Raw genomic sequence first — 120,116 nt, 5'->3', positions numbered from 1 at the left:
ATCACTTAAATCTCAAATGTTTTATAAACATGTTAATACTTTGAGAGGCACTTTAACCATAACAAGCCTGTATATTCAGCCCCTTGTCAAAGAATTATAAACATTTTAATTTGACAACACATGAAGTAGGTGGGGCAAAAAGGGACCATATTAGGGCTTGTTTTTTCATTTTTTTAAAAAAATGGAACTTTTTTTGTTTGTTTTTAGTTTTTTGGCTGTGTTGTGTCTTTGCTGTGCGCGGGCTTTCTCTGGTTGCGGTGAGCGGGGGCTGCTCTTCGTTGCGGAGCGCAGCCTTCTCATCTCGGCGCCTTCTTTTGTTGCGGAGCATGAGCTCTAGGTGTGCGGGCTCAGTAGTTGTGGCTCGCGGGCTCTAGAGCGCAGGCTCAGTAGTTGTGGCGCACGGGCTTAGTTGCTCCGTGGCATGTGGGATCTTCCCAGACCAGGGCTTGAACCTGTGTACCCTGCATTGGCAGGCAGATTCTTAACCACTGCACCACCAGGGAAGCCCTAGGGCTTGTTTTAAAGTGCCTTATTCAGAGGGCTGAGACAAATCCCACACCATACCAAATGTTCATTTTAACCAGAGTACTTAAGAAAGAGAGAGAAAAAAGGAATACAACTTAGCTGAAGTATTCATTTTTATAAAAATGTGTTTTATTTTAAAACAAGTCTATAAAAGTAGAAATCCCATAAAAAAATACAGATTACTCTGACATGTTAGCAAAGTAGCTTACGGCTGGACTTGAGTTTGGAAGTACTGTATGTTTGAGGGCATCCGGAAGTCAGAGGCCAACCGGATCCTACCTCCAGCCCTTGTCACTAATCTGTAAACAATAATTTCAAGTAGTATTTAGCACTTTTTAACTACTATGGAATTGAAACCTAATCATTTCCGGTGTAACACTACTTTAAAATGTTCTTCCTTAGGTCTGAGCAGATAAGGGCACTTCATACCATTGTTTCTAACATTTGAAAAATCTGATTTAGAAAAAGCAATGTTAATAGAAATGATGAGTTTGGGCTTTTTGTTCCATTTTGAACATATGGGGAGGTCATCAATTTAAATAAGAAATTAGTGTTTTGTGTTTTTTAAAGTAAAGTAGAATTTAATCCTTTTGCTTCCATGTATCATTAAAAAAAAATCATTGATGCCATCAAAAGGTTCAACACCTGAGACTTAACTTTTATGCAGGTGCCGGCTGTGCTAACTGCTCTGAAACTGCGTGGAACATACACGTGGTTCTGCTGTGTATTTCTGATTGAAACGAACATGCGGTTCTTCTTAGGGAACTCTAGGTCCAGTAACCTTAGAAAATGAGTTGTTTCAATCATTGCGGGAGGCCATTTTAAACAGAAAAGGATAATTTAAAATACTTGATTCCAGAGTAATATAAAAATAACTTCAAGAACCTCAGTGATAAAGGAAAACAACAGGTAACCTCAGTTCAGCATTCCAACCATTTTAAGAATTAGAGACTGACTGGTTCCTACCACCTTTCTAAAACAAAGCAAGTCACTTTAAAAGCTAAAGAACCTATGTTAACATAATTTGATCATAAAGTCAGAAGTCCACAATTAAATTTCCTCAGCTAATTTAGAATGCTGGGAACACAGTACATAAAGGAGACTTCATTAATGTGCATTAGAGGATCCCCCAGGTTAACCTGTCATAGAAAATTGCCTCTTGAGCCTGTAAATTCTAACCAATTCTATACCTCTGGTTGGCCGGTTGTTTTTTTATTTAGGTTTTAAGGTGAATGCCCTGGGGCTATTTGTTTCCATATACCTAATTGCAAATCTAAAGGCAAAGTTGAAATGTGTATTTTTCTTTCTATCCTCAGCAGACTGCCGCAAATCTATGATTCTCATTCTGTTCAGCCTACAATACAAATAGCTTATTATTTTTTGCAACCTACATCTTATAAAGCAGTACTGAGAAATTAAATAGAAGAAAGTTCAGTTGCCATATAGGCTATAAAAATGATTTGCTGGTGGTGATTTTTAAGCTTGATTCTAAGTAGATTTAATAAAAAGGGCACTTGGAAGAGGTGGCTCAAATTTTGCTCTTTAAGGTCTCTTGACATTATAGACTCACTCTCCTAAAATTTCAAAAGGCATACAGCTTAGGCTCTTAAGGATATAGCAGTGATAAAAGCTTTCATAGTCATTTTTCAAAAGCAACACTTCATAGTTTTCTCTCTCCAACGGTTCTCTAATATACTTGTAGAATGAAGGCAAGAGAAAACCAAGAATAAAAATAGCTGAGCTCTCCACAAGTGGGCTTCCTGCCTACTTTCCCTGTTCAAAGAAAAGAAGAGACACCATCCTGCAATAGATACTTCATAGACAACTGGGCTTCTGCAGTGTCAGTCGGCATCTGATGCCCCATATCTCCTGGTTCTTTTTGTTGCCAGTGGTTGGCCTGGCGATGGTGGTGAAAGGGGAACAATTAATTTGTAGATGAGGAAGGGCTTCCTTTAATAGTTGAAGGGTACTGTCTGGCACGATTCCAAAGACTTGTAGTGTTTTTAGTGTGGGAATTTCTCCGAGTTCACTGGAAAGGAAGAGAGAGACTTTCAGAGCAGCAGTATCTATGGTAACTGTTCCCCTAGAGTAACATGACCCACTTTTTACAATTTGTATTATCTTTTATAAAATGCAAACTGAAGACATAATTTGCGATCAGTGATTTGAGAAAATTGTAAAGGTGAATCAAACCACAAAGCACAGTCCATAGCTTGGGCAACACAGCGTAAGGAAACACACAAGTGCATTTTGTTGAATTTCTAATAACTGGAAAACTCCAAGGTTTATTTAAAGTCCAACCATATTTTCTTCCTTTCTCCATTCTTGGTTTAGACTGAAAAGTGTCACCGTGTTGTGAGGAGAAGCCAGCAAGCTAGTGGTGGTAAAAGTACATGTTTTACTGTGGCATCAGACGGAGTCACCAAAGGCTACATGCAACTTAAGGATATGGACTTGACCTTTACTTGAACTAGGCTCGCCCTCTCAAAGGGAGATGTGAGCAGAACCAATAACTTCTAAATAATGGTTAATACTCAACAAGTCCATTACATGTGATGAAACCTAACAGTGACTTCAGGACGATATTTTAAGGTTGTGTGTTGGGTGCAGATAGAGACAACAGACATCCTACTTCTCTACACAGTACCACTTTTTTTTTCTGTCACATGTATCACCGTCCTCTTCCTAGGTATTTCACATTACGTGAAACACAACTCAGTCAAGAGTGAAATTCTGTTCCACAAAAAAGGGAGCCTGTTTTCCCAAAGTAAATACTCTTTGGTAATGATTCTTTTTTTTTTTTTTTTTAACCCAGGTCTGTGTGCTTAGAAATTCATCTCTCTGATCTGTATGTGCTCCAGGTTGGGACACACAGTACAAAGTCTCAGGAAAGGGAATATTTAGTTTGGAGTTTCAACAAAATCCCACTGCAGATCGATGAGCTCGATATCCATCACCTAGAATTAGAAGCATCCTTTATATGTTCATGTTGCCAACAATTACTTAAAAAAATAAACCTTGCTGATAGTAATTGTCACCTTGCCTCCAATCTTTCTTCCTGTCAGCTTAGTGTATACACCAATGACCAAGGCATCTTCGTAAAGCCTAGCTCAGACTATGTCCTTCCCATGCTCAAAAATCTTTGATACCTCCCTCATGTTGACAGAACTCAAACCACTCTGTTGGCCTTGGGCCCTTCATTGCTAAACCTGCTCTCCCGCTTTTCCCGCTCTAAGCGTATTTATTCTACATTCAAGGAAGTGTTTTAAACCCCATAGGTGTTTACATACATTAGCTGAAAACAAGAGGAAGGGTAATTTAGAAAATAAAAGTACTATCCAAGTAAAATAAATATGCTCGGTGTTCCTAAGGGGGCGGTAAGATCCAGTGGTCACAACAGACCGAAAAGAAAGTCAGCAAGAACAAACTGTTGTTGTTCGTAAAGTAAGCTAATCTCTGGAACAGAAACAGGAATGCACGGGGCTTCCCTGGCGGCACAGTGGTTAGGAATCCGCCTGCCAAGGCAGGGGATGCGGGTTCAAGCCCTGGTCCGGGAAGATCCCACATGCCGCGGAGCAACTAAGCCTGTGCACCACAACTACTGAGCCCGCGAGCCACAACTACTGAAGCCTGTGCGCCTAGAGCCCGTGCTCTGCAACAAGAGAAGCCACCGCAATGAGAAGCCCATGCACTGCAACGAAGAGTAGCGCCCGCTTGCTCCAACTAGAGAAAACCCACGCGCAGCAATGAAGACCCAACACAGCCAAAAATAAAATAAATAAGCTTATTTAAAAAAAAAAAGAAAAAAAAGAAACAGGAGTGTAAAGAAAGGTCAGTATACATAGGTGTTTATACTTATTTTCACTGAAGATGATAGCAATCCTGTCCCAAACTTAAATCCCTCTTATGTGAAATCTGAGTACGAGAACTTTGTCATAGCCATGAGAATTTGGTTTCTGCGATCTCCAGATTAGCCAAATTGTAAGACATTCTGAAGTGGATAGTATTTAAAAGAAGAAACTATAGGTGGGAGTGAGGAGAGATGGCAGATGATAGAAGAGGAAATGTTCTTGCAACAGCACTTCAAAAGAGCTTGGTGAGGAAGGAAATTACACCAGACACTTTGACACTCAGGTGTTTACATGTGAGTAAGAAGTGAGCGGTGTAAGATGGGATGGTGGACGAATGATCATTCCCAAGTTGAAAAACCAGAAAGTCTCTAAAATTTTAAGGAGAACAAAAAACCAAAAAACAACAACAATCCTCTTGTATGTGTATCACCTACAACACAGCAGAACACATATGCAAGTATCTCTTTGAAACTACAAGGTAAGAGACTGAAAAGCCAACGAAGGGAGAGTAAATAGGTATGAATAGTTTAAGAGCCATAATTTCTGACTTAAGATGTATAAAATGACACTGATGTCTTAAAGTGTCTCTAGTTAGTAAACAAAAGGTATTTATAAACGCTTTCACAGGTTCACTGCTTACCTCATCTACATAATCCCATTTTCCTTATAAAATCTTAAATTCCTCAACTACAAATTCTCCTACAGGAGTTATTATTTAGTCTCTCCTAATCTCAAATCACTTTACTATCTACAGCTTGGATTTCTTACTTGAATGAGAAATACAGAATAATTAGGACTTTTGGATATAAGGAAAACAGACCAATTAAGGAGTAAGGGAATCAATACAATGAGGGTATATCCTGCAGACAAAAACCCTACAGTTTCCCAAGTATTTTAAAGCATTATCATTACAGAAGAAACACACTCAAATTTTATTTTCCCACTTCTGAGATAAGAAATGAAAATTCTTTAGCACAAATGACTTTCTGGAAATTATTGTTGAGGATCCTAGAATTCTTACTATGCATTTCACAGACATCAGCCGCCAGAATGACTGAAATTGGAGGGCAAGACATTTTATCTGGAGAAACTTTTAAGGATAGGGTACTAGCAAACTCATCTTAATGGATTCACAAGGTAAACCAGTATACTATCTACGTAATGTCTTAAGAAACGTACTCTTTTACCTTAAAGTTCAAGGACAGCATCTTTCTTCTGTCTGTTCTCACTCTATTCTGGTGGTCTGGCTTATCACTAAACTCCTGATGCCCCTGTTTCCCTTATTTCGAGACAATATTTAGACAAATCAGTTACAACAATGCTGTGAGGGTTCACACCTAGGTCTGTGACTTCAGGCCCATGCTCTGAACCATCAATTCACACTGCTGCAGATATTACCATGCAAGCATTATCATCCCACTGGCTAAAAATATGTGAAGGCTCACGGCCTCCCCTTAGCCTCTGCTCAAGAGAAAGCATTTGGGTATTCTCTGCTTAGCTTCTTTCTCTCTGGAGAGAAAGAACAAAAGTAAGACACGTGGATAGATTCTCTTGAGAAAAGCAACCAAAAAAGAATGATCACTGCACTCCAGGGTGCTGCACAGACAATGAAGCTGAAGCCTAGATGGCAAGGACGGGAAAGAATGGCTGACAGAGAAACCTTTTTGGGTGGACACTGCAGGCTCCTAGGAGCTCTGGATGCTAGAAAATTCAAGTGGCAGGAGATTTTTTTTTTTTTTTTTTTTTTTGCGGTACACGGGCCTCTCACTGTTGTGGCCTCTCCCGTTGTGGAGCACAGGCTCCGGACGCGCAGGCTCAGCGGCCATGGCTCACGGGCCCAGCCGCTCCGAGGCATGTGGGATCTTCCCGGACCGGGGCACGAACCCGTGTCCCCTGCATCGGCAGGCGAACTCTCAACCACTGCGCCACCAGGGAAGCCCGGCAGGAGATATTAGTAAGAGTTCCATGCGTATGAATTGAGACCCCAACATCTGAGAGCCCTGAAACTAAATACTAGCATTCCTTTTAGGCAGTGCTTTCCCAAATGAGATACCCACTCAGACCCTGAGCCCCAAGATTAATTACAGTGATTTATTAAAAAATGTAATTACCAGATTCCCTAATTCTACTAGTTAACTCTATGTAGCTGAAGTATCTGATTTATTCATTAATTCCTTTTTAAAAAAAAATTATTTTTTAAAAATTGAAGTATAGTTGATTTACAATGTTGTATTGGTGTAGAGCAAAGTGACTTAGTTATATATATGTATACATATATTCTTTTTCAGACTCTTTTCCATTATAGGTTATTACAAGATATTGAATATAGTTCCCTGTGCTATATTACAAGATACTGAATATAGGTCCTTGTTGTTTATCTATTTTATATATAGTGGTGTGTATCTGTTAATCCCAAACTCCTAATTTATCTCTCCCCCCTGCTGTCCTTTCCCCTTTGATAACCATAAATTTGTTTTCAATGTCTGTGAGTCTATTTCTGCTCTGTAGATAAGTTCACTTGTATCATTTTTTTAGATTCCACATATAAGTGATATCACATGATATTTTCCTTTTTCTGTCTCATTTACTTTACTTAGTATGATAATCTTTAGGTCTATCCATGTTGCTGCAAATGGCATTATTTCATTCATTTTTATGGCTGATTAATATTCCATTGTATGTATATGTATGTGTGTGTGTATATATATATATATATCACATCTTCTCTATTCATTCATCTGTTGATGGACATTTAAGTTGCTTCCATGTCTTGGCTACTGTAAACAGTGCTGCTATATTCATTAATTCTTGAAACTAACTTACAAGATCCAAACCAGTAATTTGAGGACTACATAAATTCTGTGTTCAAATTCACTACCTTTCTTTGGTAGGAACCAGAAGCTTGATTACCTTCATATGGATAGTGAGTTTAAATGAGGTCAGCAGCCTAATTCAGGGCATACTGGTTGGAATGAGAAAGAAGGGCACCAGGCCAAATCCAAAGATACTGACTTCTTGAGGTTTTTAATAAAACTGCTATACATTTATATTTGAACCAGGGAAGAATTTTCCAGCCCTTTGAAATATAGGAAAACTTCTTAGAACTATAGAGATGATGTTATTTCCAGGATGACTTGGGTATAGTGCTTCTTAAAAGGAAGATGGACCCGATTCTGTTTTTGTTTGCACTACCTTGATTTTGTGGAAGTTGCTGAGCAAACTTAAAAAAAGGTACAAAATTAATCCCTGTAACAGCTACCAGCTTAGATACAGACTACTTTGCACGTGTCCAGGAGACCTGGAATGCAGACCCAGCTCAGCCAGTAACTCACTACTCAGCTTTGGGTAAGTTACTTTACTCTTCTGGATCTCAATCTCTCCCCTTGTCAAAGACAGCATCACTCTTACAATACTTACTACTTAAATTGTTTATTTTTTCCATTCCTTGACCAACCAGGACAGATGCCACTAGAAGATTACAGAATTTTTCCTCTAAGCTCAGATGAAGGCTTTTGGAGTCAACTCTAGTAGACTTGAAAAGTTTCGGAAACACACACAGGCACGCACGCACACACACGCACACACTGGGTCTGCCTATCCCGTCATATGATCTGAGCTTCCTGGGAGTAAAGGCTATCTTCTCCCACTTTTGTAAGTTCTCCACAAGTACTAGTACAGTATTCTAATATTTAAACTCGCTCACAGCTAAATAAACATTTAGGAAACTACCTCAATCCACTCAACTTTACTAGACATTTTAAGCAAAAAATTTTGCCTTGGTTTTTCTATTTTGCTAGTCTTTCCTAACCAGTGTGTGGTACACTAATTTGATGTTTAAGTAAGTTTTAAACATCTGCTGTTAATAATGGATTTTACCACCAAGGGACATCTCTTTTGGTCCCTGCCCTCTGCTTGCTTTAGAAAACAGAAGTACTTACAGTAAAGTTTCAGGTATTATGTCATAGCACCGACTGAGTGATAGGTGTTGGAGGTAGTTAAGCTGGAAAAATTCCGGAAAGCAGTCACTTTTCAGCATGACACTATCGCTGTAACAGAAGGAAAAATTCAAAATCTAGCCATCAATCCCAGATGGAGAAGACAGGAATAGTCTTATCGCTTAGTTCCTTCAATTCAACATATTAAGATCCTTTCTTCATTCAGTGAGCAGTCATGAATTTTCATTTTTTAAAAAATTTTTTGTCTTAAATAAAAACATACCTTAAGTCTAGGTGGACAAGACTGGGACATCTTCCAACTAAGGTAGAGACATCTAGAAAAAAAATGATGGTCATTATCAAATGAGGAATCAGATAAGGATCCCTGCTGTCAATACTTCATTTCACATTGTGCTGGAAATTCAGAATGGTGCAATTAGAGTCACTCACTATTAGAGACAAAAAACAAAATTATCATCTTGGCATATAAGACTTTCTACCTGGAAAATCCAAGAGAATCATCTGAAAAAACTACTGGAAATACACAGTAAGAGAACTAACTGTAAAATGACTGGAAAACAAACTCCTTAGCTTATCTATGTGCCAGCAATAGCTGGCTGGAAATAGGGAAAAACAAGTCCTATTCACAATAGCAAAAAGCAAAACCAAATAGCACAATATATAAACAAGCAACATATCATAAAGGTACCACTCAAAATCAGTGGGGGAGATCATGGATTATTAAAAAAGAATATGGCTACCACAACTGGAAAAAAATTTACTTCTCCAGCTCAAATAAAATATCCAAATAAATTCCACATGTTAAAAACTTCCAAATGCAAAAATGAATAATTATTCGTTGCATCTTGGGATAGGTAAGGAGTTTCTAAACATAAAGTAAAACATAAAGGGAACACTGATAATTTACTACATCAATTTTGTTTATTTTTATTTATTTATTTTGGTTGTGCTGGGTCTTCACTGAGGCACGTGGGCTCCTCTAGTTGCGGCGTGCAGGCTCTACAGCACACAGGCTCAGTAGTTGCAGTGCACGGGCTTAGTTGCAGCGTGTGGGATCTTGATTCCCTGACCAGGGATCGAACCTGGCCCCCTGCATTGGAAGCACAGAGTCTTAACCACTGGACCACGAGGGAAGTCCCCTGCTACACACATTTTTAAAAACTCTACCATGTTAAAGCAAAACAGAACACAAGCAGAATTAAAGAGGTATCAGAAAACTGAGAATAAACGTTTCCAACAGAGGTAATGGTCTTATTATATAAAGAGTATTAAAAAAAATGGGCAAAGAATATAAACAGATACTTTCCAAAATATAGACATAATAAAAATGGAGCAAGAAATGCAAAATAACATTATTGCTTTTCTGCCATCAAATGAAAAACAAATCCTATTATAATGCCCAGAATTGATGAACTATCATAAAGCAGGTCTCCCCATATACTAAAAGTGGGTATTTAATTTTATGCAGCCTTTCAGAAGACCTGATTTTTTTTTTTTGAGTGAGCTGATCTTTTTTTAAAAAAAGTGTTCAGGGTATTACACATTTAGCTCTTTGGCTCAGTAATTCCACTTTTAGAAAAATAATTAGAGATATGCATTAAGTTATTCACTGTAGTGACAGTTACAAAAGCCCCTCCCCTGATTACTTTAATAGGTTAACCTTCATCCAGTCTATGGAACACAATGCTAATAGCAGCTATTAAAAAGCTTTTTAATAACATTTTGTGACATGAAAAAATACTCAGGATATGTTGTATAGTGAAAACAAAACAAATAATATAAAGTGCATTATAATCTCAATTTAGTTAAAACACACAAACTCATATTTACACACAAACACACACAGAAAGAAAGGGGGTTGGGGGTTGGAAGCCTGGAAGAAAATAATCCAAATGTTAACTACAGTCACCAATGATGGTAGGATCAGAGATAACTTTTCAGAATTTGGAAGAAAGTCACATGCCGTACTGTGTAATCAGAAAATGAATCAGTGTTATTTACTTTGAAAAACAGACAAATTTTATTAATGTTTGAGGGTTTTTTTTTTCCCCCTTCTCACAGCTACATCTTCAGTCCCCTCCCCTCCCCTGAATCCTAGACTTGCATTTTCAACACGCCCACTGGGCTATGTGATAAGCATCTCAAATTTATGCCTAAAACCAAACACTTGATTTCTCCTCTCAATCCGCTCCTTCCCTAAAGTCTTCCCCATCTTAGTAAGTGGGAACTTCACCAATCCAGTTGCTGTAGCCAAAACCCTGGGAGTCGTACTTGACTGCTTCCTCATATCCCACATCCAATCTGTTACCACATCCTGTTAGGTCAGCTTTCAAACTGTGTCTGAAATCGGATCACTTCTTACTTCCTCAAATGTTACCACCCTAGTCTCCAGCAGCCTTTTCCCAGCACAGCACCAGGAGACTTCAAAGGTGAGTCAGATCATTTCACTCCTGCTCAAAACACTCCAATGGCTTCCCATCTTGCTCAGGAAAAGAAATGGAAACAGCGCTTTTGCCTTGGCTTAGAGAGCACCCCCCAGCTATCTCAGCTCCTACCACTGTCCTCCTTGCATCCCTCCCCCTTCACTGGCTCCCATACCGAGAGGAAAAAACCTCACACATTAATAAAGTTTGTCTATTTAAAAAAAAATAAATAACATTTATTGATTCATTTTCTGATTACAAAGTAGCATGTGTGACTTTCCTCCAAAGGCACTTGCCGGTCCTTAGTGCTAGAATGTTCTTTCCTTACATATCTACACGGCTCACTCCTTCACTCCTTCAGGTCTGTGCTCAAGTGTCACTTCCTCAGGGAGGCCTTCTCTTTGACCATTCCGTCTGAAAAGAGCCCCCTACCTGCCACACTCCACCTGAGCACTCTGCTTTCAGTTCTTCCTCCTTGCATTTTCACCTCCTTTTATCACATTTCATTCCTTGTTGATTGTCTGGCTTCCCCACCAGAATGGAAGCTTCACAGGGATGACTGTCTCTGTTCTGTTCAAGGCCACACCTCCCAAGTCTGAACAGGGCTTTATGCATTATAGGGGCTCAATAAATTGGAATAAATTTGTCTCATTAGTCACTAAAAAATGAAGAAGTGCACAGCACAATTTGAAGGGACCCATCATCTCGCCAGCCAGCCAGCCACCCACAAAATCCACAACCAGATACAATCTTATTTTGCCACCACCTGGGAAAGAACGAAACCTTGGGGGATAAAACTGGTCAGTCTCTGTCTCCAGCCCTTGTTGAAGCCGTGGTCTTCCCTGGGTGGGAGGAGTTAGTAAACAGCAGTCCCTGCCAAGATTCCTCTTCACTGTCTCCTTCATTTCGCTTGAGTTAGAAGGGATCTTAGAAACCACCTAATCTAACCTGTCATTTTAAAAGAGACAATTTTAGCTAGAGAAGTCCAAGTAAATCCAAGACCAAATAGGTCCTCCAAACCTCATTCAGTGCTCATCTGGGTAGAGAATGAAAACATCAACAGGCAACCGTTACTGATCTCTCATTATGTGCCAAGAACAATTCAACATCCTGTACACGTATTAACCCATTTATTCCTTACTCTAAGAGGTGGGTTCTGTTATCTCCATTTTACTGATGAGGAAATGGAGGAATAGAAAGGTTAAGCGACTTGCTCAAGGCTCCCCAGTAAATGGCAGAGTGGGTACTTGACCCCAGGAGGTCTGGCACCGGTCTTGGAGCTAAAATACAAAATCTGTATTACCATCTAAACAATGAAATAGTGTGTGCCACTGCTAAAGACATCCATTTAAAAATCTTTGACTCCCATTGTATAATTAAGGAAACTAACACCTCAACTTCTACTCTGCGTCTTTGTCCTTGCCCTGAATGTGTCTATCAAGCAGGATTTTACTACCTATGATTCCTGCCAAAACTCAGTAAAAAGGCGTTTGTTCTTTTTCGGAGGAACAAAGAAAAGGGTTTTAAGCCAAACTTGGACACAATTTACAGCAGTCTGCCTACAGCAGAGGTTCTCGACCTTGCACCCAGAACCTTGGTTCATTACAGAAAAACTCTCAATAAAGAAGTGGGAAATTCAGATATTGGCAGAAATGTACATAGGGCACTGTCTTCTCTTGGGGATGAAGAGGGAAGAACCAGGGGTGGGATTCACTGTGAAGAGGATGCTCACTGGTGGGAGTTTAAAATCCTTGGAAGGCAACTTGGCAAGAACTATCCAAAACTTGAGAACGGAACCTAATCCCTGAGCTGGCAATTCCACTTAGAAATGCGCTCACAGGTTCACTTCTGTCCGTACCAAAGTTGTTTATAAAAGGGAAAAACTGGGCTTCCCTGGTGGCGCAGTGGTTGAGAGTCCGCCTGCCGATCCAGGGGACACGGGTTCGTGCCCCGGTCCAGGAAGATCCCACATGCCGCGGAGCGGCTGGGCCCGTGAGCCATGGCCGCTGAGCCTGCGTGTCTGGAGCCTGTGCTCCGCACCGGGAGAGGCCACAACAGTGAGAGGGGCCCGCGTACCGCAGAAAATGAAAAAAAAAAAAAGGGAAAAACTGCAAAGATTATAAACATTCATTACAACGAGATCAACTGAATAAGTTATGAATGAATCAACACAAATATATTTGATGGAATATCACAAGCCACTGAAAATGACATTTGTGTAGCTACTAAAATAGGGTTACCTGAAACAAAAACGTGTTACAAAGAATTCCATACACCATGTCCCATTAAAAAAAAAAACACTTTTTAACAGGAAAAAAGACTGGCAAAATGTTAGCGGGGGCCTCCCTGGTGGCGCAAGTGGTTGAGAGTCCGCCTGCCGATGCAGGGGATATGGGTTCGTGCCCCGGTCTGGGAGGATCCCATATGCCGCGGAGCGGCTGGGCCCGTGAGCCATGGCCGCTGAGCCTGCGCGTCCGGAGCCTGTGCTCCGCAACGGGGGAGGCCACAACAGTGAGAGGCCCGCATACCGCAAAAAAAAAAAAAAAAAAAGAATAAGGAATGAGGGGGCCTCCCTGGTGGCGCAAGTGGTTGAGAGTCCGCCTGCCGATGCAGGGGATACGGGTTCGTGCCCCGGTCTGGGAGGATCCCATATGCCGTGGAGCGGCTGGGCCCGTGAGCCATGGCCGCTGAGCCTGCGCGTCCGGAGCCTGCGCGTCCGGAGCCTGTGCTCCGCAACGGGGGAGGCCACAACAGTGAGAGGCCCGCATACCGCAAAAAAAAAAAAAAAAAAAAAAAAAAAAAAAAAAAAAAAAAGGTTAGCGGGATTACTGATTTGTTTTTGTGTATTTACATGTTTTGGGTATATTTGAGAATGACTATATAATACTATAACCAGACTTAAAATTGTGTTTAAAGGGAAAAAATGTAGAACAGAACATTTTTCTGTTAGACACATTCTGCAAATGTTTGGTTCAAATCTTTTTAAGTCTATTAAAAACTATGCTAAATAAAAACACTTATACTCAGATGAGCTGACACCGCCATCAAGACACGAGGGTAGGGCTGAGGTATGTGGCTGGTTTAACTAGGCTTCGTGCAGCCCACAGCCCGAGATCACGAAGGGAACTGTTCAAATGCTAAGTGCAAGAAGTCAGACAGAGAAAGATAACTACTGTATGCTATCACTTACATGAGGAATCTAAAAAATACAACAAACTAGTGAATATAACCAAAAAGAGGCAGACTCACAGGTATAGGGAACAAACTAGTGGTGGCCAGTGGGAAGCAGAAGGGGTGAGGGGCAGTACAGGGGTCGGGGATGAAGAGGTACAAACTGTTAGGTATAAAAGAAGCTACAAGGATATACTGTACAACAGGGGAATGTAGCCAATACTTTTTAATAACTATAAAAGTAGTATAACCTTTAAAAGTTGTGAATCACTCCATTGTACACCTGTAACTTATATAATATTATACATCAATTACACTTTAATAAAAAAAAACCTTGCGATTTGCAAAAACTTATCTTTGCAAATTAAGATTCTGTCAATATTAGACAAACAAGACAAAGCATAACTGAACGTTGAGGCTTATAAAGACTTTGTCACACATTACCCCGATTTCAAATGTCTGTGTTCATCTAAAAAACCTCATTGTCTTCTTAGACTGAATGGAGAGGAGTTAGTTATAAATATGAAAGAGGGTTTATAAATAGGGTGTTTCAACCTTGGCGCTACTGACATTGAGGACCAGATTCTTTTTGGTGTGTTATTCTGCTGTCCTGTGTGCTGTTCACCAGCATTCCTGGCTTCTACCCACTAGATGCCAGTAACACCCCTGCAGCCGTGAGAATCAAAAATGTCTCCAGACTTCGCCAAATGTCCCCTTGCAGGCAAAATTATCCCCAGTTGAGAACCACAGCTTAATACTGATCAAACGCTGCACCGATCGATTTTTATGTTGGGGTTTTACCTAACAATTTAGTTAATGAAAAGAACTTCTTCTGCTTAAACATAAATTGCTTTAAAGGATAAAGGTTTCCACTTTCAGATTCTGGATTCCAACCCTGCTACCCACTAGCTGTTGGCATTTCCTGACCCTTCTGATCAGCCAGCTGCAACCTCATCTGAAAAATAGGAACAGGAACACATGCGCTGGATTAAATGAGACAACTTATGGAGGACCACGCCTAGGAGATGCTCAAGAAATCAAACCTGCTGTTATTGTCGTGGCTGCTGTGGTTAAGGGGCCGGCAGCCCGCCAGGTCTTACCCGATCTCTGCAGATTCTTTCGGTACCCGCTGAGATTCAGCTGGGTGACAGTCTCTGACACGTGTGCGACAGCCACCTGCACATGCTTTTCAGTGAATTCATAGCACCAGGAGAGGTTCAGTTCATCCAATCTGCACACAAGAGGGGTGATAAGGAAAGCATGAAACCGTTACCCAGAATGAGTTCTCGACGTAGCACCGCCTAAAGCTGCAAACCAAGAATATACAAAGCCGTCGATTCCTTACCATTTTCTGCAGAGAACCTCTGCTCCTCTAAGCAGCTCCATTCGCTCACCTGAAACTGCTTTCTCCCATCCTGTTCCAGTGTGTTCCAGAAACTTGCCAGGGGATGTGAGCCTAGGGCTTAGTGAATGCTGCCCCCTTCTGGAAGAGGAGGGAAGCGCTCTCCTCTCCTGCTCAAACCTCATTCCAGGACTAGATGGAAAAATTCTAGTCTCTATGCTTTCTTTCTCAATCACCTGGGTTGTTAGCAAACAACTACACAGTATGAACAAGCGCCTGAGATGCTTTAAAAAACTGTTGGATTGTACCGGGGATTCCTAATAAAGAGACGCCGACATTACAAAAATCCACTTTACCTTATTGGGCCTCTGCTAACTGAGCAAATGAGGGCTTCAGAGAAAGAGTCCAACCATTAAACTATACATCCCAATCCTGGCACTGCTGAGAAAATGTAGGGCTACCATTTTATCTCATTGATAACATTCTTATCCAAAGGCAATCTACTTTCAACAGATCATTAAGTAGAAATAAGTACAATGCTCTTAGCACAGAGACCAAGGGATATTAAAAAGGACACAGACACAGACACACACACACAGTACTGGGTATTCTGTGAACCATGTCCCCCCTCACTTATTAATTTCTATAACTCTGTAACCTTATTTATACACTGACATTACTACATAATATAAAAGATGTTTTTAATGGAATCACCCAAATTCATGGTGTATTTTGCAATAACAAATTTAATCCAAACTGTTAAGTTAGGTCCACGGATATTATAGGGAAAAACGCCTGACCGTACAATCAGGTATAAACAGATACTGTTTGTACATATTGTTGATAAACACACTACTACATTTTCTGTATTTTAATAGTCACAGAAAAAAAAAGGGATCACTACACAAGTATCCTTTGGAAACTTAACCGATTTGGCTTCTGAGTTTGGATGGAAAGTTTGGAGGGCAAAAGGCATTGCATTATCCAAATCAAGAGCTTGGAGAGTTAGGTATAGCTTAAAAATTTTCCTTGATTCTATTCTGATGTGAAAGATAACTGTATATTTGAAACAACAGTTCTATAATCAAAATCTCAAATCTCTCCTACCTGCAACAGCTGCTCAGTAAAGTCTTCAGGGCAGATTCAGAGAATCCAGAACACCCAGAAAGGTTTAATCGCACTAAATTTGTGTTCTGAGCAAGATTACTGGAGAAAGAAGACAAAGTCATAAGAACACCAACAAGACACTCTTACTCAATCAACAAGCATGAGGCCAAGTGAGATAGTTAAGAGCACACAGGCCTCTGACCAGAAGTGAGTTTAAATTCACACCTTACTATCTGGATGACACCAAGCAGGATGTTTTGCCTTAGTTTATCATCTGTGAAATGGCAACATCAGTACCTTTTTGGTAGGGTTGTTAAAATTAAATGATATAATGTAATAAAGGCCTTAACAGTGCCTGGCACAGAGAGTAAGTCCACAACAAACACGGATCAATGTACTTAAAAAAAAAAAAAAAACAACCCAGCAATGAAATAAATATTTTTCCATTTCACCCACAATTGGTAAACTTCTTATAAAGTCACTAGGTTCTTTCAATCTTGCCCTCTTCTCTACATTCCCAAATGCCTCATGTTAGTGAAATAGTGATTAAGAGTGAGAGTTCTGGAATCATACTATATTGCCAGGTTCAAATCTTGGTTCTGCCACCTATTAACTGTGTGATGTGACCTTGGACAAGTTATTCAGCCTCTCTGATCCTCAGTTTCCACATCTGTAAAAAGGGAACAATAAGAACATATTTCATGGGGTTGCTGTGAGGATTAATACCTCTAATTCTAATTCTTTAGAATACCTCTAAAGAATCTAGTATCTGGCACATAGTACGTGCTCAATAAATGTTAACTGCTATTATTATTATTCTATTTTTTCCCATAGGCGTCATCATTTCTTACCTGAATGAATACAACAGTATCTTAACTAATCTAGTTTCTTTTATGTCTGACTGACCCTCTGAGATGCTCAGTGAGTTAATTTTCTAAAATTCAACTCTGACATGTTCCTTCCATCCTCAGAACCACCCTCCTCTCTTCACCACGCTTCCCTCTTTACAGCGCACAACAGAATCCGGACTTCTTCCAGCGTGGCAGGGGCCCACTCCACTATGAGCTGGTCCCTGACCACCCTCACCTGTCACCTCCCTCACTGAGCCCCACACTCCAGCAATTCCCGACCACTTCAGAGTTTAGACCCAACCAGACTGCTTCCTTCCCCGTATCATGGGAAGAACTCCTACCTACATATTTTCAATACTCAGCTTAAGAGTCACTTCCTCTGAGAAGGCTGCCTTCTCGAAATTTAATTAGGTCTCTGTGTGTTGCCACATATTCGCCAACGCACCTAACAAACACACAGCACCGTAATTACCTGTTTCTCCCATGAATGAGGGAGGGACCATGCCTTGATTCATCCCTGTATGTCTAGAACCTAGCACGAGCCCTGGCAATATAGTTAGCATGCAAACTTTGGTTGCCTAGGTGAGTCCTGGAAAGTTTTGCAGAAGCTGGAACACTGCACTGGATATCTTCTGAGTCCATCTGGATATGGACAGGACACCCCAGGTACACTCAGGAAACAAAATTAACAAAACAACTGCCTCTGTGACACACTCCTGGCTGCCACTCACTTGACAATGGGATCCGAAAGCCGTAGGCCTTCTAGGCTGAGATTCTGCAACTTGGAGCAGTGAGACAGAAGGCCGTGGAGGGTAGACACATCGATCACCGAGTTCGACAGGTCCACGTGCTGTACACGAAAAGGGCTGAACACAGAAGGAATAGAAAGGGGTTCCACAAGGTGGCTCACACCAGCAAATCCAGATCACATCCGACCCCTTTTCCTCCCCACCTGGGCAGTCCATCACAGACAAGACCCTAAATACGCATTTCAAATATTAGCTATAGTTTTGGTCATAAAATAAGTTGCTACTAGCTAATTCCCACCCTCATTTGTTTTAAAATTCAAGAGCATTTTTTGCCAAGTCCAGGTGTTGTGCCAATATCGTCCCACATAGAAAATTAATTAATGGGCACCGTGAGGAGCTGGATGTGGATGACAAAAAGGTCATGCCGGGCTTCCCTGGTGGCGCAGTGGTTGAGAGTCCGCCTGCCGATGCAGGGGACGCAGGTTCGTGCCCCGGTCCGGGAAGATCCCACATGCCGCGGAGCGGCCGGGCCCGTGAGCCATGGCCACTGAGCCTGCACGTCCGGTGCCTGTGCTCCGCAACGGGAGAGGCCACAGCAGTGAGAGGCCCGCGTACCACAAAAAAAAACAAAAACAACAAACAAACAAACAAACAAAACCACACCAAAAGTGGGCCTTTTTTTTCCAGATGCAAATTTGTCCACGATAGGATCAGAAACTCAAGAGTGACAAAATCTGAAAGGATGCCTCACATTTTTTCTTGATTAGAAATGGGCAATGGGGGGCTTCCCTGGTGGCGCAGTGGTTGAGAGTCCGCCTGCTGATGGAGGGGACACGGGTTTGTGCCCCGGTCCGGGAAGATCCCACGTGTCACGGAGTGGCTGGGCCTGTGAGCCATGGCCACTGAGCCTGCGCGTCCGGAGCCTGTGCCCCTCAACGGGAGAGGCCACAACAGTGAGAGGCCCACGTACGGTAAAAAAAAAAAAAAAAAAAAAAAAAAAGGGCAGTGGGGAAATAGCTAGGCTGCCTTGCATCTGCTGGTGAGGGTTCTGCTTGGCTCCTGCCTCATGGGACTCCGGACACCCATCAGCTGAGGACCCCAAGTGCATCTAAGACCCTGGGAAGAGCCCAAGAGCAACCCTGAGTTAAAATGGGAATGATGTCACTGAAACCTGTGCCACGTTTCAACACAAAGGCTACACGGCAAGATATGCAACTAACGCTCCATTATGCACAGATGACCTGTCATAGGGCATACAGCTGAATACAGGAAAAAAGACATTTTGATCTGTTTTCCATCCCAAGATTTTCCAGGGATTTTCCTTTCTTACCTGAAACGTTCAACAAACGGTTGGTCCATAAACGATCGTGGGCAGCGGAAGGCAACCACCCCTCGAGACAGCAGCCGACCAACCACATCTGGGTGGAGGTTTCTGCCCGTGAGGTCTAAGGTCTGCCAGAGAGACTCGTCAAACCTGGAAAAGAGGAGGTGCTGTGTTTGGTAAGCCGGGGCACTGGTTACTGGAGGCCCTCGACACCGTCACTAACGTGAGGACACGGCCACTAAATCGCCTTGAAGCAAATTCCGAAGGCACCTTTGTTTTTGACTATACAATTACCTATGATATTTTTAAGGCATTATTGAATAGCTCTTGGTCCTATCACGGATAAGCTTTTATTTTCCTCTTTATATGGTTTTCCAATTTAGCTGGTTCAATGCTATCAGGTGCAATGCAATGATCTAGAACCACAGAATACAATTGCAGGATTCAAATCAATTCAATAATTTAAAAAATGATTGTGCAAATCACTCAACTGATTATCGAACGAGTAGATAGGTTCAAAATGGCCCAAATGATCCCACTTGCCATTTCTGTGAAGCATAAACAGGCTATCTCTATTACCCTAACGAACGTGTAAATGTACCTAAAAGAAGGAAAGTTTTTACGACTTTATTATGAGACATAGTTATCAGATATCTATTAGGAAAAAGTCATAGTTCAGCTCTGTTTTACAATATCTTAAAAGCTTAAATATATATATATATATATATGCACAAAAATATAGGTATATACATATGAACTAATGGGAAGGAAAAAGGTAAAAATATTATTTAGATTTTAGATAGTGTTTCTGAAGCAAAAACGAGGCGCCAAAATGTACGAAACAACACGATAAAGCTTTAATACCCAGAGATTAATTCAATTTAACAAAAAAGAAAACATGAGATCAAGCCCATGAGGAGACATTTTAAATATCTACAAGAATTTTACTTTTTAATACTGCTTGCAGACCACTGGCTAGAGCTTCGAAATAATTCTACACAAATTGTCAACATGTTATTCAACCTCTCTTATTAAGAAGGCAGGACTGCAGTGCCTGGCATATAACAAGTGCCTAATAAATGTCAGTTATAACTTTTATGACAGTTGAAATGAAGATTAATAGACTCTGCATGGAGAGGACAGCTGGCGGAAAAAAGAAAATCAAGATGGGGTCACTTGGGCGAGGATAAGTGAAAGTCAACCACCATTTACCTGCTCCAGTATTCCAGGTGTGCAGACCTCTCTGTGGCTCTTCTAAGCAGATACAGTCAGCCCTCCCTATCCACGGGTTCGCCATTCGCGGATTCAAGCAACCACACATCCCCGGATACAGAGACAGACTGTCCTATGCCATTTTATATAAGGGACTTGAGCTTCTGTGGATTTTGGTATCCACAGGAGGTCCTGGAACCAATACCCAGTGGATACCAAGGGACGACTGTAGCCCACTGCTGTAAATACCTAGAGGGTCTTATTTCCAGCACACCCGTGAATGGAAGGGTGGGGGCTCCTGCTCTCTCACAACGAGAGTCCTAGATGTGTGGAGGGAGAAGAGAGCCAGATGGCCTTTAAGCACAAAGCAAAGCATGCACAGAGGTTAATGGGTAGGAGAAAAGGTGAAGATGGAAAGGCAGTCATCTCCCCTCCCCGCCGCACCCCCGCTTCTGGCCCCTTACTGCCGTCCCAGCTCACCAAGACTCCCCCTGTGCAGCTCACCGTCCACGCTTGAAAAGTGCTGCCCCTGAACCAACAAAAACCCCAACAACTGTCGGCTGCCACGCGCTGAACTGTTTCTACGAGCTGAGCACTGCCCTGGCATCTTTATACCGCATCCTCACAGCGGCGCTGTCCTGAAGGTACCGTCACCCCCATTTAATATATGGCGGGCGGGACTGAAGCTCAGAAGTGTCAAGAACCTCGCTCAGGTGCCCCAAAGCCTAAGCGGCAGAGGCTGGCTTCCCACTCAGGTCGAATGCCAGAGCCTCGAGTTCTCTCTCACTGCACTCACGGCCCAGCCCAGCCGGCGGGTGGGCAGCAGCTATGCCTTCGCGCACGCCCATCACTCCCCTCACTCTCGGTACGTTGCCCGATAAACACGGGCTACACCGAATACAGGGAAAGGAGGTTTTCAGAAATGGGGGAAGTCATTTCCGGTAGCTCCCTCCCTTCACTCTGAAATAAGACACTGATTATTAATAAAAGGGAGAAGATACCTAGTTTGCGTTGTGCTGCTATATTTTTCTTGGTTTTCAGTTTCACCAGGCCCAAATGAATAAATAAATAACCCTTCTTTTCTCCTCCTCCACCTATAGCAGAAGGGGTGAAAAATACTTACGCTAGATGATACCATCTCTTACAAACACTGGAGACTTTCAGAAGTTCAGGGAGGCACAGACAGGAGAAGATTCCTAAGAGCAGCTCGTCTGGAAGGGAGTCCCATGAAACACCTTTGAGGGGAAAAAAAGAAAAAAAAAAGTGTCTTCCCATCACCATTCTCTTGCCCTATCAAGTCTACTGAGCCTTTTCATGCACTACAACACGTAGCTTAAACAGGGGAATTTAATGCTAAATGAATTCCTCATCCTCACAAATGTTTTTCTGTTCACCCACTGTCTATGTACCCTGAAGTGGGTACCATACTTTCTCAGCAAAGGAGAAAAGAGAATCTCAAGAATACTTTTCATAACATTCTTCTCTTCAGTGCCCACCAGCCAGTCTTAGGCAAGAGCGATACTAACAGTGGTTCACAGCAAGCCCCACGCCGCTCAGATCTCAGACAGCAATGTCTAAGACATCACGATGCTTTTGGTTGCTAAGGAACCTCACTTGTCTCTGAAGTGGATTCAGTGATGGATTTATCAAGTAGTGACCTTATTTAAAAGGCAAACGAACCTTCCTCCCTCTTCTTTCAGGTTTACAGAAAGCACTCAGAAGTCAATTTACCTAAAAGTGCAATATCAAAAGGGTGTTCTCATCTATTAATTCAACAAATATGTACTGAGCACTTAGCTCGGACGCCAGGGGTTGTTTCAGGTGTTGGGGCGAAAGCAGAAAACAAGACAGACAGAATACTTTTTCATGGAACTTACATTCCGGCGGGAGGAAACAATCTCATGATATTAGATGATACGCTAAAAATTGTTCAATATGGTAAAAAGTACATGATATGTTAAAATTGATTAGTGCTATGCAGAAAACTTACGTGGGGTAAAGGACAGGATGGGGAGCACGGGGGCCAGTGTTCAAAGTCTGAGCATAGAGGCCAGGGAAGACCTTACCGAGCCGGTGATCCCTGAGCAAAGGCTGAACAGAGAGGGGGCCAGCCTTGTGAGTCTCTGGGCTGTGTTCGAGGTGCAGGAACAGCATGTCTGTTTTAAGGAACAGCAAGGAGGCCAGTGTAGAATAGAGTGAGCAAGTTGCGGGAATGATGGAAGAGGTCAGAGGGGTGAGGGGGGGCCGGGTCAGGCAGGGCTGGAGGAGCCTCAGCTTTGACTCGGAAGGGGGTTCTGAGCACAGGAATGACAGCATCTCACGGAGGTTTTAAACGGATCACTCTGGCTGCTGTGCGCAGAATAAACTGGAGGGAGAAAAAGGTGGATGCAGGAAAACCAGTTGTCTTAGCCTTATAAAAGCAAATTCTAAACAGCTATTCAACAAGTATTAAACTCTCACATAGGAATGTACAGAATAACCCACAAGATCGGGTTAACATGACAATGGCCTAGAAGGAAATAAGTATGCACCAAAGAAATACTTAGATTAGATTTAGAGTGGTTAGATGAGTTCAATAACTTGCCTTCTCAGTCCCTCTCTACCTCCAATTTATCTGCTCCACCAATTCTAGCGCTATCCTCTCCTCTCTGTGATGGTTAATTTTAGTATCAACTTGACTAGGTCAGGGGGTGCCCAGATATTTTGGTTAAACACTATTCTGGGTGTCTCTGTGAGGGGGTTTCAGGATGAGATGAACATTTGATCAATGGACTGAGAGAAGCAGATTGCCTTCCCCAGTTGTGGGCTTGCCTCATCCAATCCAAGGCCAGGTTAGACCAAAAGGGCTGATGAACGGAGAACTGTCTCTCTCTCCTGTCTTTGAGCTGGGACCTGGGTCTCCTCCTGCCTTCAGACCTGGATTGAAACTTGTACCATCTGCTCTGCGGGGTCTCAGGTCTTTGGGACTGAAGATCTTGGGACTTTTCAGCTTCCAGGACTGCGCAAGCCAATCCCTTATTAATACATCTCCCTATATCTCTTATTTGTTCAGTGTCACTGGAGAAACCTAACACTCCCACCTCCCCATTTAAAAGGTGTCAGTATTTACTGAACACGGACATTACACCAGGCTCTGTGGAGAACACGATGGAGAGCTGGAGACAGCATGGAGGAGAGTGATAAACATGGCAGTCCGACTCTTTTCTCCTACTCCTGGGCAATCTTTTGAAAACGTCCATGCCCGTCCCTCAATGAGACCCTTCAAGTGGTGTCCCTTGAATATTCAGTCTAAAGTCTATACTGCTTAGCATGAAATTCAAAGCTTTCTGGCAGTGCCCCACTTATTTTTCTAGGTTCATTATCTAGAAATATGTTCCAGCCATTTGGAGCTACTTGGAATTCTCAGAATGAGTCATTCTTCGTCACATCTCAATGCCTCTGTACATGCTGTGCCCGCCCCCGAATGCTATTAATTTAACATCAAATGGCCATTAATGCCCCAACTCCTATGGACGGCCTCCCATGACATCACCAAGAACAGGTGGCTTTTTTAACCACGATTTCATTATTTGCTTACTCACCTGTGTAGGCCCCCACAAGGCCATGAGTTCTTGAGAATGAGAACCCGATTTTTTTTCTTTTTTTAAACAGTCTTTGTATTCTAAGGACACAATGTCTGATACATTCATCCATTCATATATTTACTGAACATGTACTATATGCTGGGATCTGTTCTACAGACAAAGATGAACAAGGCATGGTCTGCTCAGACTTTCAGAGACACAGATAAATAAACAGGAAATTCCAAGCAAGTATCACCATGGGCTGCAGTGGGGTTCGGGGTGCTGTGCTGTGCTGTGCAGGGTATGGGGTGGAGCAGTGGTCAAGGAAGTAGCCTCTATGGAAAAATGAGGAGGAGAGATGCAGCTGCTCAATGAACCCCTGCCCCTCCCTCTCTAGAGAATAAAATAAAGGACTGACTGAGGCTCTGAAACCTAGGAGCAGACGGAGGAAGGCAGATACATCATCCACGCTGAGCCTGGACCATGTTCTGGGCAGGTAGCTCCAACAAACCTCCATCACTGCCACACAGCTCCTGGTCCAAGGTCAGTGTGGACAGAGCTTCTCCAACAGGGCTCCTGTCCTGCTCCCCAAATTGGAGAAAAGTTTTTCTTCCATTAACTCTTCTGAACTCCCTGACCTCTGCTGCTTCTTGCATACACAGATCAGAGGCTGGCATTTCATTTGGCAAAAAAAAATCACACTTAGTCACTTCGAACCTAACGTGTTGAGATTTTTACTACAATCTGCACAGACCATCCTGACACCATGTGCTTGACCCCTGCCACAAGTGTGAGGACTACCGGATTGAGGAAGGAGCACAGCTTCGACTAGAATTCGACTACATTGCCTCCAAGACTACGAACCTTAGGCAAGTTACTTAATCCCTCTGGGGCTCGGTTTCTTCATCTGCAGGAATGGGAATCAGGTTTATCTTGCAAAGTTGTTCACTATGAAGATTAAATAACTTATGACAAGAGGTTAAGCAGCAGAGAGTCAGACTTTCTCTTTCTCGCCTCTATTCCTCTCCTTCCTCGCCTCTATTCCTCTCCTTTCTCCATGAAATCTGTACATTTTCCTCTTGTAACCTTTTCTTTTCAATGCTGCTTGGAATTTTCACCTACGTGAAAACATCCACGGTGGGGATAGGGTTTGGACAAGGGCTGCCTGGTATGATTTATTGAGACCCCCAAACTGTCCTCTACCCAAGTTTGGGATCCCCAGAAGCAGATCCTGAGGACATGAACTAAAGTAGTTTCTTTGGGAAGTGACCTCAGAAGTGCTGGAAAGCGTGAAGCGAGGCATGGAAGGGCAGGAAGCCAATCTGGGTACGTGAATAAGCAGATTACCGCTATGGGCCACTGGGCTTCAAATCTGCAGGGCACTCCAGGGAAGCATACGGCACCTGCCCCAGAGTGGTCCCAGCCAAGGGCACAGGTGCTGGGGCATTAATCCACCAACTGCTGTCAGTCATTGGTTGGCGGCTTCTGGGAGACGGCAGGAATGTTGACTGCCTAGCACCTCTGCCCAGAGAAAGCCCTCAAACACAGTGTCATCTACATGCAAGAGAAAGCCTTCAGCATAAAAGGGAATGGCGGGGGTTTCCCTGGTGGTGCAGTGGTTGACAGTCTGCCTGCCAATGCAGGGGACACGGGTTCGAGCCCTGGTCTGGGAGGATCCCGCATGCCGCGGAGCAACTAGGCCCGTGAGCCACAACTACTGAGCCCGCGCGTCTGGAGCCTGTGTTCCGCAACAAGAGAAGCTGCAATAGTGAGAGGCCCGCGCACCGCGATGAAGAGTGGCCCCCACTTGCCACAACTGGAGAAAGCCCTCACACAGAAACGAAGACCCAACACAGCCATAAATAATAAATAAATATATATATATATATTAAAAAAAAAAAAAAAAGGGGAATGGTGACCTTCAAGGAGCTATGGATGGGACACCAAGTTGTCTACCAAAGATGGTGAGGAAAGGAAATAGGGAAGCTTGTTATGAAGTGTAGGGCAGGAGAAATAAATAAATTAGTGAACTTGATGCTTCCCATTTTATGAGAAAGACATAAGAAATCAAGAACAATTAGAATATGAGATCAGTAATTCAAATGCTAGAAGGAAAATGTGGCAAGTGATGAATGCAGATGTTTTCCGAGGAGAGCAAAGCCAGGCAACGAAGCCACACAAGTAAGCTAAGTCTCGAATTAGGAGGGCTTTGCACTGCAACGTCCCTCTTCACCTGCCCAACTCCCAGCCATCCTTCAGACCTCAGCTTAAGTGTCACTCTCTCAGAGAAGCATTCCCAGGTCACCACCACAGCCGCCACACCCAGATTTGCACATCTAGCACCCAGCACAATACCTGACACATAACAGGCATTCACTACATCATTGCTCAATGCGTTATACCTTTGACTCCCCCTTCACGCAAACTGTGAATGTGCTAATTCTGTGCCTGTGTGACTGGTTAACCTTCCTTAACCGATTAACTGCTACACCTGGTGCCTAGGACAAACCTGGCGATGAACATTAGGAAGTACTCAACTGATACGACACAAAGGAATGACTGACACCCAAGAGAAGAATGCTGGCTTTATTTTATAGACAGGCAAGACTGTCGGCCTCTCAGGACCAGTTTCCTCATTTGTAAAATGACAAGGCTGGCCTAGGGCTCCACTTCAATATACATTCCTGGGTGACTAACTCATGCACGGGCGTGTAAGCACAGTCCCTGCCTGGTGGCCTCCGTGGGAGACAAACTAATAAACAAAAACATAACTTGACATTTAAAACTGCCATTTACTGAGAGCCCTAAAAAGTCTCAGACATTAATGCACACGGATTCTAATGTGTCCGTGTCCTAAGTCGTAGTATCCCGTTTTATAGATGAGGAAACTTCTCTTAGCGGGGTTACTGATTAACCTCACCAAGGTGCTATCAACGATTAGGTCGCAGGGCCAAGAGGCCAACGTGGGTCTCTTCTGTGTGTTTCCAAACCCCACATCCTGAGGCGAAGGCACAAAGCCACAGAGGAGGATGTCTGAAGGCTGGCCAGATGGCACGGGGCACAGTACCTGCAAAGGAATGGCACGGCCCTGTAGGTGTTTGGGGGGATGAGGCTAAAGACAGAAACCCGGGGACACAGGTAGTGTCCTCTGTCAGCACATGAGCAGTCTTGGAGGTGGGGGGGAGGGGCTTCACGAGAAGATGTAACTGTGACTAAAGGGACAGGTCACACAACCAGCAAATGGCAGACTGGGAATCCAAACCCAGGTCTGACTCCAAATCCTGCCCTCTTTCTACCCTAGGATTCTCTCTCCTATTCTGAGTACGTAATTTTCTACAAGTTGTTTTAAAAGGTGAGAATTCAATCTGACTTGCTATGGAAAAAGGAATCCATCAGGGCTTGGGAGGGAGGGGAGAGGGGAGAGGGAGCAAGACAAAGATGCCGAGAGCTCTCAGCGGGTCAGCGAGCAGATGGAAGGCGCAACGGCCGAGAAAATGCACAGCCTCTGCGAGCAGCCAAGCCCCCAGGGCTCCATGGAGCCGATCACAGGACCACACGGTCACTGATTCTAGGGCCCCTGGTAGGGCTGAAGGCCAGGGGGCGGGGCAGGGGGCGTTTCACAGCCTGAAACTGGGTGCTGTTCCAGCAGAAGAGGCAGATTCTGTCTTCATGTAGCTGCCCCAGGGGCTGGTATCCAGGCTTGGGATATGCTTAATCTAATTTTACTTGCCATATTTAATTCTCAAAACATCAACCATCTGTTTCCTGGATTCCTGACTACACTGCTGCCTGGTCTGTCTGCCCAGAGAGGATGAGAAAGTCCAGAGCAGGTCTTTCTTCCACTCACTTCTTCTAAGCCCTCCAGGGCTGCACACCAGACCTGCACAGTAAGGAAAAGAATTAACCCCATGGACTCCAGTCTTCAACGACATAGAAGCAGTTCAACATACTTCGGAGCCACGAAAGGTGAAAACTGGCCAGATTCACAAACTTGCTAGTCACCACCCTCAGCCACCAGTATCACCACTTATTCCTCTGGTGTAAAGCCAGCTGTCCACTTCTGTAACCTCATCACCTCCCATGCCTCTTGAAGTCCTCTGGAAACAGTGCTGGTTGAAGAGTTTTCGATGCATTAGGACTTTGCAGTATAGGTAACATCTTACTCGACATGTTTATTTCTTGGAACATCCCCTATACTCAGATGCAAATTCAAACTCCAAAGTCATCTCAGTCTTTGATCCTTAAGGCCACCCGTCTCTTTAAGCACAGATAAACAATTATACGTGATGCAAAAGCAGGTACAGGTATTCACATCTACTGTTTTCCGGGGTGTTTGTTTGTTTGTTTATTTGTTTTTTAAGGGTGGAGGCTCACCTCATGTTCATGCTTTTGCTAGCTTGTTTTAAGTATTAACAACCCATGCTTCCTTTCTGGGAAACTACAAACAGATTCTGCCATCCGGGATGAGGTTTCCTTCCTCTTCCTATAAATCATTAAGAGAAACACTAGACTATGCTAGCTCTTGGTATTCTGGGTTTTTTATTTTTATTTTTTGGCTGGCTAGACAAAACTGAAAAAAGCAAAACAGGAAAAAACTAAAACAGGGGTCCTCGATGACCCCTCTCAACCCCATATTTCTATGCTCAACCCTGGGATGTGGGAAGAGTAACTAAGAAACCATGGAAATGGGGATTTGGAGGACTAGGCACAGGGTACAAGCTCTAGGAGAGCAGGATCTTTGGTCCGTTATGTTCACTGCTGGATGCCCAACCTCTAGAATGATGCTCCATCAGCATTTGCTGAATGAATGAAAGGAAGCTAGAGGGCAAAGAAAGGTGCTTGGGAGGGTCCTGTAAAGGCTCTTTCAGAGCTGAGTTTCAGGAGCTGCGGGCTGAGATTCATTGGTGAGTCATGAAATCAATTTATCTGATGAGCATTGTTTTGAAAGAATGGAATGGAAGAGAATAGGAAATATCTTAGTAAGGAGAAATCTAGTTTTGTGAAATTTTGGTTCCAGATACACACCCAGCATTGCAATGTAAAATATATTTCTTATTGGTTATTAAAAAACAAAAAAGAAAGAAAGAAAGGGAGAGAAAGGAGGAACAACGTTTGCCTGGGGATACTGAAAAGCAGATTCCCAGGCTCAAGGCAGGACTTCTGGGATCAGAATCTCTGGAATTTTGCACTTTGAACATGTTCCCCTGGGGATACCAGCAGGCTCTAAACTTTGGAGTCTCTAGTCTGAAAGCCACTGTGGGGCTTGGAATCTGAAGCAGTTTAACAGCCACGGGAGAGCTGATCAACAAATCAGTTCAAGAGCGTTTCCATGGCTGTGCCCTGTTTGGGAGGTCGGGGGTGGGGAGATGGGGGGTGCAGAAGACAGGGGACCAGGATAGGCATTTAACAACCATGAATAAAATGCAGTTGTTCTCTTTCTGTCCATGACTGACCTCATCACTGGGCCATTTCCTCCTCCCGACTCCTTCTACACTCACCCCAGAAGTCAATCAGACCTGTCCTGGTATGGGTTGGCCACAACGTTTTCGTCCTCCAAACTAAACAGATGAAGAGGATTTAGTCACCAGATGTGAGCCTGGCTTGGGGCCGGCAGAAAAGAGAGACTGCGGAGTGAAGAACCAAGAACAACCCACACAGCCCAGGGCCACTGTCATCAGATAGCGAGGGAAAGCAGGTGTGGCCTGTTCCAGCCGAATCCTGCAGCGCTCTTAGCCACCTGTCCCAGACAACTGCAGACAACACTCGCTTGCATGATGATCCAGCACCACTGGAGGCCCAGTGGGAACCCTCTACACCAGCTGTCCCTCCTCCTGCATCCCCGGCTCTGCCCCTCCCCCTCCACACCAATTAACCAATCTCTCCTGTGCGTAATGCCACGCACAGACACAGCATAGAACTGGTTTCCCTCCCTGCCTCTCTCTTAGGTCCCAACAAACATAAAACTCACGATTCTTTTTCTCCCACTTCAGATAAATATATATTTTTGAAGTCAATTTTAACAGTCTAGACTCAGTGACTGGACCATTTCCAGATCCTTCTCTCTTTTCTCAGAGCCTCCGCTTTGCTGAGTAGAAGGAGGAAGCGTGTCTACGTCCAGTTGGGATCATCGTGGAAGCTTTGGGTCATTCTGGCACAAGGGGCTCCTCTGGCCTCCTAGAGCATCTGCTGCCTGAACCACTCAGCAGCTGCTAGTGCGTGAGCTACCATCTTTTGCTGTGAGCTTCTCTTACTATGTATTCTCTTTTCTCCTCAATTTGACTTGCAATTTCCTAGAAGACGGCAGCCATCCCTTGGTCTTCTGTCTTGTTTCCATAATGCCTTGCTTTAAAAATGTCATTTGTATTTCCACCTGCGTGTGTGAATGTGAAAGGACACACAGCCATCACTCCATGTCAGAAGCTATCAGCACTGGACAAAGTCATCAAAAGCTGCTCATCTTAGCAGGAAGTGTCTTTCACCACATTTGGTTAGTCAAGCACCAAATTGCTCCTGCTGCATTCCAGACACTAAAAATAGCAGTGACATTCAATTTTGAAGCAAAAAGATCTACGTGAACAGGGTCAGGCGAACAGGACTTAAGGACGAAAGACAAGTGAAGTAGCCTCTCAACTGGGTGTCATTTTGTCCACCAAATTAACTGGATTTACTTGTTGAGTGTTATGTGCAGGCAGCATGCTAAGGGCTTTATGCATACTCTTTCATTTCATCTTCACAGTAACCCATGAAGCGGGTATTACTATTCCATTTCACAATGAGAGCTCAAACAACTTCCCAAGCTCGGTAAACAGCACAGCTGGGATTCGAAGCCAGATGTGCCTGACTTCACCACGATCCTTCACTGCCTTTCTAATTAATCCAACACCAAATATAGATCCTCATAACTTGAAGGTTCTCTTTCCCTAAAGAAAAGGTCAAAAGCCAAAAAAACAGATTTTTTTTTTTTTTTTTGTGGTATGCGGGCCTCTCACTGTTGTGGCCTCTCCTGTTGCGGAGCACAGGCTCCGGACGCTCAGGCTCAGCGGCCATGGCTCACGGGCCCGGCCGCTCCGCGGCATGTGGGATCTTCCCGGACCGGGGCACGAACCCGTGTCCCCTGCATCGTTAGGCGGACTCTCAACCACTGTGCCACCAGGGAAGCCCAGCTTTTTTGTTTTTAAAGCAAGCGAGCAACCAACCAACCCATCAACCGTCCTCAAAGAAAGCCAGATGGGGGAATTCAGGAATATACTTATTTACCTTGGCTCTGCAAGACTTCATCTTTATTTCTTGACCCTGTCTTTTCTTCTCCATCATAACCCACCCAATTTCAGTTTAGACTATGATCACCTCTTCTACAGACAATTTCAAAGTCTCCTAAGTCTGTCCACTCTAATGTCAGGATCTATCCAGAAGCTGACCGCTGCTTATACTACTCCCACACCTCTCGACAAGTCTCTAAGCTTTTACCCTCAACTCCCCAAAGTTTAGTCTCAACACATCAATGTGTCCTTTTAAAAGGTCACATCACAACTCTGCTCAATAGCACCTCTAGCCCATCTCCCACTACTCTCCCCTTTGCTCATCCACTCTGGGAATATGGCTTCCTTATTGTTCCTTGAACAAACATAACATTCCTCTGCCCCAGGGTCTTTGCACTAGCTGCTCCCTCTGCTTGGGGCTCTCTTCTCCAAGATACTTGCATGGCACATTCCTTCATCTCCTTTAAGCCTTTGTTTAAAGTTCACTGTCCAAGCGAGGCTTTCCCTTAATATCCTGCAAACCAGCTTCCCACCCCAGGACCTCCAATCCCTCTTGGCTTGTTCTATTTTTGTTTTTAGCCATAGCACTTATTCTCATATACTACACACCAGATTTATGTTTACTGCATCCTCTCTCTAGAACAGAAGCTCCATGAGGGTAGAAATGCTTTGTGTTGCTCACTGCTGTATCCCCAGCACCTAGAACAATGCCTAGCACACAGAATGTGCTCAGCAAATATTTGCTGAATTAATGTTTTACATGGCTTGCCAACAAGAAAAACTGATAACCCCGGGTCAATGCACTATGTTTACCCTATGGCTTTGAGTATTCCCGGGGCTCTGATCCACTCTGGGAGGCATTTATTCACCTGCTTGAGAAGCCTGGGAACTGGGAGCTATTAAGAGCAGAATGATGGGGTGAGTTCTACATTTTAATCAGTTCACTCTAGCTCTGGGGGATGGATCTGGGGAGGATAAGGCTGGAATTATGAGTCCATTCCAGTAATCAGGCAAGAGATGATGACAGCCTGAGAAATATTTAGGAGACAAGAGGGAAAGATTCAATGATTGGTTGGATGTTGGGGGATGGTGGGAATCTGACTAACCTTCAGGTTTTGGGGTTGGGGAACTGAACAGATAACACGGTTAGTAATGAAGACAGAGCATCCAGAAGAATCCCACTTGGGAATGGACCTGGGAAGATAAGTTTCCTCCCCTTAGTTCAACATTCACGTTAGCAGCCCCTTGACAAATAACTAAAGTGATTATGGCAAAAAGCTCAACCAGGGCTACAGAGCAGCAGAATATAAACAAAAAGAATCCTAGAGGATCATCACTTTGTTCCCAGTTGTCAGTGGCAATGAGCTGGCCTTTGAGCAGGCAGAGTCCCTCCTAAAGAAAAAGTATGGAGTGTCTTTTCATGGGTTAAAAGTCTGTCGTGCCCCTTAAGAGATACACATACCAACATTTCTGTAAACTTCAGAGACAATGAGTTGTCTCATTTCTTTGGAAAATAACTTCAGAATTCAGCAATTTTAAAAGGGCCCCATCCTAAAGGCCCCTGAACAAAGGTTTACCAACAAAATAGTTTAATCCACCACCTACTGGACTGATAGTTTTACCCTCATACCTTACCTGGAAAGTTCTCTCGATTTAGCTTAGGTCTGCGGACAATCACAAAGTCCTTGTCATTCCCTTTGCTCTTTAGCCGTTTTCGTGGGGGGCTCTGCGGGTGGCCCAGGTTTGAAAGCAGTTCCTGGGGGATGTTCTCACTGTCCACCTCCTCCTTCTCCAGGGCGGAGACCCCCATGCCTGAAAGCAGTTCAGAAGTCTTGCTAGAATCCCATCCCCACGTGAAGCTGGTGGTAACGTTGCTACTCTGGTCGGGAATCTCCTGGAGGTGTTTCCTGCAGAAACGCACAATAGCCCCACGTTCCTTTCAAAAACACACCCGTAAATAATTCCAAGGTAGGCCTAAAGGAAGCTGCAAGTTATGCACTGCAGAAAACTTTCACAGCAGCTAACTGAATTGCATTTCTACGCGCCGGCGGCGAGTTCCCAAGAATAAAAGAGAAAATAACCAAACAAATCGAACACATCGAAAAGTCTTTTCGATTTACGATCATGCAGAAGGCCTCAAGAATTTCTTAAAGTGGAAGGAACAGACAAGAAAAGAGGGAGGGCAATCATACAGTGATTGAAAACAGCAGCCGGAAAGCCCAATAAGGGAAGCCAAATAAAATCGCACGCTGATCACCGCGCTAAAGCATCCACCCATCCACGTTTTCCCAGAGAAGAGGCTAAGCAACCATTCACATTACAGCATTACTAACAATATTAGCAAGTAGCAAAATTCGCGGCCTAAAAGAATTAAGACGGTCCATTCATGTCTGCCCCTTTTTGCAATCGGTTTACCTGTGCATGGCGTCCGCAGGTTCGGGAGTTTTAAATGCGTGCATTAATTGCAGAGGTGCCCGCCTCCTGGATTCCCGCGTTGGCGCGCGGCGGCGCACTGCGTGCGGCTCCTGCCCCCAGCAGCTAGACCCGCGAACTCTATCAACGTTTTATCCCCGCCGCGCGGGCAGAATTCTTCTGCCCGCTCTCCTCCGCGGCCGCCGTCTGCGGCCCCGCTGCCTGCTGGGAATTGTAGTTTCTGCCCTGCCTGGTAGTGCGGGGCCTCGCCACTACTTCGTTTCCTTATAGCTTTGCCCGCCTTCAGGATACCCACAACCCCCCGCGGCTACGGGACCGGACGGCCCACAGCGTAGGCGGGGAAGCGGAAGCGGGCGGTCCTTCGGCTGACTGGAAAATGTCAGCTGCTTGATTGGGGACGGGTTTTCCTTTCCCCGGAACCCGCAGGCCTTCAGGTGACCGCCACCGCCGTCGCCAGGGAGCGTGGGTCCCAGACCCTGGACGGCTGTGGCGGACGCGGGGTTTCCCGGTCCTTCTGGACGCTGTCCGGGGAGATCGGGCGGTGAGCCTGAGGGGGAGAGCTTGAGGCACTTTGGGGTCTGGGGCGGAGCGCGGGCGGAGAGAGAGGGACCCCGGAGACCCAGAGAGGCCGCCGCCGCGGGGCCCACGTCCCCGGCCGCGGAGTGGAGGCGGTGACCCGCTCCGCCGGCCAGGTGAGAGGTTGCGGCCGCGGGCGTCACACCTGCTCGCCCCGCTACCCGGAGCTGCGTTCTCCACCGGGGAGAGGGCTGCCCTTAGCACTAGGTCTGTGGACAGGATCCTTTCTTCATCTGTAAAATAGGCACTGTGGCAAGCGACGCTCATTTCACAGGCTTGGAGTCGGGGTCAAATCGGATAACGCGTGTGAAAGCGCTTTGTAGACGAAAGCGCGGTTTAGAAGAGAGGCGGCGGTTTAATTTTAGGGCAGCAGGAGATCACGGTGGTTCCTGTGTGCAGTGGCAACGCTGAGCATCCCCTTGCAGCCTCGAGAAGGCTCATACATGCTAAATAACATGAGAAGAAATAAGGTGAGTAATTGTTTGCAAAGGGCTTTCAGTGCAACGCTAGGCGCCGCCAGCAAAGCCATTCGGTTGCTCACTCTCAACCGGCTTCTTTCTGTTTGCCTCGCCTCCTGAAAGCACGCTGCTTGTACCCTCTATACGCGGAGAAGAGTTTGGAGCTGGTTGGAGTAGAGAGAGTGCCATAGTCCGGGTACGATGACCGTGCGAAATGCATTATGCAAACTGTACTGTAACTGTGACCCTAGGAAAACAGTGGAAGAGAGATAGGGGAATAACTTCCAACCCTAATAAAAATGGAGAGGATGTATAAGGTTCAGAAGGAAGCAACCCAGCGTCATAAATATATTAGAATATTACTTAAGTATGCTGTGTAGCATGCCTTTTTATTTCTTAAAAAAAAAAAGCTTCGATTTACACTGGAATTAAACCTCCCTTGCTTAGGTACGTGCTTGTTTCAGGCTTGATGCTTAGCTTGAAAAATAACCACTACTTTAAAAAAATTGAGGGGCTTTTTTTTTTTTTCTTAAAAAAGAAAGCTTCAATTCACACTGGAATTAAACCTCCCTTGTTTGGGTACGTGCTTGTTTCAGGCTTGATGCTTAGCTTGAAAAATAACCACCTTTTGACAGAGGAAAGCATTCATGAACCTTTAGTTTGTTCCTGAAACTAGGTGAAATTGGTGTAAAGAAGGGATCTGTTCACAGATTGAGTCTGATTGAAACCAGGTGAAGAATACGAGGCTGAATGTTCACAATTCATTAAACTAATGTTACCTGGAAAATATTTTTAAATGCAGTGTTCTGATTTTTTTACATAAAGTGACCTTTAAGCAGTTACCTTCGCTTGAAATCTACATCCTTTTCCCTTAAAATTGCAACTCAGAGGAAATATTTTTAACATAAAAAATTATAGTCTCCTTCAGGAAAGTGAACAAGACAGAGGGCGCTTATAAGCTAATGGAGGAGAAAGAACAAACAAGAAAAAAAAGATATAAAATACCATGATGAGAATAAACAAAGTTTTGAGGTATAAAGTAATTGGGAGAGGCCACTTTAGATAGAGATCTTATAGCTAGGAAGTTCTAACAGATGGGATGATTCTAAATTTAAAGATAAGAAATACCCTCATACTAGGATTTAGCCTGAGAGCTAGGGAACATTTCTAGTTTTCAGAATATTTGAAATGTCTGAATTAGTGGGCACAAGGTCCTTTATAGGACTTCAGAGAGAGCCTGTCAACTTGGAAAATCAAAGTCTTCAAATTGTAGAATAGATATTTCACTAACAGTTTGCTCTGGCAGCAGAAATATTTTAGCTTACTAAAATGGGAATAATTTTCTTCTGCATTCCTTCTAATAATGGCTGTTCTCTTAATATAGTTAGTAAAAGTTTAACTTGGTAAATTGGTACTTTAATATAAGGAATTGTGTCCATTGAAGACTTGAGATTACCAGCTACATAGAGGTTGCTGTTTGGTCTTTTCAAGAACTGCATTATGATTGCTACTGATGTGGATTATTTTGTTTTCCTGATTAATTTTATTCTTTTAATCTACTCAGCACGCCCCATGTCCCATTTTAGTGAGAGAGGTATACCATATTTCTAGAAGTAGAATTACTAGATCAGTATCTAGGACAAATCAATTACATTTTTTTTATGTCTGCAAATGACATTAGAGTGAGTAATTTCTAGTACTCTTTAGAAGTTTCAGAGTGCAAAGTGACTTTGTAAATTGGGAAAATGTTTCTCATACAAGAGGCAAGAGCATAGTTAATTACAGCATATTCAATATTAGGGCATAGGACAGGCCAAAAAGGACTAGAAATTACATTCATCTCTAAGCTATGTATATAGCTTATATGTATATATATATATATTCAGTAGTATATTATTGTTCTTTTTGAAAATCAAATGTGACAACAGAGATTCTATTTAAATAGAAGTGTGATGTGCTTTTTCCTTAGTTCCATCATAGCATGAAGTAAATCTTAAGATTTGTTAGTGTTTTCTTATGTTATTTAGCTTAGGTGAACAAAAGACTAAGAACAGTTACATAGCAAGAAGTTTCTGTCTGCTAATCAAGTTTCAAAAGATTCCTTTTCCCTCAATTAATTTTATTTTTATTTATTATTTATTATTTATTTATTTATTTTTGGCTGCATTGGGTCTTTGTTGCTGCACACGGGCTTTCTCTAGTTGCGGCGAGCGGGGGCTACTCTTCGTTTGCGGTGCGTGGGCTTTTCCTTGCGGTGGCTTCTCGTTGCGGAGCACGCGCTCTAGGTGCACAGGCTTCAGTAGTTGTGATGCGTGGGCTCAGTAGTTGTGGCACACGGGCTTAGTTGCGCCGCGGCATGTGAGATCATCCTGGACCAGGGATTGAACCCGTGTCCCCTGCATTGGCAGGCAGATTCTTAACCACTGCACCACCAGGGAAGCCCCTCAATGAATTTTAAAGTAGATCTAAAAGATCTACTTTTTAAAGTAGTTCTCTGCAGTTTAATACTCTATAATGGGCAGATTGGGGCAAGAACAGAAGGGCCCTTTCCCAATTCTGATATGCTCTGTTTTCTTTTTTACTTTCCCCATGTAGATTACTTTCCCCATATATTATCGTTAAGTTATGGCAGCCTTAAACCTGCAAAGTTAAAAAGGCTTAGTTAAATTCTATATTAAACATGACTTTATTAGCACTGTCTTTATATATATAAAGAAATAACTAATAGGAGAACATTTCTACTTTGTTCATTGAAATGAAATGAACAAGTGAAAACTGAGCAGAAGAAATGATTTAAACAGTCTAAATTGCATTGAGAAAGTATGTCTGGACTGGAGCAGAGACTATGGTATCCTAATTGTGAGCTTGGCTCTGTAGTCAGGATGCCTCTGAATCCCAGTTCTTACCCTCTCTGTGGCATTTTCTCCTTTACTAAACAAGGATACTAACCTTTCTTACTGGGCTGTGAAGTGTAATTCGATACAGCATGTTAAGCGCTAGCACAATGCTTGGAATCTAGTAAACTCACACAAAATATTAACTACTTGTTTTTTTTAAAAATTATTTTGTTACTAGGAAGGATTCTAAAGATTATTTTCTAATTACCAAAGTAAGTCTTATAATCTCTTTACCTAAAATCTTTAAGGATCCGTTACAATTCCAGTTGTTTTCTTCTTGCCTACTTACTGGTTGCTACCTCTTTCATGCCTTGCCAAAGGTGGAACAGTTTGTATATGTCCATCTTTCTTCAAAAGGCTTGTTGCTCTTTGGAATTCACTTCACCTGGTTGGTTTGCCAACTCAGCTCATTTTTTAAGATGGCTTCAAAAGATATTATGCCTTTTTTGCATTTTTAGAGTGGGAGTTACATTCTTTTGTGGTATTCTATCTGTATCCTAAGCTGAATTCTCCCTATACCTGAAATCGTTGAACATGGGATTAATGATTACCTTTGGAAGGTTTAAATTTTGATTGGTGGTAAAGAATTGTTGACTTTCATTATTTACATCTAGTTCTGATTCTTTTGATTTTTCATTATTTGGATCTCGAGTTGTCTCCTGGTTTTTATTCACATGTCTGAGTAAAGATACATATTTAAGTTAACACAGTCTGTCTGATGAATCATTAGGTTCTAGTTGGAAATTTTTAATTCAGTTCAGAATCTTAGGTTTTGGCAAAATTTTTGTCCTGTTCTCTTGTTCAATTGATACCAATCTTTCCTTCTTCCTGTCTTTTTCTTTTCTCCCCCCACCCCCTTTTTTTTTGAAAATATTTGGGATGTTTCAGATTCCAAAATGATCTTAACCTCTAAATTTTCTACTTAAAGTGTGTTTAGCCTGAAAAACTATCATCAACCATAAAATACTCAGGAAATAGTACTCCAAGTCAGTAACATTAGCAAACTAATTATGAAAGGCATTTGAAGGTAGTATTATTGTATAATATCTTGATGACTGGTAAAAGACTGAATTGGATTTTAAATGTTTAAAACTTTCAGAACTGATATTTTGAAAGGTAAACTGTGCCTGCATATTAGGTACTAAAATATGAGTGAATGAATTGGCATTTTAATTTTAAGTAAAATCTACTTTTGCTGCTGTGGTGTTAATGCCCACCTATGATAGATTTATGCCTCTTTTTCATTTCTAATCACATGGAACTAAATTTGGATTTGCCTCCAAATTTTAGCATTTTCTTGTTTTATTTTTGCCTTTTAGCCTAAACACATTATTTTAATAAAGAATAGCATTAGAAGGACCATTGTTGTGGTCAAAGGAATATTTGCCCTTTTGCCCCCAAGTATATTTTTGCATAGCTGCACATCGTTACAGTTCAGCAAATGATCCATTTTGCTTCACCTCCATTTTGATCATTTGCCTAGAAGAATGGCATTGTCTTTCTGTAGGACGTTGGTGTGTCAAGTGTACCTTTGTGACATGGCTTTGAGATGTGTTCTATCTCTTCACAATGGACAGAACACAAAGGACAGGGGAAGGGGTGTTTGGGCTATCTTACAGACCTAGAGAGGTAATCCCACTTTGTCAGGTGAGGCAAGGGGAGCAATTTCTATGAACGTGAACATCATTTTTTGTTTTATAGGAATGAGTGTGGGTCCAAGCTGTGGTAACCACAGAGAATGAGAAACAAAAAGCATTTGGTATCCATCCATTCATGGTTTTTTGGGGGTTGGGGGGGAAGACCATTTAGGGTAAAGCTCTGCTTTGAGACCATTGAGGCAACTAGTTATCTTCTGGAAGCACACGGTATGAAGGAGGTGGAGATTAGCAACTAGCATTTATTGAAGACCTACTCTGGAACTCCTATTGGCGTTTTACTTTTATAACTCACTTGATCTTCATAGCAACCTGTGTGAGGTGATCATATATCCTCATTCAGCAGCTTAAATTGCATACAATTACACAATTATTAAATGGAGTTGGGATTTGAAACCCAGGTTTACCGTAATATAATAAAACATTTGTGTTTTAAAATAGTTGTAGTTCTAGGCACTTGGTAACACTACAGCAAAATTTTTCATTGTCTAGTTGCTATGTGTTTTACTTTCATATTACTACACTGATTTTTAAATAGTATTAAAATTACAAAAAAACCCCACATCATTTGAAAGTAAAAACACACACATACAAAGAAAGAGCAAGAAAGAAAATAGAAGTCATCTCTTAACTGCGTTGTGGCACCACTATTAGCATTCTGATGTATATTTGTCCATGCATATATGTGCGTTTCTTATGTATACTCCCTAAGATCCCACCCATGCCCCTTTTTACATCTCTATAGTGTCCCTCTGGATCTCACCTTTCTTCTGGGCTGGAGGAATCTGGTGGGCCCCTTTAATCATTGTCTGTAGTGGAGTCTTTCTGTTAGGTGGTCCTTGACTCAGACACAGATCCCTGCTCCCATAGGTCATGGCCAGGTTAGCGGGATTAGTGATTTATGAAACCCTTGGCTGCTTTTGTCAAAAAGGTAAGGGACAACAATGAGACTGGTGGACATTTTTAAGACTTGCTGAACTATTTAGTACAAACATTTAAATTGTTTCTAGGTTTTTATGTTTAAATAATGCTGCTGTGAAAAATAATATTGTAGATAAATCTTTGTTCCCATTTTGGTTTTTCTCTAAGTTATTTGAAGAAGTGTTGCTAGGGCCACAAGGATATATACCTTTTTTAAGTTCTTCGATACATAGTGCCAAATTGCTGACCACCCTGGCAATGAGTTTTTTTTTTTTTTAATACACCAAACTTGAGTTGTCCAATCTTTATTTTTATTAGATTTTAATTGATAATTATTTTATGAATTTAATATACAAATAACTAAATCAGATGGAGAATACAGCACCCCTAGCTTTGAACAGAAAATTATTCAGTTGAAACAACTAAAACAGGCTATAGGAATTCGTAAGGAACCTTGGAAACTACTATCATTCTGGACCGTAAAAAAAAATTCCTTATTTGAAATTAGGTACAAGGTCAAAGATATGTACTTTAAAACTATTATTTTCTCATCTCACGTTAAGGAGGTCCCAACTTTCATTTCTAGTTTCATGGGACCCCCTAGGCCTAACCTTGTGTCATAACAAGGCAACAAGTGTTCAGTTTGAACTGAAATAAATGGTGTGATGAACAGAATAATAGACCCCCAAGGATATCTATGCCTTAATCCCTGTGTAACCAGTAAATATGACTAGATTATCCAGGTGGGCCCAATGAGATCAGATGAACCCTTAAAAACAGAGCTTTCTTCAAGCAAAGGGCAGAAGAGAAAGTTAGCAATTTCAAGCGTGCAGAGGATTTGACAAGCCATTACTGGCTCTGAGGTATATTGGGCTGCATGCAAAGACTAGAAAGAAGCCTCTAGAACTAAGGGCAAATGCTAGCTGACAGCCAGCAAGGAAATGAGGATCTCAGTCCTATAACCATAACAAGCTGAATTTTACCAACAGCCTGAAGGAACTTAGCAATGGATTCTTCCCCAGAGTCTCCAGAAAGGAGCCCCTGCTGACACCTTGATTTCAATATTGAGAACTCAATTGAGCCACGCTGTACCTAGACATCTGACCCACAGAAACTATGAAATATCTAACCTTCAGAAACTATGACACGTGGGTGTTGTTTTAAGACACTAAGTTTACAGTAATTCTTTACAACAGCAATAGGAGACGAATACACTGAGTATGGGAAGAGATGTAACCAAATCATTTCTTTATACTAGAATAAAGGATCCATAATTCTTTTTATTCACTATAACATTTAAGAGTACTGACTATGAATCAGACTGAAAAACTGACAGCTGTTGTAAAAAAGTTAGTAACTAGCAGCAAGTTTATAACTGATTGTTTTATAACTGATTGTGTTGTTTGCTGATATCCATAATCTTATTATGTAACTATTATCGATGTTTCCACATATTTCATTGTTGTTCATTCATTCTTATTTATGTAAAAATCTGTGAATCTAGTTTTTCAGTTAATGTTATGGTAGTTTTCTAATGTTATTGAATAATCTTAACAAATATAATTTCTTATACTTCAGTAATAGTCCATCAATGGTTCTGCCATGTCTTAGCATTTCCTTGCTAATCTCTGATATTCATTCTTTTTTCTATGGTTGTCATATTCCTTGCACTGGACAATTTCAGGCAAAATAAATATCTAGGTCCAACCATAAAGGGATTTTCATATGATAATTATATTAAATTCACATTGAGTGATTTTTTTCTTAAAAAAGCTGTATCTTAAAGATGGTAACAGTTTTCATCAGCACATTCTACATCGAGCTGTCACCTAACCACTTAATCTATTCTTGACTTAAAAGTAAGATTTAGGGCCTCCCTGGTGGCGCAGTGGTTGAGAGTCCGCCTGCCGATTCAGGGGACACGGGTTCGTGCCCCGGTCCGGGAGGATCCCACATGCCGTGGAGCGGCTGGGCCCGTGAGCCATGGCTGCTGAGCCTGTGCGTCCGGAGCCTGTGCTCCGCAACGGGAGAGGCCACAGCAGTGAGAGGCCCGCGTACCACAAATAAATAAATAAATAAATAAGATTTAACTCACTGTTATTGTGATGGTACAAGTTGTTTCTCTGAAAATGAAATTTGAAATTTTGAGTAGTAATGAGCAGAGTTCTACGCCTTTTGAGTTGTAATAAGTATTTGTAAAATTAGTTTTGAGGACAATAACAAGAGTTTTACATTGCCTTTGAAGTCAGCAGGAATAAAAAAGAGTGTATATACTAAAGCATACAGTAATGTTTTTTATTCATTGGCTTATTCATTCAAGAGCTATTTTTTGAATAGCGACTGTATGCCAGACACTATTAGAGACATGGGGTACAGTACTGAATAAAATAGTCAAGTCTCTGCTCTCATGGAGTCTGTGTGTGTGTGTGTGTGTGTGTGTGTGAGAGAGCGTGTTGGGGGGTGTTTTCAGGGAGACAGTAAAGAATATACATTATATCAGGTGGATAAGTGCTTTCAAGAAAAATATAGCAGGATATGGTGATAGAGAGTGACAAATGGGGTTCAATTTTAGATATTTAAGAATGAAAATATTGGTTGAAATCCACAGAGGAATGGAAAGAAACTACTTCAATAATATAAAGAAATAATGAAGTAGTTTATTAAATGTGATTTTTATTTGTGATATTCCATATAGAAGGATTTCTTATGTAAATTTAAATTTAGCCTGTTAAAGTACCCAAATTTCTTTATTCTTTTAATAACTAGTTTTGTTTGGAGATGTTTGTTAATTTGACATATTTTATTGATTCTACCTTATTTTATTTTGGTGGGTTGCATCATAATCTTGATTCTCTATGTTAAGATGTTGATTCATTCCTTGGGATACTGTAGTTAATCTATAGACAAAGAAAAATGCCTGACATTGATTTTATAGAGGTGGAAAGCACATATATTTTCTTCAGTTAGCGAAGGTAAATTATTTTATAAGAGTAGAAAGACATCAAATAAACCATTTTCTGCTATCTGTATCATCAACATTTATAATTAAAAATATTTTCGAATGTATGACTTTATTCAGTAATCACTGGTAAATTTTTCTGCCTATAAAATAGGTGAAGTAACTTTAAAGAAAATAAGATTTGTATAGATAGGTGGAAAGTGATGAGTATATTGAGTATATTTTGTGGAGCAGTAAATGAATAAGAATTTCAGGTCCCAAAAGTTAGACAAGATTAGGACGAAAGAAAGAAAAATACTATTTCAAACAAAGGAAACGTTACTTTCAAATGGTCTCTCCTTTTTGGCTCTCCCTCCCAAAGAGTCTCTCTCTTTTAGAAAATCTTAAGTAATGACTATCAATACTTAGAAAACTTTATTTTACAAAATATCTAATTTCCTAGAATTCAGTCACTAGTGTATTTAATAGAAAATATTCTGTTAGGACTTACAATATTAAGGAACAAACTTTAAGTGATGCTGTATTGAAACTGTTCATATCTAGTATTCTTACTTTGTAATATTTTTGGAACTAGTGTGGTTTTTGCTAAAGTGGTTTTTTTTCCTGAAGATACAATTTATGTGAAATTTTCAACATATGATTTAAAAAATAAGACAGAAGTACTTGAGAGTAGGAATTATCCTTTTCATCTTACTCATAGTCCAATGTAAAGCCTGACAGTTTTCTAAAGAATCTATTAGTACATTAATAAAAAAATAATTAAGAGATTTCCAAGTGGTCATTTCCTATGTTAACACTTTTTGTTTTTGTTTTTGTTTTTTTTCAGTTTACAGATATGATCCAGGCCTGTATGTGAATTACTTTGGTTAATCAGAGCAAATATTGAATAATGAGTGGTGCAGCTTTGGGACTCGAGATTGTTTTTGTCTTTTTTCTGGCATTATTCCTACTTCATCGATATGGAGACTTTAAGAAACAACATAGACTTGTAATTGTTGGAACACTGCTAGCTTGGTATCTCTGCTTTCTAATTGTCTTCATACTGCCTCTGGATGTTAGTACGGTAAGAGGTGAAACTGACTTTCACAATTTAAAAGGCAGTTGTAGTCATACAGCATGTTTGAGATATGTTTTTAAGACAACCAAGTCATGTAAAAGTTAACTTATATTTTAAACTTAAGTGTTACTCTATGAATTTGATCACTAAAAAGCATAGCCAGGAAGGTACTTTTGGGTAGATAGGTTGATACACTTCAATATCCCTTAAGTACTTGGTAACTTTTTGGTTTTCATTTTTAAACCATACCTTCATTGCTTTAGACAATATACAACCGGTGCAAACATGCTGCTGCAAACTCGAGCCCTACTGAGAGTAGCAACATTACAGGATTGTATGCAGCTGCTACCCTGGTTCCAAGGTACTTTCTTCTTCTTCTTTTTTTTTTTTTTAATATTGTAGGGGGCAATTTGTTTAAAACTTGTCGGTTTTTACCATCTGGATTTTATATTTATAAAAGTTTATCCTCATTCTCTCTTCACCTCCCTTCTTCATCCTTTGCTCATAGACTTTTAATTACCTCGTATCTTATTTAAGTTTAAATCTTAAATAAATTTTAGATATTTATTGGTAAACAAGGCCTTTCAGTAGATGCTAATGAGAAGCTTGGAGAAAACCTGATTTTTTTTTTGTCCCTTACTAAGAAAGTGACTTCCAAAAGCTGTTTTTCCTCTCAGCCTCTCCCCAGTCAAAAACAATGGGGCATGCATTTTCTCATTTGCCTTAATTTACAAGGTTGTAATAAAGGGTGAGGAGGTTATTCTGTATGTAGGATATTCCTTTCATATTGCACATCCTTTGATATCATTATAGTTTTAGACTGAGAATAAAGTTCAAATTATCAAAAGGTTATATTGAATTCATATCAAACTTCCAAGTAAAAAACTAACAAATATTGGTTATAGCTTTTACCAGTGCTTTAAGTGGTATGTGCATGCTTCTTTATGCAGCTTTTATTTTATTTTTTTTTAATCAAAGCTGGATAAGGGTAAATTTTAAATGTAGTTGTTATTCCCTTTTGAAGAACCATTGTGGATTGTTGGAAGCCCTTGGACTAAAGGATAGCCTTACAGTCTAAGCAGGATGACTATTACTGGAAGAATCTATGGGCAGATACACATATATTCAGAAACTTCAAACAGAATTATGTATAGATGCTGGCATCTATCTCCATAGGAGATATGCTGTATGACTGATGAGTTAGGGTTCCAGTTTCTAGGAATTAATCACCTAACGTCTTTCTCTCCTTCCTGCCATAACCAGCCCCACAAATGGGGTGAGTGTGTATCTTAAAGGTAATCATCAACCCTAAAGGTAACCAAATCAGAGATTTGATTTCATGATGCATTTGCTTTTAAAGACTGTCACTTTATTAGTCTATTAGAACATCCTGTCCTCTTTTTACTCAATGACTGAAAAAAAAACACTGAAAGTTGAAAATTTAAATGCATTCCTCTTTAAAACAGTTTTATTCCCTTTTTGTATGTTTTCTCGACAGTCAGCTTTGAATTTTAAGTTTTCTATGAAATTTTACAAATTAGAATCAATAATTTAAAATCCGAATGTAAGTGAACTTTGCCACACACAAATTAATTGTGCAATTCATGTAAGTAATCATATATGATTAATTGGCTTTAAATTGTTATTAAATAGCCAGCATCCGTGTTTCAAGCCATGGAGTTATATTCCTGATGGAATCATGCCAATTTTCTGGAGGGTAGTATATTGGACATCACAATTTTTAACATGGTAAGTGGTAGTGAAGGAAAAAATTTTTGATATTTTGGCTAAATTTTTAAAAGTGATTATTTTTCCAGTGAACTTCCATATTTTAGAATTTATTCAAGTGTCACTATTTTTTCCCTTAAGTCTGTATCCTGTCTCTTTCTGCTCATTTGGGTCTCTCACATCTTAAAAGGAATGAAAAGAAAAAAACAAAGAAGAAATAGAGAACAGAAACAAAAAATTCTCCTCGTCACCATTCCCTTTTAGTTATTGCCTTCTCTCTGGACATTCTGCAATGCAGTTTTCTTCAAGTCCCATTGTTATGTGAAACTGCTCTCTTGCTAAGGTCATCATTATCCCCTGGTTTTCTTTCTATGTGCTTCACCCAACCTTCTGAATTTCCTTTATGGGCTCCATTTCTGTGGCGCATTTCCTAAATGTTGGTGTTCCCTAGGGTCCCATCTTTGGTCATCTTGTTATCTGACTCTCCCTGAATAACTTTAATTATAGCCATAGTTTCATTAACCTGTGATGCATTCCAGATTTTTCTTTCTACCCGATAATAGCTTTGTCTTTCTGCTGTGCTCCAGACTCATACTTTTTCCACTGCCTACTGAGCATTTTAGATATTACGCAGGTAACTAAGCTCTAAAACTGGAGGTGGTGAACATTGCAAGAGAAAAATCACATAGCAGAGTGTAGTGTCCCTGTAGCATGTTCACTGAACTTGATTAAGCCCTCAACATTGCCAGACTTTCATCTTTTGTTTCTTTCGTCTGCTTGCTCTTCATTCTCCACAACAAATCTTTCCAATCACTACAAACCACAGCTCTTCCCTTTGTGACTCTCTCTCTCTTACATCCTAGAAACAGTCGCCTTCTCTCCTTGCAGATGACTTGACTTCCTGCCTCCCAGTGAAAAAAGAAGTCATCAGATGGAAGCTCTTTTCAGCTTCTCACCAACAAACTTACCCACCTACCCATCCTTTCTTTCCTTCCCTCCAAGAATGGAAGAGTCCCTCTTCCTGAAATATGGACCCATCCTCTTCAGCTCTCATTACTTATACTTCTAGCTTCCAGTTTCAACCAAGCATGTACAATTCTCTCATCTTTTTTTTTTTTTTTTTTTTTTTTTTTGCGGTATGCGGGCCTCTCACTGTTGTGGCCTCTCCCGTTGCGGAGCACAGGCTCCGGACGCGCAGGCCCAGCGGCCATGGCTCACGGGCCCAGCCGCTCCGCGGCATATGGGATCCTCCCAGACCGGGGCACGAACCCGTATCCCCTGCATCGGCAGGCGGACTCTCAACCACTGCGCCACCAGGGAGGCCCCAATTCTCTCATCTTTAAAAACAAAACAAAACTGTCTCAAATCAGAACCCTTTCCAGTTTTCTATCTTCCCCCTCAATGATCTACTCATCACAGCTGAACTTTTTAAGAGAGACTCTTTTTGAGTATGAATTAGTACAGTAAATTGCACAGATTGTGTTTAGTTTGACTTTTTTCAAAGTGAATACACCCATGTAATCAGCACTCAGATCATGATATAGAACATTAACAGTATCCCACGAAGCTTCCCTCATACTTCTCTCCCAGTCATTATGCTCCCCAAAGGTAACCATGATGCTGACTTCGATCACCATAGATTAGTTTTGCCCCCTCTTCAACTTTATAAATATGGAGTTATACAGTATGTATTTGTTTGCCTCTCTTTTTGCTCACATATTTGGAAGATTCTTCTATGTTGTATGTCTCAGTATTCTTTTCTTTTTCATTTCTGTAAAACATTGCATTTTGTGAGTATACCATCGTTTATCCTACCCAGCCAAACTTCTTGAATTGTCTGCATCAGTGTCTCCATTTGCTCACTGCTTACCCTTTCCTCAACCCATTGAACTGTATTTTCTACCCTCCTTTCTCCACTCACACATACAGGCTCTTAATTTACTTGACCTCTTGGCAGCATTTGATTCTATTGTTTTCTCTCTCCCTTTCAAATACTTTCTTCTCCTGGTTTCTGCTCCATATACGCCTTAGTTTTCTTCTGTAACTCTCGACTGCTCTCTCAGTTTCCTTTGCTGGTCTCTCCTTCTGTTTGTCGGCCTTTCCTTTAGAAGTTGATATTTCTCAGGGGGTCCGTCTCAGATCTTTCCTCCTCATTCATTCTAAATCAGTTTTTGTTTTTTTTAATTTATTTATTTTTAATATATTTTATTTTTGGCTGCATTGGGTCTTCATTGCTGCGCGCGGGCTTTCTCTAGTTGCAGCGAGTGGGGGCTACTCTTCGTTGTGGTGTGTGGGCTTCTCATTGCGGTGGCTTCTCTTGCTGCGGAGCATGGGCTCTAGGCACGCGGGCTTCAGTAGCTGTGGCTCGTGGGCTCTAAGAGTGCAGGCTCAGTAGTTTTGGCACACGGGCTTAGTTGCTCTGCGCATGTGGGATCTTTCCGGACCAGGGCTTGAACCTGTGTCCCCTGCATTGGAGGGTGGATTCTTAACCACTGCACCACCAGGGAAGCCCCTCATTCTATATACTCACACTTCCAGATTTCATCTACTGATGTTGTTTCAGTACCATTGATATGGCGATGACTCTAAAAGCTACTTCCTGTGCACCTCCTTTGGGATGTGTCTTAGCTACTTCAACATCAGTATACTGACAGCCACCCTTCTCTCCTTCTTCTTACCACAGCACCACCCCTTACCCTCTCTAAATAGTTCCAATTTTGTTCCATTTAAGTACATTCTCCATGTTGAAGCTTTATCAGTCCTTAGAAAACTAAAATTTGATCATGTCTCCTTTCCGTTAAAGAAAATGATTCCTCATTATTCTTTGGATGCAATCTAAATTATTCATAAAAGCATTAAAGGCCTTTTTTTTAGATTCATTGTAAGTCACCCATTCTGTTGTACTCTCTGTTGGTCATTGTGGCCTCCTTTTGCTCCCAGGAATGTGCTTTGCTCTCCCCAAAATTTAATATTAGAAAAATATTCAGCTATCTATTATAGTTTGTTTCAGTATTAATTATTACTCAAAATCATATTTATTTATGAAAAGAACCACACATTAAAATTGAGATTCACATATTTTTAGTATTTTGAGATTATACAGACATGTCAAGTGTTTTTTAATCATGTTTTTTCTTATCATCCAGGATTCTGTTACCTTTTATGCAGTCATATGCAAGATCGGGAGGGTTTTCCATTACTGGAAAGATCAAAACTGCGCTGATTGAGAATGCAATCTATTATGGCACCTACTTGCTGATTTTTGGAGCGTTTTTAATTTATGTAGCTGTAAACCCACACTTGCACTTAGAATGGTAAGAAAAACCATGTTCTTAACATTGTTTCTGTATACATTTGCATTTTTGAAAATTAGTTTTTATCTCATATGCGGGTAAACAAACATTTCCTTGAGAAACCTACCATTATATGTTTTATAGATTCCCCCAGAAGAATACCATAATAATATATATTACTAAGAAGGAAAATATGGAATAACATCTTTGAATATACATATTGGACAAGGGACTGATGCTTTGTCTAAGAGCTATATGTTAAAAGTATTAACTCCCATGATTTTTTGATAGACTTTCAAATTTTGTGTATGACTAAATACCTAGATTTCTTTCTCATTGGAACTTGTGAATACTTTACTTTTGTTCTGATTATAATTTGAGGGCATATTTCTCTTTAACTTCGGATTTATCATTGCAATAAAATTGAAATCTGTATTATACTTATGGTCTATTATAATATACGTGAAGAGTCAGAGCTGAGAAGTTTAGGAATGGAGTAGCAATGATAATCCTTACTGTTGCATTCTTGAGGTTTGGGTGCATTTGCCTTAAAACAAGTTAAAATTATTTCAGGCTTAAAATTTTTTTCAGGCTTCTCTTGGTTAATATTAAATAAGAAATCACCTAATGAAAAATATATTTTCTTCAGGATAATTCTTGCCATGAATTTTCCTAGATCCTAATTTTAACTATAATAGAAGCCGTGTTTCCTGTGTTAAAGTTTATTTCTGCAGTCACACTCTAACTTTTCATTAAAACACGTTATCTGCTGTTACTAAAAGAGTAGCTAAGGATTTGAAGGTCGAATTTTTTCATATAAAATTGGAGCCATCTTGTAGGGCAGTTGTTTTCTGAAAAAACATTTAACACTAGTTCCATTTAACATTTTTGTTGCAAAAATTTATCTTTCACAGCTATCTGCTTGTGTTTTCTTCCTTAGGAACCAGCTTCAGACAATTGGGATAGCTGCTGCAAATACATGGGGTCTTTTTCTTCTGGTGTTGTTGTTGGGGTATGGCTTGGTAGAAATCCCTCGGTCATACTGGAATGGAGCAAAAAGAGGTTATCTACTTATGAAAACTTATTTTAAGGCAGCCAAATTGATGACGGAGAAAGCAGATGCAGAAGAGACTTTAGAAGATGTCATGGAGGTAAGCAACTTTAAACCATAGAGTCAACAGTCATCAAGTTGTGTGTATCTCCTTTTGGATATACTGTTGGTTTTGTTGTTGTTGGCACACTGATGGGCTTTAGAATAAAAATTTGGTGATGTACAGTTATTAAGGATGTCTCATCCATTCGAGTGACTTCTTATTGGCAGTTCAGCGTCATGAGATATCATCTCCATCTTCTAACCGACAGAGATGCAGGGAGAATATATTCAACAGTGCAGTGTTATGCTTGTTGTCTTGAGGTAACTTTTATTTTTATTTTTTTGGCCGCACCAGGTCTTAGTTGCGACACGCGGGATCTTCCTTGAGGCATGAAGGATCTTTCGTTGTGCTGCGTGGACTCTTCGTTGTGGTGCACGGGCTTCTCTAGTTGTGACGTGCGGGTTTGCTCTCTCTTGTTGTGGTGTGCAGGCTCCAGGGCACATGGGCTCTGTAGTTGTGGCACGTGGACTCTGTAATTTGCGGCACGGGGGCTCTAGTTGAGGCACGCGAGCTCAGTAGTTGTGGTGCGTGGGCTTAGTTGCCCCGCGGCGGGTGGGATCTTAGTTCCCTGACCAGGGATCAAACCCATGTCCCCTGTATTGCAAGGCGGATTCTTTAGCACTGGACCACCAAGTAAGTCCCCTGGGTTAACTTTTAATAGTTAAAAGTTGCAACTCAAAAGATTCCCAGATTAGATGATAAGTTATATGGTTACCGTGACATAGTAGAAGTGAAAATAGAAATTAAAGGACGCATCTTCCTGGAAGTTTGACCCAAAGTAATCCCACCAAGTCTGGAAACCTCTTTAGAGACCAATATACATGGGAATTTGTGTCCCTAAGTTTTGTTTCCTGTCTGTAATCTTAATAAGGCACTCACTTTACTCACTTGTAAAATTCATACGACTTGAACCAACTTCACAAAGTTGTTGAAAGTATAAATTTCAATAATATACACACAAAAAATACAACAAATTATAAAATTTTGCTGTTTAATAATTTCGTTGTTGGTTTTAAAAAAGGTAGCCACCTCAAATTTTGCTCTTCTGGGCAAATATGCTATTCCAATAATGTTATTCTTCAGCTTAAAACCTTATGTTGAAGGCTTTTGTTCACTTTAGTGTAAAGCAAAATGCTGTAATGTGGCCTACCAAAACATGATTTGGCCCACGTCTAGGTCTCTCTTATATCTCTCTCTTCCCCATGCTGGTCAGCTTTGGTTCCTCAAACTTAATAATGGTGATGATAATAGCAAACAAGTATGTAGGCAAACAAGTATATAGAGTCACATATTTGCCTATGACTTTCTAAGCACTTTATATATATTAATACATTTAATTCTCAAAACAACCTTATAAGGGAGATTTTTTTAACCTTGTTTTATAAATGAAAATGAGACACACAGAGGGTGAGTTTGCCATGTTCACATGGCTACTGGGTGATAGAGCCACTGTGACTCTAGTTCATGTTTTAGCAGGGATTGGCAAACTTTCTGTAAAGGGCCAGATAGTAAATATTTTAGGCTTTCTGTGCCATATGGTCTCTGTCGCAACTACTCCATCACTGTAGCATGAAAGCAACCATAGACAGTATATCAATGAATGAGCAATGGTTGTGTTCAAACAAGAACAGATGGTGGGCCTGATTGGATCTGGTTTGCCGACCCCTGCTCTTAACTGTTACATTCGTTGGCACTCTATTCTGTCTTTGAGTATGCTATTCCCAAACTCTTGGAATGCTCATTTCTCCAGTCTCTTTAGCTAATTCCTATTTCATTTTCAGGTCTCAACACAGTGAGAATTCTTCAGCAGAGGCTTCTGTGTTAGTTTCCTGGGGCTGCCACAACAAAGTACCATGAACTATGTGGTTTAAACAACAGAAATCTGTTGTTTCAGAGCTCTGGGGCCTGAAAATCCAAGATCAAGGTGTCAGCAGGGTTGGTTCCTTTAGAGGGCTATAGGGAAATTTGTACCATACCTCTCTTCTATCTTCTGGTAGTTAACTGACAGTCTTTGGTGTTCCTTGGCTTGTATTATAGATCGCTGTCTTCATATTCACATTATATTCTCCCTGTGTGCCTGTGTCCAAATTTCCTCTTCTTATGAGGACACCAGACAGATTATGGGCCCACCCCATTCCAGTATGACCTTATCATAATTTAACCAATTATATCTGCAACAACCCTATTCCCAGACAAGATTACATTCTATGGTACTGGGGTTTGACACATCAACATATGATTTTGGGGGGAACAGTTCAACCTGTAACACCTTCTTTGGTCCTCCAGATTCTTAGATACTCAGCAGCCATTTTTAAGTGAATGAATAAATGAACAAAAGAATGAATACTGATTCTTTAATTTTGGTTGAAAATTTTTATGTTGACTTCTCAGCATTTATTTATAAAATGTTAAGAACTGTAGCAGAAGACATTGATTCAAAATATAGGAGTAAATCTCCTATAAATAATACTCTATTACATTTCCTTAGGCATGTGATGGATATTATTACATTTTTCAAAGGAAGTTAATTTATATTTGGTATTTTTTATATTTGATATATTTGAAAATTTGAATTTTGAAAATTTATATTTGATAATAAAATGATTAAAAGGAGATCATTTAAATTTGATAATGTTCCCCTCAAAAGTTGGTATTAAATTCAGTTGTTTCAGATTTAAGGAATATGGATTTCACCAGTTCATTCAAAATTCCTTGACCAAGTTTAAATTAAATGCAGTTTATTATTTTAGATCTGGATTTTGCTAGGAGGAATCTTCAGTGTCTGAATAAAGATAGATTTTGTTGTTGTTGTTGTTAAATGGGAGTCCTCTACTTAGAAATAGGATGTGGAAAATTAAGGATTGGAATTGATGCCTTCTTTGCTATTTTAGTGTAGGTTTAAGGTGTGAGGGATTTAAACAATTTTAGATAAGAGAAATTTTTCCATGTAATTAAGAAACCACTCTCTTTATTGAACATATCTGACATAAAACATTGTGTAAATTTAAGGTGTACAAAATGTTAGTTTGATCCATTTTTATATGGTAAGAAACCACTCTTAATGGATCATTTGAAAATAGCAGGAAGTCCACATACATAGCAGGAGAACTCTAGCCCTTTTTGGCCCCCTCAAAAAATGCATGATTTAGCAGGTATGAATTTCTTTGTCCATATGTTTAAAGGGAATTTGGGATCCTTCCTGTTTTTCTGAATGTCTGAAAATTTATAAACTTGTGGAGAAATTTTTTTCATCATTTTTTAAATACCTAGTGTCTTCCTGCCATGTTAAGTGCTATGTGGAACTGGCCATTAGGATACTAATGGTCTAGAGTAGAAAATTGTACAGTCCCTCACAGTATATGATAAATGCACTGTAAATGATACATGCTCTAGTGTAGAGAAGTTTCGCTTAGAGGAAGAGGTGAAATGGAGGAAGGAAATATGACCTGGGCCTTGAAGAATGGGTATAATTTGCATAGCTGACAGCATTCTGGTCGGGTATCAGGAGGTTTTAAAACCAAATTAATTATGCATAAGATAAAAGATAAAGTTTATAAGGTTTGAAAGATAGATAGCCAGATAGCAGGGCCTTGAATGTCGGACTCAAAAGTTCAGTGTATTTTGAAAGCAGTGAGGAATCATTGACACCTTGCATGCAGGAAAGAGACATGATCCTGTATATGGTTTAGGATAATCAATCTGATGGAGGTGTGTAGAATAAAGCATGGACAAGAATACTGATAACTTAGTTTGAGAGAAAACTTTTAAAATCCACTGGTTTTGAATACATCTTTTGAATATATCACAATCACCTTTTTTTTTTGGTAATTACTAATTATATTTTTCATCTATCCATAAAATCTTCCAAATGCAGTTTTATAAAAACCAGTTTAGGGCTTCCCTGGTGGCGCAGTGGTTGAGAGTCCGCCTGCCGATGCAGGGGACATGGGTTCGTGCCCCGATCCCGGAAGATCCCACATGCCGCGGAGCGGCTGGGCCCGCGAGCCATGGCCGCGGAGCCTGTGTGTCCGGAGCCTGTGCTCCGCAACGGGAGAGGCCACAGCAGTGAGAGGCCCGCGTACAGCAAAAAAAAAAAAAAAAAAAAAAAAAAAAAAAAAAAAAACCAGTTTAGTGTTTTATGATATATTTTCTATGTATACATCTGTCTGTTACTTTTCTTTGAAGCATTAATAAAACTTATAAGCCATGGCAAACCATTCAAAAGGAATTTTTGCTAGATGGCCAGAGGTCACCTCTACCTGCTGTCATTTTTCAAGGCAGAGGATTTGGAGAGGGACAGATAGCTACTTATTCCACTGAAAATTGCCTTTTAGTCTGATATATTGATATATTTTGTCTGGTAAAGAATTGATTGGGCACAATAATGACAAAGTTCAAAATTACATTATTTGATATGAAGAAAATAAGCTATTATTTCAAATACTTTCCATACTTTATTAAAATTATGAACCGAGAAGGAAACTTAAATTTATAAGATATAGCAAATATCAATGTTTCAGTACTTGCTTTTGTTTAATATGCTAAAGAATTTAGAGGAAAAATATGATTTTCATATATAATATATAATCAGACTGTATAGTTTGTATTCAAAGTTATGCTAACTAGTCAACAAAACTTTAAGGTAGCTTAGAAATGGAAGAGTGTAATGTAGTGATGCTTCAAGCACCTTTTAAAAACCCAAGTCCTGTCATTCCGTTTTTAGGCCTTACTCATTGACCTCAAAATGAAATGTTATTAAGGCCTTCTGGAATACTTTGCTCTTACTCTACAGCCTGATCAAGCACAGTGCAGACCCTTGCTCTCCTTTCCCGTTAGTCACTGGAGTTTCTTTTCCTGAAACTCCTTGTTCACTTCTGCTTGGAGGCCTTGGTACATGCTGTCCCTCTGTCTGGAATATTCTTGCTCCTCCCTTTGGTCGGCTGACTCCTATCCTCAGTTTAGCTTTTTATCTCTGTTTAAGTAATCAGTTCATCAGAAAGTCTTCCACACTAGATTATACAACAGTTTTCACACCATTTCTATTTGAATAATGTCTGTTTTCTTCACTAAGCTAAGCTCTTCGACAGGAGCAGTGTCTGTTGGTACAGATTATTCATGGGGTCTGCATATTTTAAATTTTGATGGATATTGCTAAATTATCTTCCAAATAGGTTATATCACATTTTACTGTGTATAGGGGGGCCCTTTCCCCCGCAATCTTACCACATTACATAAAAGCAGCTTTTTATAATTTTACAAGAAAACTGTCCTCATTTTAAAGAGTTGTAGGGTTTTTTTTAGTAGGATTGAACATCTTTTCAGATATTTATTGGCCAATTGCATTTCTTCTGTATCTTCCCATTTTTCTTTTGATTTTTAAGAGCTCTCCATATATTAAGGATAGTGATATTTTTTCCATATATGTTATATTTTTTCACAACTTTTTCTATATGCCCTATGGTTTCCCTGCCCCCCAGTTTTACATCTATTAAGGCCATCCTCTACCCTATAATCAGAATGTTATTTTTAATATCCTGGTTGGTTCACTCTTGCTTCCCAGCCTTTGAACATGCTGTTTCTTCTTCCTAGAACAGTGATTCTACTTAAAAATTTCATTTATATTATAGAATATTGTGATTCTTTTAGAACTACTGATTCTAAAGATTCCCTTCTCTAACCCCTTTATTTCTTTCATATGCATTAAATTGTTGATTTAATTATCTCATCATCACACTGCAGTCTTAGTGAAAGACTTATAACACCATGTCTTCCCACTCCACCCTCCAGTATGGATTGTGGTGACCTTACACCTAGCACAGTGCTGGCACATAGTGAACTCTTAATTTTAAAAATGTGGAATGAATCATTAGTTGTGACTGCTGTAAAGTATTCTCTCATTGGAAAGGAGCAGGTGCTTTGTGACAGTTTTAGCCTGTTCTGCTTCCTCTGGTTTCTCTGCTGTATTTTAGATAATGAGATAATTGAGCTTGAGGAGCAAGATGGAGAAACTCAGTCCTGTTCTTTTAGAATCTCAGTTTGCCTGATCCTTCATGACTTTTTATAATGTTTATTCATCTTTGTGTACCAAGTAAGCAAATGGTAAGGCAGTAAATCTAGAAAGTTATAAAAAGCGTGAGGGTATAGGTATAGCTGTTCTATAATTTTGTGTTTTTCTTAAGAGTTTTTATTCAGAGAATAGAACTTTATTATATGCTGAGTAATTTGGGTTGAAACTAAACTTGTGAGAATATATATAGTACCTAGAACATCCTGATTTGAAACATCTAATCTACAGAGATGGAAATATTTTTATTTCTCTTACTGTTTTCATAGGAAGTTCGTAAGGTGAATGAGAGCATCAAGTATAACCACCCACTGAGAAAATGTGTTGACACAATACTTAAAAAGGTAATTAAATAATATTCTCATCTATTTTCTTTTGAAATGTAAATTTACATACTATATTATAATAAAAGCATCAGAAAAGTATGCAAACAGCCTATGATTGAAGTCATCCAACTCCTTTCCATTTTCATGACAATATTAACCATAAACCCATAGTAATTTGTAGATAGAATTTGTTCTTTTGTTACTATAGGTTTAACATTATTTATTGGCAGTATTTTCCACTGAAATGTGGCTATAGAGGTTATGTTAAATAATGTAAAATGATTGCCATGACACAGTGATGGAGATGGACCTTTATAGGTTGTAAAAGTGTCATTAAATGTGGTCACTAAAAGCATATTTCCTATAAGAAAATAAATTAGGTCCTCAATAATCACATTTAATCAGCTTTGTACATGGTATTTTACAATATATTTCATAAAATGAACGACATTATGAGATATTTAATACAGATATTTAATAAGAAACCATACAATTAAGGTTTTGATGCATTACTATTGAATTAGAGGTATTCATATACTTCCGAAAATGATTATTCCAGAAATGAGTTCCCCAATTGTCTTCTCTGCAACCACAGAGCCACTGAACTATTCCTTTTCTTGTATTTAGTTTACTTTATTTTTAAAGACTTGTATGTAAGACTTTATTTTTTTATTGAGGTAACATTGATTTATAACATTATGTGAGTTTTGTGTGTACAACATTATATTTCTACTTCTAGATACCCTATACCATCCTTATCACCAAAAATTTATTTTCCATCAGTCACCATACATTGGATCCCCTTTACCCATTTCACCCTATCCCCCACTACTACTCTGTTCTCTGTATCTACATGTTTGTTTTTATTTGGTTTGGTTTATTCATTTATTTTCTTTTTGTTTGTTTATCAGCTTTTTATATTCCCCATATGAGTTGAATCCTATGGTATTTGTCTTCATCTGACTTATTTCACTTAGCATAATACCCTCAAGGTCCATCCATGTTGTTACAGATGGCAAGATTTTATCTTTTTTTTAATGGCTGAGTAGTATTCCCCTGTGTGTGTGTGTGTGTGTGTGTGTGTGTGTGTGTGTGTGTGTGTATCACATCTTCTTTATCCATTCATTCACTGATGGGCACTTAGATTGTTTCTTTATCTTGGCTATTATAAATAACACTGCAGTGAACATGGGGATGCAGATATCCTTTAGGATTAGTATTTTCATATTCTTTGGATAAATTCCCAGAGGCGGGATAGCTAGATCATACAGTAGTCGTAGTCATAATTTTTTGAGGACTCTCCATACTGTTTTCCATAGCGGCTGCACCAATTTACATTCCCACCAATAGTGTATGAGGGTTCTGTGTTCTCCACATCTTCACCAACACTTGTTATTTCTTGTCCTTTTGATAATAGCCATTCTGACAGGTATGAGGTGATAATCTCATTGTGATTTTGATTTGCATTTCTTGAATAATTAGTGATGTTGAACATCTTTTCATGCACTTGTTGGCCACCTGTATGTCTTTGTAAAATATCTATTCGGCTCCTCTGCCCGTTTTTCAGTCAAGTTGTTTGTTCATTGTTGAGTTGTATGAGTTCTTTATATATTTTGGATGTTAACCTCCTATTGGATATATCATTTGTAAATATTTTCTCTCATTTGGTAGGTTGTCTTTTCATTTTATTGATGGTTTCCTATGCTGTGCAGAAGCTTTTTAGTTTGATATAATCACATTTGTCAAATTTTGCTTTTGCTTCCCTTGCCTGAGGAGACATATCTAGAAAGATATTGCTAAGACCAATGTCAGAGAGCATCCTGCCTATATTTTCTTCTGGGATTTTTATGGTTCCAGGTCTTAGAGTCAAGTCTTTAATCCATTTTGAGTTGATTTTTATGTATGGTATGCAATAGTGGTCTAGTTTCCCTTTTTTGCATATGGCTGTCCAGTTCTTTTCCTATATTTTAAATCTATTATACTAATTATTAGCTAGTGCTTATTTTGGTTAAGGTGATAGTCATGAGAATCAATTCTCTAATCATTTCTTTTATATTTGCCACCTTTTGAGATCTATTCAGGGAGGTTAACCAACTTGCCCAAGTTCATAGAGGTAATAAATGACTAATAGTGGCATAGACAACTTCAAATCTGGAAGATGTTTGCAAGAAAATTAGATATGCTCAAGAATGAAAGATTTTTAATAAAAATAAAATTTTTATCTTTTTTGCAAATAAAATTTCTAAAAATCTACTCATTCCTTTTAGTGCCCTATAGAGTATCAGGAAAAAATGGGTAGGAACATGGATGATTATGAAGATTTTGATGAAAAACATAATACCTATCCAAGTGAAAAGAGTCTGGTAAAACTACATAAACAGGTAACTTTATATAGCCTTTTTACCTTCTGATGATTTTAGTTAGATTTGTAATTACTGCCCACAAAAAAGGAAGTTTGAGCGAATGTGTATCAGAAATTCCTTTGATCCTGTCCTTATCATTATTCTTGGAAGTGTTTTAACTTCGTTTTTCTCGACATGGTTACTGCTGGCATTTGGGGGCAGGAGAGCTATTCACTAAGCATAAGTGTTATATGTATTATAGAATATTAACATCCTTGACTCCATCCAGTAAATGCCACGAGCCCTTTCCTATTGTTGTGACAACCAAAACATGCTCCTTAGTGGGGAGTTGAATCACTGTTGGATCAGAACACTGACAGGTATACCCCTGCTCTCTTTGTTAGGTGATTTATTCAGTTCAGAGACACCGTCGAACTCAAGTACAATGGCAGATTCTTTTGGAACAAGCATTTTATCTAGAAGATGTAGCAAAAAATGAAACTAGTGCTACTTGTCAGTTTGTTCATACCTTTCAATCGCCGGAGCCAGAAAATAGATTTATTCAATATTTTTATAATCCTACAGTTGGTATGTAATTTGATGTACATTTCAAATTGTAAAGCTGATAATTTTTCTAACAGAAAGTGTATATTTTCACCAATGCAAAGTTGAATTATAATTGTGTTATTTGACTTATGCCATATGGTAATACTATGTATTTGATAAACCTCCCCCCCAAAACTATTTTACTTGTCATATAACGTATAAACTATTAGCTTCCACTCTTTCTTCACAGATAACCAAAATTCTGTGCAAAAATATATGCAATACATCAAGCATAGTTTGTATACATAATATATACTTAAAACAATTAGAATTTTAAGCAGTTTTATATCACAAGCGTGGATCTCTTCTTTAGTCTTGACATATTACTAAAATGTTCCCCTAAGATGTCCTCTTTGATTACTTACATTTATTAGTCTATATATAAAACCTACATTCAATAGTCATAATTATTTTATTCTCCTTTATGATTATTTATGACACTTTCTTCAAATGTTATCAAATTTAGTATGAAGAACTTAATGAAAATACCAAAGTGTCACAGTATTAGAACTTCTGTTTACCTTATTTATTCAAATAAACTGTTCACTTGATTTTCTTTTACATGTTTGGTCTTGAGTATGAAAACATAATGGCCATAACAAATGTCTCAATGAAGGTCTTTTTTTTTAATTAAATAAAGGAATGATGTGATACTTGTTTTCATTCATTCAACAAATATTTGAACCTATATATGCTATGAATTGTTGGGTGCTTGGTATATATCTGAACAAAAAAGACAAAAATTCCTGCCCTTGCAGAGTGAGAAAAACAGGCAATATATACATAAAGGTATGAACAGGATGCAGAATAGGTAGTTGGCTGTAGATATTGGAGTTCAAGGAAGAAGTCTGCTCTGCAAATATAAATTAGGGTGTCATTAATGTATAGGTGGGCCATGGGTTAGGATAAAGTCAGTGAAGAAGTGATGGGATAGAGAAGAGAGAAAATCTGAGGACCAAGCCTGAGGTACTGCCAATTTAGACATCAGGTTGATGCGGAGGAACCAGCAGAAAAGACTAGAAAAAGAATGGCCGGTGAGATAGGAGGAAAACCAGGACAGTGAAATGTTTTGAGAAAAAGGTTGTATAAAGTACCTTTTCAAATGTTTCAGATAGGTAGATTACTATGAATATTAAGACTTGACAATGGGGGGCTTCCCTGGTGGCGCAGTGGTTGAGAGTCCGCCTGCCGATGCAGGGGACACGGGTTCGTGCCCCGGTCCGGGAAGATCCCACATGCCGCGGAGCGGCTGGGCCCGTGAGCCATGGCCGCTGAGCCTGCGCATCCGGAGCCTGTGCTCCGCAACGGGGAGAGGCCACAGCAGTGAGAGGCCCGCGTATCGCAAAAAAAAAAAAAAAAAAAAAAAAGACTTGACAATGGGATTTCAGAGAAATGAAGTGGGGGGAAGGGTAAAAAAGCCTGATCAAAATTTGAAAGGAGAAAGAGGGAAAGCAGTTAGAGACACAATAGAAAACTCTCAAAATGTTTTCCTTATGAAAGGGAATAAAGAGGGAGTAGCTGAAGGAGGGTGGTAGGGTCAAGGGAATTTATTGCATGTAATTTGCAAATGACACTTTCGAGGAAATATGTTGAGACAGAAGAGAATGGCTGGGACAATGTACATTTACAGGTGAGATGAAATGAGAAATAGTGAATAGTGAGGAGAAAGGCCTTAGTTTAGGAAGTAAAGCACAAATATACTTGAGCAGGTGAGAAAAGATGTAGTGGCGGGCACTTGGGGAGGTTCTGTTCTTCAGCTTCTGTTTCCTCAGTGAAATGCTGAGAGTAATTATAGGGCAAGAGATTTGGGAAATTTGAGGAAAGAAGGTGCAAAATAGTTGCTTAGGGAGAGTACACATGGGAGAAGATTGGTGAATTATAGTATGCTAGCCAAGCAGTGCTCAGGGTCCACTTGAAGCTATTGATTAAGAATTTAAAGTGAGACGAGTCAGAAGGGTTGTGTGTCTTACTCTTGCAATGTGCAGTTCCATGGTTGCAGGCTCAGGGTAGCCAAGGAGTTGAATCTTACCAGAGCGTGGTTTAGCTTAGCAAGTACAGGGAAGCAAGAGAGGCCACAGGAATTGGGATATTGGAGAGTGATTATCCTCAAAGACTGGAATCTGAGCTGGGTAAAGAAAGTAGTAAGGACATCAGGTTAAGTGGCAAGAAAAAGGTAGTAGAATAAATGGGCTATCGGTCAGGGGAAAGTCAGTCAGTGGAGCTGGAATACTAGATGAAGGTGTTGCTTGGGGACAGGGATCCTATTCTTTAATGAGATTATAAGGGTTGGAGTTATCGGAAATAAAAGATTTAAAGGATGAGTGGTTGAGGCAAGTTGGAGGACAGACTCATTGGAGGAGAGTAGGTCGAGGAAGTGAAAGACCAGGGTATTGAAAGGAGGATCACCTGTGTGGATATTGAAATCACCAGGAGCTATCCTGTGAGTAGGGTTGAAAAGATTTAGAGTGAGCCAGGAGCTCAACTCTTCAATGAATGAAATGAAGTATATAACCTTTTCAATTTTGTGAGTTTTCTACCTTTTTTTCTTGAACTTTTTTTTTTTTTTACCTAAAGTCAGACTTAACAAAAAGTTGCCAGAATAATACAAAGAATTCCCATATGCCCTTCACCCAGATTCTTTAAATGTTAACATTTTACCTTATTCATTTGCTTTATCTTTTTCTCTCTGTATACATATTTTTCCTTTATCTTTTCAGAGTTAAATCCAGACATGATAACCTCTTTACCTCTCAATGTTTCAGTGTGTATTTTCTAAGAATAAAGACATTTTTGTACATAACCAAGTACAATGTGATCAAAATAAAGAAATTAGCATTAATACAGTACAGTTATCTATAGACCTTGTTCAGAGTTTGCTAATTGTCTCAATAATATTCTTTGTAAAAAAATCCCAGATCGTGCATTGCATTCAGTTGTCATGTCTCCTTAGTCTCCTTTAATCTGGAACAATTTCTGTGTCTCTGTTATTATTTTATGACATTGATGTTTGGAGAGTACAGGTCAGTTTTTTATTGAATGTCCCTGAATTTGAGTTTGATGTTTCCTCATAATCAGATGCAGGTTCTGCATTTTTGGCAGGAATACCTCAGCAATGATGTGTTCTTATCAGAGCATGAGGCACATAATATGTTTGTCCCATTACTGGTGATCATTTGCTTAGGATACTGTCTGCCTGGTTCCGCCACTGTTTTTCTCTTTGCAATTACGTGTCTTGTATTGGAGGTATTTTGAAACACTGTAAATATGCTGTTACTCCTTTATGGTTTTCCTAATCATTTTTTTCTTTTATCTTCCAGAGTGGTACTGGGAATGTCTTTTGCGACCGTGGTTTTATAGGGTACTTGCTGTGGTGCTGTCCATCTTCTCCGTGATTGTTGTGTGGTCAGAGTGCACATTCTTTAGCACTACACCTGTCTTATCCCTCTTTGCAGTCTTCATACAGCTGGCCGAAAAAACATACAATTATATTTATATTGAGGTCAGTTTATTTTATATGGGTCGTAAATAAATGTCAGCCGTAGTATAATCCTTAACTGTTGTATCTTTTCTCCATATATTTCTTCTAGTAATAATGAAAGCAGTGAAGTTTCCCACAGTGTTATTATTCACACTTCCAAAAATGAGCTTCATCATTTTACCCAGAATATAAAAACTAAGAACTGTATTTGAGGAGAGATGAAAAGATGCAAAATAGTGCAAAGTACTTCTATGAGAATGCTTTGATCCTCTTTATGCCAGTGAAGCTACATAACTTATAGTCTTCCTGTGAAGAGTTGCCAAGGGAATGGGAGAACAGGCTCACTTCAGGAGGTAGCTTTGAAACTTATGGATAGGATGTGGGACTGATTAAGATGTAGATTTTTTTTCATAATTTCATTTTATGAAAAAATGAAATTAGGCCGTTAAAAATTTATACTGTTACTGTGTATAAACTTTAGAATGTCAATAAATGTTAGCTGGAATTAAAAGATAATGCTTGTGATAGTATATAAGTATTGAAGTCTATTAGTCTGAAACTGGGTTCTTTGTTTTCTTAGATTGCTTGCTTCCTCTCCATCTTCTTCCTCAGTATCTGTGTTTATTCTACTGTGTTCAGGATTCGTGTATTTAACTATTATTACCTGGCTTCACATCACCAGACTGATGCTTACAGCCTTCTTTTCAGTGGCATGTAAGTAGATTGTTTGTAGAAACAAGGGAAATGTCTCCATTACATGTATTCTTATGGATCTCTCTTTTATTTCTTTTTGTTTATGGGTCTTCACTAACACCTGTATTTCTATGAGGTAATTGATTAGGTTTAAATATTAATTAGGTGCTTGTTGATTGCTAGCTAAATCCTGCTTGAAGTTTAGGGTTAAAATGGGTATGCTAGATTAGGAAGGAAAAGAAAGACATAGTGAGCCTGGATTTACCAATTAGAGGGTCAATAAATAGGTTAGTAATAATAAGAACATTTGAGAATTTAGAGACTAAGACCTAGAAAGTGTTCTGGGGTTCAGCAGCCTCAAACTGAATTGTGGAGGACCAGGAACACCAAAAGAATAATTCTTGCTGAGAGATTTAGTAGAAGTTTAGAGAGATGGTTCCAGCTTGGGCTAGGTTGCACAATCTACTATTTGTCCATATTGTTAACTTAGTTATATTAGGTTTTTAGGGCTGGACTTTGGGAACTTCAAGAGGAATCAATATCTAAGGCATCTCTAAGACTTTGGTTTTTTTTTTTTTTTTTTTTTTTTGCGGTACGCTGGCCTCTCACTGTTGTGGCCTCTCCTGTTGCGGAGCACAGGCTCCGGACGCGCAGGCTCAGCGGCCATGGCTCACGGGCCCAGCCGCTCCGCAGCATATGGGATCTTCCCAGACCGGGGCGTGAACCCGTGTCCCCTGCATCAGCAGGCGGACTCTCAATCACTGCGCCACCAGGGAAGCTCAAGACTTTTTTTTTTTTTTTTTACCTTTTTTCCCCAAATAATTATAGACTCAAAGGAAGTTGCAAATATAATACAAAGAGTCCTAGTAACCTTCACCCAGCTTCCCCCAGTGGAGACATTTTATACTGTTGTTGTACAAACACAGACACACTACTGTTAACTAGACCACAGACCTTATTAATTTTCAGTATTTTTTGTCCTTTATTCGTGTGTATGTGTGTGTGTGTGTGTGTGTGTGTGTAGATTCCCGTAACCACCACCACAATCAAGATACAGAACTATTCTATCACCACAAAAGAACTCCTCATATTACCTCTTTGTATTCACACCCTCTCTTCATTTTTGTCTCCTCCTACTCTCCAACTCTGTAGTTCTGTAAGGTTCTCTTTTTATCTGGTCAAAACTGAGCTCCAACAATTATTTATACCTGTAATTGTCAGAGTTGACATACTTTGATAAAACTTCAGATCTTTTACGTACTGAGTACAATTCACCTTGAGGATGTTACTGTCCTCGTCATGCTACTGAGACAGATTTAGATTACATAGATGGTAGACGTGGAAGAGGCACATACAGAGGCACTCTACAAATTCTTGGGATAAAGCAGTGGCAAACACCACCGAAGGAGATATCCTGAGGCTGGAGTTTTGCCTTGTAGGTGTTGATGTTTTTAAGGAAGATGTGATTAGTAGGATTTTCAGAATGTCTCAAAAGTAAGGACAGTTTGTATTAAGAATTAAAAATACCAATGGATGAGAATAATAGTTACAATGATCTGAAATGTTCTTAATGTATTTCAACATAATATATAATGTATCTTGCTGCTTTATTTTTTATATATTTTGTTTATTAACGCTTACTGCAGGTTATTTTGCCGTTTGACTCCTCCTTTATGTCTTAATTTCTTGGGTTTGACCCATATGGATTCATCCATCTCTCACCAGAATACACAGCCAACTGCTTATACATCTGTAAGTATTGTCAAAAAAGAGTTCTTTAGATTCATTATCTATATAGGGTGCTATTATTGTGAAATTTCTTTTTACTGCTGGTGGAAAAGTTCTGTTGCATTATTAGGATCTTTTTAGAAATTACTAAAACTTTCTTTTACAGATTGTATATGTAATTACTAATGACTGAATAAAAGTGATATTGCCATCTCTTATTATAAAAAATTATTTTTTGGTTCATATAAGTTCTCCAGCTGAGCAATATCAATAGACCTGACCTATAATAATATTAACCTTTATGTTTATGGTCTTAATGTATTTGATGATTTTCAGTAGTATTTATAAAATATTAATATTTGGGGGAGAAATATCTTAATAAATAAGTAAATTAAGATATAATAGACATATAACATTATATTAGCTTATGGTGTACACATAATTGGTATATGTATATATTGTGAAATAATTATCACAATAAGTTTAGTTAACATTCATCACCTCACAGTTACAATTTCTTTCCTCTTGTGATAAGAACTTAAAAATCAGTCTATTTAGTGCTTCATTTCTACTTTTTTGAAAACTCCAAATTAATTGATATAAATGGTTATGGGTGAATTTTCTAATGATGAAAAAGAATGAAAGATATAGAACTGTACTGATTTAATTTTTTCTTGCTCCTCAGATTATGGGTTCCATGAAAGTTTTATCCTTTATTGCAGATGGGTTCTATATATATTATCCTATGTTGGTGGTAATTCTCTGCATTGCTACTTATTTTAGGTAAGAAACTTAACATTGCTTATTTTCCTCATACGCTTAGTCTGATCTGGATAACTTTTCTCCTTAAAGCTCTTTTAAATATTCACTGATTGGGTTCTGGTTGTTTGTTTTATTGTGGCTTTGTGGGTGCTAGGCATAGTTTAAAGGGGTCGCTTGAGTGACTGGGTCAGGTTCTCCCTCCAAAGATATTTTCAAGAAAAGAGAGAGAGTTATTCTGTTACACATAGTCTACAGAGTGATAGGATTAATTACAGAATGTTAACTCTGAGTCCTGGCCTGTGATACTGGCAGCCAGTGTAGCTTATAAAACACCCCCATACCCAGCTTCTATCCAGTAACATATATTAGTCTTAGGGCTTTCCCCACAATTATTTTTGGGTTTCTAGATGTTTCAGATCATAGCCAGAAAAAAGGGTCAGGTGAGGGACAGTTGAAGCAGACAGTACATGTAAGGCAGGAAAGTACGTGGGCTGCTCTTTTTATAGGATCAGAAAAAGTGGTAGAACCTTGGCAGAGATCAGACTCAAAAGGAGTTAAAAGACAGGTGTGCTTGGCTTCTAGCCCCCGTCTTCCCTACTTCCACATGTTAGGTGCCCATATCCTGTACTCTGCCTACCCTCTTCAGTGCTTAAGTGCTCCATGACACACCAAAAATGCCGCTTAAAAAAAAAATGTTATTGATAATAAGTTTCATCCAACCACTTTTCATTTAAATCTTTCAGTACCATTATATAGTTATTGTAAATAATGTACATTATTGTACTGATATTCTAATACTAGGATATTGAGTAAACAGACAAGTTTTGTTTGAAATAAATTCTCTATTGAATTTTGTAAAACATATATATTTTACCTTCTCATAAGTAAAGGAGCTAAAGGATTATAATTTAGAATAAAACAGTTAATTTGAACTGATAAAAAAAATCTAATATTTTCAATTTTTTTCCATAAGGTAGAAAAGACAGAGGTTTATACTATGAAAATGATATATTAAAGGAAGAGACCAATCATCCTTTGGATATCCAAAGTTAAATTTTTATTATATGCTTATTCATTTGAACAGTTTATAAACTACAAATGGAACATTAAGAGCTTGTGATGTATAACTCATATCTTCTCATGTTAGTAGTTATGTTGGTAAGATTAGCATCTCATCTTATTAGATTGTTATACTGATTGAGGAATAGATGGGTGGGATAGTGCCTTGTCAACTATAAAAATCTTAAACAAATGTAAGGAATTATGTCTAAAAGGAAAATTGTTGAACTTAAAAATAATTCCTTAAAAGTGTTGTTTTAGAGTTAGTTAAGATAAATTTTGAGTGCCCATTTGTCTTTAAGAGAAAAAATGGTCATATTCCTCAATTTTCAAATTATAAAAATACTCTATTATAGGAGTATATGAAGCAATGCCTTGCTGACATTTCAATGGTAACTTGACTTTATAGGCCAGTTTTCTTTTGAAATGCTGCCATAATTAGTCTAATTCCCATATTACTAACACACAGCCATACCCAGAGCTAATATTCAGACTTAACTGCCTAGAGAATGTAAAGCTGTTTCCTGACACTTTAGACAAAGCTAAGACCTTCCCAGAGACAATGATCTCATCCTGGAGTATAGTATTCCCACAAGAATATGAAGATGGTAAGGGAATATTTAAAGTCACGGAATTAGCATGACCATCTACCTGAAACCCCAGTTTTACTTACCATTAAGTCATACAGAGCATTCCTTATATATTAAAACAGGCAGATAATTTATGAATTAGCCAGATTTTTACACATCACTAATGTAAAATGGTAGATCTTCACTTTTTTTAAATTGCTCTGCTGTTTTCTCTTCCTCCTAATATACACACACACATACTTCTCCCTTTCTCCTTCTTCCTCTCTCCCCCTTGCTCCATGTATGGTGTTGAGGGCATATGTTGAGGGCATTAGCCTGCTGTGGCCCCCTTTGCCTGGCAAAGCAATAAAGCTATTCTTCTGTACCTCAAAAGAAAAAAAAATGTACATCAATGAAAAAGTTTGAGAACTAAGGTAATAAAAAGAGCTTGGTTTTTGTTTTGTCTTGGATTTAAATCCTCAGGTCTAAAATTTATTAATTGATCTTTAGCAAGGTTTTTAACCCCTTGTACCTCTGTTTCCTTATCTGTAAAGTGTTATTTATCTCTTAGAATTATAATAAGAATTAAATAAGAGTATCTTTAATTGTCTGATGCATAATAGTTTAACAAATATTAATCCTTCCTTCCTTGCCATATTTTCAGGGTATTTCTGTCTTGTACAACAGTGAGGTTTAAAGTAAATAGTAAATAAGATATAAAATGATAACCCCCAGATAAGCTATAGTAATGAATTCTGAGTTTATAGTAACACCTATTTAAATAGAATTGACTAGTTCTCAGGATAAAAAAAATAAAACATGAAAATCAATTTGTGTAACTAAGACTTTCTAAGCCAGAATATTCTACACTTGTAAATACTGGTTGTGTATGTGTATTTTCAGTATTAAAATTGCTGTTTGAATATAAGAAAAGAATAAATTGCTTTTGTATTATAGCCATTGTTTAGCATCCTGCTATAATAATCTTCTGAAGGTATGCTAATGGCCTAACTTAATTTGTGTCTGTAAGAAATATGGCTTTGGTGCATACCCTAGTCAGTGGAGTACTGGGCATATAAGCTTCTTAGAAAGGGAAATAATTACTTCTTAAAAAAGACAAATGTAGCTCTAGGTAACTTGACATGATAACTAGTAATAAACCACAGGCTTCTGTGGGGTGCAAATACTAAAGAACAATTAATTTATCTAAACATTTACAGTGTGAAATAATGCTTATCTTTTTGAAAATCGACTTTTATTAGCTTGGGAACTCGTTGTTTGAATCTACTTGGTTTCCAGCAGTTCATGGGAGATAATGATATGACATCAGACTTAGTTGATGAAGGAAAAGAATTAATCAGACGAGGTAAGATTTGTCTTTTAAAATAAATGAAGGGAAAGTGCTAAGACTGAGAATACAAAATTAATGTTTGTATGATTTGAAATTTTTTTTTTTTTTTTTTTTTTTGCGGTACACGGGCCTCTCCCATTGCGGAGCACAGGCTCCGGACGCACAGGCTCAGCGGCCATGGCTCACGGGCCCAGCCGCTCCGCGGCATGTGGGATCTTCCCGGACTGGGGCACGAACCCGTGTCCCCTGCATCGGCAGGCGGACTCTCAACCACTGCGCCACCAGGGAAGCCCTGAAATTTTTAATCTATCTTAAGAAATTACAAATTAATATGTTTTAGCTAAAATTCTACAGAAAGCTTTCATAGCAAAAATAATTCGAAAACATAAATGATTGTTTCATCTGTCTTTAAGAAATTCTTCAGAGGATTTAATAATTAATATGCCTGCAACTAAATAACGCCCTTGTTTGGTGTTGGAGTCATTTTCCTGTTTGCTTTGAAATAGATTTGCCAAGTTAAATACAGTTAGAAAACTCATTAATTTAAGGAATCATCATTAAAAAAAAGGTAAAGAATCATCATTAGTTTAATGCTGCATAGGAAATCATTCAGGCCAAGGCTGGTTTTTAGAATGTGGTAATCATTAACAACCTGTTAGAATACATGGCACTCTGTTAGAATCTAATCTCAAAACTGAGTGTATCAAATTTCCTGATGTTCAAGTGATGGTAGAATAGGGGGGAAAAGAAAAACAAAACTTGAGTTTTGGGACATTGGTTCTTACGCATTCTCCCTACTTGGGTCTGCGGGTTTTGTGTGATCTTATTTAAATGTAATCCAAAATGTACTGTGGCTCTAAAATAAGCCAGCGTAGCCTTCACATGCTCTCATAGGAAGGTGGTATCTAGTTAATGTAATAGTTCTGCTGCTTTTTGCATTAATTAGACTTCATCTGGAGTATCATATCCAGTCCTGGGTAAGATTTTCAAGAGTAAGACTGACAAGTCAGAAGGAAGCTAGGACAGCCAGAATGAGTCTGGAGGGCATATCTTCTGGAAAAGAACCACTGAGTATATAGCCAGAAAAGAGTAATGGAAAAGACTCTTATGCAGAAAGAAGTATGAACTTAATTTAGAAGACAAGACATAAAGAAAAAGAGAAGTTGCAGAGAAACAAATTTCAAGTCACCATGGGGAAGAAGTTCTTCCTCACTCAAGCTATTTAGTCAGAGCCTAAAGGGCCATCTCCAACAAAAGTAGAGAAAGTATTCTCTGTGGAGTTAGGTGACCTCTCCGGTTCTTTCCAACAATAACCTATTACCTTTGGCTTTGTAGTAATTTAAAGGAAATTGGTCATAGCCTGATACCTTTACTTCAGTTACTCTACATCTAATTAAACCATGTTATACCAAATTTGAGACCACTTTTCTGTCTCTAGAGAAGCGAAAAAGGCAACGGCAAGAAGAAGGTGAAAATCGACGCAGAGTAAGTACCGTACTTACTACATTTCTGTAACCTAAAGATTAATGTAAAATATCGTAAGAATCTTATTGATTTAGAATAATTGGCTAAAAACAGTGGGAAAAAGACATAGGAGATACTTTTCCAGAAAAGCAGTTTTAATAGTTTCAGATGTACATGTAGGTATCCTGTCAGACCTGTTCTAAAAAGTCATTAGTAATAAATTACTTCATGTCCAACATCTAGCAGTTTCTTGCCTAGAGTAGGTGCTCCGTAAATATTTATTGGATAAGTGAATAAATTCATGCAATTTTGCTATTAAAGTGATTTTGATTGCTTGAAAATTATGCTTTTTTTGTAATATGACATTAATTTTATTCCTCTTTAATTTTTCCTTAGTCCTTCGTTTCCTGAGGCAAACTAACCTCCTAGAGAATTGAAAAGGCAAAAAATGAGAAAAATCTAGTCACAGTTACCACAAATTTTCAATACCTGAGTGTGTCCATTACCGGAGAAGTGAAGACTCAGGAGACGTGATAGTTGTCTTCGTGTATTTTAGTGTATGTTATGTAAGGGAGACTTGGTCTTTAATTTCAGAAGGCATAACTAGAACAAAAGAGCAGAAGTGACTGGAAATAGAGTTCACCTCTTTGTGAAAACTTCCACAGTTTACCAAAAGTGCAGTGGGATCATCACACATAGAAATTTCCATGTCATTTAGTAAGAGAGCCAAATGGTATCTGGCATGGTTATTTTAAAATGAAACCCTGCACTGCATGGGAGGCTTAATTAGGACCTCTAAAGTTCCTTTCAATTCTAAGAATTTAATGAGTAGAATCCCAGTTAATAAGGTTTTAGTGCAGTTAAAACACAATGCCACGTGAGTCATTACCTAATTATGTTTGTATACAACTCTAATTTTGCTATCAGAAATGACTTTTCAGTCTCTACGATTTGTAGTTTATTTTAGTGAGAGAAAATTCTATTAACATCTCATTAATTACTATGAGTTATCATAACTCTTACATGGTCAAGGTAACCTTATTGTAGTTGTAAAATTATTTTGACATTTTAGATAAAATTCAATAACTTAAAATAACCATAGCTAGCAAAAATGTCTATAAATATCTTCATTTAAGTTAAGTTTGGCAACTATTAAAAGCATTTAGAGATAAGAAAAGTATTTATCTATGATTTCTAAAGGCACTGTGCTAATTATACTGATTATCTGATGAATTCCTGATGAAAAAGAATTAGATTATATTACCCTACATATGTAATCTAAATCTGTTATCACTGATGAATTATTTTCTGACTGTGTGTTCTTGTGTTATATAATCATTTGTGTTTCCTTCCTAGGAATGGAAAGAACGTTATGGACACAGTAGAGAAGATTCCACTAGAAACAGAAATGTTCATATTGACCCAAAAGAATCAAACTTCTCAGATATTAGTACCAACCGATGTAAGTAGTTTATTGTCTAGTTCTCTAAGAAATTTTTTTCTTATGCTTGCTTGCATAGAGTCTGAGGATTAGTTACCCATCCAGAAATGCCTTTATAGAATTATAAATGTGGTTCTGCAGTGACTTTACTTTTTTCATCCCTCAGTGTATGAGAGGAAGGAGAAACTCAAATATGCATTCTGGTAGGAGAAGGAGACATCTGGGACATCAAGTGAATAGTTGTAATTACACTACCTAAATAATAGTACTTATCCCAGGCACATTGTAAGCAGGTACTGATTTCTATTTACCTAGATGTTTTTCAGGCTGTTCAGTCATTTTTATAATAAATTACTGATTGACCCATATATATCAGGTACTTTCCCAGGAATGCAGGAATACAAAGAAGATAACTTCCATCCTTGGTTTGCCTATAATTTAGTAAGGGACTGATATCAGGCAGAAGACATGGGTCAGTGGGTTGGATTAGGAAGCCTTCCCACATCCTTGACCCTGCCATCTGCTTCTGGGAATGTGAATTCCCAGGATCCAGCACTGAGTAGAAGGCAGAGGTTGTTTGTCTTTGGGGGAGATGCAGGGATGCTGAGAGAGTGTAAGGGGGCATGCCTGATGCTGAGGGAACACAGCTCAGAGGATGGAAAAAGAATTCTTTATTGGGAACAGATTTCTGTTATAAAGAAGTACTATTTAGGAATAAGTAGTACTTAGCCAGGTGAAGGGGTTTTAGGCAGAAGGAGGAATGAGTGACATGAGAGAACCTTTGGGGAAATGTAGGTTTTTCTCTATGACTAGAGCCTAAAGTATGAGAAGCCTGATGAGAGGCGAGGCTGCAGAGATAGTTGGGAAACAGGTATTATCATGCTTAGAAGTTCAGCTTTTATCCCAAAGGTAAGATTTCAATATGGAAAGAAGCATGCACAGATTTTTGGTTTAGGAAGATGAATCTGATATCTGTATAAAGCATGATTTCCAGGGAAGTGAGACAGAAACCAGTTTAGTGTATGTTTTAGTAATGCAGTCAAAAAATGATGAGGGCATGAAATAAGCACCCTTGTGATGACCCTGGAGATAAAGAAGAAAGGATGTGTTTGGATGAGATTTAGTGTAGAAGAAATAGGAGAAAACTAAAGTTTCAGTTAAAGCTAGAAAATAGAGGTAGGATTCTACAAAGAGATTTGGAAGTTTATCATGGATTTGGAGTTAACAGAGTGCAGAGATCTGGGAATATGGAGAAGGTTAAGAAAAGAGGAAACACAAAGCCTTAGGATGATGAGTTAGAAACTGGCATGTGGTAGGCAACCAATATTTGCTGAATGAATGAGAGAAACGGTAAAGGGCAGAGTCCAAGATGACAAAAATATGAGAGAATTGGCTTGCCTTAAATGTTCAAAAAGATATAGTTTTTTTGAAGCTGTTGAGCTGCTCAAAATAGCATTGTGAAAATTTAGGTTGTTTATGAAGAAAACCCCATTCACGTAGAGAAGGAATTAGTTCTCTAGATCTGTGCTGACCAGGATGGTAACCATTAGCCACATATGGCTGTTGAGCATTTGCAGTGTAGCTGGTGCCCCATATTGAAATAATATTTTGTATATACTGAGTTAAATTAAATATATTAAGATTAATTTCACCTATTTCTTTTTACTTTTTTAATGAATCTACTAGTAAAAAGTAAATACGGGGCTTGGAATTTATTTCTGTTGGACATTACTGCCCTAAACTCTTGCTTCATGGGAAAAAGACTCAGGCCTTTTTTGAAGAGTTTGAGTTGATTACACCTTAAAATCCTAGCCGAGGGCTTCCCTGGTGGCGCAGTGGTTGGGAGTCCGCCTGCTGATGCAGGGAACACAGGTTCGTGCCCCGGTCCGGGAGGATCCCACATGCCGCAGAGCAGCTGGGCCCGTGAGCCATGGCCGCTGAGCCTGCGCGTCCGGAGCCTGTGCTCTGCAACGGGAGAGGCCACGGCGGTGAGAGGCCCGCGTACCGCAAAAGAAAAAAAAAAAAAACAATCCTAGCTGAGAAGTGAGATGTAGCACCCCCTGCATTCAGTGTGCAACCAGCTGAAACTTAATTTGATTATGAACAATTTCACTGTTATGATACCATAGTTAAATACTAATTCTGATTCATATTGAGTCTTTGCACTATAGCTGCTTCTGAGCTTAGACTACATACAAGGGAGAACTTTTCCTTGTTATTTTCTATCATACTATTAATCATTTTAATCTAATTTTAAGATAACTATGTAGTTATCTTTTCTTAATATTGTCTTTACAATCAAAATTCAGATCCTTTATAATCTTGACTTCTCTTTCTGTGAGTCCATAGACTGTGACCCATAAAGACAATAGAAAGTGGACATTTTTTTCTTCTTTTGCAGCAGCATCCAAATATACCAGGGCTAATAATAGGACTGAAAGGGACCGAATAGAACTCCTCCAAGATGCAGAACCTTTGGATTTTAATGCAGAAACATTCACTGATGATCCTCTTGAATCTGAATCAGGAAGGTAAGTTTCAGCTTATCATTTTGGCTCCAGCATTCCTCTGAAATTTTAATAACATTCTGACTTGACGAGATAAGCATAAGGAAAGTATTCATCTTTACTACTAATAAAAAGCATATTAAGCAACCTTTGAAACCTTTTAACACCTTCTAATGCTTTTGTATTTAAAAAATTATAGCATCTAGTGGTGATTGAAATTAGTATATTCACAAACTACTACTAGTAGTATGATAAATAACAAAAAAGAATTGAAATCATTTGGTAGAATCTTAACAATATTTATATGCCTATTTCTGACAATCCCATTTATGAAATGTATCATATTTTGCAATAGTTTACATAGGTGTAACTGGATGGCACACTATTCTAAGCACTTTAACAACAGTCGTTGTATTTTATGGTTTAAGTCCAATTGAATTTGCATCCAGAGAGGCTCAGTAACTTACCCAGGATCACACGGCTTGTAAATGACAAAATCAGGCATTTAAACCCCAGGACTGGCTACAGAGTCTGTGCTTTTAGCTACTATACTATGTAGAAATAATTAAGCAAAAGCAAAACATTATATGCATGAAGATATTTTGCTATAGTATTGCCTGTAAATAGCAAAAAGAATATTCTATTTATATTCAACAATCGAGAGTAATTATGAAATCCGTTAAGTCCCATGATGTATTTTACATCTCCCCACCCCTTTCTGTTTACATCTCTCACCCTGCCATACGTGTCATACGTCATAGGCTCTAACACAGTCACTGGTTGATTTATAATTAGGTAAATCCCTTTGGGATTACGTTCTTGGATAAGTTCCTGATTTCAGCTACTGAATAGATTTTACAGTTCTTACAAATTATGTAGCCACTTCCTTTTAATGTGTCCTTGTTTTTCTCTCCTTCTTTATTTTTGATGCCTCAGATCATTTCTTTATCCACCTTTCAGGTATCAGCCTGGTGGACGATACCTCTCAATGTCTCGCAGCAGAATATTTGATGATGTTTAAAATCTGTAAGAATATATGGAATAACTAACCAAGATCAACACATAAGTTTGGTCTTTATGAACATCGGTATGCCCTAGAATTTACACTGAACTCTCAGTGAAAAGTGTCAGGATAAAAAAGGCACTAAAAATTAATGGGATCTTAGTCATAATAGTTTATTGTTCATTGAATAGAGTATCATCTTTTCTAATAAGGTTTGTTACATACCATTCCTGAAGTGTCTGCCTTAGAAGTACAGTTACAGTGGAAGGATTTAATTCATGATTAAAATCAGTATATGTTGAAAACATGTAGTTCAGTTTGTTTCAGATAAATTTTTTTCAGGAACGTTGTTTCAAAGGTCCAAGGAAGCCATAAGTTATAACTGAACAATATACACTTTTATTATTGTGATTTACATTTTTGCTGTTTCTAAAGAGTATGTTGATCCTTTATTTCTCAAAGAGATGGGCACCTCAATAACAACCATATTTACAAAACCCATGTCTTAAAACACGGCTTACTTACCAGACATAACTGAATGTAGAAAGCTCTTTTTCAATGCTGTATGCAAATTAGTTAGGTTTTTGCATGTATAATTAAGATTATCCTACAACTGATAGTGTTTGTATCTTCAGCATGTGTACTATAATCAGGTGATATATTCTTTCAGTCTTTGGTGATAACTAGAAATTGTCTTATGCTTTTGGTATGGCTTTGTAAAACATTTTCATTTCAAAGAGAGGTGTTCACCTTTGTCATTTAGCATATTGATTTGAGTTGATTATTCCATTCAAGGAGAATCGTAATTATTAATGGTAAATAGTGGGGTTTTTTAATAACCAAAGAGTCCCACAAAATTCTCTGCTTTTGAAAGGTGCCTGTTTATTCCTTTTGAAAAACAATATCTGGTTATTCAAAGGTAAAAAGTCAATCTATTTACTGTTATTACTAACAGTTAAATTATGGTTTATAGAAAACAGAAAACTAGTTTAGAATGGAGATGTGTAGTAACTTGTTGGTTAAACATGTTATTATTTAAAATTGAATTTTTTAAACTTTGTGTTTAAGCCAAAGTTAGGTATTATATTTTAAATCATCAGTGTTTTATTGCACAGTGACTATAGTTGAGCACAACGTGTTTGCAGAGAGTTATGTCCCTGAAATATTTGCAACTCTGAGAATCCATACCTTGGATTCACCCAGTGGTGACTGTACTTGAGCTTGCCCATGGCTGTCTTAGTTTAACACCTATTATCCCGTGTAACTTTTTTTTTTTTTTTTTTTTTTGCGGTACGCGGGCCTCTCACTGTTGTGGCCTCTCCCGTTGCGGAGCACAGGCTCCGGAAGCACAGGCCCAGCGGCCATGTTTCATGGGCCCAGTCACTCCGCAGCATGTGGGATCCTCCTGGACCGGGGCACGAACCCGTGTCCCCTGCATCGGCAGGCGGACCCTCAACCACTGCGCCACCAGGGAAGCCCCCATGTAACTTTTAGTAGTGGCCCAGTTTGAAGATGAATTATATAGTCGAATTTGATTATATATTTCTTGAGGGTAGTTTTTCCCTGAATCATAATTTTAAATGTTTTATTTTCCTCTTTTTGTAATGTTATCATTTAATTTTTTTAAAAGCCACAGTTTTATGCAGATACTGAGAGGAATAGTGTATCATCCTAATTATCTGATTTTCTTAAATTTTTATGAACTTTGAGATTAGATCCCTTTTAAAATAATTATCAATGGATAGATTTTACTCTCAATGGAAGATTATATAGACTGCTTATTTAAGAACACACACACACACAGCCTTTTATTGTGAAGCATGGTTATAGAGCAGTAGGCCAGGAGCAGAGATAATTTAACACTGTTTGAAATTTCATGATTTACCATTGAAACCTTGGGCAAATCATGTAACCATTCAGCGCCTCAATTTCTTCATTTTCAAGATGAAGAGGACTCTTGCTATTTACCTACTGATCTACCTCACAAAGCTATTGTGAGGGTATTGAGTTGATGTTTATATGGTGGCGTTTAAAAAGACAAAATAAGTTGTTAGCTGTGCTGGTTTTGTTATTTGAAAATAGTGGATGGGAAAAGGATCACTCCAGGAAGGGGTCCAGTTTCTTATTACTACAGAGAAGCTTACAAGTTCCCAGAGCAAAAGCTCTTTTGGGAACAATTAATCAAAATCCTTTGAAAATAATATTGTTTTATTATTCAGTCTTTGGGTTTACTTTGGAATATTTTCCTTAAGTATAATGTTGTTTCTCATCAGGTTTTATCATGAAACTCAGATGCTATTGTAGAAATTAGAAGCAGAAGAAGAGAAGAAATGATCCAGTTACTTTTATAACTTATAATACCCTAAGATATATTGATAGAAATAAGTAAAGGAATGTACTACTTTATTTTATTGTTACATTTTTTATGATTATAATAACTTTTGAGTTATTTCCAGAATATTTTTTTTGTTTTTTAAGTGATCCAGAGTATTCAACTTTTTAAGCAGAATTTATCTTACAGGATTTCATATATGATCATATAGGAAGGTTACCTAGCTAGGTAAATTTGTGTTTAGAAGGTAATGATTTAACCCCTGGGGTTAAATCATTCATTGCTGGGGAAGTTCATTGCTGGGGAAGTGAGTTAATGTTCATTAAGCCACCTTGTAAAAAACTGCAAAAAACTTGCAAAACGTTACTACTAGATTCATACACTACATGCAAAGTACATTTCTTGAAGAATTACTTCTGGTAATTACCTTTTGAGGTGTTTCTTACATAATAATAGATAACTGGTTAAATTTTCTAAATTATTTTTCTAAATAATGTTAGGTAAGGATATTCTAAGCCAGTAGTTCAAAATAACCATTGCAGAAAATAACAATAATCTATTAATTTCATGAATCTGTAAGTTGCTAATTAACTTTTGTTACTACATCAGTAATTTCTTATTGTCAATAGAGCACTTTTGTAAAATCATTATTAAAATAAGCCTAATTATTAGAATTTGTTCTCTTACCAAATGAACGCAGGGGCTTTGGAATAATTTCATCATACAAGAGGCCCTCATTTCACAAGAGTGGTAAGGGCTAAATCAGAACATTCAAGGGTTTTTCATTTATAAAGAATAGATCAGAGAGTTCGACAATCGAAACTTTCTTTAAAAAAATGCTGCCAATTGATTTGTTTTTGGATACTACTATTTGATTAGATTATCAGTTCTTAAATTTATGCTGGTTGTGTGCCCAAATTAAATGTGGATAGGAAAGTCAGTGTGAGTGTTTTTTAAGTACATTTTAGAATATCAATGAAGGGATTCATTGATGTACAATAGCAAACCTCATTTTTTTATACTTTTAGTAGATTTAGAGAATGTTCTTGATTTTTTTGTTGATTACTATTTTAAAGGAAAAATAAGCTCTCCATAATTATAATTCACACTGTTCAGTAATGTGAGTTTTATACTTGTGATTTGTGTGGGCAATGCCTGAAAAATCACAGGGATAAATATATTTGCACTAAGAGGCAAAACATGTCCCTGAAAAATCTTAACATACTTGAATCTCCAAAATACAATGGATTGTATTGTATTAAATTCTAAATGTTGAGAAGTAAATGAATTTAGAGTTTTATCTTTCCTTTCTTTTCTTCCTTCTCCCCTTCATTCCTTCTATACCTTCCTTCCTCTCTGAAGCCTCTCTGTATAGTATGACTTCTAATATGCTGACAGATTTTTTTTCTGTTTGTTCTTTGTGTACAGTTGTTTTTGATGATCAGTACACTCAGAAGGTTCTTACTACAGATCCCACTACTTGAATAGCAGTATTGCACTTAAAGTAGTGAAACAGATTTTGCTAGACAACTAAGCAACATCTGAATGTAAATGTGATGGATGCTAGCTCAGTGTGTTGTCTTTTTCGCCACTAAGTAGGACACTTCAGTAAAATGAATTATTCTCAGTGTAAATGTGTTAGCATAAAATTAGACTTCCAAAACCAGTAATTGTTAAAAACAAAACAAGCAAACAGACCCAAAACATTAAGAACCTTGAGGCCTCTTTTTATGAAAAGGAGTTCGTAAATAATATACATCATTGTCAAAGTTTTCATTAAAGAGAGGTTGAAACAATATGAGAGGGTTACAGGAAGCCTTCTGAATTGTGAATTCCCTTTGTGTGGGGTACTTCTTTCCAACTCAGTGACTTTTTTCCTGCTCAGAGACCTGGAAGACTAGGCAGTGTTATCCCCTGTACTAACTCCTGGAGACCAGGTCCTGTGAGCCATCTCCACGATCAGAGCAGCCACTAGCCCTGCCCCATCCCCAGTCACATTGCAATGGGAACATACCCTCACGTCTAATTCCTTTCATGTTCAGCCTGGTTTTCCTAACATTTTATTTTCACTTTCAAAAAATTTGTCCATTGAGATTGATCACAATTTTAAATTTGTTAATAAAGCAAGAATATTGGCATGTTCCTCTTCTCATAGATATCCTAAAATACTTTTGTTTTTAACATACTTCCTGGTGAGAATTAACCTTTTTTCCTGTGAAAATCTTTTCTTTTGTGATTATCCTGATCTCACATCATTTTGCAAAAGGAGATTTTTACTGTACTTAGTGCAAAAGAGTAGAAAGAATGGTTTACTGTGACAGACATATGGAGAATAAAGTCATAATTTGTTCATCTGACTGTACAACACCATTTTGAGTTGATATTATTGACATAAATCTTATCAACCTAATCACTTAGAGCTGTATTTCTCAAAAGAATGCTGGCTAGCATCTTCCCTACTTAGTACACCAAATTGTAGGGGAGAGACTTTTTTTTTTTTTTTTCAAAGCAATCCAATGGATTTGTTTTTGTCCATATTTTGAACACAACTTGAAGGATTTTTCTCATTTAGAAGACAGAGAACATGTGGACCTGTCTTTTAAATTACTGTAATCTAATATATATGTTTATAAATTATAGCATTGAAAAAAGAGCTCTAATATTGATGTTGTTACCTTCTGGTATTTAATTTTTATAAAATGTTTTTGTAAGTAACTAATTGTAGTATTGCTTTTAAGTAGTTTAAAAATCTTTCTCAAATAAGTTCTGACCAGAACCTATTTCCTTAGGGCAATACTCTAAAGTTCAGTAGTCCAGTATGAGTTTGAAATACTCCTACATCTCTTCAGTATCTTTTTATATATACCAGTACCCAAGCAAAGTATACCAAATGCCTAATTTCTGTGTTGCATTAATAAAGTACTTGTTATTTATCTAATTCAGTGGATTAGGTGAAATAGAAGATAAGTCTTTCAAAAGTGCATCTGATCATAATTTACAAAATGTTCATTATGTTCACTCTTGGTGCATGACGCCAATTTATCTTTAATCAGCTACTACTACCTGCTATGTAATAGCACATGTTTTCCTTTCTGACTAATGGGTTGTAGATGTAACTATTTTTCTCTGCAGATTCTCACTAAATATGTATTTGAACAAACCTGCAAAGTGCTACCTATAAGTAAGTTAGCATCTTTGGCCTTATCTATGCATAATGTTCTCTTAGTTTGGTTTTGACAAACTCATGGACTTGGAATTGCTTTGTAGTATTTTAACTTATTGCGATGTAATGAATTTTTTGAAATGTTTATTTGATTAGCTGTTAAAATATAGGAAATTATGTAGCTTTGCATGAAATAAAGTACATTTCTACAAGTTACTAAGAATTTTGCTGATTATGTGTTTTACTTCATACCACCTTTGAGATTAAACTCTTTTTAGTAGACTAAGGCATTTTTTGTTCCTTACAAATTTATTAACAGGTATCACAAAAGAAATGTTTTAAGGTAAATAATTCGATACTGTAGGTTCCACATTACTTTATGTTGTGTTTATAATTAAAATAAATTATTGTTATAAAACAAATATCATATTAATGCATATACGTGGAATCTAGAAAAATAGTACAAATGAACCTATTTGCAGGGCAGGAATAGAAAGGCAGATGTAGGGAATAGATGTGTGGACACGGGTAGTGGGGAGGGGAGGGTGGGATGAACTGGGAGGTTAGGTTTGACATAATTACACTACCATGTGTAAAACAGATAGCTAGTGGGAACCTGCTGTATAGCACAGGGAGCTCAGTTCGGTGCTCCGTGATGACCTAGATGGGTGGGATGGGGGGTGGGGAGGGAGGTCTAAGAGGGAGGGGATATATGTATACATATAGCTGATTCACTTCACTGTACAGCAGAAACTAACACAACATTGTAAAGCAATTATACTCAAAAACAAAAATAAAAACAAAACTAGAGCAGAAATCAGTGAAGTTGAAAACAGGAAAACAATAAAGAAAATCAGTGAAACCAAAAACTGAGTGTATGGAAAGATCAATAAAACTGATGAGGGCTTCCCTGGTGGCGCAGTGGTTGAGAGTCCGCCTGCTGATGCAGGGGACACGGGTTCGTGCTCCGGTCTGGGAAGATCCCACATACCGCAGAGCGGCTAGGCCCGTGAGCCATGGCCGCTGAGCCTGCGCGTCCGGAGCCTGTGCTCCGCAACAGGAGAGGCCACAACAGTGAGAGGCCCGCGTACTGGAAAAAAAAAAAAAAAAAAAAAAAAAAAACCTGATGAAACCCTAGCCAGGCTGACAAAGGAAATAGAGAGCTGCTTACCCATATACCAAAAAGAACAATGGAAATTTGAAATTAAAAACAACACCATTTACATTCATCCTAGCTAATACAATAAGATAAGAAAAGGAAATAAAAGATATACAGGTTTGGAAGGAAGAAATAAAACCGTATTTGTTTGCAGATGATATGATCATCTATGTAGCAAACTAAAAGAATTGACCAAAAAAAAAAAAAAAAAAAACTTTCTGGAATAAGTCATTATAGCAAGTTTGCAGGATATAAGATTAATATGCAAAAGTGAATCACTCTCCCTTTTACCAACAATGGAGAAGTAGAATTTGAAATTAAAAATAATACCATTTACATTAGCACCCCGCAAAATGAAATACTTAGGTATAAGTCTAATAAAATATATCTAAGATCTATGTGAAGAAAACTACAAACCTCTGTTGAAAGAAATCAAAGAACAAAATAAATGGAGAGAGATTCCATGTTCATGGATGGGAAGACCCAATATTACTGGGATGTCAGTTCTTCCCAAATTGATCTATAGATTCAGTGCAATTCCAGTTAAAGCCCCAATAAGTTATTTTGTGTATATTGACAAACTGATTCTAAAGTTTATATGGAGAGGCAAAAGACCCAGAAGGGCCAACACAATACTGAAGGAGAGCAAAATCGGAGGACTGACACTGCCCAACTTCAAGACTTACTATAAAGCTACAATTATCAAGACATTGTGGGATTGGTGAAAAAATAGACAAATAGACAAATGGAACAGAACAGAGAGCCCAGAAATACACCCACATAAATATAGTCAATTGTTTGACAAAGGAACAAAGGCAATTCAATAGAGAAAGGGTAGTCTTTTTAACTAATGATGCTGGAACACTGAATAACCACGTGTAAAAAAAAAAAGTCTAGACACTAACTTTACACCTTTCACAAAAATTAACTCAACATGGTTCATGAACCTAAAACTATAACACAAAACTTCTAGAAGGTAACATAGGAGGAAATGTAGGTGAACTTGGGCTTGACGACCAGTATATATATCACACAAAAATGTGTGTGTATGTGTACCCAGAGACATGTACAAGGATGTTCATGGTGCTACTCACAGTTACTTCAACCATAAATAATTCAATCAACAAAATGAGTTTATTTATTCAACATGATGGATATATGCATGAATAAGTGGAAATGATTAATTACAGCTATATAACAACACGGATGAAACAGATAATGTGGATCCAAAGAATTCAGATGTGAAAAAATAATATAGTGTGATTCTGTTTATATAAAGTTAAAAAAAGATAAAACTAAGTTTTAGACTTAAAAGATGAATGCTTTGTAGTAAAATCATAAAAAAGAAACAAGGAAAGATTACCATACGTGTCACGCTGTTGCTTACCTTTGAGGAGGAGAAAGGGATTAGTGATTGCAATAGAGCACAAGAGAAGTTTCTGGATTGCTGCCTGTGTTCTCTTTCTTGACTTGGGTGGGTGGTTTTACACGTGTTCACTTGTAATGAATCACTGAATAGTACGTGCTTTTATGTATGCTTTGCTATATGTACCTTTTATTTCATAATAAACTTAAAAAATATAGAGATTTAAATTACATAACTTATACCATATAAATTGGGAGTGGAGGAAACTGCATTATAGTGTTCTAAGGGAGGAGTAAAGAGGTTGCTTAAGCCAGATTTTCAGTTGAGGATGCATGCTACAATAATCATTAAAAGAACAGAAATAAGATATAGATACAAATAAAGGAAAAATGGAATGATAAAAAATTCAAAACAGCAAAAGAACAAAAATAACCCTAAAACTAAACTTTATTGTTTCAAAATGCATACATAGTTGAGAAACCTATAAAGAAAGTCATGTGAAGTGATTTACTATATAAGTCAGTATGCTTCTGATAGGGATGGGACATTCAAAGGTATCACTCAGAGAGGCTCTCGGTTACTAAGGACAATGTTTTGTTTCTTATACTTGGGCATTTTTTACAAGCATTTTTCTATTTATACTTATTTACTATATATTTATATTTTATGCACTTTTCTGAATGTGTCTGTATTTCAAAATGTAAAAGGTTTCTAAAGAGAAAAATCAGTTTCTGTAAATCACATTAATAGTTGAAAGAGTAAAATCACATGATCATCTCAAATAGATGCAGAAAACATTTTGATATAATTCAGCACTTATATTTTTTAAAGTTCTATTTTTTAAAAAACAGTTTTTTTCTGATGAAGAATGGATATCTTCATGCATATGTATAGACATGTATATGTATAAATAAGAACCCCAAACTACTGCAAAACAATCTAAAGAAAGAAGAACAGAGATGGAGGAATAACACTCCCTGACTTCAGACTTTGCTATGAAGATACATAATCAAAACAGTATGGTACTGGCACAAAAACAGATACCTAGATCAATGGAAAAGAATAGAGACCCCAGAAATAAACCCATATACTTATAGTCAATCTATGACAAAGGAGGCAAGAATATACAACAGTCTCTTCAATAAGTGGTGCTAGGAAAATTGGACAGCTACATGTAAAATAATGAAATTAGAATATTCTCTAACACCATATACAAAAGTAAACTCAAGAGGTATTAAAGACCTAAATGTAAGACTGGAAACCATAAAACTAGAAGAAATCATAGGGAGAACAGTCTGACATAAATTGTAGCAATATTTTTTTGGATCTGTCTCCTAAAGCAAAGGAAATAAAAGCAAAAATAAACAAATGGGACCTAATTAAACTTAAAAGCTTATGCACAGCAAAGGAAACCATAAACAAAACAAAAAGACAACCTACAGATTGGGAGAAAATATTTGCAAATGATACTACTGACAAGGGATTAATTTCCAAAATATACAAGCAGCTCATAACTCAACATCAAAAAAACAAACAACCCAATTTAAAAAATGGGCAGGGACTTCCCTGGTGGTGCAGTGGTTAAGAATCCACCTGCCAATGCAGGGGACACGGGTTCAATCCCTGGTCCAGGAAGATCCCACATGCCGTGGAGCAGCTAAGCCCGTGAGCCACAACTACTGAGCCTGTGCTCTAGAGCCCGCGAACCACAACCACTGAAGCCCGCGCACCTAGAGCCTGCACTCCTCAACAAGAGAAGCCACGGCAATGAGAAATCCACGCACCACAACAAAGAGTAGCCCCCGCTCGCCGCAACTAGAGAAAGTCCACGTGCAGCAACAAAGACCCAGTGCAGCCAAAATAAATAAATAAATAAATAAATATTTAAAAAATGGTTAGAAGACCTGAATAGACATTTTCCCAAAGAAGGTATATAGATGGCCACCAGGCACATGAAAAGATGTTCAACATCACTAATCATCAGGGAAATGCAAATCAAAATCACAATGAGATACAACCTCATACCTGTCAGAATGGCTATCACCAAAAAGAACACAAATAACAAGTATTGGCTAGAATGTGGAGAAAAGGGAGCTCTTGTACACTGTTGTTGGGGATGTAAATTGATGCAGCCACTGTGGAAAGCAGTATGGAGGTTTCTCAGAATAACTAAAAATAGAGCTACCACATGACCCAACAGTTTTACTCCTGGGTATATATCCCAAAAAACACAAAAACACTAATTTGAAAAAATACATGTACCCCAATTTTCATAGCAGCATTATTTACAATTCCCAAGATATGGAACCAAACCTAAGTGTCCATCAACAGATGAATGGATAAAGATGATGTGGTATATATACATACAATGGAATACTAGTCAGCCATTAAAAAGAATGAAATTTTGCCATTTGCAATGATATGGGTGGACTTGGAGGGTATTATGCTAAGTGAAATAAGTCAAAGACAAGTACTGTATGATATCACTTATATTTGGAATCTAAAAAATACAACAAGCTAGTGAATATAACAGGAAAAACAACAAAAACAGACTCACAGATATAAAGAACAAATAGTCGTTACCAGTGGGGAAAGGGAAAGGGAAAGGGGGAGGGGGAATATAGGGTATGGGATGAAGAGGTACAAACTATTATGTATAAAATAAGCTACAAGGATATATTGTACAATAGAGAGAATATAGCCAGTATTGTATAATAACTATAAATGGAGTAGAACCTTAAAAAATTGTGAATCACTATGTTGTACACCTGTAACATATATTGTACGTCAACTGTATTTCAATTAAAAAATAATAAATGAAAAAAGACAACAATGAAAATATAAGCATTCTTTTTTTCTGATAGAGGATGCATGTCTCCATGCATATATATAGACATATATATGCATAAACATGAATGCAATACTACTGCAACTGTCATCCTTAATGCTATAATCTTTACCTTTAAGACCCAGAGCAAGCCAAGGTTGCTTACTGTCACCACTTGTATTCAACATTGTATGTTCCATAATCATAAGAAGAGAGAAATAAAAGGCCTAAGAATGAGAAAAGAAGAAACAAACTTTTATTTACTCTGACATGATTGTGTATGTGGAAGATCCAAAAATACACAAATTATTAGAATTGATAAGAAAGTGGCATCTCTTAAGGTGGTGTTTGGAACCTCTGAACCCTGGTTAAGTCACAGACCTCCAGTAAACCCAAACCTCAGTCTCATATTTGTTTGAAAAAAGGGGGAGTGGTGAGTGGATGGCTTATAATACAATGCTTATCAATGTGGCTGTGAGGATTATAATCAAATAATGTACTTGGAAGTCTCCTGCAAAATGTTACCCCACAGTAGATATTCATTTATTAAGAAACACCAATCATCTGTGTGGTCAAGCTCTTCCTCTTCCTTCAGGCTCTTATCTGGAAGTCATTTCTGAGGGAACATCCCTGCTTAATTTTTTCTTCCTAGCACTTAAATTAGCACTATCTAACATAATATGTGCTATTTCTCATCTCTCTTCTCAGACATAAGCTCCAAGAGGAATTATTTTTGCTTGCAGAACCACCTGTGCCTGACCCATAATAAGTGCTCAATAAATTTGTGTTGAATCAGTAGATAGATGGGTTAATTTACACAGTCACCATCCTGCCCTTATCTGAGCTACTGCATTATAGTAGGTAATGGGGAGTATTTCCTAGGATACTAAATGGGAGGGGCCTTGTGACACCTTTTAAACCTCACCACCTGTCAGTCTCTTCCCTGTGGCGAGAGGGGAGGGTTGGAGATTAGATGTGTGACTATTAGAATTAGTAAGAAGGGTAATGGAGCGCCCAAAATTTGGGAGAGAGGTCCAGAAAGGGAGACGTGGGAACACTGAAGGCAGACTCCGGGTATCCTGAGTTGGCATTCTGGGCCAGTGCTGCTCAAAGTGTCACTTGCCCACCTTGAAGAGGAACTTTTCTTTTCTCTACATAAAGACTTGCTTTTTGTACAGACTCTCCAGCCCTGGATTTCTAGGCAGGATTTCTCAAAACTATCCCACGTGTTTTTAACTGTTTTTTTTTTAAGCATAATTAAAGTCTCCCAGCTGATTTACATGAAATAGGTAGTAACATACAGACAGAATCACTATACTAACTGCTAGACTAATTAGATTGTGTCTACACTTTCATAATGCCTAGCTCTTTCCTTTGAAAACCTTAACATACTTATTGTTTAATCTGTTATTTTTAATGATTTACTCAACATCTCTTTCCCAGTCAAACTGTAAGCTCCATGAGGACAAAGGTCATGTTTGCCTTGCTTACTACCAGGTCCACAGAATGTATCATAGTGTACAGCACATAGTAGGCAGATGGTAAACATTTACTGCACTATCTAAAGATTGAGATTTATAGACATATTAGACCAAAGTATAAATCACATCTTTCTTGACTAGGATTTTGCATTTAATGAAACCTTTGCTACTGTTCCAGGTATAACTTGGAAAATTATTCTCATTCAGTCACTGAATTCAAGAAGACTCCTTACACTATCTCTTTCTGGCCTTAAGCTAGCTGTCTGCTTTATTTATTGATTGATTTATTTTTGCGGTACGCGGGCCTCTCACTGTTGTGGCCTCTCCCGTTGCGGAGCACAGGCTCCAGACGCGCAGGCTCAGCGGCCATGGCTCACGGGCCCAGCCGCTCCGCGGCATGTGGGATCTTCCCGGACCGGGGCACGAATCCGTGTCTCCTACATCGGCAGGCGGACTCTCAACCACTGTGCCACCAGGGAAGCCCTGTCTGCTTTTTTTACCAATCCAATCAGAAGACCCTCATCAAACCTACTATAGCCTAAACTGACTATGCATTTGGTCACATTTATTCTCCCCTCATAACCTCGTGTTCTTTTGGAAGAAGCCTACCCTACCTGTCCCTCTGCTGAAATGACAAGCCAGCTTCCTCTTACTTGCTCCCAATAATTATCAGTAATTATCCTCAAAGGAAGGATTTCTTTTTGAAACAAATTTTAACAACTTTTGTCCCAACATTAGTTCGTTCCATCTTCTTCTTTCTCCTGAACCAATTGTAAATGTACTTGAACCATTTAAATATATGTGAATGGTGATATACCCTGTGTACTTATGTTAGGGTACATGCATATTTGCCTTCTCTCTCCCTCCAGAACAGTTACTCTCAACCCTGGCTTCATATTAGAATCACCCGAGGAACTTTGAAAGCATATTTATGTCTGGGTCCCATTTCAGAATGTCTTATGTGAATGATTTATGGTGAAGTCCAGGCATAGATGTATGTAACTGTAAAGGCCCCCAGGAATTATAGCCCACAAAGTAGAGACTCTACCCTCCACAAGCCATGTCTCTATCTCCCCCAACATCTCTTACCAGAGAGCCAGGGCAGGGCTGTCTCCTCAGGGTTTTCTCTAAGTGTCGGGCCTTCTCTTTAGCAAAAGTGGTCATAGTCGATTGCTGATCATTCAGTTCATCAGTTGACTGCCTGATTCCTGGGCTTGGGAAGTGAGAATCTCACTTTTCAGCCAGTTTGCTGCGTCCTGAGATCATAAGTGTAGAACAACTTAGGTGGGGCATTTGTCAAATGCTCTAATGTTTAAACATTATTAAAAGAAAATGAAGCCCCAATAAAACAAAGTAAAACCACAAGTAAAAGCTGACACAGAATAGTAATCCTCAGCAGGATTTTCAGAATCTGCATCACAGAAGAGGCCCTTAGGGATGAAGAAAAATACAAAGTCCTCATTCACTGCCTCTTAAACAGGAGCCCCAGACAACAGTGACTTTTTTGAAGGATTTGCTGCCAATGGAATGTGAAGACATCTGTTGGCCCAATAGTTGAAAGCAAGAGAGTGGCAGATGTCACTGGCACACAGCTTTCAGAGTCGTTTATCAAATAAAAACAAAAATTGCTGTTCCTTCACTTGTGTTCATGAGGCCCTGTAACATCTCCCAGAGCAGGAAGACCATTAAATGATGGGTACAATTTAGAAGAGGGGAAGAAGGAAGAAAGCAGAAACACTCTAAGCCCCAGAGAGAATTGTAGCAAAGACAAAAACAAGGAAATGGGTAAATGCGGGTTTATCACTTAAAGAAATTGCTAAATAGTCCTCCAACCTTTGGCTACGTACACATCCTTACCAACATTTGGTGTTGTCAGCCTTTTTAATTTTAACCATTCTGGTGAGGGTGAAATGGTACCTCTAGTTTCAGTTTTCATTTCCTTCATCTCCAATGATGTTAAACATTTTTTCAGGTGTTAATAGCTGTTTTTATATCTTCCTTTTTGAAATGTCTGTTCATCTTTAGCCCCCCCCCCTTTTTTTGAGTTCTGTCTCTCAGATCCTACTCAGGTCCACACACTCAGCTCCAGAAACCTTTATCAAAGAGGAGGTCATGGGCTTCCCTGGTGGCACAGTGGTTGAGAGTCCGCCTGCCGATGCAGGGGACACGGGTTCGTGCCCCGGTCCAGGAAGATCCCACATGCTGCGGAGCGGCTGGGCCCGTGAGCCATGGCCGCTGAGCCTGCACATCCAGAGCCTGTGCTCCACAGCGGGAGAGGCCACAACAGTGAGAGGCCCACATACCGCAAAAAAAAAAAAAAAAAAAAAAAAAGAGAAGGTCACGTTAGTCCACCTCTTTCCTTCCCCTTTGCCTTATAAAACAAAAACAAACAAAACAAACAAAATAGCCCAGTTTTTAGTTAGGTTGTTTGTCTTTTTATTATAGTTTTGTAGAAGTTCTTTTTATGTTATGGATAGAGATCTTCCATGGATTACCTGTCTTTTTTCTTACTAGTCTTTTGATGAACAGAAGCATTTACATTTGATGAACCCTGGTTTATCAGTTTTTTTGTTTATTACTTAAGAAATCTTTGCTATCTCCAGATCAGAAGGATATTCTCCTATGCTTTTTCTATAGGTTTTATAGTTTTATATTTTACATTTAGGCCCATGATCCATCTTGAATTAAAGTTTGTGCATAGATGTTTTAGGGGATTATGATCTTTTTAAAAATATAAATATTTAGTTCTTTTGTCTTCAAAGCAGCTTGCTGGGATTGTGTGTGTGTGTGTGTGTGTGTGTGTGTGTGTGTGTGTGTGTGTGTATTGGATTTATAGACCAGTTTCGGGAGAATAGAGATCTTAACAATTTTGAGCTTTCAGAGCCATTAACATTGTACATCTTTTGATTTCGGTAATGCTTTATAGAGTGTAGAGGTCATGGACTGTTTTTTTTTTTTTTTTGGCTAGATTTAATCTTAGGCATGTAAAGTTTTTATATTTCAATTTCCATTAGTTTTTGCTATTAGATAGAAATACAACTGATTTTTATATATAAACCTTGAGTCCTGCAATTTTGATGAACTGACTTATTCTATTGGGACTTTTTGTAGCTTCCATAAGGGTTTTCTATGTACACAACAGTGTCTCTGACAATATCAGTTTTCTTCTTCCTTCCCAATTCATTCATTCATTCATTCATTCATTCATTTATGAACTGGCTAGAGTTTCTACCATGTTGTTGAATAAAAATAGTAAGAGCAGGCATTTCTGCTTTGTTCCTTAGATGGAAAAAGTTGAATGTTTCACAATTAAGTATGATTATAGACCAAGATTTTTAAAAATATATGCCTTTTATCACATTGAAGAAATTACTTTTTATTGCTAGTTATGCTGAGAGTTTCTATCATAAAAGAGTATTGAGTTTTGTCAATAAAACAAAGATTTTTTCTGCATCTATTGAGGAGATCATATGGTACTTCATTTTTACTGTATTGTTTTGGTGAGTTATGATTCATTTTGTTGATGTTTCCTTTGCTATGCAAAAGACTGTAAGTTTGATTAGATTTATTTTTGCTTTTGTTGCTTTTCTTTGGTGTCAAATCCAAAAAAATCATCACCAAGACCTATATCAAGGAGCTTACTGCCTATGTTTTCTTCTAGGAATTTTCTGGTTTCCGGTCATTGAGGTCTTTTTCTGCCTGTTTCAGAGTTGCACTAAAACCCCACACCGAAGCCAGTCTTGTTTTGAGGATAGAAAATGCAAAGATGACTTCTGGGGTTTGCATGCCCTGTCCTTCCCAGGGTTAACATTACAAGGCGGCAGAATTACACGATGGCCTCAACTTGTACCTAGGGAGACAGTGGAATGATCCCTAGTCCTATTTTATGAGGCTCATTCAGAATTAGAGTCTCAGCTTTAGAGGTTCGGTCCTCCGGGTGAAGACTTGGACTTCAGAGTTAGGACTCTAGCACCTCTTCATGAATAAATTACCTCCTTTTAAAAGGCCATCAGAGCTATAATCCAGGAATGGTAGGTCAAGTTCCCTTGGGGATTTGCTTAGGGAGGTCTTGAGTTTGCTACACTAGCAGAGATTTTAAGCAGGTACCTGGGGAAATGGAGCGTGGATACAGCAGTATGAAGTATTAGAGCGGTTAGGTGGAGTACCATAAGTTTGGGGAAGGGTGCATAAAACTGAGATGGGTCCAAGTCACCTGGAGGTAGAGTTGTCATCCACGTGATTTCTAAACGTCTCTACTGTTCCTGGTTCAGAGTATCTCCCAGGCAGGGAGGGTGGAGATTATGTGAACAGCGCTGGATCAGCTGACTAACCCCTCCTTTCTGCTGCCAAGGTTAGGGAGGGTGAGGAGAGACTGTCTAATGGTTTCCTCACAGAGGGAGGAGGGGCCCAAGGGTGAGAGGGGACAAACAGAACGGAAGACGGGCAGAACCACTCTCTTATTACTCCCCAGGCCCCCAGCCAGCACCTTTCCTTCACTGCCAGCGCATCAGGTCCCCTATGCGGGGGCGGGGCAGGGGTCTCGGCCCCGCAGCTTCTACAGGAGCAAGGATGGCGGGGCAGCAGGCGCTGCTTCTAGTCCGATTCCGACTGCCTGGTCTCCTGCTCTCAGAGGCTGCCAAAATCCTAACTCTGTCCCTTGTGGGTAAGTGTTTGGCCAAAGATCCAGAGACAGGCAAACAGCACTTGGTGAGAGAGTCATGTGTTTTTCCAGTCTGGAGCAGGTTTGTTACCCTGGCCGGCGGATGAAAAGGGGGGAGCCAGAGCCTCCCTGGTGGCGCAGTGGTTAAGAGTCCGCCTGCCGATGCAGGGGATACGGGTTCGTGCCCCGGTCTGGGAGGATCCCATATGCCGCGGAGCGGCTGGGCCCGTGAGCCATGGCCGCTGGGCCTGCGCGAGCCTGTGCTCCGCAACGGGAGAGGCCACAACAGTGAGAGGCCCGCATACCACAAAAAGAAAAAAAAAAAAAAAAAAAAAAAAAAAAAAGGGGGGAGCCATCTGTGCGGGTAGGAGCGGGGCTTGGGCCAGAAGTTTGAAATCCAGACCAGTGCAGGAGGCCCCCGGCCGCCTCCTCCAGGGCGAAGGCTGGACATTCAGAGGCTCACCCTAAACTTCTGGAGGGCGCACAGCAGGTGCCGGTAAAGACTGGGGCTAACTAGCGGTTTGCAGTTCTCGGAGGCCAAGGAAAGGTGCTCCTGGGGGCGGCAGTACTAATTTTCTGAGGCCGTCCAGCAGCCAAGGTGGAGCAGGGAAGATACTACAGTGACAATTAGGAGAGTGGAGCGTTTCACCCAGAGGAATATATCAGGATACAGGGATAATCATAGGATGGAGCTTCCCCAAGACTTTATTTTAACCCATAGTGGGCTCTCTTGATCACTTTTACATCACTGAGACTCAGGGGATCTTAGAGCTGCAAGGAACCGTAAATCATCAAATTAAGTCCCCACTAGGTTTTCCTGGGCAGGAAATGAAAGGTCAGGGAAGTGAGGCGCCGATGGCAGGAGCATACGGGACCTCCCAAATATTTACTCAGGATTTCCTGTCCCCAAGACCATCCTCTCCAAGCTTCCACTGTCACCCACTTTCCAGTGGGGAGTTTTAAAAATCACTTTATCTCTATTTGAAAGCTTTTTCCTTTTTCTTTTTTGGCCACACTGTACGGCATTCAGAACTTCCCCAACCAGGGGTGGAACCTGTACCCCGCTGCAGTGGAAGGGCGGAGTCTTAACCACTAGACCACCAGGGAAGTCCTAAAATCTTTTTTTCCTGCTGACTGTAGTAATAATGCAAGAGAGCTTCCTCACCCCCTAAAAGTACACTCTTCCCCCGCCTCAGGCTCTGAGATGGAGCTGGTGCGGTTTGTAAGGGGCTGGACCCCCAGAAGGCACTGGGGTCCCCAAGACCCTCCATGAGCGGATGAATGTGTAGTTGCCCTTCATCCTGCCCTTTCTCCCGGGTCTTGGGATTAAAATGTGGGCCAGAGGTGTGGGGAATTTGTACTTTATCATTTCCTGTTACGTCAGACTGTACAATTCTGTGTATAAAAAAGTTAAGAGGGCTTCCCTGGTGGCGCAGTGGTTGAGAGTCCGCCTGCCGATGCAGGGGACGCGGGTCCGTGCCCCGGTCCGGGAAGATCCCACATGCCGCGGAGCAGCTGGGTCCGTGAGCCATGGCCGCTGAGCCTGAGCGTCCGGAGCCTGTGCTCCGCAACGGGAGAGGCCACGGTAGTGAGAGGCCCGCGTACCGCAAAAAAAAAAAAAAAAAAAAAAAAAAAAAAATTAAGAAGTAGCTGCACACTCTTTCTCCTGCACCACCCGGCACAGGTTTGTTACCCTGGCTGGCGGATGAAGAGGGAGGAGCCATTTGTGCGGGTAGGTGCGGGGCAGGGTAGGGACTCCATCCCTCTAACCCCAGTCTCCAAACCCTTGCCATTTGCCATTAATTTCTCTCCTGGTTTAGCTTTCTCTGCTGCTGAGACCCTTAGATTCAAGCAAAGTCCCTGTGTTGGTGCCAGTTCGAAGAGGAGACCTCAGTGAGATGGAGCTGCCCCTCTCCCAAGGATTGAGCTTATGCTTCCTTAGGATCCCAGGATTGTCCTCGGATAGACTATGTCCCAGCCACTCGTGCATATAGGATCCTGCAGGCCCATTCCACGGACCCCACAGTTATCCTGCAAGTCTATCCCCAAGTCTTAATGGCTGTGAAACATTCAGGCCCCAACTGAGAAACTTTCTGCCAAATATATTTGAACCGCAAGCATTTTGGCTCCAACTGAGAGCTCCACGTCCTTCTGCTGCAATGGTTGCTTCTTGGACTCTTATTCAAGCACCCGTATTTCTGGTTCCTACTCTTGCATACTTTCCAAAGAGAAGGATCCCAGAAATAGCTCTGATTGCTTGTCCATCAGGACCCCTTCACACTCACATGCACGGCACCATGCCAAAATTTCCACCAGTGCAGTTATTTCTTTAGGACATGGTGTCTCCATACATCCCCGGCTAAAATGCAGTATGTACCTTAGGATCAGGAACTCCTTAGGGCCTAAGAACCGAGAAGCTTATCCCACTGACATGGAGCCCAGAGTCACAAGAGGAAATCTTTGATGGAGGTTTGCCACTTGTCAAGGAGCTGGGCCAGCAGGCTCTGGGTGAGTGGGCTAGGGCTTACTCAGAATGAGCTGGAGAGACTGACTGATGACGCTCATTTCCTCTACTGCCTGGCAACTTTCTGCTTCCCTACCCCTCCTCTCCTGGATTTGTCAGCCCATCAATCTTAGAATCTCTACTCTCATCATTACAAAAGTGAAGTTGTGCACTGTTCCTAGGTGGAAGCCATTTTCTACTGATGAATCGGGTCTCTCAGATTCTTCAAGATCATGGTCGTAATGTCACCATGCTTCTCCAGAGAGGAAATGTATTGCCACCAGATATCTTCCCCGCTAATTCTTTTTTTTTTTTTTTTTTTTTTGCGGTACGCGGGCCTCTCACTGCTGTGGCCTCTCCCGTTGCGGAGCACAGGCTCCAGACGCGCAGGCTCAGCGGCCATGGCTCACGGGCCCAGCCACTCCGCGGCATGTGGGATCCTCCCAGACCAGGGCACGAACCCGTGTCCCCTGCATCGGCAGGCGGACTCTCAACCACTGTGTCACCAGGGAATCCCCCTGCTAATTCTTGATTGGGTGTGTTCCAGGCAAGGAGCAGCAATGCCTTTTGCATAGAGGGTCTTTTCAAATAGTTTCTTCAAATGTAACTGGACTGGAAGAATGAAAAGGGTGAGTGTGTGCATGTGTGTGTTTGTGTGTGTGTCTATGTAAGGTGTAGGAAAACTTCTTGGCTCTTTCCACCAGGACTCCATGCTCTGTAGTTCTATATTCTCCTCCTGTACCTGACTTCCACTCCATCTCAAGCAACCCTCCACACATTACCACAGACCATTTTGGTAATGCTACTTTATAACTTGGCTTGAAAACCTGTTGAACAGATGTGTATCTGAAATGGTCTTATGGTATCTGAAATTTAAGGAAGTTTTCTCAGGAGGTCCCTTATTTATGCAACTAAGATCAGAATCTACCATTGAGATAATCTTGTTTTCTTGAAAATTAGTGACTGCCCGTGAGTTTGTACATACTGACGTAGGAAGTGCCTAAATCCAAAGAGTTTAGCTAGAATGAGCTCCTAAATCTTAGCAACTCCTCTCTATTGACAGGAAAGGAAGCAGCAGCCCTAAGAACTGGAACAATTTACTCAGGGTCACAGGGCAGGTTAATAAATGTGTTGGGTGGATTTAGGACTTTAAGCTCTGGATTGCTCATTCTGAAGTATTGCTGAGGCTTTGATTTAAGAAAAAAATGCAGTATTAAGCGGACTCTTTGAAGAACAAAATTGTGAGAAATTATAAAACTTTGAAGGTGACTTCAGGCTTTGTAATTGTTCAGATTGTTTTAAATTAATTCTTTTTCTGTCAAAATTTCTTTTGTTTTTTATTGTGATAAAATATACATTATATGAAATTGACCACTGTAACCATTTTTGTATAGAGTTTAGTGACTTTAAGTACATTCACATGGTTGTGCAACTATCTCTGCCACCCACCTCCAGAACTTTTTTATCATTACAGACTAGAACTCTGTATCCATTAAAAATAACTGCTCATTACCCAATGCTGCCATGAACATTGGTGTACAAATATCTGTTTGAGTCCCTACTTAAAACCATTCTAATCACCTTCTAGATTAAGTTCTATATGCTTCACTGAGCATCTTTTATATGCGTGTCCTTTTGCACTTTCCTTGATAGCAGATCTGATGAAATAGCTGTAGTGTATTAAGATTTAATTTTTAAAATTGTAATTTAATCTAATGAAAATGTTAAATTAATTTAAATTAAAATTTTAGATTAAAAAATACGTTTGGCATGAACTTTGAGAAACTACTGAACTTAGCTTCTACCCCTTTAACAAATATATGTACAAAATCTATAAACAATTCAGGGAGTTTTTAGATCCATTCAGTCTTATTCTTAGGTTCCAGGTTTAAGTGGCTAGGGTTTCTTTCAATATTCCCTAATCATGGGCGTTCCTGAGGCTTTGAAACAGCATATTCATTCTTTACTTCATTAGAAGAGCTAGGCTAGGTGTCTGCAAATCAGGAAAATACATGATTAGGTTATTATTTCTGACCTGATGCTCATTCCAGTGTATGGAATATTTGAACCATTTAGTAACTATTAATTTGAACACACCCATCTTGCTTATTTATTAACAACTTTAGTGAAGAAATAACATCAGTGGCACTGAAGAAGCAAAGATCTCTAATAACCATACTTGTGGATTCATAAGCGCCAATCATTACGTGGAATCACAATTGGGTTATTGATAGAGGCTGAAAGAATATTGAGGACATGATAGAAAAAGCCTAGATTGCCTTGAACACACTGTTAGTGGAAATGCAGACTTTAAAACTCCGCAAATGAGGACTGCCTCCAAGGGCAATGGCTGCCCTTGCCCTGTTCAGATGCAGGGCTGTGTCTGAGCCACTTTGTTTCCCCGAAGTGCACACTCTCCTCGGCAATAGCAGCCTTCACTCTATTGGGGACCACACTGGAGCAGGAGCCTACTGCGGGCCTGGTGTGCACTGGGCTGGTCCCAGGAAACCGGTCAGATCCCCAAGAGTTTCAATCTGCTTCCTCTGCTTTGTTCCTCGGAGTGAGCAAGCGTGTAGACACTCTTCATAAGTGAAGGCTTGGTTTCTTACAGCCCTCTGGTAAGTCCCACTGGTTTTCAAACCAGCTAAGGGGATTCATCTTCCCCGTGTGGGACTCCAGGGCATGATAACTTTTATGCAAACAAAGAAGAACTCTGAGGATGAAGCAGTAAGCCCAGAGGTTAGAGCTTCAATCTCACAGGGCTGAGTTTCAAATTGCAGAGAATTGTATCCAGTCCTTAATAAGAAATTTTGACATCCAAATGGACCAACAATATTAGTTGGCCTACTTGGATGTCAGAATTTCTTTTGACCAGTGACTGATGTTTTCCTTCCACTTTGTTCCATTTAGATTAATAAAATCAGTAACCAGTGTCTTATACCTGCCCCAGTATTGTTTCTTGGACGCAGAAAACTTGTTTCCTGATTTCCTAGGTCCACAGATAGAGAGAAATTTTGCCTCTGGATTGATCATACCCAGACTCTCACCCATACTTATTAAATTATTTGGATGTTATAATTTGGGACATTTGAGCTAATGATATTTCGATGAGATTTTGAAATATGAGTTGGTAGTGTAACGGTTTGAGACCTTTTGGGATGTTGAGATGGGGTGAATGCATTTTGCATGTGGGACGTACATGAGTGTTTGAGGTGCAGAGAGCAGAACATAATAATAGGCAGATAATGCCCCCCACAAAGATATCCATGTTCTAATTCTTGGAACCAGTGAATGTTCTACCTTACAAGGCAAAGGGACTTTGCAGATGTGATTGATATAAGGATCTTGAGACGGGGAGATTATCCTGGATTATCCAGGTGGAGTCAGTGTAATTACAAGAGTCCTTCTAAATGAAAGAAGATAACAGGAGAGTAACAGAAGGAATGTGATGGTGGAAGGAAAAGTCAGAGTGATGTGATTGCCAATGAGAAGGAGGCTATGAGCCAAGGAATGCAGGCAGACACTAAAAGCTGGAAGAGGCAAGAAAATGATTGTCCCCTTGGGCCTCCAGAAAGAATGCAGGCCAGCCCACATCTTGCTTTTACTCAGATAAGACCCATTTTGGACTTCTGATATCTAGAACTGTAAGATAATAAGCTAGTTTTTTTTTTTTTGCCACTAAGTTTACAGTAAATCTTTGCAGCAACAATAGGAAACCCATGCAGCCATCATAGGTGGTCAGGTCACTCCAGGAGGCAGGAGAGCAGGTTGCTAAAGGCAATTTTGAGGGGCACTAATTACAGTACCTATTGTATTGTGATTTGGACAGATTCTAGATGTTTTGTTATTTGGGACCGTATCCAAAGTGGGCTGATTTTCAAGCAATGAACATACATGGACTTAAGTAAAACATATAAATGAGAAATATGTTGTCTCCAGAATACAAAAGGACTAAAAGATATTGGACCTGTTGAAATATTATGGTGTCAATAGTTGTTTCTTGACAATGTCAGTGATAGAAAAACCTTAGACTGACCAAATCTTTCCCGGGAATTTCACTTAGGTACTGGATCTTGAGCTTTGTGTAGAGACCATGGCACATCCCTTCATGTGAACTACTTTGAAAATGTTTCTGCCTTGAATGAGTGTGTGAAATGAATCTCCTTGAAGGAGGATGTCCTTAATGTAATTAATACCTATGCTCCTGGGGAATGTTGGATGTGGTTAATATTTTGCCAACAAAGATTGTGGCCAATGGTAGATCTGTTGAAATGCCCCATTGGCAACCAGTTAGAGGTATACTGTGCCTCTTCCAAGGTGAAGGCAAACTGCAGTTGAGAGCCTGGTAAAATAGGTACTGAACAGAAAGTATTAACCAAATCTATGACTGCCAAGTATTTTCTAGTAGATCCTTGGATAGAGTCAGTCATTTCACTGAGGTTGGATATGGGAGCTGTAATGTGTGGGACCATGCAATAATCTGTTCCCAGTCACTATGCAAAATTTGGTTGGATGTCATGACAGATGTAGGCACAAATGCATTAAGAAGCATATGGAAGGTTTATTACTCAAATAATAAGGACTTTTTGAAAGAACAGGACAGGTTCCCAAGCCCCTGAAAAATGGCTATCGAGAGTAGGGAGGGATGACTAGCTTGAATTTTTATTGTGGGCAGGGGGTTGGGCTGTGGTGAGGGTTCCGCCTCATGGGCCTGACTTGCATGGTTTGAAACTCCCACTTAGGGCCACGGGAGGGAGCATGCAGACTTTCTTACCAGTTTGCCCTGGTAATGCACAGAAGAGGGAGTGGGAGATAGGGCTTGAAGCCTGCTAGCAGTCAAACATCAGCATCAAACATCAAACTCATGGGTAATCGAGGAGAAGCCAAGTTGGTACGTAGAGGTGCAGAAGACTACCATGTTAATTAAGCCATTCAGTACTTTCTACTGAATCACAAACTATTAGGATATATCACTTTAAATAATGAAGTTGAATTTTCTAAAACAGAAAGAGCAGAGGCTCTGGAATCAACGTTGACAAATTATCTTAAACTAATTAACTTAATTTTCTCAGCAAGAAAATAAGACAAATAGCTATACACATTCAATTAAAGCTTTAAATGGAAGTTTCCATAATTTAAACTAAAAAGCATTCCTGAAGGTTCTCAAGAAATACTCTCAGTATACAAGATTGAACAAGAAAGCAGCCAAATGGAACAAAAATAATTCAAAAGACACAATCGAATGTTGGTATCACTATTCTAATGTTAATCCATGTTGTGTGACACATTTAACATTTAACCCATTGGTGTTTCTTAGGTTTTAAAGAGGAGGAGAAATCATACAAAGTTATTAACTGGTTTCTACCTGAAGACTATAACAAAGAATTTAAGAAGTCTTTTCATTTCTTTATGGAAGAAACTTTTGAGGGCAGGTAATTTTTTAAATTATTTGAACTAAAGAGTCACAATTTTGGTAATATAAGTGAATGGGTGGATGCTTGGACTGAGGATGTGATAAAGGGATGGTTGGATGGATGGAGAGGGAGAGGGAGAGAGGGATGAATGATGATGATAGTTGGGTAAACAAGTATTTCACACCAAATCCTCCATTGCAACCATTGGAGGCTTTCCCTTGCTCTGTCCTTTCTCTCTTCTACTATAAGCATGAAGGTATTCCTGTAGCAACTGGGAGGTAGTTTCTTCTGGGACTTCCTTGCAACACTTCACTTACAATCTTCGTCTATAATCTCCCCAACACAGAAGCATAGGTACCTCAACCTCTCACTGTTGGTAGGGAAATCAAAGACACCTTTCCATTTATTTTTTTCCTTTCTCCTCACATGTATTTATTAATGGAGAAGACTTTTAAACAATGATTTTGTAGAAGTTCAACTTCTGGCCATGTAAAGTCCTTTGAAAATGCAATCAACCTTGTGCCAAATAAGACATGAAGCTGACTCCTTTTGCTTCATCTGGAATGGAAAGGAACACATAACTCCTTACTCATAGACATAGAAGTGAAAAGACAGAAATCCATGCCTATCTGGATTAATTACAGAGGACTAGTCCCCTCTTTTCTTCCTGAAAATCTATTTACTAATAAAGGTACTGCTTATATCTGACTATTTCCATAAAACCTTCTTTCCTCATTCAAACTGGAAGACCATAGTCCCTCTGGGATAGGTCTGACATAACCTACTCATCTGATACTTAGTCTGTATCGTCTTGCGACGTTAGCTATACATTTTAAGTATACGCTTTGTTTATTCTCCCCTAATTTCATATTTTTGAGGACAGATATAGGTAACCATGCATTCTTGATATTTTTCTATTTGTTAGCTTAACTTTAACTATGATTAACAAATTATATTCTAGGAATTTTTACAGCATTACTGAAGTTATCCAAAAGTTTTAGTAACCACTCCTTTGTTACATGAAATCTTTAAAACACAGTAGGGCATGATTTGAGCCAATAACTTTCATTGCATGACTTGAAGTTAACTCTGAAGATCAGGCAGAGATATGTATATTGCTAATGACTTCTCAGCCTCTGTACAATCTCTACCTGGGGCACAATGGTACAATGGTGGACAATTATAACTATGCCAGGGTACTGATTCTCTTGGTCCTCCATGCAGCCAGGAGGCCTCTGATGTCTTGAGCCCTTGCACTTATTACCTCTAGTATCTTAGAGTGCAGATGGATATCCTATTTCCCCATATGTTGTACAAACAGGAAATAGGGTCATAATCTATATAGGCAGAGATGGGAAAGCATTGCAAGAAGATAGGTTCCTGGAATAATCCCATAGGCAATGTCTTAATTACATGTCAGAAAGCTTTGCCATTATCTTCTCTGTATACCTTAGCCTGCATTGAAGTGGAAAGGCTAATCATATGTTTCAGAACCAGGTTTTTTTTTCCCTTTGTTTAACCTCTGGGCATAGAAAGGTAGAATTCCCATTTCTAGCTGAGATTTTTGTTCTAATATGATCAAATAATCCCTTGGGTGAGGAAATCTGTCATATGTGAATACACAGTAATTAAAAAATAGCCTATATTGTCAATATTTATGGGATTGTGTCATCAAGTGACTTCCACTGTTTTGCTTAGTAAACAAGAAAACCACTCATAAAAGTTCAGTATGTAAGTGAAGTTTAAGGAAAGTGTCACAGAATTTATCAAGTAGAAAGAGATCTGTGAGGTCTGCTATGGTCAAAGAAGCCTCCCAGAGCAGAAGCCCCAGTGATGGCAATTCATTTTCAGTTAACATAATTCATCTGTGCCCATGGATTTCAGGAATTGAGAGTTCAAAGATATATTTTCTAAGAACTGGCATAGAGAGTGCTGGGGATTTGGAGCAGTGAGGAAAGGGAGAGGGGAGGAAGGGAACACTCTCAAGAGCAGAACATCTGCCCAGAATGACTAAGGTACATATTTATGGACAGTGGTAGAATAGGATGGCTGCTGTTGGGTGTGGTCTTACCTACCTGGAATATTTTCTTTGTATCCCAAGATGCTTTTTTTTAAAATTGACGTATAGTTGATTTACAGTGTTTCAGGTATTCAGCAAAGTGATTCTGTTCAGTTATACATATATATGTATATATATATATATATTTTTTCAGATTCTTTACCATTATAGGTTATTACAAGATATTGAATATAGTTTCCTGTGCTATACAGTAGACCTCTGTTATCTATTTTATATATAGTAACATGTATCTGTTAATCCCAAATTTCCAATTTATCCCTTCCCCTGCTTTCCCCTTTGGTAACCATAAGTTTGTTTTCTATGTCTGTGAGTCTATTTCTGTTTTGTAAATAAGTTCATCTGTATCATTGTTTAAGATTCCACATATAAGTGATATCATATGATATTTGTCTTTGTCTGACTTACTTCACTTGGTATGATAATCTCAAGGTCCATCCATGTTGCTGCAATTGACATTATTTCATTCTTTTTTATGGTGGAGTAATAGTCCATTGTATATGTATAACACATCTTCATTATCCATTCATCTGTGGACCAAGATTCTTTTATGTATTGTAATATTAACACTTCCAATGAATATTTATCATTTATTTATTTTTCTTACAGAAGCACATTTGAACACGTTTTAACTATTTTGGAGCAACTAGGGCTTCAGTGCAGTCATTTGCTAAGGAGAAGTGATACTATGAATTCTTTAAAGAATGAGAACTTTGACCTGGTGATAGTGGAAATTTTTGACTACTGTCCTTTCTTGGTTGCTGAGAAGCTTGGGATGCCATTTGTATCCATTCTCCCTTCCTCATTTGGCAGTGTGGACTTTGGACCACCACGCCCCCTGTCTTATGTGCCAGTATTCTATTCCTTGTTAACTGACCACATGGACTAATGGGGCTGAGTAAAGAATTTCCTGATGTTCTTTGATTTCTCCGTGAATCAGTGGCAGATCCACTCTATATATGACAAGACCATCAAGGAGCATTTCCTGGAAGGCTCTAGGCCAGTTTTGTCTCATCTTTTAAAGAAAGCAGAGCTGTGGTTTGTTAACTCCTGACTTTGCCTTTGAATTTGCTCTGCCCCTGCTTCCTAACACGGTGTGTGTTGGAGGCTTAATGGCCAAGCCTGTTAAACCAGTACCACAAGTAAGTAAAACCTGAGGATATGGATTTCATGCAGAGAGGTCAGTGCAGAGCTGGTGGCTGCCTCTGCCACTGGGGTCCTGTGAGTGCATAAGGTAAGGCAAATGAGGCACCAGGGCATCCTTTTAAAGGAAGGTTGCCCTGTTATGCAAGTACAGACTTAGGACTTATAGAACCCTGAGATTGACCTCCTTAAATACTATACCAGGGTCTTCTCTTGCTTCACCTTAGTCCTGGCCCTGGTTGGATAAGCCTTTTAGTAAGTTGAAGTTTACATTTTCATTTTGTATGATCACATGTATAGTAAGCACGTAATAAGCATCTGTCACAAGCAGGAATTGTTAAGGGGATGAGTTACAATGAAACACGCAACACTGTGAGACAGGGCGTGACCAAGGGGGCGAGATGTGGGACTGGCACTGAGAATGCAAGTTTTGTCTCCAGCATCCCCAGACTGTAGAGCCCTGGTCCCTAACTCTGCCTAGGTTTCCCTATTCGATTGATGTGGGGTGAAGCCTGGGCACTGTGAGTTGTAAAAGCTGTGCAATCAGTTTGAAGGCATAAACTCAGAACCGCTGCTGTGGAAGTTTTCAAAATGAAATGGAGCTAAGATGAATTGGTTGCCTCTTATCTATCAGCACAGGCTTGCAATTTTATCTTCTATAATCTCTTGCCACATAGAGGGAATTATGATGGGCTTCATTTTTATAAATGAGGGGACAGGGCTCAGGTGGTGTAAGTGGCTGCCCTACTATCATTTATTTCAGAACCAGAGAGCCCTGATTTGGCCTGGGCCTTCCAGGCACCAAAGTGTCTACCCTTCCTCTACTGACCTTGCATTGAGTGAGCAGGAACAGTTGGGGAATGATCCTTGGGCTACATGGGCTCTGAGTTGGTGGAAGGATTCTTTAGGAATGGAGCTGGATGGAGAGAACATGGGGGGCCCAAATTGTGAATATGAAGTGAGATGTCTCTGGTTTCCCTGGGTGACTCCAGCTGGACTAGAGAGTGGAAAATGCAGTTGCACAAAGATAACCAGGCCAGGTTGCAAGAAGCTTCACCTGACAGGAGGGTGAGTCAACCCTGGCCACAGGCCTGGGGGAGGGAATTGTTAAGCAGGAGCCTAATGGGAGTGAGGATTGTAATGGCTGTGAGACAACAGGGACTTTTTCAAAAGATTTTCTCCTCGGCATTTTCCAATTTTTATATAATGGTTTTACGTTGCTTTTTAATTATAACAGAATGACAAAGCTGTTGTCAAAGTGGTCCTCTGAGCTGGTAAATCAGACAGTGTTATGCTAGTTGGAATCAACCCAATAGGGCGAAGGTCTAGGTGCTGGGGGTGGGGGAGCCATGGAAGTCCAAAGAGAGTCAGGATTCAAAGAAATATTTGGAAGAACTGACAAAATGTGTTAAAACCAAGATTACAACATTAGGTCAGAAGTGTTCTTCAGAACTGCGTGCGGGACTTGAAAAGATAAGCTGCTTAGGGATTGGGCATTGCAGATTTTAAAAAAATCTTTCCATGTGAATATAATGTGAAGTCAAGTGGGTGAATCATTGAGGTAGGAGATGAACTGCAAAGATCAGTGACTAAGAACAACATGGGATATCAGAGGAAAGAGTGCTACATGGCGCATCGGGTAGAAGTGGCCAGTCACCTCCCCATTCTGCTTCCACTTCTCCTTATGCCCGAGGACTTCTCCCAGCTCCTCCGGTCTAGGCTCCAGATGTCCCACCTCCCTCTGCTGGACCCTGACTCCCTACAGTGTTCTTCCTTACACTACCACTTCTGGTCTGGCTTTGGAAAACACCCAAGTGGCCATGTCTCCATGGACCTAAAATGAGTAGGGTGTCTATGATCACCTGGACAGTAGGGTGACTGTTTCAAAAATGAAAGACGTTCCCAACAGTACAGTGGGCATGAGCACAACTGAGAGTGCTGAGCTGTCTCAGGACAGCGAGCTCTAGGAATGGCAGGAGAGTGTGTTTAGTAAATGGCTGACCTCATTTCATGGCTATCTAGGCTTTCATGAGCATTGTTCTCCTCTTTCTTTTCTCACCTCTCTCCAAGAATATGATAATTTCATCACCAAGTTTGGAGACTCTGGTTTTGTCCTTGTGGCTCTGGACTCCATGGTGAGTATAATTCAGTCCCAGGAGATTCTCAAGGAGATGAACGCTGCCTTTGCTCGTCTCCCTCAAGGGGTGATATGGGAGTGTAAGCCTTCTCATTGGCCCAGAGACATCAAATTGGCAACAAATGTGAAAATTGTGGACTGGCTTCCTCAGAATGACCTCCTGGGTAAGGACTGCCCAGGACTGCTTCTTTCTTCTCATTTATATATCTTTAGGATCATTAGGCCTCTGATCTCTAGTTGGATAATTTCATCAGCACAAGATAAGTCTTTAGAGGGCAGGAATGGAGCAGCCAGCTGGAGCTCTTGGGGAATCAGGCTATACGTCCAATGAGATCAGGTGCCAAAAGAGCTATTTGCCCTTCATTCTTTTCTATCCCAGGCCTGATGTCTGCAGCCATCAAAGTCACAGTGACCTACTGCTTTTGGTCTTGAACAAGGTCACCACAAAATAATCCTAAACAATCTGTGAGCTCTGAGAACACATACCAGGGGACACATTGCCCCTGTATTCAGTGGCTTTATGTGCACATGTTCATCCATGTTCCCTTACACACTCACACACACACAGACACACACACATATCTTCCTTAGCTACTAAGGTGTGAGCAACTCATACATTCACAACACTGATGCCAATGTACCTGAGTGCCAAGCTGAGCAACCTCCTGGCCAGTTATTTGGCACACTGAGTCTCTGATACCAGAGAATTTTTTCACCCACAACAGGTTATCTCTGTGCCTAGTGCTGCTTCTTAGAGACCCCTCACTGCCATAGCCACTGACTGGATCAGAGGCTCATAACCAAGATTATGACAAAATAATCTGTAGAATTTTAAAAACATTCCTGTTTCCATGTCTGCAAATGTATTTCTTTAAGTCTTGGATATGGGATATGATTCTCATTTCAAAGAAGAAACAAGGAGGTTCTTATGCACATCCCAGTTGGCCAGCACAGGCTGAGATGAACTCTTCATTATCAACAATCACCTTAGTTAGCTCTAAGTAAGCAAAGGCTTACTCTAAGCTCTAAGTAAGCAAAGCAAATACTGATGTGCAGAGTCCAGTCTTTGCTTTCAAGTGGCTTCTCATATATTTAAAGAGAACAACACATACAGTGTAAGTTTTATGAGTGCTACATGAGTTGTGATGTCAATGAATATGTTGGGAATTCAGAGAAGAGGGATATTATTTGGTGGGTGAGAAAAGTTTGCTCAAGGAAAGGAAGAGACAGAGACAGACAGAGATAGACATAGGGAAACACAAAGAGAAAACAGATGAGAGAAGCAAGGAGACATGAGGGGATAGAGAGAAGGAATGGAATGATGGAATGGATAGATGGAATGATGCATGGATGGATGGATGGATGGATGAATGGAGATATCTGCCTTGCTTAGCACTGTTCTCTACAGAATTCCCTGGATTCTGGTTGAGTCTTCCCTGGGTTCTGGCTGAGTCAAGGAGTCTCTATACAAAGGCAAGGCTTGGAATCCTTGGGTGTGTAGCAAGCAAAGTCATCTTCACAATGGCTCCAACACACTTGAAGTCCCATTGGTATTTTCTTCTGCCTTTTCTGCTTTCCTTGTTCTGAAACTTTTCATCCTGAAATGTTCTGCTGTCTTTGTTATTTTCAACAGGGCACCCTCACGTCCACCTTTTTGTCACCCATGGTGGGATAAGTAGTGTCATGGAGGCCATCCAACATGGCGTGCCCATGGTGGAGATTCCCCTCTTTGGAAACCAACCTGAAAACCTGCTCCGAGTAGAAGCCAAAAATTTCGGTGTCTCCATCCAGTTAAAGCAGATCAAGGCTGAGACATTGGCTCTGAGCATGAAGCAAGTCTTAGAGGACAAGAGGTGTGCAGCTCTCTGGGCTTGTGGTTACTCACACCGAATGAAGATGTAAACCACAATGGGCACCGTGTGGGTCTTTTTTGCAATAAAACTGAAATTTCCAGGACGTGAAATAATATGTGTGTGATGCTAACAGCTGACTTATTTCCTATGAGAGGAAGACTAGAGCAGTTTAGGTTAGATGCTGAGAATGATTTTATACCTTCTAGTTGTGAGGAATCCGAACTACTGACACAGGGTGTCTTTGAGAGGTCTTTTACTTTGGAGGTGCTTATAGTAGAATTCCAACTGAGGCAGGAGGTTGCCTTTCTGTTCCCAATATCCCACACTGCTCCCCACCTCAGCCGTTTTGCCTCTGCTGCTCCCTAGAAAACACATTCCCTTCTCTTCACAGGGTTGGCTCCTTCGTGACATCGAGGCCTCATCCCAATGCCACCTGCTCAGAGAGACCGTCTCTGAGAGTCCCAAAGCCTTCTCTCCTATCCACCCCAATTATAGCACATTATTTTTTTCTTAGCCTGTCACAGGATCTGTAATTGCCCATTTCTTTATGTCTTAATTTATTGGCTGTCCCCCACACCAGAAAGTAGAGAGTAAGCTCACCCAGGACAACAGCGCATGTCTCGTGTTTTCTGCTATGTTCCCAGGGTTCAGCACAGGGCTTGCCACAAAGTAAGTTTGAATGGATTCCTGTTAAGTGAGTAAATACCAAGGGGCCCATTGATCTCTTAAGAAATTTTCCAACCAGCACAGTAATCTCATGTGAAGAGGAAAAATATATTTTCTTTCTTATAATGAAGAAGGACTAAAAAACTTAGAGCTTCAAGGGCACAAACCCAAATCATATCTCAAGACTTAGCATTACTGCACAACGTTATGGCACATAGGAGACCTGCAAGTAATTCTTGTTAGGTGACTGAATAATAACCACATTGCATGTGACTCCTAACCCCAGAAAAGTTGTTAAGCCCTGGGGGTCAGATAACCCAGAAACTTTATGCATATTTGGTATCTCATGTGTTTAAAATATTCATTTTCTGATGAATGGCTTCGTAACTTTCACTGGATTTTCAAAGACCTAAACCCCAAATGTGCATGATCCACTGACCCTGTGAAGGAGTCATCTGGGCTGGGATAGTCCACAGACACTGGACATCAGGGCTGGCTACATAATTCATGTGCCCTTATGTGAAATGTGGAGACCTTTGTCATAAAGTTTAAGGATTTCAAGAAGGTGACAGCAGAGAATTAAATCAAGCACAGTCCCATTTAAGGGTGGGGCCCTGTGCAAATATGCAGGCTCATAGCCCATGAAGCCAGTGCTGGTCAACATGATGCTTTGAAGGAGCAGGAAAATGCAGATGTCTTCTTGGGCTACCGTCCCCAGCGTCACATTTGTTATCTAGCCCAGACACCAACACAAAGTAGATGCTCAATAAATATAATGGTTTCCTATAGTATATCTTAAGCCTCCTTGGGGTAGAGATTAGTCCTTACAGACTTAGTCACTTTTTTTATAGTTTAGCACTTCCAGCACCAAGCATGGATCTTTGCATACAAATATCAGTTTGAATTTTTTTTTTAAATTTTTTTAAATTGATTTATTTTTGCTGTGTTGGGTCTTCGTTTCGGTGCGAGGGCTTTCTCTAGTTGTGGCAAGCGGGGGCCACTCTTCATCATGGTGCGAGGACCTCTCACTATCGTGGCCTCTCTTGTTGCGGAGCACAGGCTCCAGACGCGCAGGCTCAGTAGTTGTGGCTCACGGGCCTAGTTGCTCCGCGGCATGTGGGATCCTCCCAGACCAGGGCTCGAACCCGTGTCCCCTGCATTAGCAGGCAGATTCTCAAGCAGTGCGCCACCAGGGAAGCCCAGTTTGAACTTTTTAAAGGGACCTAACTAGACCATAGCAAGGCCAGGCCAACAACTTTTCCTTGAAAGGGAATCTTTTGTGCATAATTTGGAAAGTGTGTGTGTGTGTGTGTGTGTGTGTGTGTGTGTGTGAGAGATGCAAGGTCTCTAAGACTTCTGAGGCCACTTGAGTAACACCTCCCTCTGTCTCTGCCAATAGGCAGAAATCTGCCATGGTGGACACCAGCATCATGGAGCGCTCCCACCCCTTGACCCCCAGCCAGCGGCTGGCAGACTGGATCAACCACATCTTGCAGACAGGGGGTGAGGCTCACCTCAAGCCCCACACCTTCCAGCAGCCATGGCATGAGCAGTACCTGCTGGACTTCTTCTCGTTCCTGCTGACGGTCACCCTGGGCACCGCGTGGTTGTGTGGGCAGCTGCTGGGCCTGGTGGCCAGGTGCTGTGTGGGACCAGGAAGCTAAAGATGGCCTGAGGCCAAGTGGAGCCTTGGAAGGTGGTGTGTTTGGGCAGAGTCAGCATTTCTTGACATCTCCCACCAGTTTTGTCAACCCTCATTTTCCACATCCTATCCACTTGCTATTTTGCTACAAATTCCTGCTCACTGGCTGCTTCCCGTTGTTGACTTAAAAAATATATATATATACACAATGTGAGAGTTGCGAGTTAAGTTTTATTTGGGACAAAATGAGGACTGTATCCTGGGAGACAGCGTTTCAGATAACTCTGAGAAACTGCTCCTAGGCAGCGAGGGGAGGTGCCGGGATATTTAGGAGTTTTGCAACAAAGAGCAGGTAATTGGGAACATCAAAAGATTGTTGTTAAATAAAGAAAACTGGATATCTCAAGTTAAGGAATTTAGCACATTTTCTATGTATGGGAAGATGCAAGAGTCTGGGCTCATGGAAATCATTCCTTTGATAATGCGCCTTAGCTGTCTGGGGCCTGTATTTTGACATCCTCAGTTTCCTCAGGGCTCACTGCAGGGAGTGGCTGCAGTCTGAGGACTGCTAGATGGCAGGTATTTTCAGCTCTGAGTTTCCTCAGGGCTCACCAGCTCAACTTGGAGGGCTGCAATCATTGGTGACTGTGACATCCTTTGTTTATTGATATGGCAGGAAATATTCCATTGATAAATACTCCATTCCATTTATAAATAGTCCCTTTATCACCATGATTAGAATACTTTACTGAGCCCTTGTGGCCTTCTTTATTTTCAGTCAGCAAAGGCTGTTTTGTGATTCCGTCCCTGGATAATTTGGACCAGTGACCCTCAGATCTGAAGCTTTGAAGCCACCTTCCTTATCACGCCCTTCTTCACGGCCCTGAGCCTGAACCATTCCAGCCTCCATGCCCAGCATCTTCTCAGCCTCCTTCCCTCACTCCGCTCCACCACTTATCATGGAATAACCCCTAAGACAGGCGCTTTGCTGATTCTTTTGTTTTCTATTTGCTTCTCCTGCAAACTCTTGTCAAAGCTCAGGAAGCATGTCCTGGGCGTGCATTCAGTGCCAGACACACCCTTGCCTGTGTCCATGGTCTCTGCCTTGGTTTCTGCTGAGCACTCCTTCTTTGCAGATCGGGTGTGGAGACTGCAGGTTGGTCATGGGCTGAAATGTCCCTGGTCTCCACTTTTCATAGCTGTGAGCTGTCTTCTCAATATTCCTATTAAAAAAAATGAAGTCATGAGAAAGGAGATAATTTCTTCTTTAAACTAAGAAGAGCATCTCCATAGCTGAGCCTTTCTGTACTTGACATACTGTTGGGAATTGCATTCACTTGATAGTAACAGAAACCAGAAAAAAGTGACTGGAACAGCTTAGGGTTTTCTTTTCTTTTCTTTCTTCTTTTTCTCATGTAAAAGAAATGTGTATTGGAATTTCCTGGTGGTCCAGTGGTTAGGACTCTGTGCTTTCACTGCTGAGGTCACGGGTTCAATCCCTGGTCAGGGAACTAAGATCCCACAAGCCATGCAGCATGGCCAAAAAAAAAAAAAATGTGTAGGTAGGCAAGCCATCCAGGGCTGATGTGGCAGCTACATGATGTAATCAATAGTCCGGATTTCTTGTGTGGTTGATCTGCCTTCCTTAGTGGGTGGCTTCATCCTCAAGATCACACTGATTTTCAAGGCGGTCATTTTAGATCCAGTCAGCACACTGGAATTTCAGGCAAGAAAAGGGAAACTTAAGGTAAGGGCATAAAGCAGGTTCATACCAGCTGAGTTAGCTTCTTTAAAGAGGTTTCCCAGACACCGCAGCTACCCGAAGACTTCCAGTGAAATCTCATAGACAGACCTGAGTCACGTGACCATTCCTAGCTGCATAAAATGTCTAAGAAGTGTCCTCCAGCCCTGACTTCCCTGCTGGGTACGTTACTACTCCAAGTAACTGGGGGGTGGGGGGGTGGCGAAGAGGTGTTAGAAAGAAAAAAAAGGACAGAGGATAATGGGAGGAAAGTAGAGCCTTGGTCACATGTGGAAGGCAGCAGGGAGGGGCTGGATTGACTGTTACATTTCACCTGTGACCTGGTGACTCAGTGACCTCAGGGACAGTCTTATACCCACTGTAACTGCCTGTGGGTGGAAAGCAGACCTTTCTGAGTAGTGAACATTCAAAATAAGAACAGAAATCTTTTACCAATGTGACATGTGTTATGCTTTCCAAGTTCTTTCATCTCCTTTCTGCCATTTAACGGGATACATGTGTCTAATCCATTCAACCAGAAAGAAGCAGGTACCACCGGGGCAACCACAGAGAGAGAGGAGAGCCATTGTGCAAATTAAGACAACAGCAATAAAACTTGTCCGCATGATGGATGCCTCCTCCCACCAGAGCACAGGGCTTGGAGAGTGGATGGGCTGATTTTAGCCCCACTGGCCCCTCTTGTGAGCACCTCTTTGCCATGAATAATCTGCCCTACCACAGGGTGGTCCTGGCTGGTGTATCCCTCCCACCCAGAGTGATTCCATGCACATGCATGCAGAAGGCACTTGGATCTGCTAAGGAATTCTCTTGGGAAATTTTGTGGGGTTTTTTTTTTTTTTTTTTTTTTTTTTTGCCCCTAAGATCCAGGAAGGCTCCTTTCTCCGTGTTGGGCTTTAAATTAGTCATTTATTTTTTATTTTTTATAAGTCCTTAAATGAAATGTTCCAAATTTAGAGACACACATCTGTCAAAGTGGATTTTAAACAAATTTCATCTCAAGGTAACAGTAAGTAATAATCAGATAACACTTGCACTGGTGATTCAGTCCCTCGGGTTTTATTTTTTTCCTGATTTAAAAATCCAAGATGGTACAGATGAATCGGTTTGCAGGACAGAAATAGAGAACAAACACATGGACACCAAGGGGGGAAAGTGGTGGGGAGGGGTGGTGGTGGTGTGATGAATTGGGAGATTGGGATTGACATGTCTACACTAATATGTATAAAATAGATTACTAATAAGAACCTGCCGTATAAAAAAATAAATAAAATTAAATTAAAACAAAAAAATCCAAGATGAATTTCGAGAGATTTTTTGTGTTAGAACATGTACAAAGAAAGGGAGGTTCTACAAACAAGGGCTGTGGACTCCTCCTGGTGGCGGGACCACCTCCCTTGACTGTAGATGAGACCCTTGAGAGCAATGGCACCTGGTGACAACTCTTCCTTTCTCATTTGTATTACTGAGAGCTGAGCTGCGTCTGTCCTCTAACTGATTTTACAAACGAGTAAGCCTACAAAACATAGCAGAAAAGTGTGCCAGAGCTAAAGACCAAGTAATAGTTCATTTCATTTCACCCCTTCCCCTTTTTAAATTTATCCCATGGAATTTTATTGAGCTAAGGCTTGCTATTCCATCTTCCTTTAGTGACCATTTATGAGCTTCATATCATCTCAGATGAGAGTTACTATTACTAGAAAGTCAACTGCAAGCAATAGCAGAAAGCCTCAGTAGAGCAGCTTAAGCCAGTAGCCTTCAAGCTGGGCTACCTTCACCATAATGTGTACATGAAGATTTCCCAAGGGCTACATGAGACAGAGTTTGGAAGTGGTAAATTTCCACCTTTGTTTACTCTAGTTTCCTAAAACTGGTCTGCCTGACAAGGTGTTGTGTTTGGTTGGCAGATCCTCTGTCCTGCCACACTTTTCACAATTCCCTGACTCTTATTTTACAGAAGAAATGGACACCTTTCACCCACCCCCATTCTCCGCATGGTACATTGCCCCAGGGTGGAAAAGTAGGGGTACCAAATGAACAATTCAAAATCTAATGACCGAGCCAGAAAGTCTTTATAATTCAGATGATTTGTAATTCTTTGTTTTTAACAAAAGCCAAAGATGAATTTTGATTTTTCAGCTGACAGACCTTTAAAAGTAACTTTTGATGGTAGACTGCTGTGAGAATAGCATATTCATGTGGCATATTATTCTGAAGGTGTTCAAAGAATGAAGGTACATCATTTTCAAGGTGGTTCATAACAAAAGTCTTAGTGCTCCTGCTACTTATTTATGTGAATAGTTTTTCAGTGTTTATGTAACTAAGAGATATTGATCCAAAACTCTCTCATTTCAGAAGTAGATAATGTTTATCTACAGATATATAAATTAATTTTAAAAGAATTGAAAAAACAGCCCCTCATCTCATTGTGAGATAGGTCTCCAATAAAATTTTATAGTTTGTGTTAGGTGACTATATGTTTTGAAATATGAAATATGTTTATGTAGCTTTGACCAAATTAATGCAAGTATTAAAACAAAGAATGATAATTTAGTACAAATATTAGGCTCTTAGAGGCTTACTGTTATAGGAACTATAAATATTAATTTGAATACATATTTTTGATGCTTAAGGCTATGAGAGAATACTCTATATAATTCTTTTAAGCATAAAGATACATAGACTAGAAATAAATTCTCTGGGGAAAGTGGAAAATAAATAAAAATTCAAGAAGAAAATGGAATGATGTAAAATTTCCCAGTGAAAATGAGCAGTTCATTATCTATGTTAAGAATGAAAAAAAAAAAAAAAAAGGATGAATGATGGTATCAAACTGCTGAGGTGTTTACAACCCACTGCATACATTTAACAGAGTGATGCAACTGTTTGTTTATTTATTTATTTATTTATTTATTTATTTTTATTGGAGTATAATTGCTTTACAATGGTGTGTTAGTTTCTGCTTTATGACAAAGTGAATCAGTTATACATATACATATGTTCCCATATCTCTTCCCTCTTGCGTCTCCCTCCCTCCCACCCTCCCTATCCCACCCCTCTAGGTGGTCCAACTGTTTATTTTTAAATCATATAATTGCAATGACTGGAAATGACATCCTATTCAATTATTAAAACTTATGATGAGATATTTTAGATTTCAATTAAAAAATGTATTCTTACAATGTATTCTGTCAGATATAGTTGAGAAGATCTCATTTTTTTGTCATTGGCTTACACAAAAAGAGGGTTATTTTTCCTACATGAGAAGTAGATGGGAAGGAAGTAGACAACTGATGGCATTGGTTCAATAGCTCTACAATGTCAGGAAGAGCATGTTTATAATTCTCCCTTTTTAACTCATGGTTGCAGGATGGCTGCCCAGCTCCAGATATCATGTCCATGTCCCAAGGAGGACAAAAAAGGAGAAGGGGCAATATGAGCTAGTAAACGTTTTCACAGAATTATCTTTCCTCCTCCCCTCGCCAAGAGGCTTCTTTCCTCTTGCCTAGAATTCTGTCACTGGACGACTCAAGGCTGTAAGAGGAGCCATAAAAAATCTCTGCATTGGCAGCTGGTGAGGACTAAAAGACCTGTAAGGGTGTTGGGTTAACCAACCTGTAGTGTTTGATGCACATGGCAAAGGGCCAAAAAACCCTCCACAATGCTTGACTCATCGAAGAAGAATTTTCTGTGCTTTGATATTTTGTCCTGGTCTGTATTTATACAGCAAGGCATCCAACAATCTTGGGCACAATGACAATAATAACTTTCGTCTCTTGGTTACAGTCTCTGACTGGACCTGAGGAAGCATCTGGCTCAGAGTTGACCTCAGTGACTTTCTAAGTGTGATGGGGACCATGGCAGGGAGAGCCAGAGGATGGTTTCCATCACAGAGCCCCAGCCTCGATCTCTGTGCAGGTGAAAAGAGGGAATGGAATTGTGACTGTTGACTCCAATGACAGTACAGAGAGGAAGGCATGTGCTGTCCATCAAGGGACTATTGCCACAAACGAGTGGGAACTAAGCTTTAGTGGTTTTAGAAGGGTGAAAGTTACCTTCTTTAGAGTTCTGTGGAAAATGTGATTTGCAAATGGATTCAGTCAGCATGGCTCTGAAAACTGTGCAGAAGACTTTGTACTAGTGACTGGGGTAAGTATTAATAACAAAATGTCCTCACATGTGTGGGAGAGTGGGGACTTTAGACTCATCAATAGGTGCCAAACTTAACCTCAGTGTCCTCATTAAGCCTGCCCCACTCTTTGCTAATCTTCTCCCCTTTGCCTGGCATTAAGGTTTGTAAAATGCTGGAGTAGGTATCAGGATCGAGGAGATGAAGCATGCCCCAGGGACTTTTCTCCTGGCTTTGCCCTCCACAGACTACAGGGAATCCGATGCCATTTACACTAGAAAGCAGTTCAACCAACAAGAGCAAATAAAACCCACACGGTCCCATAAGTGGCAAACTAAACATCAAATTTTAGCAGCACTCTCTCCTGAACTCCTGCTACAAAGCTTTGTGGAGGGCTAGTGAGTCCAGAAGAGTAGTACAGAAAAGAAAACAGGGACACAGAAGGCCCAAGGATGAGGTAAAACTGTGCTCAGAAGGAGGAAAATCTACATTCTGCATAAAAATCCTGAAAAAGAGTTGTGGTATATCAAAGCTATGACAACAGGAAAGGGACACGAAAGCATGAGGGACCTAAGGTAACAGTCTTGGAAATGCTTCATTTCTGAGGGAGGAGAGGGTAAAAGGGAAAGGAGGACCTCTTTGGATATTGGGTAAAAAAAAAAAGAAAGCAACCAGGGAAAATGTGAGTCCTGAAGGACAGCAGGAAGCTTGAAGCTTGGACAATACAAATCCCTAAGCCCATCACCAAGAATCAAAAGCCATCCATTGATGAGACTGTAGTTGCAGATTATTTGCTATAGAATCCTGCATATCATTAAATATCTACATATGTCTGTCACTGGATATCTTTGTCATTCACTGTGTTATGAACAGGAACATGAATGAAATACTGTAGTGACTTTTTCCGCAATTAAAAAATTTAATTAAATATATATGTACGGTATATGTAAAGGCTCACATGTCTGACATGTTTCATACCTATCAAAAATGAGCACATTTAGAATATTTTTAATTTAAATTAATTTTTAATTTACTTTTGATCAAATGTGAAATGGCATATTGAAGTTGTGGTAAATGGCTCCATTAATTGGTCCCAAAATGGATTGGGATATGGAAACTAAGAAACTATGGAAATTGACTACTTAGAATGTTTCCTAGTACCAATTATTAGCCAAAGATCTTTTTTTTTCTCTTGATAATCTTATCTATTCAGTAGTTTAAAAATATAAAAATGTACTTGAACTTTCTATCATGTTCAAATGCAAATACAGTCATGAAAACTACATTTTCAAGACACTGAAATGGAAATAACAGACAGTTATTTTCTAACATAACTATGCTACCAGAAGTGGGTCTGCTGGATTTCTGGTTCCAGAAATGGCAGGCCAGGTAGGCCAGCTATGAGGTTTCTCAACTTTGAACCCACCTTTCTTTGCCCTGCTTTGTGATGCTGCACTCTGCCAAATGCATCCCCAGCTCCCTCCCTCTCGGACTCTGCTAACAGGGGACACCAGGGGTAGACTGGAAGGCTGCAGGGACAGGTGGGGATTTGAGCCATCCTGCTTGCTCCTTGCTCCTGCCAGCAACACCACAGCTATGGCTTTTCATGGTGGCAGTGATGGTTTTAGTATCAGAAGTGGTTTTCTGTTTGTAGCTCTTCCGAATTACTGGAGTTAGCCTCATTGGGCCCCTCACAGATATTAGGACTAGCAGGATGTGACTGCCCCCTCCAGGTCTGGGTTTCAGCTCTGTGGATTTCCCTTCTGAGTTCCTAAAGCATCGACACCAGATAAGAAAGACCCTCCTTCCCTCTCCTTCTAAGCTTTGCACAACTCCCATCTTCAAGACTCTAAATATTAGTAATTCTCACTCTTTGTTTCCTTAGCACAAGGGGTGGTGGCTGCCTTCGGTAGCTACTAACTCTGTAATACCTCAATATCTCTCATTTGGTTATGGAGTTCTCCAAAATCTGGTGGAAAGTCTTTATTTTAAATTCTCTCTGTTAAAATAACTGAAGAGGTGAACAATGGCCTGGGCTTTTCTCTTCCTACTGGATTCTGACTGATACACTAGGTTATTCAGACTATCCTTCCAGTAGAAAACAAATTGAAGAAGCTGGATAAAATATAAAAAAACAATCTTCAAAGCATCAAAGGACTAATAGGATGATAAGGAATCATTAGGCCAAATTCAAAATGCAAGCTGGAGCTCTGGAAGGCAAGGAGAGGAAAGCAGTTTGCCCTAAGGGGATTTGTTGATCCCATCAAACGTGGATTGAGGGTTTGGCAGACTGACTGGCGGAGATTGGCAAGAGCAAAGACCTTGGAACTGAAAAGGTCCTATCCTTACATTAAGGGTGAACCAGGGATAATTCTGCCTCTGCCCTGCCACCTGCATAGGTCTGTGTGGCAAGTTGCCTTGATGCTGAATAGAGCAGGGGTAATATGAAAAGAAAAGATTAAAAAAAGACTTATCCCTGGGAAACTGTCATCATAGGCTGGCCCCTGTTTGGGAGGAGAGAGAAAATAGAGAAGGATTATGTGGAGAAATAATGAGAAATATTTTGAGAATTTCCTAGAGCTGACAAAAAACATCAATTTACAAATTCAAGAGGCAAAATGAGAGACACATTATAGAAAAAGTGTAGAATTCTAATGACAAAGAAAATCTTTAAAGCTGCCATGGGAAAAGATAGATTAATGTTCCTGAAGCCCCACTTACTCCCAACTTATTTCTCACGTTAAACAAAAGTGGAGACTAGAAGATGATGGAATGTTATCTTCAATGTGCTGAAAGTAAGTAATAATCAATTTAGCTTTTTTATGGGGGGGGTTATTATTACTGATTCAACTTCATTACTGGTAATTGGTCTGTTCATATTTTCTATTTCTTCCTGGTTCAGTCTTGGGAGATTGTACATTTCTAGGAATTTGTCTACTTCTTCTAGGTTGTCTATTTTATTGGTGTATAATTATTCATAGTAATCTCTTATGAGCCTTAGTATTTCTGTGGTGTCAGTTATAACTTCTCCTTTTTCACTTCTGGCTTTATTGATTTGGGCCCTTTCTCTCTTTTTCTTGATGAATCTGGCTAAAGGTTTATCAATTTTGTTTATCTTTTCAAAGAACCAGCTCTTAGTTTCATTGATCTTTTTAATTTTTTTATTCCCTCTTTCATTTATTTCTGCTCTGATGTTTATGATTTCTTCCCTTCTACTAACTTTGGGTTTTTACTTTTTCTAGTTCCTCTAGATGTAAGGTTAGGTTGTTTATCTGAGGTTTTTCTTTTTTCCTGAGGTAAGCTTGTATGGTTAGAAACTTCCCTCTTAGAGCTGCTTTTGTTCCATCCCGTAGATTTTGGATTGCTGTGTTTTCATTTTCATTTGTCTCTAAGTATTTTTTGATTTCCTCAGTAATTTATTAGTTTTTTAGCATATTGTTTAGCCTCCACGTTTTTGTGTTTTTTGCGGTATTTTTTTTTCCTTATACTTGATTTCTAGTCTCATAGAATTGTGGTTGGAAAAGATGCTTGATATGATTTCAGTCTTCTTAGATTTACTAAGGCTTGTTTTGTGGCCTAGCATGTGATCTATCCTGAAGAATGTTCTATGTGCACTTGAAGAGAATATGTATTCTGCTGCTTTGGGATGGAATGTTCTATATACATTTATTAAGCCCATCTGGACTAATGTGTAATTTAAGGCCAGTTTTCCTTGTTGATTTTCTGTCTGGATTATCTGTCCATTGGTGTAAATAGGGTGTTTAAATCCCCTACTATTACTGTGTTACTGTCAATTTCTCTCTTTATGTTGGTTAATATTCATTTTATGTATTTAGGTGCTTTTGTGTTGGGTCCATATATATTTATATATTGTTATATCTTCTTGGATTGATCCCCTTATCATTATGTAATGTCCTTCTTTGTCTCCTATTACAGTCTTTGTTTTAA

The 120,116-nt window shown here is 39.7% G+C and overlaps 3 protein-coding genes across 13 annotated transcripts; 2 read left to right on the top strand and 1 right to left on the bottom strand.

Annotated features, from left to right (window-relative positions):
- Positions 1-632: 632 nt before the first annotated feature.
- On the bottom strand, positions 633-33,963 carry SKP2 (S-phase kinase associated protein 2). 3 transcript variants are annotated; one of them, XM_060092806.1, is made up of 10 exons: positions 33,749-33,963; positions 32,969-33,240; positions 21,635-21,746; positions 19,306-19,449; positions 17,958-18,092; positions 16,376-16,474; positions 15,027-15,157; positions 8,595-8,646; positions 8,315-8,422; positions 633-2,554 (listed from the first exon to the last, which is right to left on the bottom strand). In XM_060092806.1, the coding sequence occupies exons 1-10, from the start codon at positions 33,790-33,792 to the stop codon at positions 2,341-2,343; spliced, it is 1,311 nt and encodes a 436-aa protein (XP_059948789.1). In that variant the 5' UTR covers positions 33,793-33,963; the 3' UTR covers positions 633-2,340. The 3 variants fall into 3 exon arrangements, with proteins under 3 accessions (XP_059948789.1, XP_059948791.1, XP_059948790.1); XM_060092808.1 differs by lacking the exon at positions 33,749-33,963 and adding an exon at positions 33,667-33,738; XM_060092807.1 differs by lacking the exon at positions 16,376-16,474.
- Positions 33,964-34,110: 147 nt separating this feature from the next.
- Positions 34,111-81,516, top strand: LMBRD2 (LMBR1 domain containing 2). Of its 9 annotated transcripts, none has more exons than XM_060092798.1 (20): positions 34,111-34,307; positions 34,617-34,812; positions 44,059-44,295; positions 44,553-44,650; positions 45,943-46,038; positions 49,164-49,331; positions 50,251-50,461; positions 50,632-50,724; positions 56,798-56,872; positions 59,122-59,235; positions 59,601-59,784; positions 63,120-63,301; positions 63,861-63,994; positions 65,620-65,725; positions 66,387-66,484; positions 69,354-69,457; positions 70,881-70,927; positions 72,263-72,368; positions 74,749-74,878; positions 75,815-81,516. In XM_060092798.1, exons 3-20 carry the CDS (start codon positions 44,122-44,124, stop codon positions 75,873-75,875), a joined length of 2,181 nt encoding a protein of 726 aa, XP_059948781.1. In that variant the 5' UTR covers positions 34,111-34,307; positions 34,617-34,812; positions 44,059-44,121; the 3' UTR covers positions 75,876-81,516. The 9 variants fall into 9 exon arrangements, with proteins under 9 accessions (XP_059948781.1, XP_059948780.1, XP_059948779.1 ...); XM_060092797.1 differs by having other exon boundaries at positions 34,587-34,812; XM_060092796.1 differs by having other exon boundaries at positions 34,111-34,458; positions 34,587-34,812.
- An 11,238-nt stretch (positions 81,517-92,754) lies between these two features.
- Positions 92,755-110,313, top strand: UGT3A2 (UDP glycosyltransferase family 3 member A2). Its single transcript, XM_060091632.1, is given in 9 exon segments — positions 92,755-92,848; positions 95,531-95,630; positions 100,664-100,780; positions 103,449-103,890; positions 103,892-103,985; positions 106,053-106,283; positions 107,753-107,972; positions 110,038-110,276; positions 110,279-110,313. Coding segments are annotated over 9 exon segments (1,572 nt in total).
- The last annotated feature ends 9,803 nt before the right edge of the window (positions 110,314-120,116 follow it).

This window comes from Mesoplodon densirostris, chromosome 3 (assembly GCF_025265405.1).
Source record: "Mesoplodon densirostris isolate mMesDen1 chromosome 3, mMesDen1 primary haplotype, whole genome shotgun sequence".
Classification (NCBI taxonomy): Eukaryota; Metazoa; Chordata; class Mammalia; order Artiodactyla; family Ziphiidae; genus Mesoplodon; species Mesoplodon densirostris.
The sequence above is the reverse complement of the archived record's forward strand: the minus strand, read 5'-3'. Positions and strand labels throughout refer to the sequence as shown.

Coding starts and splice junctions, on each gene's coding strand:
- LMBRD2 (XM_060092798.1), top strand. CDS start 44,122: ATGAGTGGTGCAGCTTTGGGACTCGAGATTGTTTTTGTCTTTTTTCTG. Junction 44,296..44,552: donor TGCCTCTGGATGTTAGTACG/GTAAGAGGTGAA, acceptor TCATTGCTTTAG/ACAATATACAACCGGTGCAA. Junction 66,485..69,353: donor TGCATTGCTACTTATTTTAG/GTAAGAAACTTA, acceptor GACTTTTATTAG/CTTGGGAACTCGTTGTTTGA.
- SKP2 (XM_060092806.1), bottom strand. CDS start 33,792: ATGCACGCATTTAAAACTCCCGAACCTGCGGACGCCATGCACAG. Junction 16,475..17,957: donor CTTTCGGATCCCATTGTCAA/GTGAGTGGCAGC, acceptor TTCTTTCTCCAG/TAATCTTGCTCAGAACACAA. Junction 2,555..8,314: donor ATAATACCTGAAACTTTACT/GTAAGTACTTCT, acceptor CTTCCTTTCCAG/TGAACTCGGAGAAATTCCCA.